Source organism: Phalacrocorax aristotelis, chromosome 1, assembly GCF_949628215.1.
Source record: "Phalacrocorax aristotelis chromosome 1, bGulAri2.1, whole genome shotgun sequence".
In the NCBI taxonomy this organism is placed as follows: domain Eukaryota; kingdom Metazoa; phylum Chordata; class Aves; order Suliformes; family Phalacrocoracidae; genus Phalacrocorax; species Phalacrocorax aristotelis.
The window spans coordinates 162,219,932-162,360,225 of record NC_134276.1 but is presented as its reverse complement, the minus strand read 5'-3'; the positions used below and the strand labels follow the sequence as shown (position 1 = coordinate 162,360,225).

Below are 140,294 nucleotides of genomic sequence, written 5' to 3'. Positions count from 1 at the left end.
CCTCATTGCCTGTGAGAGCCCAGTTCTCACTAGTTTGCATCATTACAAATGTCACGTATTCAAGTGACCAGCATTTTATTCAGAAATTTCTGGTGGTGGATGCCTGGGGGAGTCAGCTCGGCTCAAAAGCCTTAATTCTGGTTGTTTGCTGTTTCAAGCCTCGAAGTGCATGAAGTTGTAATTGGTTCATGCTTGGAAGCTTTCATTTGCAAATAAAAGCTAGAAACATTAGTGTAACACCATCTTTGATACTGCAGAGCCTAAGCCTTTTCCACAGGCCAAGCACAATATCCCTTCAACAAGGGTTTCCTTTATCTTACGATACACAGAACTTCTCAATGGTCCACCACAGCACTGGAACCAGAACTTCTCTTGTAGGTAGCCCCATGCCTCTTTACACTCCCAGCAGGCTTGGTAGGTGGTAGAAACATAGGACAGTGGAAATGCAAAATGTAATTCACCCCTTCTCCCAAGTAGAGAATGGCCAGGCAAACCAGTGTGTGTTTCACCAGCTGGTGTTTCATCCAAAACCTGGGATCACCACACTCATGGCTGATGAGGAAGCACTGCTGGCTCAGAGCAAGGTGCATGCCCTGCTGAAGGAATATCACTTGCTGCCACCTTCATCTCTGTCCCTGTCCCCTCCAACCTCACAGCACAATTACCAGAAGGCTGCAGGCGTACTTGCCCTGTTTTCTTTACACAGACTGTTTCTCTTCCTCATTCACACACATATCAAAAAAGTGACTGTTTTCTGTGGTTAAAATTATATCCCCAGACATTTTAGACCTGTAGCCAAAGTAGATTTGAATAGTCTGAATTAACCTTTGAAGAATAAATAGGAACATTGAAAGATGTTGGAATCAAAGCTATCACAGTCAAAGACTGGAAATCTCCAGCTATGCCTTGAGAGACTTGATCTGGAGATAAGAGAACCCTTCCAATTTAAGGAAGAAAAAGGAGAGTACTGAGCAACTCTTGTGTTACTTTCTCACCCCTGAGTCCTCCTGTAATTTCTCATCTCCATGTGGCTTTTTTGTTCCTAAAAGCCATCTCTTTCTAAGCTATTTACTGTGGCATACCAGCCTGAACACAGAAAATACTTCTGCAAACCAGGGAGCTTACTGGGACAGACCTGAGTCAGTCAGCACCAGCTGATAAGAAATAATTCAATACAGTCTATTCTGCAGTCTCTGGCCCTGGGACACTAATCCAGACGCTAATAAAGCAGTAATCCCTTGCTGATCTGCAGGCTTCATTTCCCCTGCTCAGCCCCACATCATTGCTCCAGGTTATATGTGCTGTCGCCACCCTCAATCTCCCTTCCCTCCCAGCTCCCCCACCTTGCACTGTCCCCAGCAGTGTGAGATCATTATAGCTGCCTTTCAGATCTCACTTAACAGAGCCATTCATATTTATTTCATCCTTGCCTCCTGAATTCTTGCTGTCTCAAAGCACAGGCTATTTTGTCTACTTTTCGAGCTGGTGGGATCAAGCTTGTCTCAGAAATGCCCCATGTGCCCCAGCATGGGAGCTGCTTCTGGTTCCCAGGGAGCTGCTGAGAGCCAGTATGGAGAGCACCATCACCTCCAAAAAGGGTTCTCCCCTCCCTGGGCACCCTGACCTGCCCCAGGAGGGGAGTTGTATGAACAAGGCAACAGGAGGCCCCAGTTAAAACATGACAACTCTGGTTTACTCTGCCAGCTGCACATTCATCTGGAACAGGAAGCCATCAGTCATGTCATGGACCAGCCAACCCTCCAGTTCACTTAATCTTCATGTAAACATTTCTGGCAGCCACAAGTAAGGAGGGAACAAGGGAAGGAGAAGTGCAGCTCCCTGACAAAGTGTAGGGCTGCCATCCAAGGCCAAGCCCTTTACAGTTTGGTCTCCCTGTGGCCACTACCAGATGCTACAGAGAAAGTAAATGACACAGAAGCATTGATCTTCTGTGTTAGTCTTATCATGCTCCTAATAAATAGAAATTGGCCGAGGAACTGAAGCATAGGGTTTAGCATAGTATCAGTAAATATTTTTTATTCTGAAACCTCTGGATTTTCTCTGTCACCTCTCATGTCCAGCCCAAATGAATCTTGCAGAGATTCTGCTTTTGGTGCTATTCTGGGGCAGGGAGTTAGTTTTACAGCATCCTTTCACTTAGCAATGATCTAGAGCTTAGTTCCAAGCTTGCCATCTTTTAATTTCATCAGATGCCCTTTGAATAAAGTGCTGCATTTTAGGCACCCCAAAGAGGCTGATATAGGGAGAGTTGAAGTGCTATTTCCTTCCCACCTTTGAAAATGTACACTTACAGCCCACCGCTAGAGTTCACCCTGAGACAGAAAAGCCAAAAAGAAAAGAAAAAAGGAGAATATAAGAAGAGAGATATCAAATGCTCCCAACACCTATCAACTTGTAAGCACAAATTATTTGCTTTCAGCAGGTGTCTCAGGATCTTGAACACTTCTACTAGCAATGAGTATAAGGGTTGCAGTGTACATTATTAGGTAAGCTGTCAAGAGTCCTGAGCTCTCTGCCTTGATTTAAGAGACAAGATAGGCTCCTCATCTTCCATGTGGATTTAACTTTACTCCAATTTTTAAAAACAAAGCAGCACTTAGGGAGACCTTTGTGCTTCAAATCACAAACAGATTAATAAAACATAACAGAGCCACAGTGGTCATCCCAGTTAGTAAAGTGCTACTTAAAGAGGACCAAGAAGCTGACTACAGTCCTCATTTTCCATCTGTCCCTCCTGCATCCCTTTCATCTCCCCTGCTCTCCAAATGCCAAGGGAAATGGATGCATTATGAAGATCAACAGGTTGGGGTGTTTCAGCTGCTTCCTTCCTGCTGGCTAAGGAGGAACAGAAGTTCAAAAACAAGTACGCAAGTCATAAGCAACAGGACTACCTTAAAGATGTGTGAGACCTCTAATGCTACATCCACAGTAGCTATGTATGAAAATGACTGTAACAAAAAACATTGTGTCTAAAAGGCCTCCATCCCTCCCTCAGCGAGGCTTTTCGGAGCTGTCCATTAGAGGTCACTAGCACTCAGTCATAGCAGGAGCCCGGCCCCTGCAGATGAAATCCCAGGCATCAGACCTCCAGCCAAAAAACTTTACTCCCAATCAAAGAGAACCAAACAGGAAACACACACCATTCTTCACCCTACTATAAGTGAGAAGAAAATCTTAGTGGAAAAAAGTAGAGCTTAGGAAAATAGGCACATATGCCTTTGCGGCAGGTTTGAATGAGGGACCCTGTGGAGCCTACCAGCTGCAGGGGCAAGCAAATGTTTCCTTGCAGTGACCAGAGTAGTCTCATCCAACACTCTCTGCAGCAAGCTCAGAGAAGCCATGACTTCTTAGACAAAAGCAAAGATTTGGCAGGCTAGCTATGCCCTGGGTATTAAAACTGCCAGGCCACTTGGGGTTCGATTTCAGCTGCCAAGAGAAACTGCAGAAGAGCAGCATACTGCCAGCCAGGGCATGGGAACTGGACACTGCCTCTGCTCCCCTCAGACAGCCAGGTCCCTCGTGCACTCACTCACCCACCCTCCATCCCTCTTCTGCAAGTGGGAGCACACCCACTGCAGCCTGTGTGCGACACCAGGAGAGAATAACCACATTGTGACACTGCGATACAATACAGCATCTGCCTGTCCTTGCTGAGGACCCACTGCAGCTCTCAGCCAAAGCCTGTCCCCCTGCCATCCCATGAGGATAAGGACACAGCATATTCCTGCTGGCCCAAAGCAGAGTCTAGGAGGAAGCTTGGTGACCTGGTTCAACGTGGGAGCATAGGCATCTGATGTAAATGGACATCACAACATCGCACAGCTCTTGAGATAAACAAAACAAAAATAACAAAAATGCCAAAATGCCCCCACCCCCCAAGTTTCTGCATATTTGCTGTGCTCTGCAGCTGATAACCTGCCTGTAAACACTGCAATTACACTGGATCCCAAAGCAGGTGCACAGTTCACCAGCCAACTGCATCCCTCCCACACACCATCATTTTCTCCTGTCCTGCAATGAAGAGAATTTACCACCTCTCTCATTTTCCTGCCAAGTACACAGGACCCTCCTGGCTTCAACCAGAGATCCTGGCTACCTGTTGGCCCTCAAGATTACATGTCTGTATTTGATGGCATTGTTGTGGACAGGACACAAGGGCTCTGATGGATCAGACACTGCTGTATCAGTATCTGAAGATGTAAAAGTCAGGCTGCGACCTCTTCTGAGCCCATTGCATTCCTCCCTCTGAGAGACCAAACCCATGATGTCAATCCCTCCACATGGCCACTTTGCATCTGTCCAACTGCTCCTGCCCTGGTAGTAGCTTCTGTCCTTAAGCACCCAATTAGCTCATTTGAGGTCATGGTCACAGGCACAGCATATGTTTGCTACATCTCTGTCTATATGCTCCTTACGAACCCCTGGCAGCATGAGGATGTAACACACAGAGGCGGCAGGGGGCCGGAGAAAGGGGAAGGATATTTGAGCGCTGACTGGGCTGTCCTCCTGATGAAGGACAATGACAAGCCAGAATTCATCGTCTGCAGCTGCTCCCTTTTAACTGCTTATGATGAATATTTACAGAAGGGGAGGGAGGGGATCATGAAATTGTCTGGGTTTTTTTTCCAGCAGGTTTTCTTTCAGAGAAGAGGCCAGTCTGACAGCCACCCAGGCTGCCTCCAGCCCTCTGTTTATACCCAGCTGGCAGAGGCACTGCAAGTTTGTATGTACACACACATATCTCAGCCACCTCAGTACTGACCTGCAGAAGCCTAAGGGAGGACATTAGAGAAGTCAAAGGCTGGCAAAGACACTGCTCAATGCTCTATAGATTTTTTCTGACCTGGCACTGGCAGATCCAATCTGAAGCCCAAAGCTGTTAGACCACTTCTAAATCTCAGCCTGGTGTCAATGACTCTGTATGCTGCTGACCTGGGCTGGACCTGCAGCATAACTAAGCCTAAGAGGCTTAATGCCTTCCCTCAAAGGATTGCTACCATCTGACACTTCACTACTACCAGGCAACCCTGCTGCATTAACCAAACTCCCCAGGGGTCATGCAACACGTCTGCCTTTACCTTGCATTCACCCTCACCCCAGGCATTGGCTGCAGGAGGACCACAGCTTGGCAAGCTTCAGCTCATGAATGAGATCATAGAATCAGGTAGGTTGGAAAAGACCTTTAAGAGCATCAAGTCCAACTGTTAACCTAGCACTGCCAAGTCCACCACTAAACCGTTTTCCTAAGCACATCATCTAACACATCTTTTAAATACCTCCAGGGATGGGGACTCCACCACCTCTCTGGGCATTCTGTTAAAATACTTGATAACCCTCCTGATGAAAAAGTTTTCCCTAATATCCAATCTAAAGCTCCCCTGGTACAAATTGAGGCTGTTTCCTCTCATCCTATCACTTACTACTTGGGAAAAGAGACTGACACCCACCTCACTACAACCTCCTTTCAGGTAGCTGTAGAGCGCCATAAGGTCTCCCTCAGCCTCCTCCAGACTAAACAGCCCCAGTTCCCTCAGCTGCTCCTTCTTTGGATATGCTCCAGCAACTCGATATCTTTCTTGTAGTGAGGGGCCCAAAACTGAGCACAGTAGTCTGTGTGGCCTCACCAGTGACAAGTATAGGGAGATGATCACTACCCTACTCTTGCTGGCCAATAATTTTTGTGTTTTTGATACAAGCCAGGATGCTTCTTGGCCACCTGGGCACACAGCTGGTCATATTCAGCTGGCTGTCAACCAACACCCCCAGGTCCTTTTCCGCTGGGCAGCTTTCCAGCCACTCTTCCCCAGGTCTGTAACACTGCATGGGTTGTTGTGACCCAAGTGCAGGACCCAGCACTTAACCTTGTTGAACCTCATACAATTGGCTCATTGATCCAGCCTGTCCAGATCCTTCTATAGAGCTTCCCTACCCTCAAGCAGATCAACACTCTCACCCAACTCAGTGTCACCTGCAAACTTAATGAAGGTGCACTCGATCCTTTCATTATCACTATGCCCAAGGTGGATTCCAACCATCACATCACCCATAAGTCCTCTCTACTCACAAACAACAGGTCCAGTGGGGCACATTCTCTAGTTGGCTCACTAACCAGTTGTGTCAGGAAGTTATCTTCCACACACTCCAGGAACCTCCTAGACTGTTTCCTCTCTGCTGTATTGTATTTCCAGGAGACATCTGGTAAGCTGAGGTCCCCCACAAGAACAAGGGCTAGCAACTGTAAGACTTCTCCCAACTGCTTATAGAACATTTCTTCTGCCTCTTCATCCTGGTTGGGTGGTCTATAACAGGCTCCCACCATGATATCTGCCTTGTTGACCTTTCCCCTGATTCTTACCCATAAACACTCAACCCTATCATCACCATCATTAAGCTCTAGACAATCAAACCGCTCCTAACATACAGTGCTACTCCACTGCCTCTCCTTCCTTGCCTGTCCCTTCTGAAGACTTTACAGCCATCCATTGCAGCACTCCAGTTGTGCAAGTCATCCCACCACACTTCCATGATGGTGAATATATCATAGTTTGCCTGGTGCACAATGACTTCCAGCTCGTCCTGTTTGTTGCCCATGCTGCGTGCATTAGTGTAGATGCACTTCAGTTGGGCTATTGGTCCCACCACCTTTTTGGTGGGGAAAGCCCTGATTCCTACATGACCATTCTCAGGTGCTTCTGTGGTTTCTAACACATCAATAACCCTTGCATTTTTGCTACTGCATGGAGCTCCATCCCCTACCTCCGCTGAAATGGCAGACTGAAGGACCTTGCTAGCATACCACCCCTCAAACACTGGCATGCTGCCCCCAGACTTATCGCTAGCAAGTCTGGTTTTATCCCCTTCCCCCTTCAAATCTAGGTTAAAGCTCTTTCAATGAGCCCTGCTAACTCCTATGTGAAGGACATTTTCCTCCTTTGAGACAGCTGTAACCCATCTGTTGCCAGCAGGCCTAGTGTCATGTAAACTGACCCATGATCAAAAAACCCCAAATCCTGCCTGTGACACCAGTATTGATCTTCTGGCTCTTCCTGTTTCTTCCCTCATCACTCCCTGCAGCTGGAAGGATAGACAACACTATTTGTGCTTCTGATCCCTTAACCAGTCAGCAAAAGGCTCTGAAGTGTCTCTTGATTGCCTTCAAGACTTCTTGTTGCAACTTCATTGCTGCCTACCTGAAAAATCAATAATGGATAATAATCTCAGGGCTGTACCAGGGTAGGAAGCTTTCTCTTCACATCTTTGACCCAGGCCCCAGGGAGGCAGTAGACTTCCCTAAGAAGTGGGTCTGGTCTGCATACTGGACCTTCTGTTCCCTTCAGAAGAGTGTCTCCTATGACAATGACCCATCTTTTTTTTCCTTTATGGAAGCAGTTTTGATGCAGGGCATTGGCCGACAATCTCAGCAACACCTCCAAGCTAGATGAACCATCATCCTTATTACTGTTCAGTTCCACTTGCAGAGCCTCATACCTGTTATGCGAAGGCACCTTGAGATGTGGCACAGCTGAAGCAGGACTCAGCCAGAAGGGAATCTCAGGAGAAAGAGACATTTATTTTCCCACCTTACTGGTTTCTCCACTTCAGGAATCATAGAATGGTTTGGGTTAGAAGGGACCTTTAGAGGTCATCTAGTCCAACCCCCCTGCAGCAAGCAGGGACATCTTTAACCAGATCAGGTTGCTCAGAGCCCATTCCAATCTGACCCTGGGATCTTCTCTAGGGATGGGGCCTCCACAACCTCTCTGGGCAACCCATTCCAGCACTTCACAACCCTCATTGTAAAAAATGTGTTCCTTATATCCAGTCTAATTCTACCCTCCTTTAGTTTAAAACCTTTACCCCTTCTCCTGTCACAACAGGCCTTCCTAAAGAGATTGCCCCCATCCTTCCTATAGTTCCCCTTTAAGTACTGAAAGGCTGTAATAAGGTCTCCTGGCAGCCTTCTCTTCTCCAGGCTGAACAACCCCAACTGTCTCAGCCTGTCCTTGTAGGAGAGGTGCTTAAGCCCTTGGATCATTTTTGTGGCCCCTTCAGGTCCAGAGGAAGGAGAAATAAGTGTGAAAGAGTTTGTTCTGCTCCTCTTCTCTGAGCTGTCCTCTTGTATAGCTCTCTTTATTCTTTCTTGCTTTTTCAGGTTTTTCGCACAGAAGCATGTTCTTTATCTCCAGGCTAAATTTGCCAACACTTTGAAACAGTCCTCAAGGGAAAGTCTGGGCAGCCTGCTCTGCTGAGCCCTGTGGTCTGGAGAAGACGCAGGCAAGTTTACTTTGTTGAGCAGTCCGATGTGGGCAGCCAGGGGCAGGCCCCAGGTTTGTTCTGCCCTCAGCACCTGCCATGATATTTGGGGTTTGGAAGGAAGACAGGCTCCCACTGGAAGAGCAGGTGAAGCAGCCACTCTGTTATTTCAGCATCCCCAACTTCTGAGCTAGAAAGGCCGTAACGCCAAGGATATCTTCTCTCCCCTGAGACGGTGACAACAACTCTCTGACAGGCTGAAATACAGCTCCTTCAAGCTCCCACCCTTACCTTAAGGCTGAAAAGCAACTCTCCCTGCTCTCTAGTATGGACATCACCCATCAGGTTTTTCCACCTTCTCCCCCACCTGTGGACTCATCTGTGAGCACAGGCATTTTGTGCAGCCACTGATGGATGCTCATGGTTGTGATGGGAGGGTGGCTGAGCATTCAAAGGACTCCTCAGAGGCTCAGTGGTGTGGAAGAGTTTTCCTCAAGGGGAGAGAGCCATACAAGCACAGGATTGTCCCTGCCATCCAGCTCGTTTGCCTTACCCCTGTCCAAGTGAGTAGGAGAGCGCTGTCTGCTTGCATTAAAGCTGTTGCACTGTTGATAAGCTGCAAGCAGGCGAAGAGTTCACTTGGGGAAAAACACAAAGCGTGGCATGGCAGAAGATAAGAGACTCTTTTAAAACACTTTTGGCTTTTGATAATCACAGTAATAAGACCTCTGGAGGAAAATCTATACTTAATAAAAAGTTTAACAAGCCCAAGGAGATATCCAAGGCTACTGAGACCAATTGGTGAGATCCTGAGACTTACTCACCAGCTCTTAATATGTTAATTCACAATGTACCTGAGAGAAGACCATGACCTCCAGAGTTACAAAAGCATTGCTACTGGGAGGATCAGGTGAAATTTTTTTAAGCTGGTGTTAGTAGCAGCCACTGTTCTTTCAGTAGAAAAACAGAAAGAAGATGTTCAGCTATTTTAGAATAGGCAATTGCAAAAAAACTCTGTCTGAATCAGTCTTGCAATCACCGAGGCTGGTCAGCCTGTGTTTCCATGGTAGGTGTTTCCACCTTAAAACAATTGGCGAGGGCAGGTTTGATGGTGGGGCACAGAGAAAGGCAGGGACAGCAGGACAGGAGACGCAGAGGAAAGCCAGGGAAGCACATTCCTGCACAACACAGAGCAAGCTAAGGAGAGCTTTGGCTGCAAAGCACAGGCTAGGAGACACACTTGGGGTTTTGGGCAGCTGTGTTCAGGGAAACAGGACTTTGCCTATGTTCCTTGTCAATAAAGAAAGCTGCACCAAGGACAGACTTTCCTCCACTATCACTTACTTATCAAAAACCCCCTGCACTCCTGAGCTAGTTGCTCAGGTCTAGAGGTAGCTGCTGGAAGGGCTTCGGAGGATGCTGCCTCTCCTGCAGCAAGCACAATGAAGCAAACCCCAGTGGAAGGGCTGGTAACATAACTCAGGGTACAGGGGAGATGGTGCTGCCACTCGTGCTCAGCACCTCCAGCTCAAAGCCCAGGGTACACAGGATCACAAATGCAGGTCAACAAATACATAAGAATAGTTGGAAGGTTTTACTCTGGGCCCACTAGCCCAGGCCTCCCCACCTCTAATCCCCTCTAGGGCCACTGGCGCAAATATGCATGCAGGGCATCAGTTCACTCCCACTGCACTAAAAAAGTCCCAGCATCCCTGAGCTACTCAGAAAATACCACCGCTTGTGTAATAGTGCTTTTCAATCCCAGCAATAGCAGGAGGCAGATGCAGCACCAGGGAAGGAGACTGCCAGCCCCCCCACTACCCCCACCACACAGGCAGACATACAAACTTACCTTTCACTCCTTCCTTCACTAACTGTCTTATTGCCATAGCAACTGTAATCCTAGGTCATGCAGCTAGGAAAAAAAAAGTACAGCACAAATGAAGATACACACTATCACCAAACACAGCCTCAGTGGTAGAAATTAATTTTCATTAGAGACATAACGGTGGTTTTGCATAATTATACATATATTAATGCCCAACATGCCCATCTTCAGTTAAAATTCATTAATTCAGTTCTAAATAAAAAGCATTGCTCATTGCAGGTTTTTTTTTTTAAGGGAGAAAATATTTTTAAAAGCTCAACTCATACTTGTACAGCTTTTTCTTAATCCTGAGATTAGCAGGGAGAGGAAAATGCAAAGATTAAGTCAGCTTTCAAATAGAAACATGGCACAAAATGTAGAGGAAACTTTGCTACTTTTACAATATGAGAAGCGAGAGTGAGCAATAATAAAAATTGGCCAGATGCCAGAGCATACCTGGAATTGAGACCCAAAGGAAAACATTCTGAAGCCTTTCCCTTTGGTTCTTGCAGTGAAAGCAATACAGCAGCATCATACTGAGAAGCAACATACTTCTGTGAGTGACTGAGCACAGGTTGGCTGGCACCAGAATTTACTACATAGCTTGAGGTCAGTGTTTACAAGAGGAGGTTTATTTACTCTGATGGCACAGATACAAGATAGCAGCACCAAGGGAGAACCCCAGCCAAGAAAACCCTGTAAAGCAAAGAAACCATTTGTTTCTACCCTCCTTCTTTTATTTGCTCCTACTACCTTCAGATTCCTTCATTACCCACTAAATACAAATACCCTGAGACTACTACACTACGGCCCTCTTTATTACCAAGTTTCCAGGTGGGCCTTATCTGAGTGATGGTCAGACCCCACCACCTTCCCTAGTCCTACATGTGGGGCAGTGCCTGGAGGGTGTTATTGCCACTTCAGGTGGTGTGGATCTGGGCATATAGGGGCTTTGAGACCTCACAGCAAGCTCTCATGTTGCAAGCATGGACACAGCTTTAGGGATGCTTGCAAAACTCGGACCTGGTACATGCTGGACTTAATATTAAAGTAAATGCAGCATCCTTAGGAGATGCCTCCTCTTTAATTGTAATGATATCCTAGCCAGGGAATAAAGGGAGAAACTACTTCCTGGGTTTTTTCTCCACCAAGGCTTATTTAATTCCTCACTTACAGAAAAGGCAAGGGGGACTAAGACAAAAGGGAGGGGAAGGCTGGGCTTGAGGGAAGGGTTTGGGGATAGAGAATGGGTGAAGGAAGGGAAAAGTGGGCAATGGCAAAACAAATGGAAAGACAGAAGAAGAGATGGAGAGAGGTCTGTCCTAAACAGTGATGGAAATGCCTTATGGCTGTCAGTCTCTGCTCCTCTCTTCCTTGTGCTGTCATTAGCACACAGCAGGAGGAAGAAAGGCTGAGCACAAAGCTCAGCTGGTGGGGGGAAAAAGCTCCCTTCTCACCCATATTTCTGGAAGAGGGAGAGGGAATCCACCACCTCTGTGTCCAAGCCTGTGCCTGCTCTGGCCAGGGTGTTGCTCATCCTCCTTTCTGCAGCACTGAGCCCTGGCTGACAAGGACCTTTGCAGGAGCACAGGGTCAAAATATGAGTACCACCCTATGAGTACCTCCTGCCCCTGCTCACTTGCCAGAGCCCTGGAAGTCCACCCATCCATAAGGAAAAGAGAAATAACAGCTTGCTTCAGATGCTGCTGGTCACAAACAGATTTAGTTTTCTTTTTTTAAATGAACATACACCTCTGGCTCGCTTGTGCTCACTTTGTTCCCCTTTCTCAAGTGGTGGCCCAGACAGAAAAGATGCTTTTTAGAGAAGTCAGATAGGGCCTGACAGAGGGTCCTATTGGGCAGGAGCAGAGACCAAAATGGAGAGAACTTACCTTCTGTCCAGCCAATTCCTCCTCGACTTGGTTCCTGCCTGGGAAGCAGAGGCTGAAAATCAGTTTAAGTATCTTTATGCCCATGTTTGGCAAAGCCAGCTCTTCCATAACCATGCTGTATAGCTGACCTGTGCATACAAAGCAACTCTGACCTGCCCAGACCATGCATGCTGGGGAGGTGCAGTGTGTTGCAGAGCTGTGCTGTAGGTATGTGTGGGCTGTTTACCCAGGATTGCCCACTGCCTAAGGCGGCTATCCAGCTTCCTGCCTGAGCAGAGACCAGTGGCATGGCTAAAACCTCCAGAAAAAAAAACAGGGAAAGTGTTCAAATGCCTCTGAGGTAATATTTACTGGTGGTAACAAGACAGGCATTGAGATACAGTGGCTTCGTGTGGGAGGAAAGCCATTAGTCCTAGTGTTAACTTCCTGGTGGCTGATCTGGAGAGAAGGTTCAGAATATTCTCTGAACTGGTGGAGGAAACAAAACAAGCCACACTGATTTTTGTGTTATCTGGAGTTACCACCTTTGACTGCCACAAAAAGTGGGTGAGCCACAAAAAGGGGAGATGAGACACACAGGGACTTCAGATGGAGGAATGGAGAGGCAAGGCGTAAGACAGATATGACACATGCCTGTGTGTCCATCAGCAGTAGAATTGTAGCAGGTGAAGTCACCACAGACGACTTCCATTTCACTCCAGCCCGAGTGCAGGGACCAGTGAAGCTACCCTGGCACAGGCCTGTGTGGGTCCCATATCCTGTGTGCACTGGGGGAGCTCATGCTGAAGCCTTCTCCTTCTGCCGCTTCACAGATGAGTGCCCAGAGTATCTACATTGAAGCAAGCTTGAGCCTGTGTCCACAGCCTGCTGTGTTCCACAGCCCTATGGGCTGAGCGCACACATACCTCCTCACCCTGTGCCCATCACCCTGGAGGCTGGTGTGCCCTGAGTCTGATTCCTAGGCACAGGCCATACACAGCCAGCAAACATCTTGTCCCTTCTCATTCCCCAGGGACAGCATGGACAGAGGGTTTCCTTCTTAGGACATTTTCAGGGGATGCTCAGGCCTACTGGGAGTAGTTGGAAAAGGAGTGTGCATTTTCCCACTCCCCCTCCTGCCTTCTAGCACCTCTGTTGTGGGATGGACTGTGAGGGCACATGGGGCTCTTCCTGGGGGTGAGATGGGAGAGGGACCCTAAAGTGACTGGGGAGGTCCCTGAAGGGGGCATACATCAGTCCCCCCAACAGAGGATGCAGCAGAAGTGATGCTGAAATCTTGTGGTGGGACTGGGGAAACTGGCTCAGCATAGACATTTGTTTCAGGCAAGGGGCATTAACACAGCAATGGCTTAAAAAAAGTGAGTCCCCACTCTGAGGGAGCCAAATGGTTTAAGGTGTGTAAGGACACCTGCACAAGCAGCCCCAATGTCAGACAAAAGGGGCTTGCGATTGACCTCCACTTTCCCATGGAGCCAAATAAATGAGCTCAGAAGAGAAAGGAGCCAAAAGGAGGAGAGGGGTGTGTAGGAAAGAATTAGGATAAACTCAAGGAGGAACTGAAAGGATGACTGAGGAAGCTTGTCTCTGCCCCAGAAATGTCATCACCCCCCCATTCCCTTCCACTGGTTCCTGCAGTTTTGGCTCAGGCTCAGTCTCCCCTTTGGTGTTCCTCTTCTGCAGAGCCCACCGCACACAGACATCCCTCGACATGGGGTACAAGGCGGGGGGAGCCCTGGACCCCCTACTCCATCTCTTGGGGTGGGAGTTTTCTTGTGTCACCTGCTGTGGCTCACAAAGTGCTTGGGCAGCAGCAGGGAGAGTTATGGCTCTGACGGGGTCCCTGGCAGGACGGTCCCTTCCTTGCGAACACAGGCATTGAGCAGCACCAAGGGAAAGCAAAGCAGCAAGGACTGAAGTGGCACAGCCCCCATTCCCCTTTGGAGGGACATTTAAGCCTGCTGGAGAGGCAGAGGGGATCTGTGAGCATATCCAGCAGCACAAGCTTTATGATTTAGGCAAACAGTGTAAATGCTTAAGTACTTACAGGCTAATGTCTTTCCTAGTGCTTTCACAAATGGACTCTCCTGCCCAACTGTGCAGAGCAACCTCAGCTGCTGTCTCATAGCAGGGACCTATGTAATTGCTTCCTTCAGCCTACAGGCACTCCTGGAAACCATGTCTGTGCAGTATGGCACCAGGTCCTTGTTCTTTGCCCTGCCTCCCCATTGGAGGGGACAGGCCAGTGATGCTTAGTTTGTCCAGCAATGTGCTGGGGATCTCTGTGTGGTGCACAGCACCTTGGAGGGTGTATCAAGGAGTAGGAACATCAGGCAGGGAGCAGGTAGTTTGTTTCAACGTTTTGCTGAAGTTGTACAGCAATTCTTGACCAGACAGTGAAGTGGAAGATGCAGCAAGACTGAGCTCCCCAGCTGGGCTGGAGCTGATGCATGCATATACCAGGGTATGGGCTCTCCTATGGGCCCAGATTTGCTCTCACATGTTCCCACAGCAACAGCAAAGCAATCACGTCTCCTTCTCTGCTGCACACATCAATTAAAATCACACTCCTCGCAAGCGCCTTAACTCAAGCACCCAGCCCTTTAATTGCTGCAATGAAGGATGTAGGGGATTCGGAGGCCAGCAAAGCAGAAAATTAGCATTTAGCACTAAAACCATACCACTGCATGTTCACCAGTGCAAAGCAAATAACACAGCTTTCCAGGCTGCCTCTTTCCCTCCCTACCTGCGTGCTCAGACCCATCGGGTGCTGCAACAGCCCCATAGCTTCCCACACCCATGGGTCCTGACCCCACAGGGCTGCTACCAGGGACCCCTGACAGGCAGAGGGCTGTGAGCTGGCATCTGCTTTCCACCTCTGGGCTTCTGATGAAGCAGATTTATACACTTGCTTCTGAGATAATCCTCCCTCAAATGTCAAAAGTGCCACATTAGCCGCTGCATTGATTCCTGCAGTATTTACAGAACAGAAAAATGCAGTGGCAGTAAGCACGAGGCTGGGGGGAAGAAGTCCAAACCCTTGGCATGTCCCTTGGGTGAATCATCTGTGTCTCAAGCCACAAGTCAGACCTTCACCTCCTCCAGACCCTTAACTAGCTTTCTCCATCGTTAGTGCAAATTCCCCTCAGGCTTTTTCACCTCTTTGTTACCTAGGCTGTATTTTTGCCTGGTTGGACACAAATAAACATTAAAATGCTGTGTCCATCCAAGCACAAAAGGAAAGGTTGCTTACCAGTCAGGCTGGGATGGAGCCAGCAGCCCCAGCCCCAGGGTTTAGCCTGCCGGTGCATCCCACCAGATCAGGGCACTGGAGTTAGCTGGAGGGGAGGTGATGGCTCTGCCTCGGTAGTGGTCACCGAGCAGAATTATGGATAAGGCTCAGAGCGACCACTCTGGAGCAAGATCCAGAGCCCAGGGCTTGACTCTGGTCGCAGAACTGGCAGCCACACCGGCAGTCTTGCTTTGTTGTGAGATTTTGGACTGTTCAGCTGCACCCACATCAGAGATAACCAGGATTGAAAGCAAATTCCCCATTTATGGGTAAGACTTCAAACAGGCTGCAGGATGTTGGGGTTGGGGCAGGGGCTCCTGGTTCTTTCTGGCTGCCAACACTGTCTCCATTTCATGTGCAAACTCACATAGGATCAACATTCAGGTAGATGATAACTAACCTTCCGAATCTGTGAGCAGTGCAGGGGTGCCCTCCGCACTTGCACACCCCAGCCAGGGGTCTGCACACTGGTGGTTTCTACCACAGAGCATGCTGCAGTTTCCTTGGCCTCTCTTGTGTGGATGTCTGCATGTCCTTGACCAAAAGGGAGAGCATTTCAATGTGTTTTGACATGGACCTGTGACCTCTTTGTGTTCCTGAGTGAATCATTGATGCTGAAGTGCCACAGCTCATGTCCTGAATTGCAGACAGACTAGCAATGTACATGGTGCCAGGAGGGTCCTGGTGGCCCCCCCTCCGTGCAGGTACAGGCATGCACACACGTACACCCATAGTGGCTCCAGCAGCCCGAGGTCCCTGCATGACCAACCATGCCTTCTGTCGCAGCACCCCACCAGCCCTGCCACCCCTATTTCCTCTCCCCACGGGCGCTGGTCCCCTGAGCAGCAGCTGCAGGCATGCAGCAATGACTAGCGTGGGTTGCAGCAGAGCTGTACGTGCTTCTCAGGCTGTGCTGCTGTGAGGTCATCCCTTGCTCCAGGCCGATGGTGCATGGCTGGAGAGGGGCTTTCTGGCCTGGGGTGAGCAGAGACCTCTGCAACTCATTTTGAACAGTGATGGAAGTGCTGCCCAGGCATTGCCTTTATCAGTGTTGTGGGGACTACTGGTGAGCAGTGTCCTGTGTCAGCAGTTTGGGCTGTTTATTGCTTTAATATACACTTGATAAAAATGACCAGTGGAGATGCAATTATAAACTACAGCCACCCTGCAAGAGGTACATGCCTATGCCCACATAAACACACACATACACACACACGCACACACAGAGCAGCAGTGACTATGGAAGCATAAGAATAAATACTGAGCAGACACCGAGGGATTTCTCAGAATAGTCTCTCTGTTTTTTTATTCAATGCCATGTTGTTTGTTGTTGGGTGGGTTTTTTTTCTTCCTGATTTATTTCCTATGCCTGGGCTTACTATAACAGCAGAAACTACTCAGTGGCCCACAACAATTAACAGTCTCTCATGTGTTATTAACTCTACATTCAATGGAAGGTAATTTTTAAAGTCTGTGGCAAGAAATGTAAGTGTCCAGGGGTGAGCAGTTGTATGTATGTAGAGGGAATATGCACACAAAAGCGGATCTTTTATCCATGCCACCCCATTTACATTGCATTCGACTCTTTCTTAGAAATATCTATTATTATCTAGAACGTGTATAGATCATATCTTGAAACAACCTTCATATGGCTCAGATAAGGAGGTGGGAGAAGTAGTGTGTAAATGGGAACATAAATTAACTGTGTTTGTGAAGTTGTAATTGAAAGGAGAAATGGGGTCATCTGCTTTCATTGTTATCATCCCAGCTATTATTAGATGCAGCTAAAGGTGACGGTGGTAGTTTTAGATGAAAGATCACCTAGTACTTAATATCCAAAGCTGTGATAGCTTGAAAGCAAGGTTTATACCAAGGGCTTGCAGGCTAATAAAAATGCCTGCCTGTGCATAGACCATGCACCTTGGGTTCTTGCATGATGTTTCTCCTCCTTGTGTGTGGGCGAGCAGCTCTCTCCTAAGAAGGCACTTTGCAATTTAAGAGCAAAAGCTTGGATTAAAGATGTTTCACTGAACTATATTTTCCCTTCAGATCACCATCCACACAGACCATGGTATTGCTGATTGTTTTGAAGCAGTATCTTAGCCCACATGGGTGTTTCTGACTGAAGGAGGGGTGGCCACCCTGCTTGCTTGCGCTAGGTGGTTGCTAGCCCCCTTTTTGGAGATGCTTTGTCAGACTCTGTGAAGGAACAGTGTTATTCCCTTAGCAGCAGTCATAAGATAAGAAGAGAAAGTTGTGGCAGCAGAGCAATGACAGGCAGCAAATCCCACTGCACCGTGGTCAGCACAAACGGGTAAATTACAGTGCAAAAATTTCATCCAGGATGAATAAGCTGGAGGAAAGGGAGGGAAAGAGCTGCAGGAGGAGCTGCTGTTGTTTTGCATGGTTCACTGTGTGCATTGACCCTACCCTAGCAACCAGGAAAAAAAAAAAAACCAACACCAAAAAACCCCAAAACACCAAGCTACAGCATCTTTCAAAGTTTTCAGAAATACAGATAACTAAAACAGTGTTAGCCAGAGGGGTTAAAGCACTCTGGTCTCCAGGAAAATGTCCTTGGAAAACCGGTGCCTCTCCTACACTATCATTCTGCTCCATGGACTATGAGACAAAGAGAGAGCCGTATCTGCTGAGTTAGGTGACTACAGACAAAACCACTGAGGAAAAAGTTTTGTATTCCTCTGTGCCCACAGTACTGCCCAGCAAAGGGAGAGCATGAGCTGGAGCCTGCTGTGGCTTACATGGCAACAGCCCAACTGCTAATGGGAGCAACTTCGTGAGGTGCCGAGTGCTCCCCACTCCTACTAATGTCACAAGCATGAAAGACGCTCAGCAGCTCTGCTGACATGCAAAGCAACACTGAGGACATACCCAGCCATAAGGTCCATCTGTGCAATCCCATCATGGGCATAAGAGAAAGGGCAGAGCAAAAGCAGTCGCACGCTGCAAACTGGAGGCTGGGATGCCGTTTTGGTGGGGGTGAGAGCTTTTGTAAATTGAGCACATCTGCTCTGGAAGTGGCCGGGAGGCATAAATATTGAATATCACATTGCCAGCTCCCACTGAAAGTGTGACAGGATCTTAGTAGAAATAAACAGGGAGCTTGGAAATATGCAGAAGATAAAAGTGCTAAAAAAGAAACATATATGTCCAAATGAGATGGAAGAAATTAATGATAATTCAAAGATACTGACATACTGAGTTCCTACTGGAAGTCAGTCCCTAGCAAGTAACAAAAATAACATGGAAAAAACTGAGAAGTAAGGCAGATTTCATAAAATAAAGTATTCATGAAGACCAGGGATGGGAATATATGGAAAGTCAGGTCACATGCAGATAAACTGAGCTGTGCAGTATACATCTAGGGGCCTGACATTGCAAAGTACCAAGCACTTCCTACATGGTGCACTGTGTGCTTTGTATCACAGATAGTCAGAAATTCAGTGGGGTTTAATTTTTCTCTTCTCTGCAAAATTTTTGTGATGAGAACAAGCAAACCAAAGACACTTACCTTCATGTCTTCCATAACAAATTTAGAGGTTTTAGTTACATTGGGTAAAATAAAATCTCTGCTCCCAAGCTGCTGCTACAATGCCTTTTGCTCTCATTGCATGGTAGGTGTGCAGGGCACATCTCGCACAGCACCTTGAGGACACCTCACTGCCTGGGGACCCATATTCAGTGCCCCATGGGGTGGACGGGTGGCCTGGTGTCACAAGGAGACAGTCACCAGAGGCCACACAGGACACAACACCTCTGTGGTGCCCTGTGGGAGCATTTTGAACATGAGAGTCATTTTGGTGGGAATCATTTCTTTCTCAGAAAAAAAGAAAAGTAGAAGATCCCTTGAAGACATCTAAGTTTTCTGCTTTTAGTTTCTTTTCTCTGAAAAATTATCTTCCTGCTCAATGACTTTCAATGTTTCTACCCCCAGGCCTGCTCAACTCATGTTAATTTCACAGAAAGTTGGTGGTGTTTAGTCCTTTACAGGACCTGGCCTCACAAAATCCCCCCAAAACAAAAAACCAAACCAAACCAAATGCACCACGTTGCCAAATTCCCATGAAAGAAAACAGTGATTCTGCTGGCAATTGCTTTTCATATATCCAACTTCATAAGGAAACTGTTGGTAGTAGTAAGGAAGACAGATGAAGATGGACAAGGCATGAGAAGAAGGACACCTAGAAGTACACTTCATTCATTTGGCAGCGCTGAGACAGGGGCTCTGGGTGCAGAAGAAATGTGGGTGCATTTTCCATGGGCAGGTTGGAGCAGTTGAGGATTTGACCTGCAAGAGGAGGTGGGAAGCACTAGGGATGGGCTCCACTCTGCAGCTGCAGTAAACCACATCAACAGGCCCAGAGGCCATGGTGAGAGGGGAAAGTGTACAGGGAGGGCTTAGAAAAACAGACTCAGAAAAATTATGAAAAGAGGTGAGGAATTGGCTGGCAAGCCAAGATGAAATGAGCTAAATACATCTAGCTTGGCAGAGCAGCAGCTGGAGCAGGACATGGTACCGGTGTGTGAGCATGTGGAGTAGCTCAGCATTGAGCAGGGAGAGGGACTGCTTTTGGTGGCAGATGCAGGGGAGAGCTGGGCACGAGGGTGACATGGCAGTGGGACAAAACAGAGCAATCTCAGGCTGATGATGGCAAAGAGCCTCCTGGCAGGAGCTGCCTGTGATATAGTCCCCTGTGGGAAGTAGGGAGTATGGGAGGCTGAAAAGATGCCTGGGCAAATCCTGGCCTGCCCTCAGGTGTTGTCTGTGAGGTGGGTGGGTGATGACAGAGGTTTTTCTTGGTGCCAACAGCCAGGCATAGCTGGGAAAGGCAGCTCTTGCCAGGAGAAACCCCACAACCTGCCCTGCTGCAGAAATCTCCAGCAGCAACACAAGGCATTTGCTGGGTTTTAGTATTCCGCTTCCTCTTTGGGAAGGATGGATGTTTCCTCTTTCTTCTTCAAACAGTTAGTAAATAATTAAAAGAGAGAGACAAAATATTCTCTAAAGATAACCTAGTCTTCTGTCTCCATGGCAACCTCCTTCCTAAGCCAGAAGCTTTTTGCTTGAGTCATATGGCAGAGGGTGAAAGCCCTTTTGTGGGGAGGCGAGAGCGGTGGCATGACCCCACTAGGAGGCAAAGGGGAGATATTGTGCAGAGTAAAAGGCCTGTCATGAACCTCAAAACATGAGAAAAACAAAGACATTTTTCCTTGCAAGCACCTTCCAGGGACAACCGAGAATAAGGTGGGAGAGCATCCATCCTAGGGGCTGTAAGACATCCCTTGAGGCCACCATCACCATCTTTTGACCCTTCTCCCCTCCCAACTATTCCAAGTGCAGGCCATACTTCTATTATGACTGGGGAAGCTTCTAGCCCTGCACTGATCTCTGACCTTTCTCCCATTCCTCAGCTGAAATGTTTCATGACCGCCAGGACAACTCGGAGTCCCACCTCCAAGTCCTCTTATGGCCACCTTCCAGGAAACACTCTGTGCATTAGGTTGTCTGGGGTTTGGATAGGTTTTAACTGTTTGGGTTTTTCTGGTAAGCCCTCCCTCTGGCTTCAAAGCAGCTCTGGGTTTGAGTCCAAGCCTTGTGCAGCCCAAGTTCATTGTTCAGCCATTTGGGGACTGACTGCCCTCCTTCCCTGAGGATGTGAAACCACATGTCTTGTCTCGCCTCTCTGCCCACAGGAGAGCAGGCAGGGGCAACTTACCCAGAGAACCACCACTGCAAAAAAAAAACCAAAAAACAAAAAAAAACCAAAAAACCCAAACATTTAAACACCCTTATTATTGCTTTAATAAATCTGGATCGGCACCCTTTCTGCAAGGACAGGAACCCAGGCTCTTCTGTCCTCTCCCCACAGGCCTGACCTCACTGCAGTCAGTATGCAGGCTTGCAACACAGCAAACACTCCTTCCAGCAAATTAATCAAGTCCACACAGTAATTATCCTTTTCCTGGCTGTTGGTCCCATTTGACATGCCCGCTGTTCACACCCCCTGTTCGTAAGATGCAGCAGCTGCTTAAAAATCAGGCAGGTTACAATAAAACCAGAACATCTGTTTTGTGCTGCCCACTCAGCAATGCTTCATATGCCAGCTGGGAGAGCTGGGAGGGGCTGAAGGTGCCCTCTTGATCTGATGGAAAAAAATGGGACAGGATTCCCCAATCCTTCTCTGAGCAGTGCACCAGCCTCCAAAACTCCGCACCTCTGTTGGGCTGCTATCCTCTCCCTGCTTCCCTTCTCACTCTGTCTTCTCTGACACTCCTTAGTGGAATTTCCCTGGGGTGATAGGTGACATCCGAAATTTGTTGTGCTCCCTGGGTGGCTGCCTTTCATACCCACCTGCAAACCTGGGAAGGGTATGAAACCTTGGAATTGCTGCAGGAGGACATCCAGGCTGATCCTGGCCAGGTAGGAAACACGTGCAGTCATACCGCTGGAAAGGCAAGGAGGGATGCAGCTTTCGAAGGCCTTACTGCAACCGCACTGGGAGAGGATCACGTCTGCCAGATCGAATCCTGAGGCAGATCACGGTTCAAGGAGTCAATCTGCCCTCGCCCTCCACACTGCAGCCCTCCCCACTCACGCTCCCCTGCAAGGAAGAAGCAAGGAGAGCTACAGTTCTCCTCCTCCCTCTCCCCCATCTCTCTAGCTGGTGAGCCAGTTAGCCTGGACACAACACACACAAACATCCTTACATATATGTGCACACACACACATACACACATGCACCAATATTCCCTGCTCTCCGTGTCCGCAGCTGGCACTGAGCAGGAATCTGGTCCCAGCTACACTGACGCAAATCAGGAAAACACCAGAGGGTGAAGGTGATGCTGGAGAGGAGGCGGAGCCACCACCGAGCTGAGGATGTTCTTGTAGGGTCTTCCTGCTGGGACTTGGAACAGAGTAAGCCCTCAGCCAGGGGACTGACTACATTTTCTGTTGTTGAAGCCCCCTTTACTTTTATTTGTCTTTTTTAAAATTCTGTTTTTGTCTTCTTTTAATATATATAGCTATAGATACAAAAATAACAGATAGTTTTCTCTAGAGATGATTTTTGCACCTTTGGGCTTCTAAAATAAAATACCACAATTAATGCAAACAAAAGGGGAACAAGTTCAGTTTCCTCTCCCCTTTAAACCTCCCTCTTCTGTTCCAGATTTCCCCACGTATCTTGTCAGTTTTTTCCCTTGGCAGTTTTCTTTCTTTGGAAAATTAAAAAAACAAACCCAACAAAACAACAACAAAATATGCCATGTAGCCCTTAACCCCTCCTCCCATGAGCATGCCCGCTGTGTTCACACATTCTCTTCAAAGCAAGGCTTTTCACCCTCAGACGTTTCCCCTGCTCCATGGCTGTTTGCTTTTCCCTGCTGCCGGGGCCAGATTTTCACCTGCTAGAAATCAGCGTGAATCCACCTCAAGCCAGAGCTCTGCTGCTTTATACCAACAGAAGCACACAATCACGTTTTGCCAATTTATGCTTGACCTGAAGATCTGGCCCACAATTTTTAATGTTTGAAATGGAAGCATGGACAATATGGAAGTTCCCAGAAACAGGCAAGGCAAACCCCAGACGCTTTTCCCTTGCTGCTCACCCTGTTCGCCTTCCCTTTGCCCCCACCCTCCTTGTTTGGTGTAGCAACTCCTTCAGCCCGTGTTTGCTTGTTCCTCCTTAGCACTTTCTGAAATTCATAATCTCTCGGTAAAAAAAATAAATAAATCGATCTCTCTATATATGTATATGTATATAACTAAACAGCTGCCACGCAGCAGTCACCTGGCTGGAGGGTCCTGTCCCCCACAGCCCCATGGCCTTTTCTTGTCACTATAGTCTCTGCGGTGATGGTCCAAGTCTTGCCCTCAGGCAGGACTGTTCCCGTATTGCTTGCATTCTCCCACGCCTCTGAGGTACGGTACCAGAGTATTTATTCTATATATATATATTTATGTATATATATATATTTATAAATTTTTGTTTGCCTGGTTCTTTTTCTTGCAAATCCTTTGGAAATGCTGCTGGGGAGATGCTAGTGAAACATGGTCCCCATGCCGGCAGCTGAAGGCTCCCTCCCTGTACCCCAGGGACCCTCATCTGTTCCTCTTGCTGACTCCATCACCCAGCTCCAGCTCAGATGGGAGCGGGGAGCTGTGGTCCCCTGTCCCCAGTCTGCCAGGGCCGTCCGGCTCCTCTCCTTCCCCAGGCGAGGGGGTGTCCTTGCAGAAGTCCGTCACCCAGGAGGGCATTGAGAGGAAGCCCCGGGGGTCAACGGTGTAGAAGGGCTTGGCGTGGTGAGCAGCAGGGCGGCGGGGCAAGGGGCTGGCGTGGAGGCTGCTGGTGCTGCTGCACTTCTTCACCAGCATCAGCCCTGGAGGTGGGGGCGAGAAGAGGGAGGTCAGCGAGAGGCTGCTGAGGGTCTCCGAGGGCTCACTGTTGTTGCCACCCCCGCGCAGGCTGCTGCCCGCCCCCTCCTCGTCCGAGGGGTCCATGGAGTCATGGTGGGTACAGCCAGGGCTGGTGCTCCCACCGCTGCTGTGGCTACGCTGGTGCCGACGGATGCTTCGCAGGCTGAAGAGCCCCCGTCCCCGCAGGCTCCGGCGGCGGGAGGCAGGGGAGAGGGGGGCTGCCAGGGGTCTTTGGCTGCCGGCAGCTGGTACAGGACACAGAGCCACTGGGAGGTCCAGGGTGCACTGGGGAGAGTCGCTGAGATTGAGGCTGTCCTCCAGTGTGGTCTGCAGGCTGCCCGCTGAGCTGCTGCTCCGGCTGTCCAGCGAGGTGTCGCTCTCAGGGGCCTGGGAAGCAGAGGTGTGAGAATAAACCACAACTAGCCACAATGACAGAAAAATGGGGGAAACTCCTATTTACCTCTCTCCTCTGCTGGGGAGGGCAGCTATAAACCACCTGAACAATGTTACAAAGCACCAGCTGTTTTTGTCCAAGGAAATCCCTTCTGGAAGAGGACAGGTTTTAATATTTTCAGCTCTGATTTCATTCTGCTCCAGGATGAATCTTCCCCTCCCATGTGAAAAGCTCCACCAAAGAGAAAGGGTGCTGGGTCTGTGAGCCCTGCAGCCCCTGCTGCCACGGTGTCCCTGCCCACTGGCAGTCCATAAGGCAGCAGAGCTGAGATTCCCTGTGGATTCCTGCTCTTGGCTTCTCTGTGAACCTGCCCCACTGGCTGCAGACACATCAAAACCATCAGCTGGCTGGAAATCAGGGGACTTCTTTACATAGACCTCCCCTCCATTAAAAAATTTGCAATGTATGAGGAGAGAAAAGAGGTATCATAGTTCTTTTGACCAGCGCTAGTGGCAATGACAGTATTTAGGGCAGAAAGGTAGGGTCCCCTTCCAGCAGGAAGGGGAAACAGCCTTAATTTCCTTGTATCAGTGCTCAGTTAGTTAAGCTGCATTTCAGTTGTTCCTAGGAAATTGGTCTGCACTATGAGACCAGCACTGGGAATAATGGATATAGGACTGGAAGTGGTCTCCTGAACCATAGCTATTCAATACAGCCTGCATCACAGAATCAGAAGTTTACCAATTTCTCCTTTAGAACGGGTCAGTACTTTTGCCCCAGCGGTATGCCAACTTCAGAGCTCTTTCTCTTCATGTCTAAACTTATACCAGAAGTTTCAACACCGCAACAACTCAGTAGCCTCCAGCTCAAGGCTAAATTTATCCCTGGTGAATTTATACACATTTGTATTGTGCCAACAGTGCCTGTCACATAGAGCTGGATAACATATGATTTTATTTTTATGTTTTAGTTTGTCTGGAATAGGGTGTCCCTGTACTCCTCAAACAGGAATTTTTCATGGAGTATCTTCCAAGAACAATAATAGGGATCTTTACTGGACTTTCATCTCTGCCTCCTCTGCTCTTCAGAGACACTTGATTTTCCCTCAACACTTTTAGTCTTCTTTCATTAGAGAGAAATAGCTGCCTTTTCAGAGAGATAGTGCCTTTTGGGGACAGAAGAGCTAAGTGGGAAGGGGAAAACAGTGAGCTCAGGGACAGTGTGTGTGAATGTGGCACGAAGGGCTGTGGAGTAGGCAGGTGGGGAGAAGCCTGTTCCAATCAAATCAGGTGTGTGATCCAGAGACACAGCACTAAGAGGCACCAAGATGGCCATGTGGCTGCCATCTCCCTGGTTTACACTGTGGGTGCTGTGCATACAGGTGTCTGCAGCTCACTCTGAAGGGGACACAGGAGCAAGTTAAAAGGTGATGTGATTTTGTATTCATGTGGGGCTAGCTGCAGCTGTCAAACTATTTTTTGATCCAAAGCAGAATAATATATGATTTCAGGGGCTGAGCGCTATAAAACAACCCTTTGCTGTACAACCCTTTCTCCTTCCAAACCTTCCTGCACTCTGCAGTCCACTGTGCTCCTCCAACAGGTTAAATCCAGGTCACCAGACACTGACCACAGCTGCCTCTTTCTTTGCTCTGCCTTCCTCCCCATTCATCCCCCCCTGTTTGGGTGCCATGCGAATATCAACCTTTCCTAGCAGAGGGAAATGGTGGTTCTCACCTGATGAAGAAGTGAACAGTTCACACTCGGAGATCTTAATGATGCCCATGAGCCTTGCAGAGAGATCTTAGGAAGGTTGTGGGGACATGAGACTTTCTCACCCCCTGTCTGGGTGGCAGAGATGGCTGGGTGGAAAAATTCTGCTGGTACAGGTAAGAGAGGGCAAGATGCACCTGGAGAGAAGGAGCTGGGAGGGGCTGACAAAGCATCAAAAGAAATGGGGAGGAAAACAGAAAGAAAAAAAAAAGTTGAAGAGTCCTCTGATTTGATTTGGTGCCTTTGCTGCTGTTACACCAAGGGTCCTGCAAGACCAGTGTAACACACACTCCTGGCCAAGAAGACTCGGTCTAGTGTTCACACCATGGGTCCCACTTTCTACGCAAGGACCAAAACCTGCACCAGACCTGGAAGATCTAACATGTCTCAGAGCCATAAAGCAACAGCCCAGGTTGCCTCTCCTGTTGCTGCTCTCACAGAGACATGCTGAGCCATAAGGCCTTGATTTGACTGTGTATCACTGCCAGAGGACTTTCATCCCAGATCCTGCAAGGCACAGGATGATGGGAGATAAATAAAGTGGCAGTCTGGGAAACCTGGGAACCACAGGAGGCCAGAGCGTGCTCAAGAGTAGAACTGGAGCACTTCCACCAAAGGAAGACATATGTGTTCCCTGAACCTGTACCTGAGGAGCCTGGTCTCAGAGGGCAGCAATGTTTTACCATGCCAAGTAAGCACAGTTCATCCAGCTGGCATATCGGGGAGGCTGTCCCCACTCTTCTCTAATCATGCATGGGTGCGCTACTGTGAATGGGAATCATCTTTTTCACAATATTCACATAAGCAAGTCTGAGGGAGGATATAAGATCTAGCGGCAAAAGAAGGAACTGTTCCTCACCCCATTCCTGAGCACTGGCAAACTGAAAGTTAATTCTTGGTTAGCATAACCCCATGTCAGATTAACTCCATTCCTGGAAGGTGGGAGGCAGGAGAAAGGCAGATGAGCTGAACCAACCCACACTTTCAACAGACCTGGCAAATGATGGGAGATGTGCTCACCTTTGGTACTTTCATGCTTTAACCAAGACTGGACTGAGTTGAAAGGAGTTTTCTCCATTTCACACAGGTAACTCTCTGGGTTTGTAGAGCCATCTTCATTGGATATTGGGAGCAGACATTCCCCCAGTTCTCCTGCTTCATTGGAATCAGGGCTGTCCTGGCCACCCTGCTGGAAAAAATAAGTGAGGACAGAGTCTGGTGAAATTTAATGGCAGATCACAGAGCAGACTCGTCAAAGCCTCAAGAAGGGCTGATTCTGAAGATACCCTCAAGCTAGCTAAGAGATACTCAGGCTTCCAGCCCAAATCCCCTAAATTTAGGCTCATTCAGGGAAAGTTACTGACAGTAGTGAAGGGAACTTTCAAAAACATACATCCCTTTTTTCCTCCTGAAATCCTTCTTCATGATGTGTCTGTATGGAGAAGCTCTTGAAAAGTGACCAGAATTTTTATTCCTCAGCAGCGACACTTGGATGAATACACAGCACTTCACATGAGCAGGGGCAGAAGTACAGCACATGGTGCACCATGCCTATGACCACCTTGGTCTGGGGCGCTAACCTTGATCTCCTTAGGACTCAGCTGAGAAGTGTTGGGATTATCTGACTCATCTCCTAGAAGGATGGAAGAGGACTTGTCTGAGTTCAGGGATAATGCTTCCATTTCAGCCAGCTGGACCTGCAGGAAGGGAAAGGAGCTGTCACAGGTCATGCCTGGCATTCATATTTCAAGCAGTCACACTGTTTATGGTGGACAAGTGAGAGCCTGTAGACCCAAGATCAGTTTTAGGTTATATTCCTCCGATACATCAGGTACTGCCTAACCCAGACCTGGGCTGGGCAGGAGAATCCACTTTTTAAGAAAGGTTGAACATATGATATGCAAGCAGCCCACCAGCAGTCCATGCTCCTCTAGTGCTAGAATTGGAGGAAGGAGTCCTGAATCTGTCCCAGTGATATGGCTGGCACAAGGCCCTGCAAGTAAAGCCAGGTGGGGAGAGGGCTCCCTCAGGCCGGTGACAAGGCAGTCAGCTCTGCTGAGAGATAAGGAGCGGACCCATATCTCTGAAGACGCCATGGGCAGCCCTGCTTAAACGTCAAGGTGCTTTCATTCCAGGGGTAGTCATGCCTCTTGCAGTCCATGCCAGTATCATGCTTTTCATATTCTCTTACCTTCATCACTGAAAACCTGTTTCCCTCCAGCTTCCCTGTGTCTTCCCTCTCCCCTCGCCTCTAACCTACCCAAGACCACAGCTGACACCGTCTCCCATCCTGCTTTCCAGCCCTAAACTCATCCCCCCCACCCACACATACTTGTTATTTCTTGCTTTCTGAAACCAAGTCTGACCACTGCATCTTTCTCATCCTTGAGCCTCAGCTCCACTCCAATCCCATGCTTGACCTTGCTTCATGTTTTGCCTGTTTCATACCACATGTGACCCTCTCCCATCCTCTTTCCTCTAAGCTTTCGGTTACCCTCTGCCTGACATCTCTTTCCCACAATGCCTGAAAAGCATCTCCTTTTTCTAGTAGCCTAAGTAGCTGCTCTGTCCCTCTTGTGCTTGGATTTCTGTCACTGGTCTCTAGAGTCCCATTGGTTCCCACCACCAGCACCTGACTCTTGAGAGCTATATTCTGGGTTGTCTCAGTCAGGACAGCTTGCTTTTTGGCCATTTATCTTGTCCTCCCCTGTGTTTGTGTTTACAGGAGGTGTGTATAGCTTTTGTGCCATAAGAGCAGATGGAACATTTGGAGAAATGACTCCTTCGAGCTGGGAGTTTAGTGGCTTGTGCCAATGCCAGAAACTAGAAGAGGTCTCCATCTAAGGGTTAATGTACTTTGAATAAACAGGACAGAAAATCAGGGCTGGATTTAAATAAAGGGCGCAGCTGACATCCTTATTTGGGAGATCATTCTGACACAGGAACATGGTGCCATTTAACCATGAAGAGAGCCCAAAACCAATAACTGCTGCTCAGAGCGCAGACACACCAGAGAACTCACAATGAAGTTATGTCAAGCATGCTACACAGCCACCAGTCAGCAACTACTTGTGTAGAGAAACAGTCTTCATTCAGTCCCACTTAATGTGCGTACTCATCTGTTACTCGCCTAAGTGCTTGTTACACCAGAACAGCCTTACAGCTGTGCTTGTAGAGACGCGAGCATGAAATATGATAACATCTGTGACTACCTTCTCCATCCATAAAAAAGGGTTTCAACAAAAGCCAGAGTAGTCTGTTCTTCACGGAACCACTTGCTCACAAATTCTGGCCACCCTGGGATCTACACAAGAACCATAATCACCAAAGTCACGAATAGATAAACTGCATGTGTGGAAACATTGTTCACCGCTGCCCACTAGCAAACTCCTGCCACTGGTTAAGCACACTATCAGCCACCAATACACAGATGTCTAACCATCAACCAGCCCAAGAGTGAAAGGATAGTGATGAGAAGAAAAGAGGTTAGTGGTATGAAAAAAAGATGTTTTGTTCTTATAGCTTCCATTACTGCAGAATATTTAAAAATCCTCTTACTAAAGATGAAGAACAAAAAAAAAGTTAAAAATGGCAGTGGAGGGAGAAAGGGCTGTTTACTATGAACACAATCCATTAAAACTGCCAGGGACATCAACCTGAGACACTGAACCACGCACACATATCCCTTAGACTATAACTAGTTGCAGATATAACTTATCTCTTAGAACATGGCCATGATTACAAAAATCCTTAATTGTACAAATAATTTGTTTGAAAATAAGATGCCAGCAGCTTAACTCCGAAAGATGCTGAGCACTTTACTCAATGCAACAAAAGGCTTAGCAAATATTAATAACTTCGAGCATATGTTTAAGTGTTGTGTCAATTCACTGTGCTCAGCATCTTGATGGATTAAACTACAAACAAAATGGGAGTGAACGTTTTTGACCAATATGAGATTTTTTTGTCATAAGGGCAGAGTTAAGGGTGATTCAGTGGGCAGCAAGCACACTATTTTGTTGAAACACACACATATTGAATAGGACTAGGTAGAAACTCTTTTGCCTGTATAACTTGCTGTCAATTAATTCTGAGATAGTACAATTCTCTCTGCACGTACAATGCACATGCGGGTATGTCAATGTACCAGAGTACACTTTAATTTATTAATGATTATGTGCTTTGCTAGTGTTAGTGCTGGGATAATCCTAGCTGTGACTCCATATAGTGAGTTCCTGTTGGAATTTCCTCAATGTTTTTTTATACTATAAAATATGAAGAGGAGGTTATGTTCAACCATGACTTAAACTCCTGAGCTGTAGTTTTGATTCACATGATCAGAAATAAAATACCTACATTTTATTACTGAAGTTATTCCTGCAGATACAGATAATTTCTTTTCAATTCTACATTTTAGCTGTATTGAAATATCAATTTGGAAAAATAATTTATGGCTCTATAACAGCCATTAGAAAATACGATCTAAGAATAATTCTTTCATTGTGATTATTCTGTTAAACTCTTTGCTGTGGGTTGCACTTCAAGATTTTGCTGTCTAGCTTCCTTGCCAGGAAGGTAAGAAAATCTGATGTTGTCTTCATTCCGAGGCGGGATACTGAAGACTATCTGGAGGGTTTTCAAATGCAGCAAACTAGTTGCAAATGCCTTAATTTCAGGGTAATCATTCTGGAATGACTTAGAAGACCTGATTTTCTGAGAAGGCTGAGCACCGACTGCTGAATATAAGGACTTAAGTAAAGCAGTGGAAATCACAGTTAATTGAAAACTAGTTATTTAGCTGCATTAATGTAGCATCCATTTGTGAAGTGCTGCAGTACTGATAAACTACAGCAATGTTCGTATTTTGATACTTTCAAAGGGAAGCTATGGGGACCAGCAGAGAGCTGAAAGGCCGGAAAAAATTAGAGCTTCAGAACTAGGCATATGAAACCAAACATAATATTGATTTCTTCAAACATGGATAGACTAATCTGCCATTTACAGCTCTCTTCCCAAGTTTCCTTGTTTCTTTATAAGCAATAGCAACATAGCAAGTTAGTTATGAGGAAGGAGATGGTGAAGATTGCCACTGATGTCCTAATGTACTGACAGATGAGCCAAGCTACTGTCGCAAGTCTGACCACAATCACAGCACTTAAATACAATAAAATGATTTCAGAAACAAAATTAATTCTGCTACTTACTTAGCTTCTCCCAAGCTACTTTGCTCCTGAAGTTTCACAACATTAAAAGACTGACTGCTCAGGAAGTAGTTTTCCAAAGCATGTACTAGCTTTAGGAGCACAAGTATCAGCCATTTGGTGTCCTGATCTTAGCCACAACCCATTTGTCAGCTAACAGGTTCTACATCAGAAAAAAGAGACTCTCAAACTTTCTCAGTGGGCCCATTTTTATTTAGTTTTTGCTCAAACTAATTAGCCGTTTTTTACCACAAACCAATCCTTGCTCACAGACGGTGACTCTATTCAACAAGGCATTTAAGCATGTGCTTAATTCATCAACCTCAATGGGGAATAAGCAAGCACATGCTTAAAATGAAGACAAAACACATGCTTAAATCTCCCACTGAATTGTCCCTGAGTGCTGTCATTGGGGTGAGATCCTTTGAGTCCTCTGCACAACATGAGCTTGAGCCTCTGCTTTTCTTGCAGAACTGAACACAACAAAAGATGCCAGGACGCCTTCATAGTAATTTCTCTACAGCTCATCCAGTCTCTCCTGACCTGTGTCCTGGCACCTTTCCATCACCTCAAACATCCCCCCATGGCTAAGGAGGGCAGGCCTGTACTAGAGGCAGTATCAGCAATGCATGACGGATGACAAACACAGGTAAACAAGCTCTCTGTCTACACAATCTACAGCCAGGAGTACACATCGGATGACCTGCAGGCATGTGGGTGTGCAGGTCTTTGGGGGGACAGTCCCCTCACGCATCCTCGTACGCAGGTTACCTCTTGCTTGTCATGGTTACACTTCTCGCACATGGCCGGCGAGGAGTAATGATGGAAGACGGAGCCCGATAGGTTATCGATGATCATTAACTCCCCGTCGAAGGAGTCCTTAATAATTAAAGAGACACTGTCCAGCCATAAGTTCTCCTAGGGGACAAGAAAGGGGGGAGGATGGGAGAGATCATTTTAAGAATGCCGAGTTTTTTGCTTCAAAGTTTCATGTGAATTTGGGGCTGGGTTCTCCACCCTGACTCATCTGGAGCAGCACCTTGTTCTGCAGGTACCTGCACAGGGTCACTGGGGGAGCATTTGCTCCTTACGGTGTGTAAATGTGCCAGAGTTCAATGCTAAAAAAAGAAAAGGAGGAGGGACTGCTTCACTCACTGACAGTGCACCACTGCACTGCTTATGCCTCCCTTCCAGCTCTGCTGGAATGCCTCACTCTTGATCTGCCATTTCCCCTGCTCTGTTCTTCTGAGCTCCACTCTCAAATTTGCTCCTAACACACCTTTGGCTGATCTGCTCCATCCCTCCTCTGCTGGCCCTCAGGTTCCTACACCACGATGACAATGGACAGGACTCACTGCTATCACAGCCTTGCCCCCACATGATGCTACCAACTCAAAAGCCTACCACTGAAAGCAAACCTCTCACCCTGAGGTGGCAAAGTATATCTGCTACAGCTAAGCCCTCTGTCATCTAGGCTGCCCAGCTTCTCCCCATAGCTACTTGCTGCAGTCTGGTTGGTAAGCTCAAAGTTGTACTCACCTGTGCTGGAGAGTAACATCTCATGCACAGATGTCCTTCAGGATCTGTTCTCCCACTGCCTCCTCCTGTTCCTGCTCCTTTCCCCTGTCCTGAATTCGGGGAGCCTGACTTGCGGGAGCACAGCCCATGTGCAATTTCAAGCTCAATCTCAGCATCCATCTCTGCATCCTCCTGGGCCTCCTTGTTGCTGTCGTCGAGATGTTTCATGAGCACAGCTACCACCACGTTGATGAGGACAAACTGGGCTGTGAGTACAAAGCTGACAAAGTACAGTGGGGAGATGAACTGCAGGTTGCTGAGGCAGCTCCGGTCATCGTGGCTGCAGTCGCGCAAGGTATCCTTGAGGGAAAGTTGGGTTTGAGAGGGAATGATGGAAGGAAGGAAGGAAGGAAGGACTAAAGTAAGAACACAAGCTTGGCTGCTCTTTCTATCAAAAACACTGATGCCAATGGAAAGAACAGGGCAAATGTTTCTACCACCCCACACCCTCTGGGATCATGAAGCCCTCAAAGAATCAAGGACACTATCTGATCATGTGCTCTCTTCTTCAGAGCAAATACATCCAAAGATGTACAGAGCAAACTACTTCCAGACCATTGTATGTTGCTGCTACTGTAGCCACACACATGTGAGCAAGAACAAAACTGAGCAGTCTGGTACTGCCTTTTCCCATCCAGACTCAAAAGCACTGTATATGTTCAAAGAACTTGCCTCTCTCCCTGTCCTTTGAAGGAAGGAAATATTTGTTTTTGATTGCTCTGGTAGCTCTGCAGATAGATGCCATGTCCAATGCACCTACATTCAGCTTTGATAACAGGCCTTATGACAATGGATATTCCCTCTTAGCCTGGACAATCTTCTTGTTCTTCCCAAGGACAATTTGCACTTTTCTCAGCCAGATGTCTGTAGGACTAGATGAGCCCAAGGTCTAAGTTACTGTGGTGGGGAAGAAGATTCTGGCCCAAGCAGAGACCTTATCTAGCAACTCAGCTCCTTTGTTCCTTCCCTTTTCTAGCCCAAGCACTGCTGAACAGAGCACACATCAGAATTCCTCCTTCTCCACAATAAGGACATCCATGTCACTGAGGCCCAGTTACCTTCATGATCCCATTCCAGTTGTCGCCCGTGGACACCTGGAAAAGTGTGAGGAAGGCCATCCCGAAGTTCTCAAAGGTGGCGTGGCGGCTCATACCCTCGCAGGGGTTCTCGTCATTGCATACTGAAAGGAAGGGGATCGCAGCTATCAGCAGAGGACACACTGCCAGCCCCGAGATCAACAGCAGGAAGTAGGGAAGGGGACGTCAGGCTTCTCACAGCCTGGAGACCTCAGGTAACAGCCTCAGCACCCTGCCCAACACTTGGCTGTTGCCCAGTAGTACAGAAAAATCCCTGATGGCCCAGCCCCGGAATATCAGGCAGTGTAACTCAGTTGCTCAGGGGGATCCTCCCAACAGGTCATTGTGCTGCCTTTCTTCTTGGTCAATATTCTATGGCAGCCTTCCCTGCGTTTTTCCTGTAATCTTGAAGGCAATATCAAGGTAGGCAGTGAAGAAAAAGCAAAAGTTCAAGAATGAAGGAGAAACCAGACATTGCTTTTATTTTGTTAGGCTGTTAGGACAATAACAATTTAGAAGAAAATTCCTTTTACATCAGTTACGCATAAGGGAGAATAAAGGCCACGAAGTAATTCAGTCCCTTCATTGAATGAGTACTGATTTTGAGAAACCTCAGCTTCCCAGCAGGCCTGTAGCTCACACTGGAGCATGGTCTGCTTGAGACTTACCCAGTTTTCCAAAGAGCTCCACTCCTAGAGCAGCATAGATGAAAAAGAGGAGCATGAAAAGCAGTCCGAGGTTTCCCACCTGAAAGCAAATGGCATGGTCAGCCCACCCCAAAGCCTATTTCATCTGTACAGGCAAGTGTTTCTATCTTTCAAAGCTTGACGAGAGCAACAGCAAATTCCCAGTGTAAAAATGCAAGCAAACAATTGCTCAACACTTGGGAAATCACCAGTGATGACACCAGTTGCAAATGGACTTGAAGGATACTTTTTTCCCAGTTGCCTCCACTCCAGCACAAGCTCTGTCCAGGGCTGACTGAAGGGTGCAGTTTCTGGGCCAGGTGAAAACAAGCACATGGGAGCAGGGGTGCAGAAGGTAAAGCCAGTTTGGCTGGGTGAAGGACCAGCTAAGGATTACAGCATAGAGACGTGAACTGTAGTGCTACATACCCCACCAAACTGTCCAAGTCCCTTGAAGTTATACTCATGTGAAGAGTGCAATAGCAGTGCTCTAAAAAGACAGGGACACAGGTACACCAGCTTGTGCCATGAATCAGGCAGAGCATGGTGGGGCAAAGCAGCAGCCACGTGTGGAGGTTACAGCAGGGCTTGTGGAAGGAGTAGGCAAGCAGGAAGGAACAAGGGTAAAGAGGTCCTCTTGAAACGTGTGGAGAGGAGCAGGAGAAGAGAGAACAGAAGCCTATGAAGGAGCCAAGAAGGGAAGCAGAACTTCCTTTGCAACTCATTAATAATAGGTCAAAGGCTGATTTCTGGGCCTCCAGCAGCTGCTTTTTGGACCCCCCCCCCCCCCCCCCAATGCAAGGATTGTTACTTTGTGGTGCACAAGGCAGCAGTGCCACCAGCAACATGGACACTGCCCCCAAGTCCTTACTCTCCCAAATCACTGCTTGCTTCTGGATCTCCTGCCTCCCAGCATGTGGGGCAGCCGAGTTATATGTGAGGAGCAGGAGGGGGTTTTGGGAGAGGTAGGCTGAACAGTAACAGAAAATGCCAGTAACAGCTGGTGGAACAGGAGAAGGCAGGAGAAATTTTAGGACCTAACAGGCATATGGGTGTTTTTGAAAAACTGAACCGTGTCCAGTCTGAATGCATGTGGCCACTGGGCCTTTGTTAGCATCAGCCACTCCAGAAATCTAATTTAGTCATTGCAACTGCTGTGCCATCCAAAATCAGGGGAGAAGCGAATGATTCAGCCCACCCACTCCCCTGGGCTGCCAGATCCTGGCTCCCTACATACTCAGTGGAAGGAATTATTTCTGATTACTAAATTGGACACCATGTAAATGCTCTGAACACACACCTCTGGGTCTGTGACTACAGGGTATTAAGAAAAAGAAGTTAATAAAACTTAGCTAAGGGCTAAATTTCCAAACGGGTCTTTAAAATTAAAGCTCTATTCACTATTAAGAATTGTTGCAGTATAACAAAGACAGGAAGGGAATTGAAACAGGTCAACTGGAGATGCCATATATGCCATTAGCAAGCCAAAATCCCTGATGTGAGTCTGTGCTCTAGGAACATAAAGAGAAAGGTCAAGAGAAGGACAAAGCACAAGGGAAAGGACAGCTTATTTTAAACTGCCTCTTTCGGCAAAGCCGATAAATCTTGGAGAATAATATTACAGATAATTCAATTGTCCCCTGAAGACTCAGTGTATAAAATATGGAGTCTAAATTCAATCTTTTAACAGTGAAACTGGGGAAATTTTAGCCCTGTTTTAAGTGCAGATTTTTATACAACTTTAACTATGGAGTGATTTTTGATCCCTCTGTTATGTAACTTTATTAAATAAAGCCAACCTGCTACAGGAGGAAGCAAAAGCCAATCAATAGGAACTGGCTTGATCATAAGTTTTGGTGCTGCAAGGATTAACCACTACTTGGTATTACCTTCCAGGAAATACCTAGAGGCCAGACCTTTAGACATCTGCTTGTGAAGGTTTTGTTGCAGATATTGACCTCCAAAAGACCTGACCTATCATCTTGGTTAGCAAAGGAGCTGTAGGTGAATGTGAGAGAGAAAACCAGAATTTATAAAGTATGGAAGAATATACTTGTGGTTTGTGGCTAGGACCAGACAGCAGGGCTCAGAAGTTTGAACTGTGGTCCCAGCTGTACCTTTTGCTATCCTAAGCAAAAACACTTCACTGTCTGATGACCCGGTTTCTCCATCTACATGACAGGGATATGAACATTTCCTCCTCTCCTATTTATTCTTTATATTTTGGGGGTAGAAGTTGAGTGTCACCATTTAAGTGCATTACACTGCAGAGTCCTCTTACTGAGGGCTTCTAGATACTGCTTCAGCCAGCTCTTAATATCTGTGCGCTGCATTTATCTGGGTTGCAGAACAAACACGCCACAGACATGCAGATGCTGGATCTGGAGACCTGCTTTGTTCCAGATACTTGCCTGAGCAAAACAGCTGTGTGGCTCCTGGAATGGAAAAGAGCAAGGTGCAAAGAAGCTGAGCTGAGCCAGCTTGGGGCCACAGAGCCAGAACTAATAAACGTTACTGTCCCAAAGCTTCCTGCCGTTAAGAACACCCTTAATCTCCTGTTCTTTTCCATTCTATCTCAACCCCCAACTATCCTGGATGACAATATTATTATATGTCCTATATATGAATTATATTATTATTAGACAAAAATACTAATTAGTATTGTATAATGAAAAGCATGAGAGATCAGACAGAGCACAGGATCCAGAAAAGAACACAGTTTCCCCCTCGCTTTTGTGCCATGAGATTCCACTAATTCAGATAGGCATTTATGTCACCAACATCAGAAGTAAACTCCTTGGGTAACTACTTACACTGTTTTCAGATTGATTCTCAGCTCTGCATCACTCACTGAGACTGCACATTAGCTGAGAAATCAACTGACAAATTCCCGTATATTTTGATATCATGCAAGATAGCTGCCTGCTCAGGGCCTGCCAGGAGAATGGTCTGACATATGATCAGTAGAGCCACATGGTGCCATTACTCCTTGCTTAACAATTCTCTCTAGAGAATCCAAAAGGAAGGGGACCAGTCTCCCTTGCTGCTCATCCATCACAGAGGATCCTCACAGTGGGCTTGAAGCCTGTGTAAAGCACCGTGTCAGCATCTCATTCGGCAACAGCTGCGGCTCACAGCTCATGAAATCCTTCTGTCTAGCTGTCTTGCAGTAGACACTTAACTGCCGGCTGTGTGAGCCACAACAGAGCGCGTCACTGCTTCTCATATATGAGAGGCTTAGAAACACAAAGGGATCCAGGAGGAGAAAGAAAGAAAAGAAAGTAGAAAGGGGGCAGCACTGGCTAAGAAAAGGAGTGACAGGAGTGCAAATGAAAGAGGATGGGAAAAGGGGACAAATATGCAAATAAAAGGAGGTGAAAAGGGGACACGTGGGGAAGGGTGAGAGGGGCAGAGACACAAAGACCTCCTTTCCTCCTGAAATGGCTGCCAGTCACCCTCCCCTTCTTATGGAGAGGAGATGGGGAGCTTTGGACTAGCCGCAAGTGGTAGACACTAGCTAGACATGATGGGAAGAAATCTGCCCTTATCCAGGAATCAAGCCTTATTTCATTCACCCACTGGAGAAGAGAGACATGAGATGTGCTGTACACCCATGACTGACATGAAAATTTGGACATCACTTTCAGGCCACCTCTGAGGCTCCACAAGAATCAACCCTTTAGAAAAAGGGTGCATGGCAGGGCAGTTGGACTAGATAACCTTTAAAGGACCCTTCCAACCCAAACTATTCTATGATAAAAGGAGAGTCTTCGGGGAAGCTGGTCTGTTTTACCTGTGGCAGGGCTTGAACAACTGTATCCAGCAGTGCTCGCATCCCTGTGGCCATCTTCAGTAGCTTCAGAACTGCCACAACAAGCACAAGAGAAGTGTCACTTAGACTGAGCTCAGAAGGTCCATCCTTTGTGTGATTTACTAATGGCAGTATCACAAGACAGATGTCCTGTCTTCCCTTGCATTAGAAAAACTCCATTGGCCCCCTTTCCTCTTTGACCACTTCTTTTGACTGTACAACCCCAGTGGTTCCTTCTCCTCTAGTGCTTCTTACTAAACACCCTGTTTCTGCCACCCGTGACTATCGGGCTTCTTCTGCTTCACCCAGACAGTTTGGACAAGAACTCTTTTTATCCCAGCATTGTGTATCAATTCTCCCTCTGCTCTGGTTTTTCATTCCATCAGTTTCTCTTCCTCCAGCCACCATCTGTTAAGGCAGCTTAGCACATCTTGGCCATCACCAGGAAGATTCAGTCCCCTCCCTGTGCAAAATTTAACCCGCTTGGTGGCCACTTCTCCAAACACCGCTGCCACACTTGCCCTATAAAAGAATAAGAGGGAAAGTTCAGCTCTCACATGATCTGCTCACCCTCCTGGTCCTTCACCTCCTGTTAAAACCACTGCATCTAAATGCCTGGCTTAAGGAAGTCAGAAAACCTTAGTCTCTAGGCTGTCCTCTGTCACATCCTCTGCCTTCCTCACAGAGCTAGGGACAGGGGGAGTCACTGCTGAAAGAGTCATGGCACCAAGTCCCACTCCATGGACACCTACACCCCTGCCTCTGGCCAATGTCTCTCTCACCCCGGGCAATGCGCAGCACCCTCATGATCCGGATGATAGTGGGGTTAATTGGGAGAGCAGCATTGATCTCAATCTCTTCCAATGTGATGCCCATGACAGACAGCAGCACAATGGCCAGATCTAGCTGGTTCCACCTTAAGAAGAAAAATTGAAGAGAATAAAGGAAGATGGAATTTTTCCATGTCCCTAAAAAAGAAAGTGATATGTCTCCACTTTAACCTAAATATTTATGTATGAATTCAAGGTCCTGCTCTGAGTCAGCCTACATGGGCTTTTGCAGACAGTTTCACTTTGCACACACCCTGAGCAGCCAGAGGCAAGCCAGCCTGATCTGAAGGCATAGAGCTGTGTTACTATGGTGCTACCCTTTGACTAATGGGCTCAGCTTTTTACAGCCTTACTACCTGGAATCACCTTCATTATATACATTCTGCTTCAGCATGCTCCCAGTTTGCCTCAAGAGCAGGGAAAAAATGGCGCTCTAACCCCTCCTTCTTAGCTTTCTAGCCTAACCAGCAGATCCCAACCAAAAGGCAGTTTTTGGACAACTCTTACTATTGCCTAGGCATTGCAGCTCATGCAGGCTGAGGCTAAGTCCATGCTCTGCAGAACTGGGAGGCAGTCAGGGAACTCTGCTACCACTCCAGATAGGGATCCATCCTCAAAACCTCCACCCCAAACCCAGTTGTCCCACAGTCACAGTTGACATAACCCTCTGCTTACCTGTCTTTGAAAAATCTCCGCAGACCAAATGCCACCAGCTTGAGGACTGCCTCCAACACAAAGACAGTGGTGAACAGGTAGTTGCAATACTTGAGGGCGGTCTCCAGGGACTGCCAGCAGAAAGAGAGGGTAAAGAATTGAGGCAAAAGCAACATCAAGCACATAACCTGTGGGGAGACTTTCCTGAGTGCCAACAATTCACTAGGAGGTGGAGAAGCTGCCCCATGCATCCTACCTACTTGAAGGTGAAGGCTGCCTACTAAGGGCAACCACCAGCTGGCCCCTCTGTCCCGTGTTGCTCCCAGGATCAGTAATTGCTCCTTTATTTTGCACTGCTCAGCATAACAGGGAGGAGACAACTGTTGCAAGGAGAATCCACCGAGTACCATCAGCCTCCTCTTCTGCCAGTAGCTGATGCCACCTGGACACCACCATGTTAATGGCACTGGCATAGCTATCAGCCAGCAATGAGGCATGAAGATTACTCCGGTTGTGGATACATGTCACTTCCTATGGGACCAAAACCCTCTGTGCCTTAGTCTGGAGCAGGCATATGTCATATCTCTTAGCTGTTGGGCTTCTGATTCTTTTATGTGCTGACCCTTCTCCACCACCAAGGACCAGTGTGCACAGCGCGCAGCATTTGGTGGTACTTCATACTGGAAGGGTTCAAAGTGCTTTGGCAAGATTCTTTAGCAGAGCCTGACAGCAGGCTGGCATGGCTGGACCTGCAGGAAGGAGCTGAGGAGTAAGGAAGAGGAGTGACTTGTTCAGGAACAAAGGACCGATGTGAGGATGACACTAGATAAAGGTTGAGAGTTCCTGCATAGTAAAACTGGCACCATCAAAGGCAAGATAAAAGCTGGGCAGTTGGGGAAGACAGGCAGGCAACAGAGGAGCCTGGCAGTGGATTTGAATGAGGACGGACAGATTCAGTTCCTGATCAAAGCCTGAGCCACCTTGGACAGCATCTCCTCAGACACCACAGCTGCCACCTAAACCAAGGGTCTCCTGAAGAGAAAACTGAAAAGCCACCGGGCAGATATCATGATGAATGCTTTGTCTACGTATGGAGGCAGAAAGTTGCCTTGATATATCCAGCATACAATTTTACCATCAAAGGCATCTAGAGCTTTGCCAGGAACACTGAGAAGTATGTGGTCTTCCCCAACCAAAGAAAAAACTTATTTGGCCTTCAAAGCCCTTTACTGGGAATCACCCCCTGTAGCTGAGAGAGGCTCTGCTCAGTGCTTTGTCCCTGCAGCTTCTCTTATGGAAAAAAGGCAGCTCAGTAAAGATATCCCATCCCGTGACACACAACTAGCCACTTTAGTCCTCTCAGCTCAGGCCATATGGCAGGGGAATTGGACTGACATTTGGAAATCTGATGCAAAGCCTGAAGCTCCCAGGACACTGCTGCTTCCACCACTCCTCCTGTTAGGATCCAGGGGAACATACAGAGCAGACCAAGCAGCTAAATTTGTGTGACCCACATATCCATTTAATAATATAAAGCACAGAGACTTGATTGCACCATGCTTTCTAGGGGTCCAACTCTTGCTTAGATGCCTTCTCTTTCATGATTTTAATGGATAACAAGTAGGGGCTACCTTTCTGGATACATACAAAATTCTTCATATAATTTTGCCTCCTACATTAACTCTTGCAACACTGTAACAGTATTTTTTAGAGACACTCAGTGTCCTACCTATGCTGGTGGGCAGTAGTCATCAGAGAGCTGTAGCGAAATAACATAATGACTAGAGGCAGGGCTTATCTCCATGATCTCACTCACCACAGGTTGGTTGTAGTGCTCCAAGGACATAGTGACCACGTTGAGGCAGATGATGAAAGTGATGAAGATGTCCAGATAGTGGCTGGTGCAGACCGAATGAATAAGGAGGCGTATAGGGCAGTAGGTAGCATAATACGGCAAACGCTGCGCCTCTTCAGTGGAAAGAGGGAGATGGGCAGAGTTAGGAAGAAATTGGAAGAGAGAGAGAAATGGGTAAGAAACACTGAGGAGAGAGCAAGCATAAGAGTGGTGATAGGTGTTGAAAGAAAAGGGAATGAAAGTGGGAGAAAGAATACGAAAGGATAGGTAAAAGAGGGGATATAGGAAGGAGGAAAAGAATGCAAAACAGGAGGAAAGAAGTGGGGAAAAAATAAGTAGAAAAAAAGACAAGGAAAGGAATGCTAGAAAGAAAATCTGTTAGTCTGTGTTTGTGGGAATGGTGCTAAATCAGCATTTCATGCCTCGACAAATTACGATCACAAATGATAAAAGGGAGCAGATGGTTCCAGGAGAGGCCCCGGGGTGTCACAGGAGAGAGGGGAAAAACTAGAGCAGAGGAAGGGAAAGCATGGCCACAGACTGGAAATGGAAGAAAACCATCAGTCTGGGGTAGTAGGGATGATTTCTAGGGGAAAGTATGCTTTTGGAATTTTTGTCTAAAGGCAATACAGAAAAGGACAGAAACACCAGGAAGAGGGCTTGCTTCACCACAGAGGGGCTGGGACCCCAAGGAGCAACACTGCAACATTGATGGAAAGAGACACGAACAAAACACAGGGATCTTCCTCTCTTTCTTCCCTTCCCTCTTCTTTAAATTTGGATTTAAACACAAAGGATCATCTGTCCAGGTCTTCCCCCAAACACCAGCTGGGTTGCCAGAAGCCTAGGTGGGTCTATCCCAAGCCCAGGAGGTGTACGGATGGTATGCATGCCCTGTGCAGGCCAGCACGTGCACAGGAGTATTTTTGGTACACATTATCTCCCAAGGGGAAGGGTGCTAAAACCCCAGTGGCTTCTCCAGAGTCCCAGCAGACCTTGTCAGCCACCCCTCTTCCCCAGGTCACCCTGGTGAGGTGCATAGCGACACGGCAGTGGTGTGGGGAGGAAGGCTGAGAGCGCAGCCACAAGCGATGCATTTTGGAGACTGGTCCGTTGGGAAAGAAAAAGAAGAGGAGAAGGTTTTTCTCAGAAAACCTTGGCCTACGAACCGACCAAACACTTAGGCTGTGCCTTACTCCGTCGCTTCTTCTCCAAGCGGCGCAGGCGCTTCTCCTCCCGCCGGCGCGCCTCCTCGGCCTCCTGGTGCTGCCGACACTTGTGGAAGTTCTCTACCACCACCCCCACAAACATGTTGAGCACAAAGAAGCTGACAATGAGGAGGAAGGAGATAAAGTAGAGGAGCATCCAGGGGTTGTTGTTGGTCACCGGCTGGAGGAGGAGAGAGAACAGAGGTGGTCAATTGGTTGGATGTGTGGTGGTATGGAAATTATGGGGGTGGAACCTGCCATGGTAATTGGCTGCTGGGGAGGGGGGTGTGTGTATGAAAATCAGGGGACTGAGCTGGGAAGAGCTGGGGCTAGAGGCAAGGCAGTCAGCCAGAAGGCTGACTGGATTTTGGCATCAGCTGGCGATTGGTGGAGTGAATGGGAGTCAAGGGCAAGGCTAAAGGCCCGCCTACACAGATTCACCCACAATTCAGGCACAACCCCAGCTGCAGGTCAAATACAACACCAGTATGTGGTAAATGGGTGGTCCAGGCACCAGGAACACCTTTGGCTCAAGAAAAGTAGGCACCACACCCACACACCACCAAAATGGCAACGAGACTGGAATAGAAATGTCATTCAGGCTCAGAGAGGAAGGAGGCCCTGACCTTGACTGGGCCTCACAGAAAGCCTACAAAGCCAATGGTGACATACCTTGTGCAGAGGTTCAGAGTTAAATGGAGCATCATCCCTGAGGTTTAAGCCTGTGGTACTGCATCCCATGGCAGGTGCCTACACAGGACACTATCAAGGTCATTGCCTTAGCAGTAGAGGAGTAGGGATGCAGTGGGCAGCAGCCCAACAGTCCCTGATTACAGGGTATTAAAATAACCATCTGTGGGCCAGGAGGGAGCCAGCATGCCATGAAAGGTACATGGCATTGTTGCTCTGTCATTACAAATAGATAAAGACCTGCTGTGAGATCCAAACTGAGTAGAGGGTGAGAATTACTACAGACACCCACTGCACAGTCACAGCTGTACCTCCCTGCATGGACCAGGAATGACCCTGGCCCCTTGCAAATAGGTGAGCAAAGGATTCAGAAGGGCCCTGGAAGGGACTTTTGGTTTGAGGGAGGTGTCTGTAGTAGGATGTTAAAGCATGCTTCTGCCTTACTAGCCCAAGGAAAGTGAAAAAGGTCCTTGCACAAGGAAGTCTTCATACCTGCTGATCAACAGCCACAGCATCTAGTCCATTATACATAATATTGACCCAGCCATCTTTGGAAGCCAGAACAAAGAGGGACATCAGAGCCTGCAACATACAAAGCAAAGCAGATATGGAGCAGGTGCATCTGGCAGGCTGGGAAAAAAAAAAAAACCCATGGTTTACGCTCTAACACACACAATATTGAAATACTCTTCCTGCCTGTGTCTCCGCACACATCAAAACCTGCTCCTTTCCCTGTGGAGGAGAGGGAGGGAGGAACAGGAAGCCATGTTCGGCCAGACCCACCAGAGGAGAGAGGTTGTGAAGAACATCTGCTTCACAGCAGGAGGAAAAAGAAAAATCAAGCTCTCTGCTGCCACCACTTTTCTTTTCCCTGCAACCTGTAAGCACCATCCTGATATCAACCCACTAGTGACACAGCTTCTTCATGGATACACACGCCAAATAACCGCCCCTCCTGGCCCAGGGATCAGGCTCTCCAGGCACTGCATCTGAGCCCTTGAGGAGGGGTACGTATAGGAGGAGACAAACCCTGTGCTGGGTTCCCATCAGAGACGGGCTGTGGGCACACTCACCTGTCCCAGGTTGTCAAAGTTATACTTGTGGTGCACCCATTTGTAGTTGGCAGCCACGCAGTCAGACCGGTTGGTGATGTTCCTGATGTCAACTCCCAGGCAGTGGTAGAATTTGCCCTTGAAGAGCTGCAGGAGGAGACTGACCCCATCAGACCCTTTCCCCACAGCATTCCCCATGTTCCCTGGGATGTGCAGAAGCTCCTGAGATAGTGCATGGGCTGCAAGGTTACAAGCCAGGTGGAGCATGACAGGTAGGGAGGACCACTAACACAAGGTAGAACAGAGGCTCAAACACTGCTAAGGAACCAGGGTCCCACTTGTAAACTTGGCTTTTCAGCCTTCTCCATTGCTCCAGGCTAGCAGTAACTGTAAGCCCTTACCATCTGACGGCCTTTAGGGCAACTTATCTGGGTGCAGTTAGAGCCACTGGCCCAAAAGAAAAAAAAAAAACAAACCAACAACTTCTGTTCAATCCCCAAGAGTCATCTCCCCTCCCTCATTCGCAGTTACTGAGAGAGATGAAGGGGAAAGAAGATCTCATCTAAGGGTAAAGAACCAGAAAAAAACATCTCAGATTTTTTTTTTCCCCACAAAGCTGCACTGCACTGCTGTGGCTCTTCTGCCCAGGGCTCATTTCCCCATATGGAAGGCACTGGATTGTGCATTTGTACAGATGCATCAGAGTAGACTAAGTATAGCTCATTCCCTGAGATGGAAGTAACACCCACGCCCTTGCTCCTCTGCAACTCAACAGCCAAAAATAAAGAGGATTAAATAAAAAAATAAAAGAAGGTTGTGGGTGGATTTAGGCCTCAGTAAGGGGGAGAAACAGAGCTGACTGGAAGCAGGGTTCGTGCAAGTGAAGAGCTGCATGCCCTTGTGGTGTGACATGGATGTGCCCAGCGAGCCCTGTGCTATGCCAGCCCTGGGCTCTCCCTATAAAGTTGACCCAAGCCCTGATCCAGCTCCTTCCAGGTGTGAGCTTTAATTCCTGTCTCATACATCCAGCAACACCTGCACTCACTGCACACCTGACTGTCCTTGCCAAAGGCTGTGGGGACGTTACGTTGGGAGCCAGCTCATGGAAGAGGGGAGGTGCAGAAAATTTCCTGGCTTGCCTGTCCCTCCTGCTCTGCTTGGTTCCCTGGGCCTGTTGTAGCACCTGGGAGTACTGGTGCCCATGGTAGGGAGGAGAGGTGTGGGGGCATGTGGGCTGTTTGATGGGCAGTAACAACCTACCTGCACACCCAGGATGCCAAAGATGATGAAGAAAGCGCAGCAGATGAGAACGATGTTTCCTATGGGCTTGAGGGAAGAAATGAGTGTCTCCACCACCAGCTTCAGGCCAGGGGCTCGGCTGATGACTCTGGAAGGGAAGGAAGGGGAGGGGTGACAGAAGGACAGGGCAGGGATGTTTGGCCTAAGCTAAACATTTTCAGCAGCAGTGGGCCCCTGCTGTCCGTGTGCAGTGACCCATCAGTGGAGATCACTCTCCTGTGACTAAAAAGCCTCTTCTGTCCCATGGGTTGGTTGTCTGATGAGATACCTCCAGGGCCAAAGCCATAAGGCTACGGGGAACCTTCCTGTGGCTTATGGCTTGTCAAAGACCACACTTTGCCTGGCACAGTGGGATCTGACTCTGGGACCCTTCCCGGGGAGGCCTGGTGGGAAGAGGGGGCCAAGCAGGGCTCGGTGGGGCTCTGACCGGAGCGGACGTAAGGTGCGCAACAGCCGGAGGACTCGCAGCACCCCCAGGATTTTGGCGCCGCCAGCAGAGGCCACCGAGACCACAATGTCAATGAGAGACACAAAGACCAAGAAGCCATCCAAGATGTTCCAGCTGCTGCGGAGATAAGCCTGATCCCCAAAATACAGGCCTAGAGAGACCACCTGCAAGAGAGGGGAGAGGAGAGGGGGTTAAATGGCTCCTCTCCATGTTGCCTGCTAAAGGGCAGCTGTAGGGAGAGGGGGAGGATGGGGAACAGTTATCAACTCCACATGGCACTGCAGTGTCATCTCATCATCTTTTCCTTTCACCTGGAAGGCGACGAAGGAAAATGTCTTTGTGGAAAGTGGTGGCACATAACTCAAGAAATAAAAGGGCTGTGGTGTCTTCTCACCTTTCCTCTGCCTCCCTGAGCAACAGGACACTGTAGGGGACATGCAGAAAACCTTTCCCCGCTATACCACAGACATGGGGCAAGTCTCCCAGTCCAGAGATCAGCTGGGAGGTAAAATTGGGCACCAAAACTCATACTTTGTCTCCTAAAATGGTGGTTTGATTCTCAGCAGTTCTCAGCACCAGCAGGTGCTACAGACATTGCTAGCTTTGGGGAGAGCTGAACACCCTGGCAATCAAGGCCATAATTTAGGTATGAATTTTAGGGAGTTTAAGTTCAGGCTGGGGCTCTCTTTAACCAGTTTGGGACTCTCTCCCAATCACAAGAGGGGAATAGCAAGATTTCCCTATTGTCATAAATAGCTTAGACACCTATTAAATAATTATCTCAACAAAGAGCATGTTATTCATATTGTTGTTACTTCCCCCATTCTTGCTCCAGGAGGAAGGGTACAGACATTGTTACAAAATCTGTACCTGGAGGCCAGCTATTCCTCCCAGATACTAAGATCCCTTTGGATTTAAAGCCTAGAACAAACATACCCTCCACGACTGACAAGAGGGAACTCAACCCCAGGCAGTATCTGCCTTTACCAAGGTAGGGAGAAGGACTGGCACACTGAAAAGAGGGAGAGATTTTAGAAGGTTGCTGAACAAACATGAACCATCTTGTTCCTGACACTGGGAAAAAGCTCTGAGCTGTTCATCACCACAGTAACTTACCTTCAGTGTCATCTCAGCTACAAAAATTGCTGTGAAAATGTAGTTGGACACCGTGAGAAAGATTCTCTCCTAGGAAGAAAAAAAAAAGGGAAAACAAACAGAAAAAGACCTTAAGTCTATCTTGACTTCTCCTTGATCTGAAAGATGGGGGAAATAAGAGAGGTGCCTTTGGCAAAGGCCATTGCTGTGCAGCTTTCAGCTCACAGACCTTGGCTCAACCCTGTGCCACAGCTGGGACAGGATCCTACGCAACTCCACAAGAGCACAGTGGATGGGATTTGCAATGCATCCTGCAAATCTGGTTTCAAGGCACTCTTTGCTCTGTTCTGCTGGTGGTGCTCAGTCCTGACCTGCTGTGCTGACCTGGGACTCCTTCCCGAAGGTCTGTGGAACACTAACCTCTAGACTGTGTGTAAGTGCAGTAGAGTCTGGCTGTCAGCTAAGGCAGACATGCAGAAAAAGCCATTTCACTTGCCAGCTTGACCTATCTCCAATACAGCTCAAAAGTAGCATACATGAATGATGACATGCCATTCCTACAGAATGGAAGTTACTTCTATATTTTAGCTCCCACTGTCTGTCCCTTTGCCAGTCACCTCTTAACTGCAGGTGCCTGGGGGACTCTCTTACTCTCCAAAAGGGAGTGAACTAGGATTACTGTATTATAAAGTGGGTTGCCCTAGTATAAGACCCTGCAGGGGAAGCACACACTATGTGAATTACTAATACTTGGGCATTTGAATAGAGGAGTGGGAGCTGGTGTTTAATGCTGAAGTTCTTCCAGAGGTCATACCAGTGCCTGGAACATTTACAAACCTCTGTCAGAGGCTGTGCTAAAAAGCAGGTGGGAGGAAATGGTGCTCACCGTGCTTCTGTGTTCAATTTGCGGTCTCTCCAGGGCAATGGTGATGCAGTTCAGGAAGATGAAGGCCAGCACAACATAGTCAAAGAGCTTGTGAGCAATGATGGTTTGGCAGAGAAGGCGAAACCTGCAAAAGAGTTCCAGTAGGCACCTGTGTCTTGGACAGAGCGAGGTTAGGAGCTATGAGGACAAAGAATTGAGAGGGCTGGCCAAAACTGAACTCCAGTGTAGCAGCTTTCCGATCACTGATACTGATGTCCCTTGCCATGGCATTATTCCAGGTTACACAGGGAGCCTGGAGCAGAGCAAGGGCAGAGCAATAAGCTGAACCTTCATCCACTGCCCCAGTGCCAGAGCGGTTTTCTGACCACTAAAGCTCTGTGCTCCTCTCTCACCCTGTAGAGGAGAGGCTGAGTTTCAATACCACCCCAGAGCAAAGAGGCCACATGCTGAAAGCTGAGGAGAGGCATGCACGTTGGCTGTCATGGGGACCACACTTCTGTCCCCTCTGAAAGACACTGTGTCCATTAGTATAGGTGTCACACAGAGCAAAGGGCTTGCTCTCATGACCTGTAACAGTACCCGCTTCTTTTCAAGTAGTGATGCACATGGGCGAGAATACTGTTGGCTGGGGTACATGGACATTTTCTCCTTGTGGGAAGACCCCTTTAGCAGTAAGAATTTATCCCAAATTTCTTTTTTTTCAGGCAAGAAGAATTTTAACTTTGCCCTAAAAGATGTGATATGATTGCTGCTAAGTTGGTACTGGGACTGAAAAAGAAATTAAGAGACTGTTCTGGTACCAGGGGAGGAAATATCAGTATTATGTAGTTGTTAATAATACATTCCTTCTCCTTTTTGGGTTAATGTTAGTATCCTCTGCCTTGTTTGCTATAAATATTTATGATTACACAAAAGAAAAATAGGATGCTCCAAAGGGAGGGAAGAACCACAATAGCTATTTAGGATTCTCATCTTTTCTTTCTTCTCCAGAATCAAGGAAGAGAAGTGGTGTTTGGCTGTAGAAGGGGAGATGGAGGAGACAAACACATTCCCAGCTGGTAAGTTTAAAGTTGCAACCTAACATGCAGCTCAGGGTATGTGGCCAGCACAGCAGCGGAACCTGCCCCATCTCCCCAACCCTCTCATGACAAAAACTGCACAAACCTGTTTTGTGGAGAGAAGAGATAAATAGACCAGTCTTCCCGTAACTCACACCAGTCTGGCTTATAGACTTCCATCATCTTCCGGATGCGAAAGCACAGACTCTGGAAGGATACAGCAGAAGCAAGTGCCACTGGTTACCTTTCCACTTGCCCTTCCTTTCACATCTGACCCCAAAACACCACTATCTGCAGTTCCCCAGGTGCAGTACCTACCTTTCTTTAAATCCCTGAATGAGGAAATGGACTCAAAGAGCAACAAACGGAGGTAGAAGCTGCTTTGCCAGGGCCTGTTTACCCCTTGGTATTTGGGTTTACCTCCCCAGATCATTACAAATAAAACAGCAGGTGCCCTTTCTAGAGCAGGATGTTGTCTGTGATCCCTTCTCAGAGCTGCTGGAGTGGCTCTGTTACATAAGGACAGTGCTTCCTTGCTACCTCAGCTAAATGAGAGGCCAGGACAGGAAGGCCTTCTGTTGGCACTTGGGCTTGGAGGTGATTTAATGTCATACAGTATATATGCCTGTTCAAATTTCTACTGACCCTCCCTCCATTTTTTCCCCCCTTTGATCTGCTCACAGACTGTGGTCTCCCAGGCTGGCACCACAAAACTCACTTGTGCCTGTGCTGCCTGCTCTGATCTGCTGATGTTCCCCATGAAAAGCTCTTGCTGCTCACACAGCCTGACCTTTCCTAGACCGTAGAAATCACTGGCTGCACTAATCTGAAATAACAGCCCCCAAATGACCATGAAAACACCTCACATCTGCTTTCCTCCCACCATCCACCTGTACGGCTGCCTTGCAGGCAGCCTGACAATGTGGTTTGAGCTTGTCTGGACCTCGAAGGTCCGATGTGCGTTCAATGTTGTCCTCCAGCTGTACTTAAAGCACCTTTGCAAGCTCTCCCAGACACACAGCAGGGAGACTGAAACTTGAGGATGGATTTAAGGTTTCCCACAGCACCAGGTTCCCTCCACTAAGTACTCACATAATCTATTTCTTCATCATCCTCTCCTCGTTCCTTGCAGTTGTTCATCTTTGGGAAGATCTCCTTGGCAATACTGGGCATTTTGCCATTGCAGTCTTGATGCTCGCTGGCCCCAGACATTGCTCCCAGCTTATGGGTCACTCTGTGGCTGGACGGGACTGAGGCCAACTCCAGCAGGTCACAGGAGCCTTTGTTGTCCAGAGAGAGTGTCCGGCGGTGATGAAACACCCTTCCCATCCTGTCTGGCTCCCCATCTGCTGCCCTGTGCCTTTCCCCAGACAGGAGCGATTCGTGCTCGGCAGAGGGAGGTTTGTGCTTCAGGCTGTGTCCCCGGGCCAGGCTGTTCCAGCTGGAGCGACGGCTCCCCCAGGCTCCACTGCGGCTCCAGGCACCATAGTGGGAACTGCGGGAGCTGGACTGTAAGAGAATGGGATGGGACTCAGAGACTCCAGGCACAAGGAGGGAGCATGCAGTCCTATTTTGGATCACAGGCTTCTCCCTGGGCCCCTAAGCCAGGGGGTTGCCATTTTTCAGCTGTTGAGGAAGTTGCATGGTGGGAATTTAGCAGCAAACTTTGTAAATCTGACAATAAATTGATAACGAGTTAGCAATGATGTTGGCCGTGATTACTTTATAGCACCATTTGTGTGCAAAGCACTTACAGGGAAGGTAAATAATAAAGCCAAAGGCCAGGTGCCTGATGTTGTTACTTATACCAGCACAGAGCAAGAATAAAGCTCTCAAAAAATATGATTGGCAGCTTTTTACACTGCCCTGGGGTAAAGGATAACAAAAAGTACAGGGTGATGGATAATGCGACACACCACCTTTGAGTACAGTCTTAGTAAAAGGAAGCAAAGAGAGAAACAGGCTTGTCGGTTACAGTCTAGTTCAACCACATCAGCAGTTTATGTAGTACATGGCTGCCAGCTCTCCCTGTTTAGAAATAACAGGGGCATGAACCCTTGGAGCACTGATGCACCACCACCCCTGAAAGCTGTGTGTGTCAGTGGGTAGAAAGCCCAGAAGCTGATGTTACAAGGTGGACAGGTCTGAGATGCATTGGTTGGACAGCCAGCAGTGCTTGGGGAAGTGCTAAGGGGCAGCAGGACCTGCTATGGGGAGCTCCAAGTCAAGGTTTCTCTCTTCATTTTTACAAAAGCTTCCAGAAAATCCATCTGTTATGGGACTTGGCAGTTCTGGCATCACCCAGATATTCCTATGCTCTTAACTCACTCAGGGCATCATTTTGTGTTCTGTGTTCTAGGACAACAAGGAAAGGGCAAGAAGAAAAAATATTTGACTCTGTCTCCTTGGTGTTTCCCATCTCCCACCAGAAGAATATAAAAGAGCAGAATCCCACTCTTAATGGAATATAGATCAATAACCTGGAAACAGATGTCAATAATCTGGAAATTTAGATAAATAATGTGAATTGACCTGGCTTCCTAAAGACAGGCAATGTGCTTGTGTTAGAAGCCTACAGCAGCAGTGCAATCCTCCACAGCAATCCCCAGATGATGGCAGAAAGGCAAAAGAGTGTTGGACTTCAAAAAAAGGGTTTGACACACATTTCTACTCACTCACTTACCAAGGACCGCTGGTCAAAGGTCATTCTCCCCAGGGACATCACACTGCTCTTCCGGGAGTCAACAGCAACACGGATCTGATCAGGCTGCAGGGAGTTTCGTGAAGAGCTGGTGACTGCCCCAGCAGCCACTGGTGGGTTGGATGAGGGCAAGGATTGGTCCAAGTGTCCATTAGGTGTCACAGGAATTGCACAGAGCTTGGGATCTGGGTGGAAAGATGCAGAAAGAAGAAAGAGAAAAGAAGAAGGTGGGTTCCTCACTATCCAGTGACTGTTTCAATGTCTAAGCTGTTTAGCATGTTAGCAGCAGCTAACAGAATATTAGCTGTCTAGCATCAATCACCATTGATTCCTTCTGATTTAGGGTGTTGTGGCAAAAGCAGTGCAAGCTGGGGAGACTTTGAAGTATTCTCCTCAGTCTTCAAAACTGACAGCAGCTCTACCTGGGGCCAGACAGACGAGCAGAGTGTTGGTCAGGCAGAATCAGGCTGACAGGCAGAGCAAGAAGCCGAACCCTGGCAGCAAGGGGAGGAGAGTGCGCTTCTGCATGCCAAGAACACAAACCTGCATCATCAGGTCTGAACAAAATACCACTGACTGTCAGACTGGCTATTTAAAGCAGTTGGGCTGAGACACTGAGGAAGAGACTAAGATGTGGGGAGACCCACAGCCATCCATGTGTTGGGGTGACCTTTAAATTCCTGCAATCATACCCTTCCTGCCAGTCTATCCTACTATACTGGGCCTCTTCAAACAACTGATCATTGACCTTGAAGATCCAGAACACCTTTGAGGCGTACGTTGGATGCTGTAGATAACCATCAGCATTTGTCAAGATGGATAGAGAGGATGGGGTACTGGATTTTAATTCCTGAATGGACTAGAAAAATCATTTTTGTTTGACCTACTGCATAATAAAGGTCACATATCCTTGCCTGCATGCAGTGTCACAGCTGTGAGTGCACCAACAGGCTCCATAACCTCTTCCCCATCTGCCCTCCTAAGGGGCTGGCTGCCTACATTCAAGGTAAGTTCTGATTTGGTGCAGCCATGAAACCCAGGATCAGACTGCTGTGAAAACAGCTAGGTTGCAGGAGAGAGCTGTGACAAGTCAATACCAGAGCCATTGCTCCTTGCTGTGGGAGCTCCATTTAAGCTCAGACCTGTGCCTGTGGTCCTTGTCTGGGTTATGCTCTGAGCAGGATTGTGCCTGCTCTTGCACCTTGCTAATCGTGATCTTGTCTTGCTGACTGAATTTCTTGGCTTGACCTCAGACCTGCCTCACCACTGCAGACTTGCCTGGCAAGCATTGAACCATTTGCTGTCCCTGGCTAGTGTCAGTGGACCTGCTCTGCTTACTCTGTGCAGGTACTGTGCCTTTGTCAGTGTGGTCCCTGCCTTCCTGACTGGCTGTCACTCCTCCTCAGCTCTTGGCTCACCATCCATTGCAGAGCAAGCTACTCTTGCTGCTGCCTGCCACCAGTCCTGTCTGAAGTATAATACCTCTCGTAGAAAGACTTGCAGTCTTCAAGGAAAGACTTTGAGGGGTGGAGACCTTATCCAGCAGTTTGTAGGCAGATTGTTTCAACAGTTAATTATCTTTCCTTAAAAATATGTGGCTTTCTTCAGTCTGAATTTGTCTAGCTTCAGCTTCCAACATTTAATACCTCATTATGCTTTTTTTTCTGCTCAATTAAAGAGCCATCTACCATCAGAAATCTCTCCTTATGGTTGGCACTTACAGAGTGTGTGATCAAGTAACTTCTCTGGTTTCTCTAAGCTTCATTAGCCTCTCACTATGAGGCAAGACTTCTAGATTTGTCCAAGTCCTTTTTAATGTGTTGGTATCCTCTATGCAAATGTGGGTCCCAGATTTGGACACAGTGCTCCTGAAATGGTGCCCTTGAAGCTAAGCAGAGACAGTCTCGCTTCTCACTCCTAGTTGGCGTTCTGTAGGTCATTCAAGAACTGTTCCCCTTAGCTGTCACATTCCTCAGGATGCCAACACAGCCCTGTTTTTCTACAGATAACACCACAAACTAGCATAAAGTTCACAATGAAGACCAGTAAGTTCTTGGAGATGGGAGTGATTTTTCTGCAGAATCTGCTGTCAGATTTCTCACTAAACAGCAATGGGATATAAGCAAATGAGGCTGTTTGAGCTATTGTACCTGAGCCTTCCTGGATCTCTTGGAACTGGTCTAACTCGTCTATGTTTGATGAACTCTGATCTTCATCTGAGTATGACCGGTTAGCATCACCCTGGAACACACAAGTTTAGAAGTCAGGAACTCATAGACAGAAAAAGACCATTCGTTCTTGTCTGTCATTCCTGGAACAACTGTAAAGTCCTCTGTGGCAGCCAGGCATCAGTGTGATCACTGGAAAGAGTCTCATGCACCCTGGGGTGGCTGATGAACTGCATTCTTGCTTTTGGACCGGCAAAGGGCTCACCCTAGTAGAGTAGGGTCTGTTGCACAGGACGGAAATTTTGAACTCCCTTTCAGAGGATTTGGCTCTATCCTTGCAAGGATTAACACTGTCATCTTTTTGTTTTAACGAAGCCCACCCTGACCTTAACAAGGGAAATGACAGAGGTGCGATACTTTGGGAGTTCTCCACCCCAGTAACATCAAAGTGTCTCAAAGGTCCCTTTTTAAACACCTCTATTCCTCGTCCTGATGAGGACTTAGTGGCAACTCACCTCAGCCTGGAACCCCTCCACAAGAATGGCCACCAGTAGATTGAAGAGCACATAATTGCCAAATGTCATGAGAGCCACAAAGTACAGGGATGCCCATGGTGAGGTAGAGGCCATGCCATTATAGAGCACAACATTCCAGTCCTCCTGGGTTAGGATCTGCAACCAGAAGCAGAGGCCACATAAACATGAAGGAAGAACATCAAAGGGATTCTCAGAAAAGGACAGTGAAAGGATACACATCAGGACTACATCAGGCCCCTTAACTTCCCCATAATCACACACCCACCATCGCTGTCCAGCTATAGTACTACCCCAATAACGTTAGCTGAGCAAGGAGAAACAAGGGTGCCCATGAGGGCAGTCATGTGCTGAGGTGATGGTGTTAAACATGGGAGTTGCCACAACAGGAGTGATCTTTGAAAACTGTCTCCTAGAAAGGAAGGAGCACCCCTGTCTGAGAGATACACCAGTCGTTTGGTTACAACACATAATTGTTCTTTCTCCAAACTTCACATGCCAGAGTCTTTTGCATAGCCTTTTGTGCTGCCGGGAGCAAGTGCAATGCTCCACAATGAGAAAAAGCACCTCCTGATCATCTTCACTTTGCCCCAGCCTACTCATAGAAAGCAAAGTGGGATCACCTGGAAGACAGTGACGATGGCCCACAGCAGGGAGTCAAAATTTTTCCGGTCAGGAACTGTATCTCCTGTGTCTGTCCTGAGGCTGAACTTGCAACCAAAGATGTGCATTCCCAGGATGCTGTTGAGACAAGAAGTGGAGGTGGTGTCAAATATAACTATCTCTACCACCACAATGAGCTCATCAGGGTCATTCTCTTTTCTTCCCAGCAATCTAATGTAACACCACAGGTACGAGGGATGGAACAACACAGCCAGACCACTGGGACCTATCCATGAAGAAGGAGCTGCGTATTGCACCCCTGTAGCTCACCAAAAAACCTTACTTTCCATCTGTACTGCCTTAGAGGTCACATATTCCCTCCAACCTCTCCTTCAGATTGGCTTTCTCCATCATTGTTCTTTGCTCTCATTTTTCATCATCTCCCTACCACGGCAGCCATGGGGTGCACTGACAAACTTTCTTGGTTGCTTTCTCCCACCCTTCTGCCAGAGTCATTCTCCAGACTGAACTGTTCTTTCAGACAGTGTGGATTACCAAGAGACTTCACCTATCCTGCAATGGGACATTATGCTCAACATGTGCATTTGGTGGCAGTATTTCTCCACCCTATCCAGGCCAAATCTTCAGGTCCTGAACCCAGTTTAGGGCAGCAGTAACCTCAGCCCTTATGAACAAATAAACATTTGTCAGTGCTGCCTGAGCCTGGAGCAACGGGCAAGACATGTCATGCAATCATGCTCTGAAGCTGCTGTCCACACAAGCCATGCACTGCCTCTCCAAAACACTGCGAGGCAACTAACTGCCTCCTCACCTGAATATAAAGATGAAGAGCATGAGGAGCATGCAGAAGGTGGCTACGTTGTCCATAGTTTTCATCAGCACCACAAGCTGGCGGCGCAGCGCAGGCATGAAACGCACCAGCTTCAGCACTCGCAGAAGACGGAAAGTCCTCAGAACAGAAAGGCCGCCATCCGACTGGCCGATGATTTCCCAGATGCTATGGCCCCAGAGAGGCGCAGGCAGTATGAGGGAAAAAATGAAAGACAACTGAATGAATAGAAGAGACAGAGGAATAACAATGCTAATCCAAGTTTTCACCTCTGCATTGGCAGCAAGTATAAAGTGGTCAGAGAGAAAATCTGTTTGAGCAAGATATGGTTAGAAGTATACACTATAGGCTTATCCTTAGGTGTAGAAAGCTGCATTTCTCCCTTAAGAACATGAACATGCCACTACACGTTGCAGGAATGAGGAAAGGATTGCAGTGTTAGATTCCAGCAATTGAATTTCTTCTATCACACATTAAACCTTTGTAGCATCCTTAATTTGTCCATTTAAAAAATATTTCACAGCTAATATTTATTGTGGACTTACAAGGCAATTACAGTTGTCTTGATTCTATAGAGAAGAGAAAAGGGAGGCAGAAATGCTATGTGGCTTGCCTAGGGTCACCAAGGAAAAGACATCTTGGTCTCTCAATCCTTGGCCTTGTGCATCAGCTCAGCTCCTCCTAGTATATCTGCTAAATCCTTTCTGAAAAGGCACTTGAATACGTGCAAGCTCTGTGATACTCTTTTCTATGTGTATTTCAGTTGATCCCCAAGGCCCTTGTCACCTGATGATGACGATGATACTGTCAAAGATGTTGTAGGGGTTGCGGAGGTAATCAAAAAGACCAAAAGCAGCGAGTTTCAGGATCATCTCCAGGGCAAACATGCTTGTAAAGACAACGTTGCTGATCTCCAAGATGTTGGTCAATTCCTCTGGCTGGAGAGAAGGCAAATTCAGAGTCAGAACTGAAAGAGCCCAGAAATTATGGGAAATAAAGTGCCACCACTCCCAGGGGAGAGGCTTTGTAGGGAGCTGCAAAGGTCCCATGGGTGAGATTAGAGAGGAGCTGGACAGAGCCACTTGCACTCCAATTCCTTTGCACATTTCATAGATTCATCATAGAATACATCCCTAACAAATTATATTACTAGAGGTGGTCAGGAGCCCTACAGCCATTCAGGCAGCCAAGGCTGACCAAGTGTCTCCCACATCCCACTCCATACCCTGGTCCCCCCAGCTAAAGGCTGCTTTACTTTGTTCAAAGAACTTCAGTATTTTGTGAAGCAAGGCAAAAGTGGCTGATCTGTGGTCAACCTCTTTCTTCAAGGATTTCTTCCTCTGAGGTTTCCACAGGTAGCTGGCACAATTTTTTGCTGTAATTCTGAAAACATTTGAATGATAGGAAAACAGTTCCCCATCTTCCTCTAAACCTCACTGCACTTCTCTGCCCCTTTCCCCTCTGTTTTTGCCCTTCCCTGTTTTTCTCTCCTCCACTCCCCACCAAATTCTTGGTATGCATTAGTTCTCTGGTCTTACTCCAGCAGTCTTTTCTCATGCCTCTATTTTCAGAGTGGTCTCAATAATTACCCAAGCAAATAACATACTGGATGAATAAGACAACAGCGAGGAGGGGCACACTGCTAACACCTACCTGTAAGGGTGTAAGGGACAGGAAGAGCAGGTCAAGGTAGGGAAAAGAGGAAAAAATGGACAGCAAGAGGAGAAAGGCAGATGCACAAGGTGAAAACCTCCAGGGATGAGACAAGATTACTGTGTTGAAATGAAAAAAAAAAAAAAAAAAAAAAAAAGGCAATCTAACCATGCCTCAGGCATTTTTTCTGTTGAATCTCTGACATCTTTCAGCCCCTGTGATACAGCCTTCTCCAGCAGAGACCAATGTGTTTGTGCATATGAGAGCAAGTGTTTTAATGATTCCATCAGTGGAACAAGTATGAGCAAATTAAATTACTCCTCCTTTTGTTTTCTGAATTAATGACTTTTTCTTCAGTGTGTGCAGCCTTGGAACTTTCTCTGACAGGGTCAGGAAAGGGTCTAGACCGTTCCTCAGGAATGATGAAACATTGCTTCAGAGGGAGACAGAGGCTGCACTCATGTCACTGATGGGGGATGCCAGGATCTTCCCGTCCCCTGTGAAATGGAGGCATTCCCTGCACTGAATTTGGGATGGACTCATCTGCTCAAAGCACCTCTCACCCAGGGACTAGGACTGCACCAGGCCAAACAGCAGGGGCTGAGGTCTCAAACAAGGTCAGATGCATGAAGGGCAACACATGCACAAGCCTGCCCATATTTCCATATACTCAGACATGCACAGACATAGCCCAGGGAGACTACCACAGCAATGGCAAGGCACAAAATGCTCCCAAAGTGAAAAACTTCCTTCCAGTATAATGGTTTTCGTCTTGGGGCCAGGCTAGAGAACCCATGGCCTTCAGACCACATGAGACTGCTAGGGCAATTCACCTGGCTGTAGCCTGCTGCTGGCCATCCCCTTCCCAAGCAGCAGCTGGTGGGGACCTGCTCCAGACAAAGGTGTGCCACCTTCCCAGGCAGAGGGACAAGGCATGGCAGTTCCAAGGCACTTCTTCAGGGCTCCTCTGGCCCAAATTCCCACGTACACCTTGGGACAGGTATTTGTCACACCTCAGGCAAGGTTACATATTAGGTGCCACTGAGCCCCAGCTCCAAGCGTTCGAGGTGTATCTGACCCAGGCTCTGTGGTAGCAGGCAGTACTGCTTTCACTGTTTGGATACCCATGCTGAAAAGGTGGCTGAAGGCTCCCCTCTTCCATTGGTCTGAACTATGCCTGCCCACCAGGCCACTTTTTTAAGCATCACATAAAATGAATGGAAACAAAAAAAAAAACCTGCAAAAGCCTGATGTTTGGGGCAAGAGAGAACAGACATTTCTGGTACTGCAGAAAGAAAGAAAAAAAAAGTGAGCCACTGCAGGTCAGAGCCAATATTTTTACCATGAACTCAGTGCACACTAGGGAGGGGAATCATGGTCTCTCCCTGAGAACTGCAAAATTGTTGTTTTCTTGAAGGGTAGCCTTTGTGTTGGCTGTGCCTGTTACTTATCCAGCTGATGGAAGGGGAAGTGAGGGAGGAATGCAGTTCTGGGTCTGATTATCCCCCTGAAGGTAGGAGCTGCTTTAACCCCTGCTCTGGGATCCCCAGGGGCCCGGATCCTCCCAGGTGAGCAAATGGACTGGAAATTGCACCTCACATCTGTGCCTTCCCATGCCCTTTGCTAATTTCTTGCACTCCTCCTTGCAGCTTTTTATTGAAATACTCAATTTCTTTCAAATAAAAAAAAAAGGGGAGATGGCTCAATTTCCATCCATAACTACATTTGAATAACAAAACCATCCTGAAAATGAGGGGGGGAAGAAGGGAGATAAGAGCAAAGGAGAAAGAATGAGCAAGTGTGCATGGGAAGGGAGAGATGAAGATCACTTCATGGACAGCCAGGCAGTAATGACACTTACTGGGAACATGAGGTCCAGATGCTAAACAGAGATGCCAATTTCAGCCTGAATCAAATGATTATGTCAGTGAGAATGAGCAATGTAAAAAAGCAACAAGCTATGATGGTGGATTATCCTCCTCTCTGCTGTCCATACATTCTCTCTTGTGCTGTCATAGGGAGTAACTGATGTTTGAAAAGCCATGCTTGCATCTCGCTTGTGTAAAAGGTCACCTGTTCCCCCACCTCTCCTTCCCTCCCTGACATCTGTTTCTCTAGTCGAGCCTCCACCTGTTAATCTTTTTCTAATGGGCCATCAATCAGCCCCAGCAAAGCATCCTTCCTAGAGAGAGGGGCAGGAAAGACTGGGCAGGGAAAGGAAGGAGATAGAGGCAGAGAGAAAGGCAGCAAAAGATGAATTGAAAACAAAGCTGAAAAAAAATAGTAAAATAAACTCACTGGCACCCACAAGAAGTAGAGAAAGAGATATTTTAAAATGGAGTAGGAAAGAAATAAAGGCTGGGGAAGGAAGAGCAACACAAAAGGATTGAACTCGGGGAGTTGGGAAGAGAAAAAGAGAGAGGAGCCAGCTGGAGAAGCACGCTCACTGGCTAAAGGCAGATCCTGCATTGCAGCCCTTTCTGGAGACACAAGTAATTTGGCAGAGTGCAAAGAGCCATCAGCTGGAAGCCAGGGCTGCAGGGTGCGGGGTAGGAGCGGCTGTGTCCTGTGTGGGATGCCCTCACACCTGGGGCAGTGTGGCCATGAGTGACAGTGGACAAGGCTGGTGGCTGGAATAGAGCTGGTGCGGGGACTCATTCTGGCCAGGGAAGCGTGAACTTGATGAAGGGAGAAAGCGAACAGGGAAAAAGTGGTTCTCTCCCTTCCTTCCAACCAACACACAGGATTCCCAACACAATGGATGTGTCATCTCACAGTTGTAAGAGCTCCCCAGGCTCCCACAGACAGCACTCAGGCACTTGTCATCAAAACTGTCAGCAAGGCTTCCTCCTCCCAGGCCACCCAGGTTTACCTAGAAACCGTAAATTGAAGTGTCCACAAGGAAAGGCCTGAACTCAAGGCTATTCTAGTCCAAGCAAAACCAGGGAATACCAGAAATCTCTCCACAAGAAGTCTGTTCATATTGCCAAGCCAGGAGATACTGGTTTACCCATCACAGTAGGAGAGAAAGTTGAACAAAACTGTGAGAGCTAAGTATTGGGGTGAGGAGGGTGGCTTGAACAGTTGAGAGACCCCAGGGGGAAAAGCATGACTAGAGCCAGTGTTTTAACCAGACTGGTTCACCTACGCTACATATGGATCTTTTTCCAAATCCATGAAAATACCTAATTCACATCTTCATGGCACAGGTCCTTCATCTCTAACAATGTAGATCAAATACTGAGAGTGAAATGTATGATTCAGATTTACTTCAGAGCTCCTTCCCAGTGATCAGGAGCTAGAATTGGGGCAATAGAGGGCAGCAGCTCAGGTTTTTCCCCCTTTTCAGTTTCTTATTAACATTGGAGTTCTTATGTTAGATGAGACTGAAATCTAATTAGTCCATTATCTGACAGCAGCCAGAAATTCCTGCACTATAGAAAAGGTTAAGAATATGCAGACCAGCATGAAGCCCCTGCAGGAGAAGTTTCTCCTACCCAGGAGTAAATTTGCAACAGTCTGGAAACTGAAGAGTTATTGATGTGATCTATGCAGACCAGCCCTACCAAATTGTACCTGAACATCACTGCTTCTGAGAACATGAGAGAAATATTTCACAGAGACCTCTCTCCAGCCTGTCTATTTTTACTCACCATTCCAAAGTCACTTGACAATAATCAGAAGAGTCACAGAAACCAGCCATGGAACATACCAACTAGGTTTTACTTACTGTAATCACCACCCCACAATCAGTGCAGGATTTTGTGATGTTTTGTTATACCCTAGTTTTACAAGGCTGAAGTAACGTGGTTTCATCTACCACCCCAGAGAGACTGTTCCATCATTTACTAAATGTCAGTATGATGAGCTGGCTTGGAAATTTCTGAATGATTCTGACAAGCAGCAAACAGTAAAAGGAGAAGCAATAACTGTAAAATATGAACTCGTGGATGCAATAAATGCTGGTATAAAGGGAAATCACACAGGATAAAGGATATGAAGGTACTGATCCAGAGGGCTGGTCTTGTTAGGAAACAAGGGATCATCTCCTGACCCACACAAGACAGACCTCAAAGTATTGATCTGATGTATGCAAGAATACTGTAAGTAGACACTGGAGAAGATAAATCAAGTTACTCAACAACTGTCTTATTGGCTGCTAATGGCAAAGATGCTGGCGTCCAACAGGCCATTCAAGGAATGTATGAGAAAGGCAGCCTGGGACATTCAGCTGGGACCAGACTTTTATCCTCATGCTGAATAAGGGAGAAAAGCAAGCAGCACCAGATCCTCTGTGAATATTAGAAAAAGTAAGCCTCTTAAAAGGATCCTTCTGGACAACCACAAGCATCTAATATCTTGATTTTCTACACTGGATTTTAAACATAGGCACTTCCAGACCTGAAGAACTGTAAAAACTATTTTAAGCAGGACGAAGCTTGAAATGATGGATTTTGACTTGTGCAATGTCCCAACAATATTTGAAGGCCTGATACTGAGAATATTACATGGTATAATGCACACTGATGGATTTGAATAAACTTATCTGTTTACAAGTGATAGCTTGTGATAAGCTTAAGGATTAAAAATGACTCATAGCAGTGCAGTTTGTCCCAAAATGAGTTGATTTCCCTCACAAGAAACGTATAAGGAGATGGGAGGCTACCTTGGCCACACAAACATGACAGGACAAGGGACTGTATGGATAAGCTAAACAAAGCCAAATTCCAAGGTGATTTGGATCTGAGTAAAGTGGTTTGAGTAGCTGAGATTAAGTCTCCTGGCAGAAAAACACTGTGAATATTAAACCCCTGAATTGTAATACACAGATAATTCTAATTTGTGTTTTTCTTTCTGTTGGTCAAGACTCAGGAATCAAAGGCAACACTCACACATGGGCTTTGCCCCTAGGATCCTGTGTTTCTGAACATGAACCTTGTGCCTGGTTCCTGCAGTCTCTCTTCACCCCTTAACTTGATGGTTGGTGGATGCTTTGGTCAGTGGGCCAGCTCACCTGTGTACAGTCCATGAACAAGTGGAGCAGCAAGGAGCTGACAGACATGCCATGAGCTGCTCCCAGGACTGCTCAAACTTGTGACACCTTCACACATCCTCTTGTCCAGCCAGATATGTCCCCAGAGCATAGCTGGGGTTGTGATCTCCCATGCAGCAGAAAACAAAAGGTTAAGGGGTCTCTATACACATTAGCTCTGGGCCAGGAGACTTTCATATGATGAGGTAACTGAAGCAACAGAAGCTACTCAGTCATAGGATGGTGTCACTCTGCAAATCACAGACAGCTGTGGGCAAAGGAGTTTTGCTGGATACTGTTCTGTGAAAGATTATGTTACTGGGAGGAAAAACAACAGGAAAAAGAGAAAGGAAGGAAAGAAAATGAGGTGATGAAGCATCAGTCTGAGATGTACTGATAGCATGGCCTGAGGAAAACTGAAAGAGACCAAAGGGAAGTGCAAATGCCCGTATGCTTTTGAGCTAACTGCTGACTGTAAAGGACCTGGAATTCATGGTATGGTCTGAATATAATTTGTTTTAATCTTCCGGTGGCAGGGAAACAGGATTCAGTATACACATTTTAAATAAACAGGCTGCACCACGTTTTTCAGTTATAATCAATTCGGCTGACATCTCTTTCTAGTAGAAACAGCATGCAGGGTCATAAGCTTTTCCTAGCTACTTATGGATAAAAATTGATAGCCTAACTTTAAGGATGTGTCATTAATAACCTGCTACTAGAAACCCCAAGGCTGCAGGCAGATCCCACTCTGCTGTGGGCTGTACAAACACAGCAGAGGCAGCCTAGAAGGGCTTAAATCCACACACACAATAGCCAGAACATGAGAACGAATTCTCTACCTCCAGCTCAGATATTCTTCTGCTAAATTCTTAATTCACGCTGTTTCCAATAAACCAAAATGAACAATGGATCTCCCCGCTTGGTGCTCACATCTTTAAAACATCAGTGGGCAGTTTTCATATTGTCCTGGGCTTCAACCCTTAGTCATCTCTCTACTACGTGATAAATACATCACTCTTTTTTTATCTGTTTTCATGAGTCAAACCCTCCAGCTTCTTCTTCATCCTCCTCTCCTCTGAGCTCCTGCCAGTATTTTTCTGGTACTGAAGCACCCCATGCAGTTTTGCATTCTGGGATCAAATTAAGGTTTCCCATCCTTGTATCAGAAACTAGCTGGGCTTTGAAAAATAGTCTAGTGCTTGGTACGTGGGTGGGATCCAGACATCTGAGGCTTCAAATAGTGGTTCAAACACTGTTGTTGCAAACAGGGATTTTAAGATACTCTGGGTCTCAAGATACCTCCATCCTGATACAGCACGGGACAAATCTGAGTGCCTTGCTTGAACCAGACTCACTGCCTGTCTCTTTGCAGCCTGAGATTGTGTTCAGGACCAGGCTTCATCTTGGCTCCAAAGCTTCAATGCAGCCAGCATCTAAGTAGTGGCGCAATCTCTTATTTTTTTTGTGATCTGGGCAGACACATGGAGCAACTCATGGTCATATTCAGACTGGCAGAGTAGATCTGAGACATGAACATACAGCATGGACTCCTTTAGCACAAAGTGAGGCAATGCAGATGCAAGGTCATGGCCATGCTTAACACCCTCTGAAGCTGGCTCTGCACATCACAAAGTAGACACAGCCTCTGTTTCCTACTTATAAAATGAGGGCACACAATCCTTCTCCATCTCACAAGTCTGTCAGGATAAAGTGCACTGCTGACTCAGAGCTGCCTGCAAACTATTGGCGTGAAAGTCAAAACCTGTGCCCACACCTGCTGTCTACATCTGACCTATCTATCACGTTTTGCTGTCAGAGCAAACAAAAGGCTCAAGCCATCTGAGCCCCCAAAATGACTGGAGATGGGAGGTGGTGCCTTTCCTAGCCTTCTTATATAGGTAGACTGTGCTCAGGCATCTCTTAATTAAGCTGGAAAGGCTAGCAAGCTGATGGATTTGAACTGAGATGCTGGTGAAGTGCCTGTGACATCCCCAGAGGGCACATTAAATTAACCAAATAGACTAAGGATTCAGTAAACTAATGAAGAGAGAAATGAGAGAGAGAGAGATGAAGATGATGGAAGAGACAAGGGTGAAGGAGAGAGAGCAGGTGGAAAGAGAAGACAGGGTAAAAAAGAAAAGCAGAGGGACAAAAGTGAACAGGGAGGAGAAAAAAAGAGGGATTGAAAGGAGGTGGGAGGAAAATACATGGAGACAGTGAAAGTGATTAAGTGATAAGAAAGAAAGACTCTCCAAGATCCTGTGGCTTTCTCCAAAGCCATGCTGGGACCATCTGTGCTGTGGCCTAGGGTCCAAATTGCTCAATCTCTGCCTCCACCAAGTTGCATCAGCTGCTTAGCAAGGCCATAAACCCGAGCAGGATTCCCCAGTCCCCGCTGCTCACCCTGTGCCCTGAAGTGCCTTACCTGCTCGTGGTGCTCAATGCCCATGCTGATAGTGTTCACTAGGATTGCAATCATAATGCCACGGTTGAAGTACTTGCTGTCTACAATCCCTCGAAGCTTGACCCTCACTTCTCGCCACATGTCACTGCAGAGCTTCAGCCGTCCACCTTCTTCAACCTCCTCCTCATCCTCCAGTGCCGAGGCACCCTGGTCCTCTCTGGTGCCTTCTCCCTCGTTTTCACTGGCTCCTCCATCCTCCTGGTCTGAATCAGCACTATCGAGGACAGAGAGCCTTCGGGATGCTTCATGCTCCCTGCTATGGCATCGGGGACAGTTGGTGGGATCAGAGGTTGCTGTCACAGCAATGGGCTGGACCAAGCCCTGAGGAGGGCAATCAAGAGAGTTGTGCTGCTGGCAAAGCCCTGCAGAGAGAAGTGATCATGCTTAAAGGAGAAAGCTTTGAAAAAAAGACATTGAAACCGGGTACCTCTTTGGCTTTTGGGTATTTAGACAGGGAAACTGGTCTTTCTAGCTGTAAGGGTGATTAAACACTGTCACATCATCTCAAGGGCAGCAATAAAAGCCATTGCTGTTGGGGCCTTTAGACTGACTGGCTGTATCACCAAAAGGCATGGTACTGTTCAGCTGCCTGTGATTAGGCTCAACGGAAGTTCACATCCATCAGAGGAAGAACTGTTTTGTCTGATGCAGGAATCACAGCTTGAGACTCAGTAGTTTTTGTTAAGTGGGAACTGAGGGAACAACGACTACAAGGGCTGCTTTTGGCCTGAACTGCTACAAGCTGGGTCCAAGCATCCACATGCTGAGCTGAACTCTTTAAATTAGGGAAGCTACATTAGCAAAGCATCTCCACAAGGCAAAAAAGGTAGCACAAGAACACTTCCTCCTGATAGTCCATGCACTCTGAATCAGAACAGATCTCCTGACTTCAGTGAGAAAACTAAGTTTCTGTTTCTCAATCCTCTATTTGGGCCTGGAAGATCAAATGGACACTGGGGGAATGAAGCAATTAATTCATTAACACAGTGCATGAAGTGTGCAGAAACTTTTCTCCCAGCAAGTAAAGAAAATGAAATACCGAGTATGCAAGACCAGCTGAAGGAAAATACGCCTTTTTGCTTGTTAATGGGAGCATAACTTAGGAAAGGCATTGGCAGGCAGTTAATACTAACTCTATAAAACCATTTTTACAGTCACTTTTCAGGCCAGGATTCCAATTTAAATGGTATCTCGTGTCGAATTTTACACAACAGCAGGAACTTCCATCAAGAGAAATTGTCTCCATTGCCCTTGCATATCAAACCGACTTCTTCAGTATTGCTCCTTTGGTTCAGGAGGTACCCTATTGCAATTCTACTCCCTTTGCCTCTCTCTTGAGGTCCCACAGCTACTCAGTTTGGGAGGAGATATCTCGGGGACCCGCTGTGCCACCAAGTCCAATCCTTAGCACCATTCTGTCACATCCCCCTAATAATTCTCTCTCTCCCGAACTGCTATCATCACCCTGCTATACCAGACGTGGAGCCCTTTACAAGCCTCAGCCAGTACTTTTAATGTTATCCCATTATGGTGTCTGGGTTTCAGACCTGAGTTTCCCATGTTCCCTGCTGGTCTCCTCTGTTTCATTCCCATTCTTGCTGGTCTCCACCTTGCTGGTCTGGTGCACCAGCCATGGCCCCATGCTCAATAGCCAATGTTAATTCTAATTTCTGTGCTTTGTAGGCACAGGTCCTTTGGCAAGCTGGCACTTGGAGATGCTCCCAGTTACTCTAGGATTTCCCCTATTGGCATTTCCAGCTTTACCCACGTAATCCTTACTGTAGTGCCTCTGTCTTTTCCTGTTCATGCCTAGCTTGGCATTGCTCGGATCCACGTGGCCCTGGCGCCGGCTCTGTATGCTGTTGTACAACCCAAGGGTGCGGCGTTTGGCTTTGCGCATGATGTGGCAGACGTATTGGAAGATCTCCTCGTAACAGTCTCCTGGCTCCATGTAGCTGGCGACAGTGCTGGAGGAGAGGTACCGGGCCCTCTGCTCCTGCATCAGCTGGTGCTCTCGCTGCTTGGTCTCGGAGAACTGTGTGGCGATGACGACCAGACACAGGTTAATCATGAAGAAGGAGCCCACCTAGTAGTAAAGGAGAAGGGACAGTCAATGTCAGCACAAGGAAGAACATGCAGAGGCAGGAATGTAAGAGGAGAGCGAAGGGGGAGGTGGCTGGAGGCAGGCAGAGGAATGGGAACCAATCTGTGTATGGAGATGGCGTTCCAGAGAAAGCCAGGGCTGGCTGAGCTTGTTTTTGAGAATTCTTTCAATGTAATTTCCATCAAGAATTTAGAGCTCTGAACCAAAATTCAGGAAGCACAAGCCTGACTTCTTTGGTCCCCAGACTTTGGGACCTTTAGCAAGTCACTTAGAAGTTGCCTGCAAAGGGTTTGATGAAAACTGGACTTTTTTCATTTTTTCCCCTCTCCTTTGTGTTAAACAGAAAGTGGGGGGCAGAGGACTAGTTTGGTAGTTCAGTTGCTTTCTCCTCTGCTTATTCTTTTACTACTGGAAAAATCATGCACTGTCATTTATGGTCTTCAGCTCTTGGAAGACATGTCAGAATTCTCAGAGCATTTTATTTATTTCTACTATTTACACCTTAATTCACCATACAGGGAGATGGCACTTTGCTGAAATGAATGAACTCTTGAAATCAGAGGAGTTTACAAAAACTAATGACTTTGAGAACAACACTAAATAGTCTGGCAAAACACTGCTTCCTTGTTCATTTTCTATTCTTCTTATATTAGACATACTTTATTAGCTCTTATTTTAGTTGTCCTCCAGCCTAGGTTGGCTTTCCATTTCAAATACAAAAACAACCACAGCCCACTCCCCCAGTTTCTTAGAAACAAAATGCCCAAGTTCTTCCTTTGGACAGAAGCCAAAGAGTGTACCAGGCTTATTTTACACTTTTGCATGTTCCCCTTAAGCTTCCTTTGCCTCAGTTTTCCTATCTGTAAAATGGAGCAAATATTTCTTGGCGCTGAGAGATCTGGTGATAAAAATCTCACTTTCAGTGTTACATATTATGAAATTACAGATTAATCTCCACTAGGGGATCTATCCATTATACTTAGGATAAAACCTGGGCTTCAGTATGATGAAAATTTCGTACATAAAAGGGCTAGTAGCCATGTTCAAAATAATTCTCAAAAGCTATGATGTCTTGATTGATGCCTATTCCCCATAGAGCTGTAAGTGGCAATACAGCATCGATAAAATGCAGAGTCTGATCTCTGAACAAGGACCACACATCTGTGCTGCTCTGAAATGGACTCTGCAGGGCAGCCCCCAGGATGAGAGGAAGCACCAGCTCAAGATTTCTGCTTCCCCTGGACCAGGGAGCATCCCTGCTACAGGACGTTCTCGCACTGTGTTCCTCCTGTATGACCATACACTGGACCCAGCCTCACCTCCCCATCTCTCCTTTCCAAGCAAACAGCTCTGACAGAGCAGGATCCAGACCTGCCCTTATCTTCATGCACACGTCCTCCTCCATATAACCCTTCTAGCAAAGGGGAGAAGGCAAACAAAGGTGGTGATAACCTGACCCTAAGCCTTGTGCATGGAAAAAGTGGAGTTTTTTTCAGCAAGCATCCCAGCTTTTTTTATCTATCCAAGCAGCCTTTGCCTCTGTGCGCAGTCCTTGCCACTTCCCCACCAGCTTCAACCCTTGGTTGTCCCATTTTCTTGCACACAGGTGTCCAGCAGCTGTGTCCAGAAGCTCAGTACAGTGGCTTTCAGTATTTCAAAGGGCAGATGTCCCTGCTAGCATCTAAACAGGCCTTTGAAACGTGAAGCCCTTCCCAACCAGATTCAGCAAAAGGACAATAAAACATCTTAAAATAAAGGTTTTATTTTTCCTCCTCTCAGTGCCCTTCAAAGCTGTTCTAATTCTGTTTCCCTTCATCACTGATCCCTTCTCTTCCCTCTCCTCCCACCCATATTTCAGACTATTCTTCCCTTCAGCTCTGTACGTGGCCTTGAAAATTAAAGGGATGCCTTGTTCGGATTCCTTTGCCATCCCCCCGGATTTTCCCTAGTCCATGATATCTTGCATGTTTTCACTGATGAGAGTATGACTGGGAATCCAAATTCTTCTCCAATGCACTCTCCTGCCCTCTTTCCCCTCAGCACCACAACACTTACATGGGCTTGTCCATTCAGTTATCTCCCTCAGCTTGTCCCAAGTGAGGCAGGGTTGGGAGCTAGAAACCAGCTATACATGCATTTCTGGAATGGTAGTTGTGTCACTGCCCAGTACTTTGCAACTTCCAATAACTCCACGAACAACAAGCAATTAAGACTTGCAACACCTGCTCTCTCTCGGCTGCAAGAAAAGTTGCTGAGGGCAACAAGATGCCCTCAGCAGGGTCACACTGTAAGCCTGGGGTTGAATCTGTAGGAGAGTTCAGGTTTCACACCACCAAGACCTGTTCTCTCAGGCACCATTTGCTGTGATCTCCCACCAGATGACCAAAAAGGGGAGGAATAAGAGGGGTGGATATGGCAACTAGGACTGGATATGGCAACTATTGAAGCTAAGAACATAAAACAAATGAGCTTGTTTAATCCTTAAGACAACAGGCAAGTCCATAAACTCTAAGGCTCTGCCTCCCAGCTAGCAGAAGGACAGTAAGGGTCCTAGATGGCTCACATTTGAGCAATCCATCTCAGCTAGCTGAGTGGAGAGACCAAAAGTGCCTGACATGGAGTCAGACAAAGCATCTGACAGAGGCAGAAGGAGATCATTGATTCAAAGCCCCAACATAGGAATCCCATTCAGCCCTGAGACTGAGCTGTACTGTGATTAAGCAGATCCTGGCCTTGTTCAGCCCAAGGCTCAACCCCTGTCTCTGCAATATCTAATAAAATCTGACTGGTGTTGGAGAGGCTGACTTCATTGCCCATTATTTTTATTGCTTATGCCTGGATATCCAGCTTGTCTTCTGCAGCCCACATCTGTAAGCACAGACACTTCAACGAGGTCACTGAGAGCTGCAATGTGGTTGCCAGTCAGAGAGTTCAGAAGAGCTTTCTCTAGTCCAGGAGCCACGCCAGTGGCCAAGAGCTGGAGATGTGACAAAGAGAGAGCAGGACCTCAAGCAGGAAGACCGAAATGAAGCACTGACCCAAGAGTTGAAAGCATGTCACCTCCCTGGTCTCTGGCAGAGGAAGAAGCTATTTACAATTTGCTGAATACGCAAAATGCTTTTACCAGGTTGTTCTGCAAGACCACTCTGAGTGCCAGAGCGAGCCAGCACCCTTCCCCTCAGGGAGCACATCTACACAGGAGTCCTAGACCATGCTGGGAATATATCCAGGTGGTAGAGCCTTCTTCCTGCCAGATGAGCAGTAGCAGGTAATACCCTTATGTAGGTGTTTGAAGATATCTCTGTGAGGGAGGGAGAAGTCATGGATGAAAGCATAGCTCTGAGGAGGAGGCTTTGGAGATCCAGCCCCAGACGAGTAAGTTCGAGCCAAGGCTGGGATGTATATGGAAAAGCAAAGAGTCAGGGGCTTGAAGTATGAATGTCAGAGCAATCCTGCTTAGAAACCCAGGCCTTTTGACCATGGATAAGGAGGGAATGATAAAGGCTGAAAGGACTGTGCTTCATGAGACTTGAAGAGGGATTGTCATTTCTATAAGACTCAGAGGGAAAATGAAACCAAGTGATAGCAAGTTCACAGTGTGGTGTTTCTATGTGCTGCAAAAGATGCATTACACATGCAAAGTAGTTAACAGAAAGGCTAAACACTTTCTTGGTGTAAGTCCACCAAAGGCAAAGGAAATATCCCATCTAGCATATGGCTCCTTTGTTCTGAGCAGTCCCTAAAGTAAGTTGAAGTTCTTGTGCTCCTGTGTTTGATGGAAATAAACCTACATGGCTTCTGCAAATGAGTGTGGAGTGCCTAGAAATGTCAATGACACTGCACAGTAAAATCTCAGGTGGGGTGTTTAATTGAAGGTTTTCAGCCACCTGAAAATTCAGAGGCAAAGTTTGAATCACTGGAAATCCACACGAGGTGAGCCAGCACTAGGAGGATACTCCTACTCAAAAACCAAAATATGCTGACAGAATTTACGTTGTTTGGAGCAGGGGGTGACAGGAAGTTTTTGGAGCTGGCCCGCAGCAGACAGGCATGCCCACCCCAATGGTTAAACACTGACTGTTTCACAGTCCTTCTGGTTCTGGGAGAGACTGTACCCGAGGGCAGGAGTAAAGTCTGTGCTGAACAACACATTGTACAAGTCTGCGTATCCTGGCCATGCTGCTCAAAGTGAAAATGCAGGTGGGTGCTACATGTCTATAGCATGGTGGGAGAGCTGAACAAACCTTAGGGAAATAGTTGTTTTCTGAACTCACAAAAAGCAGAGGATGTTCAGCTTGCCTTTGGGAACAGAGCTGTGGTAAGCTCCCTCCCCATCTGTGCAATCATACCTCTGCACCGTCTCTCCTTGGGACTCTCCAGCCTCAAAGTAAAAGCAGCATTCCTTAAGGTGTATTTCACCTTTGCTGTCCTGGCTTATGCTGAAGCCACAGGGAGTAGGTCATTCTGTTTTCCTCTCCTTGTCTTTCCTTTGTCATGGCACAAGGCCATAAGGCAGGGAGAAATTAAGGACACCATGAAGGTTCAGCGTCTTCATAAGTTTTCTGACCTGAATGGACCAGCAGATTTTTTTTGTGTGCCACTCCCCATACGTACAGGCTGCAGAATTTCTCCCAGAAACTGGGTTACAGTTTGTTTGCTCTCAAATCATTGCATGTCAGTTTGAATTTAAACTAGATCCTGTGCCAGGTGAGTCTGTTAGTGTTAGTGGGTGATTGCTTCTAGAGATTCTATTTCTAGGACGGCATGGCCACCTAGGACAAGTAGCAAGTGAAGAGCAGAGTCTTAACCAGCTCCATTCAGCAGCCCATCCGAACGTATTTAGGCTTTACAGATACGCAACAAGGTCCTTACTGGCTAATCAACCTAGAGCTAAATTGCACCTAATGTATACAGATATTATACTTCCCATAATCCATCCTAGGTCTTTCCCTTCTAGCCTTGATTTTGGTCTCCGTGTGGAAAAAATGCAAGAGTCTCCATAAAAACAAAATTCTTCCTTGTTAGAAACAGGATATTCCCTCCAATAAAATGCACTTACATGTAGGAGGCTTGAGGAATGGAAGAGGCAATGGCATCACATTTCTCACCTCTCTCTCCAGGTACCACCACCAAACATCCTTACAGCAAAGCAACCTTCAAACTTCACTTGTATAAATCCACAGGGCTTATAAACTCTTTATTAAGTTCTCATCACTGACACACCTCTTTCCATCCCCACCAGCCACAGGTGATCTCACACAGCCAGTTTACATTGGACTGCTGACACTTTCAGAGCAGCAGCTCATTTTTGTTCATGACAAGGAAGTAATTCAGCGTGACAGACCCCGAATCTGACAAAATCTGAATCTGAGATCCTGATTTTGAAAAGTCAAGGTGCTGCAAAAAGCCATAAAATATGGCTCAAGAATGTCTCAAGAGCTTAAAATGTATAAAGAGACCAAGTAAGAGGGCAAATGCAGAAATGGTTTTCTGTGCTTTCAGGCCTACTGGTTTGGGGAATTTACTCTGAGAGAAGATCTAAGGATGAGAACATGCTTCTACACTGGGTATGTATATCTCTAGGAATCAATCCTGACCATTTGTTTTGAGTGAAAGAGAATAACCTGCCTGACAACTATGTGATCTTGCCACTGACTCTTGGTGAAAATCACCTAGCTGTGTCCCTGAGATTCCTAGAGGAAATCCAGGCAAAGTAGTTTGCTTCCCCGGTGTCTGCATTGACCTAACAACCCTTTTTTGTAGGCTCTTAGCTTTCAATGCTGACAGTCGTCAAGTCTTATACTTACAATTATCAGCAAGATAAAGTAGATAAAATTGTAGAAGGAATGGGCATCCATCACATAGTACATGATCTCCACCCACCCTTCCAGTGTGATCACCTGCAAAGACAAAAAACAACAGAAACAGGAGGGAAGTGGGCTTCCAGAGTTCACTCCTCAGTGTATACAGGCACATACCAGCAGGGCTGTTGCAACCCAAGGAGGGTGCGAAACAGCAATTTATTTCAAGGAGGCCAAATTTCGATTCCAGGAAATCAGCATGGTACTGCTTGGTGACACTGGCATACCGTCAAAGCCTGTGAGATCATGCTAGCCCACAGCAGGAGTATTTCATTAAAATAGTTCATTTCCCTGGATCGCAGCAGGGGAAAACCCGCAGCAGGTTTCTGTGCCCCTTGGACTGGACACCACGTACAGCCGGTGGAAAAGAAAAAAGCACGGATTTCAGCCCCCATCTGCAACGTGTGCTGGGAATTAAAAAAGAAGTAAAAGAGACCCCTTTGCTCTAGTGATCTGGATTGAAAGGAAAACTGGTACAAGTTAGCCTGAAGGCTGTAGCTCATTTCAGCAAGGGCCTGGAACAGCTCTACATCCCTCCTCATCTTCAGGAACATTGTTCATGGTGCGCACTCTGCCTCTCTTGCCAGAGTAATTACAAGGCCCTTTTCTCTCTGCAGCTGTATCACACCCTGCAGAAACCATTACAGGAGCACAGAAAGACTGAGTTGGAAAAAAAGAAAAATAGCTTGAGCCTTGTTAGGAGGCTAACTCAGTCTTACCTGAAATATCACAATCCACGCGTACCCAATGTTGTCAAAGTTGATGGCACCCTTGTGCGGGTTGGCATTGCCTGTACGGCACACGTTGTAGTACTGGTTCCAGTTGACACACATACCACTGACATTGAACTCTTGCCGGACTGAGTTGTAGTAATAATAATCGTCCTTGTCCAAACAACATTCATGGCCCCTCTCCTTCAGTGGGGGTATTTCGTGACAGCCCATAATTCCATTGTCTCCTGACAGCGAGCAGATAAAGGGCATCTCATCATCTTCCTCAGGTTGGTAATAAGGGGGCAGGACAACGTCACCTTGTCTGCAAGGATAAAAACCACAATCATAAAGTTCCTGTAACAGGCAGTTTCCCATCAGCAACACCAGTGGAGCTGGGAGCTCCCAATCTGACGCAGGGACTGCACTGGGTAAGGAATTTCCAGGTTTATTTCCTCAGGAGAAGGGAAGGGAAGACAAGGCTCATGGAAAACAGGAAATTTCCAGGATGAGTCCCCAGTTTTCAGAGCTTTGCCTGCCATCAGATCACCCCAAGGCAAATTACACAATCTGCTTGCAAGGAGATGAAGAAAAGCTGGAATACAGAGATTCACATTCTGATCACTCTCCTCATTAGCATCAAAGCTAAACCAGATACAGTGATATCAAAGAAGTTCATCAGACTGTACTGTGATGCGCTCATGTATGTAACTGTTGATGGACATGTTTTATAACATTTGGCAGTGAACCTTCTGTACTTCTAAAAAAAAAAAAATCCAGTTCACGCATAATTAATGTTGCACAGCTAAGCCTTAAAATCAGGAAATGCAAAGTTAAAATTGACTTAACCTTAACTTTGACTCCTCCTTGCCAGTTGGCATTATGGGTGCAATGTTTCATGACAAGTTCACGTGCTTCTTTCCAAATAATGCAAGCACCTTCCAAATGCATGAATAATTAAAATCGTCTATGCTTGCCTAGCTGGAGATGAGCTAATGATCAGGAAAGTGAAAGGTGGAGATTTAAAATTTTCTATTAAACTTTATCTAGTGCATTCCCTGCAGTGCTACAATACACAACTTTCACGTTGCATGAATGCAGACTTCTTTGCTAAGTGTCATTGGAAGAGGACAAGCGTTGATGAAAAAGGAAAGAGAGAAAGTCTCTGATTCTAAACTAAGCGGGACCAAACCACAAAGATCTGTTGTAACACATCCACATCACTGGTGAGCTGGATGCCTGCAGACTTCATTTCTCTAGTAACGGTCAGCCAAAGATTTTCTAGTATCTGTCACTTTGCAGGCTGTGGCCCCAATTCACTTCTCAGTTACATCAGCTCTGCATGGATGTAATTACACTCATTAAAGAGGTACTACCCCTCATTTACATAAAGGACAATCATCCTAAACATTCATTTTTCCCCAAGGAATACATAAACACAGTAAATGGCTGCTTTAAGCAGCTCCTACACTCCCTTCCCACTGCTGTTCTGCAGATTGTATTTTCACACTTTTTTTTTTTTTCCCAATTTGAGATGATCTACAGCTTTAGGTTTTTTTAAGCAGTATAAACTGACAGGACGTCTGGGATTAGTATATGGTTTTAAGAAGACATTTTAAAGCCTGAGATCTGCTAAAGCCAAAAAGTCAATAGGAGGAGCTGTGCCCTGGAACTCCCCAGGAGGGTGGTTGGAGAATTGGTGGCAGGCAGGAGCTTTTCCACTCCATTGACTCTGTGGAGCAGGAGAGCCATGCTCTGCGGGCTCCCCCTGGCCCCCCCTAGAATAAACCTCAGACACCTTGACCCCTGTGTGACTTCAGGCTCTCTTTGCCAGAACTGGGCCCACATTTCCCCATGGGTTTTTTTATCCCATTCAAGCAGCCATTCTTTGCTTTCAAATGCTCTCCCTTCTACTAATCTAGCTGTGGGACACCTCTCCCAAAAGTGCTTGATCTCTCCACCACAGCACCTTCCACATGCAATTCTACTCCTGAAGTTTTCTGATAATTTCCCCATGTCCCTCCAAAACCTCCAGAGGTAATGCACTACTGTCCAAACAGTGACCTTAGCTCCATCTCGGAGGTGCCAAAGATGTCCCTGGAAGCATCAGGCAGCACTAAGGGTTTCTGTAAGACTCCTCTGGTTGGTTTTTAAGAGGTAGCAAGTTCACGATAAAGATGGCATGGCTGGTGTTTCAGAGTTTCAACTCTTTCTGGGAGTAGCAGTAGTATCTTGAATCCCTGGGCACAGTTGGAGGAGGCAGCTCTGCTAACCTGTGCCTTAGCCAAATCCAAATGAGCCCAGGCATCTGTGGACTGTGAAGACAGACTAAAAACAGCTGTCTTTGCCCTCCCTTCCTTTCCTCTGCAAGATGTGGCCAATGCTCTGCATGGCATCACCCTACAGCCGTTTGGAGCAAGCAATAAACATAAAGAGCCAGGCAGCAGAAGGCAAGAGAGCAGGGAAGGGGAAAGAGAAATGCTCCTGGAACAAAGGAGAGAGACATTATCTCCCAGGCACTCACACTGTGAAGTTCTCCTCCATGAAGCAGCGGTTGCGGAGCAGCCCAGCCCACAGTTGCACCCCGATGATGCCGAAGATGAAGAAGACAAAGAAGCAGAGAAGAAGGACGTTCCCCAGCATAGGCAAGGTGTCCAGGAGCAAGTTCACAAGGATGCGCATGCCTGCAGGGGGAGAAGAGAACCAGAAGGAGCAAGTGTGGGATGGAGGGACAGAGAGAGAAAAAGAGAAAAAAGGAAGGGAAGGAGAAGGAAAGGAAAAGGAGCAAAAGGAAAAAGAAAGGAAAATTTAGGAGGGGAAAAAATGCCCAGTGAAGATAAAAGCAGAGTGGCTGAAATTAATTACTTCCCAAACCAGGCTAGATTTATGATCATTGCCCTTTCCTGTCCTAAACTCTACTAACAGGCAGGCAGCAGAGCTGCTGTGATGCCATGGTCTTTTAACTCTAGGCCTCCATCTGCAGCAGCGAAAAGCAAAGGGAATGAGAATTTTGGTACCATCCGCTATCTCACTGATATTCCCCCCTTCCCCACAGAAGGGCAACAGAATGAAAACTCTGTCCAAAAGGTGCACAGCAGCTCAAGAGCCTCAGACATCCCAGTTTAAAGGCAGTATGCTGCAACCTGTGAGAATTGCATAGATGGTCCACGGCCAGCCTGCCTAGTGGGATGAACCTCTCCAGCACGCACTAACTGTCATAAATTAGCCTTCTCAGTGAGTCTCATCATGGAGACCACAGTCTCCTCTCTTGTCTAGTCATCCCTCCCAAAAAGGGCTGAAGCACACAGGTAGCGGGCACAGCCCAAAATGCTGTCAGCACAGCACCTCTAGCCAGTAAAAATGTTTCCAAATCACTTTTTTTTTTTATTACCTAATTAACTCTTTCTGTGGTTTTAGTTCTCCCTGGCTCTTCAGCTCACAGAGCCACAAGTAGGGGTAAGGACAGGCTCCTTTCTTGATGGAGCTAATGGCTTTGCCTCTGCTCTCCAGGGATGGCGAAAGTCTAGAAATTCTTCCCAGCATCATTGTACCGCCTTTACCCCAGCGCATACCTCGTGCAGTCATCTCTCCTCACCTCCATGGAGGTCCCTCCCCCAGGGCCCAGGGAGTTCCTTCACTGAAGATGTTCCATGTAGGCCAGCAAATAATTAGCTAATTAGGCATTTATAACCAGTTCATTACTTCAGATGGCAGTGGAAGGGGAAGGAGGAGGGGAAGATAAGATTAGGATTCTTTGACAGCCCTCTGAGGCACAAGTTAATCCCCCTTGTGTGCCCAGCATCAAGTAATTAGCCACACAATGCTGTGCATTACACACTATTGCTAGTCCCCGAGCTGCTCACCCACAGAGAGCGGAGGGAAGCGGTGCTTGCAGGGGGCATGCAGGCGTGGGGTACACGCACACTGAAGGGAGAAGGAGAAGGGCAACTGGTGTGGGGCATTGGACTGGTTTATGTCAGAAGGGAATGTTTCAGGGACAAATGGGGGTGGGAGAGACAGGAGTGGTATTTGCAGGTAGGTGATGTGTAGGAAGAAGAAGATGCTTAAAGATGGCTACTTGGGGTCATGGACAAGGAACAATAGCATTAGCTCTAATGCCAAGCTGTGGAGCAGCAGCTAAGCCCTGCTTGCCTGACTACCTAGCTGTATCACTGGTCACCAGTTAGGGCAGTTTCTGGACAGTACATCAGTAACCCAACAGTGCAGGGGTGCAGCTCCAGCTGCTCATTGGGGATCGCAGACACACCATGGGTCACTGACAGTTTTCTCATCTGTCACTGCACAAAGCCCAACAGCATAGCCACTGTGCCCTGATGCCTGTCCCTATGACGCACCAGGCTCTGGAGCAACGTTCCACACAATGCTTTGGCTTTAAGGCCACACACCCTCACTGCAGTGCACTGGGGTCCCAGCATTAGCGCTGCTTCACAGCATGAGCTCGGTAGTTCCCATAAACCATCCTGGTCAGTACATTAGGGAAAGCCAAGTGACATGAGAAGCTGTGCCAGCAGTGCTGCAAGAAGGGGTGATGTTTTTCAGATCAATTGATGCTAGCTCCATCTCAGAGCAGAGGTCATGGGAAGAATGAGAATGCCTTTACACTGAAACGCAGAACAGATAAAGCAGACATCCCAACCAGAATTTTACAGACAACACACTTGTTGGGTCAGAATTTGCAAAAATTCATTTTGTCCGTGTTCCAAGAGAAGACAATTAACTTGCAAAACTTACCTGCCTTTTCCTTGGAAACATCCTGCCTGCCCATACATTCTCCATCCCGACTCTCAGAGGGGCTACTGACGGTACAGGATTGTGCTATCCACAGTTCCAGGATCATAGCAATTGCCCTCATGCTAGACCCTCTGGGGTACCTGGGCCCATAACCCAGGAAACCCATACCAGGCAGGTGGCCCCAGCACTTGGCATCTTTTCCACACCACAAAGAATTTGGCATTAGTAGGTTCCATTTCTAAGTCCAAATGAAACCCAATTTTGATTTTTTAAAAATCTCCCAGTTGAACAGAATCATCGTTCTCTGCCCATTGATGGTAACTGTGGATATGAGATTGGCTCTTCCAAAAGCTATAACGCTGACCCTACAGCCACCCAAACATCAACTACAATTCTCCTACGGGCCAACCACCTCTAAAACAAATCCATCACTTCACTTTGTGCAAAGTCCCTTTTGCTTCCTGCCCTAAACAGCAAAGCAATTGCTCTGGGAACCTGTTTTTCACCTGTTTTCAGAGGCATCAATTTTCCATCAGGAAAAAAAATGGACCTCATCTGCTGAGTTCACCCAGATAGCAGAGGTACTTCAACTACTACTTCCACATGGATGAAAGGCACTGTGTAAATACAAGCTCAATACCTTTGTTCTCTTTATTGTTAGCCTCCCCTGCTGCCTGCAAAGCTCATGCTGGAGTCCCTGAGCCCCGTCCTCTGCTATGGTATTTTGGCAGTGCTCCTCCTGCACTTGTGCCAGCCCCTATGGGCACTTTGGGGGGAAGCCCTTGCAGCCTCCCTGTCCCTTCCTGAGCCAGCAGCCCAGCATGGGTCTGTCTGCGGCTGGGGCTTTGCAGTCCCTTGGACCTAGGAAAGGATAGGCTGGTCTGGCAGCCTTGCTAAGCCATTTGCTGCACGTCTCCAAGGAAGGACCCTCACTGCCAGGCATCTGGACGCTTTCACAGGCAGGAGGGGATGATCCCCACTCAGGTGGGATACACAGAGCAGTGTGTTTTGGGGTCCTCACAGCCTAACTGGGAGCAGGTTGCAAATGGTCCCTAGCTCCTCAAGCACTCACAAGGTTTGGAGGAAAGAAGGAGAAAGGCTGAAAAGCCTAAGAATGGAGGGTGATGATCTACTGCAGCCCCTGGTGGCTGAGGTGACAAGGTGTCTAAAGCAGCTGCAGGGCAATGGAAATGGGCAGAAGGCAAGGCAGGGGTGGCGGCATATTTATCAGTGCAGCTTTGGGAGCATCCTGCCCTTGGAGAACTGGGACACACCTCTTTTCCAAGGGGCCTTCACTGGACAAGCCCCCATCCTCAGCAACACTGCTGTGTCTTGCATGACAACTTCTGGAAGATGTTGGAAAGCTGTTTCTTTGGCAAAGTCCTGCTGCCTCCTTCCTATCTTTTGCTGCCTCTGCCTGCCCCTGTGCCCCTTTACTTTTCTCTCTCTGTTCCTACATCTCCTCTCTGCCTCTTACACTGCTCCGCAGCGTACATACACGTCTCCCATCCTCCATCCCCACTGCTGCCTTTCCCCCCACCCCCAATTTGTCCTTTACCATTGGCAGAGCAGAAGCCACACTGGCTCACAGCAAGGAGGGAATATGAAAGGGACAATGACCTTTTCTGAAGCAGCCTTTGAAAAAAGGAGATGTTCCCTGAGAAGAGAAAGGAAGAGAGGCTGGGCAGTCTGGAGGAAAAGCAGGGAGGGAGAGCATTGATGAAGCAATGTTCAGCAACCAAACAGGCTCCCAGGGCATCAAATATGAAAAGGTTTTGCTCTTCAAGGGGAAGAAAAGCTAGAAACATGAAATATTCATGAGTGCCAGGTGTGGGCTCTGAAAGGCCTTTTCTCTTCCCCACTCACCCTCACAAGGAGACCAAGGGAAAGGAGGAAACAAAATGGCATCAGCTGTGGGCATCCGAGGAAGGATCCTCATGAAACGGTGCTCAGATAATGTTTCCCTGCTGCTCACCCGTGCCCTTGGGCAAGGGGTGGGGAACGATGCTCGATGGGACCTCCCAGGCAGGGGTACTTCTGGTAGAATATCCTGCCAGAGCAAAGCCATGAGCACAACAGAGATGCATTAATCAGTCCAACACAGAAGTGGACTATGGGGGGAAAGTACAGCACAGGGATAAGAAGCAGCTGGAGGATGAGAGGAGTGCCGGGGAGCGAGCTGATTGGGAAGCACAGCGCTGAGCAAAGCCAAAAGACAAAGCAAACTCGCTGAACTCCCTCCTGGGTTCAGGTAAAGCAAATCCTCTGTCTTGCCCTGGTGGCATCCCGAGGCCCTTCATGACAAACTCTGCAGATGCTACGGTGACCATAGCTCCCTCCAGACACTTGCCATCAACCCGGATTAGCCTGGCCATCACAGCTAAGCAGACACCAGGCACGCGCCAGCTCCAGCGAAAGCATGACAGTGGCAGTGAGTAGCTGGGGCAGGGCTGGGGAGGACGTGAACTCCAGGTGGCCAGACCCAGCTGCGCAGGACAGGTGTGCCAGGCAGCTTACCACCACCTCCTCCCCCTGCATCACACTGTCACTTCGCTTCTCTCCACTGCCTCTTTCCTATAGTGAGGACCAACAGCTGAGCTGATTCACTCCCTAGCACTAATCACCCTGACGATCTGAATGGGGGACTGGCTCTGGAGAGGGTGAGAACCCTGTTCTTTCTTGTTTCTTCTAACTCACCCACCTCTGAGGCTTTTGAGTCCTCCCCAGCTCTACAGTGATGGACAAAACTAATGTGTGCAGAGTCAAAACGAGATAGTAATCTGAGGCAATCGTTCCCTCACTTAGAGTAAACCAGATGGAAGAGAACATAATTCCCAGCACCCATCTTATCTGCATCACGGGCCAAGCCACCAATTGTCATTTTAACTGGAGCAAAAGCAAATCTCTTCCCCATCAGCATTTGTGACTGTAGCTGGCAGGACATTTTGCAGAGTGCAGAGACTGAAGCATCGTTCTGTCCCTCAGCCAGGCCGCTTGTCCAAGCGTGCCTTCTTTCCTTCCTCCCCTGCCCCAGGACACATGGCAGCCCACCCAGCTAGCACAGGGTTGGCAGGATTTTCCTGTGCATGTTTCTTTGTGGGAATTTTCAGAACTGAGAAACCATTCCAGCAGATAGATGGTATTTGTGCGGAGATAACACAGGGAGAGCTGTACCTTTTTTTTTTTGTGGCCAAGCCCTGTAGTTAAAATAATCTCCATTTGTGTGCACAGTGCAAGCTGGTGCTCCTACTTGTAGCCTTCCTCACTGATCTCTTGTTGATCTGAGGCTTAGCTGTCATTTCACGCATTGCATTCATTTACATTAGCTAAAAGGTGGGGCCAAACTACTGCAAAGAGAAACCAATCAGCTGTGTGTGCAGCAGCAGATGCACTGTCAAGTTCATCGTTATTATAACCTATAGCTTCCCTTGCCACCCAGATATTTTTCGCTTTGCTGCATTCCTCCTAACTGAAGCCTCTCCTGCAAACACATGTGTAAGCGAGAGGAACTCGGCTGGAACAGCTGGTTTGCAGCTCCAGATGCCTTCTCAAGCTGCAAAGCCAGCCTCACTCACAATGCAGACTGTCACCCTTTGCTTTGCATGAATGCAAGAGAGACCATGTCCAGATGGCTGGCCTGACCCAGATTAAATGAACCCTATGGAAAAACAGGTCCAGCTGACAGTATAGGGTAATGAGAGCTCTTAAACCAACTCTGCTGCTAAGGAAAACCTGCCCCAGACACAAGTGTGAAACACTGGCCTCGTTCAGAGGTAACCAAAGTCTTTTTCCTGATCTCTCTTTCAGGTTCCCAGAGCATTTGTAGGATACATTTAGGGCTGCAGGTTTTACACTTGCAGGTTGTCAGCAGCTTAAGAGCACCACTCAGTTCCTCTCCACCACCCCACTCTTACTGACATGCAAAGCTTTCTAGCATCTCTGACTGGCTTAGACACCTCATCCAGCTCAGCCTGTTGATGACCTAACCTCCAATTACCCAAATCTTTGTCGCTCCTCAGCTTGACCACAGACACAGAAAATATCAAAGCATGACATTTTCAGCACTTACAAAGCTTCAGCCAGTACAAAAAGCTGTTGCTCATTTCCTCAGTAGCACGGGCACATCAAGCCTTGCCTCGGTGCAGTGACTTCCCTCAGGATACTGAATCAAGTTCAAGCATTAAGTGTCCTCAGTCCTTACCTTCAAAGTGCTCCTCAGCTTAAGCCCAAGGCAGCCAAAAGAGAGACTAAAGCTCCAGAAAAAAAAAAAAATGTTGGTCAGAGCCTTAACCTGCTGGGACAACAGAGCTCTCCAAAGGTTTAAAGTGTACTGATGTAAGAGGAAGAGCTCTCTCAAGCTTGCTCCAAGGCTGCAGAAACAATTCCCTTAGGAGTCAGGGACTAGCACAGACCTCACTGCTTTTCACTTTGAGAGCAAGACGCTTACCGTAGATGGATCAGGCCAGGGCAACATGAGCATCAAAAAGAAAAGGAAGAAGAGGAAAAAATACACCACTTACAACACTCCCGCAACACACGCTTAAGCTAAAACAACCACCAAAAAGAGAGTGCAAATGAAACCTGAGACATGCTGTTTTCCCTGGGGGGAAGAAGGCAACAAAAACACATGGGTGCCGCACAGCCATGATGCTCAGCACAAGTCAAAGAGGGCTCAGGTGACAGAGCCAGGGCTGAATCTCAATATTCTGAATCCCTCAGAGCTTTCCTTCCTACCTGCCCATCAAATGTCATATGCATGTCAAGGAAATAGGCCCCTCCTAGCTAGACTTAGCATACAGAAGCAACAGCAACCTTGAAAACTGTAATTCTCTTTAGCATGGTATTTAGCAACAAGTCCCACAGCGCCCTGGCCATGCTCACACCACAAGTAGTTATTGCCACATTTCTTTGCTGAAGACCTGCAGTAAATCCTACAGAGAAACAGGCCCAGCTTCCATCACAAAGTAGTGAAGATCTTTTTATAAAGGATCTTTTTAGAGAATATCAAGATGTCAAAAGCAAAAAAACACACGTACTCCCCACCCTCCAACCCTCCATCCCACTCAAAAAAAAAAAGAAAATTTGAGAATGCTAAGAGAAATACTCACCAAGGTCAGGGAAAATTATCTTCTCGCCAGATCATAAATTATACCAAAAATGAACTGTGGCTTGAAAGGTCAGTCTCTAGCCTACCTTCCACAGAAGGCAGGTGGTCTAAACAGACTGTGTGGAGTCAGCTCAGTTTCAAGCTCTCATATTTCTTAGCTTTGTCCAAGGTTCACAAGACCCAGCACACAAAATATTTCCCTCCTGATGGGCTGGAGCCCCACCAGCCCTACAGAGGGACCAGAAAACAGAGCCATGCTAGGTGGAGCTGCCAGGTGCTTTGAAGAAGCAAGCCCAGAGATGAGGCTTCCTAACTGCAGACCTGACCCCAGGGTTACAGGGGCTTCAAGAATGAAGGCAAAATCTAGAGCATTTACCTTAACACCTAAATGCTGACCCCTGTGGAAAAGAGGGGCCTTGGTCCAAGCTTTGCTGTGATCTAAAAAGGAGGAGACACCTCAGATTTGCGGCAGGCTGCACCTTACTAGGGATGCTGTGAGCCCAGCTAAGACCCATGGATAGCAACATCCACCACAGGCACTCACATACAGTATGTGTCACTGTAGCACGGTTGGTAGCCACATAATTTGTGACATGAGAAGAAAGAGACACAGCCAAGGTCTCAGTCAGGAGCCTCCTTCACACTCTCTCCCCATTAACCCCTTGCAAGCTTTGGGCTGTTAAGTAACCTTTTCTTGGAGAGTGATGCCAGATGTCAGATTATTTCTGAGAGAGGTGTCTCTCTGGGGGATTGCTGTCATTCTGTTCTTTTTTCTAATACTGAACATCTAATAAGCAACACCTACTACCACCTGCTACTGTTGTTCATTCACTGATCATCTCTTTTTTTTCCCCATTTGTCACTGCAATGATGACTGCATTCACTTTCAGTGAAAACTCTATTAAAAACATACAGTGCCAGCTTTTCTTTCAGAATTACAGGGGTCACCCAACACCCGGGACAAAATGTAACTCCAGTGCTGTGGCTGCAAGCCACTTGCCCCCATTCTACAAATACCCTGAAGTCCTTTACACTCTCTAGTTCTGTAAGTAGGACAGAATAACGCAAAATATAATGTAAAACTGTTAATGCAACTTCTGGTTAAGGTTTAAGGGAGCTAATGTCCTCTTACTGTCACTAGCATGAATCATGATTCTTTCTACTGCAGGCAGTGACGTGATGTTAGGTGAAATGTGTGTGAAAAGGAGTATCAGGCCCAAAATACACAAAGATAGAGAAATTTAAGGTTATGGTTGTAAATTGCCCTGCCCACACACACAAAGCATAATTTACATTATTGTAATATGACATTATCTTTCACCCCATAATACACTTTCATTATTGCTCATATTTCCATGGTATCCATCGCTTGATAGGTCCCATGGGACAGATTTTGCAAAACAGCTCAGCTCCCATTTAGGCAGCAAAATACATGGCTGGGCTTTCGAGAGTGCTGTGTACACTGGAGGCTGAGCTTGTTTGAACAGGCAGCAGAATTGTCACAATGGGAGCTGCGAGGCACTGAGCATTTTTTAAATTCTGGCTGTGCAGGCTCCCCTAGAGGAGAAGGGAGAAATAAAGATTCCAGCAAAGGTCTCTTTATGACTTGTTTTTGGTTTGTTTTTCTTCCCAGGCTTGCTTTACTTCCAATAACACAAACTCCAAAGTGCTGTTGCTAATGCTTGCGATTTTTATCGGGAGTCTTGGGATGTGTGGCAGAAACCTTCAGGCATAAAATCTTGCTATGACTTGATGATCTCGGATCACAGTTAAAAAAAAAAAAAAAAAGAGAAGAAGTTTCCATTCCTCACTACGATGGGGGAAAAAAGAGGACTACAAGATCTGAGCAACAAATCTAAAGGTCTGAAAGCCACGTGAAAAATAAAAATAACCTATAATTTTTTTCCCTTTTCTTTGTTCATATCTCATGGTTTTAAACCCATCTGACAACCTACAAGCACACAATTCGTGACTTTTGAATACTTGTTTATAATAATAGTGAAATCAAGTAGACTTGTTCAGAGAGGGAAAGATTATTTTCTCCCATGATCTGTGACCACAAAAAAAGGGGGCTAAGCAATCTATGGTGCAAAAGACAGCATTACCAGGTCTACATTTCCTGCACTTCAGTGCTCCCCAGCTCCCTGCCATGGTGCTACACTAACACAGGGATATAATTTTCTTTTTTTTTTTTTTTAAAACTCCCAAATTTACTTTGATTACCCATTTAAATATGTGGCAATATATTGTACACTATGGAATGCACAAGAAAAACAGCACTGAGATCAGGCAACAAGTAAATAAAATTGGAGCATGTCTTCAGTGACTGAAGACTTCCTCCAGCACTACAAGTCGTGGGTTTGTTACAGCTGCTTAGTTTGTTAAAAAGCCCCAGAGAAGCATTGATTTGCAAAGTTATCCAGCGTATTTATCTGAGAGTCAATAGACTTTTTTATACTAATCCTTGCCCTTGTTTCGGTTTTGATTTCCTCCCTTTCTCTCCCCGCGACACTTTCTCTGTATTATCCTACACGCAGAGGTGCATCACCCCTTTGCGTGCTGTGCCCAGCAAACCCTGCCACTTTCCTCCTGTGCAATTCTCCTTTGAGCCCACCTCCTTCTCTGCTCTCCTTTCTATTGACCCTCACGCTGCTCTGCTCCCCCTTGCACTGTTTCCCTGTACCCTGAATGTGTCTGTCTGATTTAAGGCTCAACTGACTGGATAAAGAGCTGCATATACAGGAAAGTGCAGCTCTGAGTTACATTTCCATGTCCGATCTGCCCCCCTCTCCAAGGCAAAGGCATCCTTTAATGGCCTGCTCCAGGCATAAATTACATTGCTCTCTTTAGTGCTTCGCTCCACTTGGCTAGGAGACTGGGTTGGGAAAGGAGGATATAGACTGAACTCAACCCTGTCAGTCAAGTCGATCCCCTGTTGGCTTTTCTCCCACCTTTCATTGCCCACCTGCCTGGGACAGAGCCTACAGAAAGCTGGCAGCTTCATCGTTGAATGCATTTGATTCACACATAGCCTGACCAGGGAATGAAGAGGGCTTTTTGACCTCTTAACTTTTGTGTATGGGTGCTGTGAGAGAACATCGATCTTGTTGCTGTGCTAGCCTGCTCAGGACTGTGGCTGCGTGTGGATACATCTCTGTGTGTACACATTTGCACGTGGCTGCAAGTATGGTTTGTGTGTCACTGAGGTGCAATAACAAATATTTACAGAACAGCTTATACAAAGAACTGCGTACGGTGTAAGTTTAAATATTTGCAAAATACAGCAATATCTGAGTTTCAGTTATCAATTCACAAATAAAGCTGTGAGAGGAAAAATTGTACTTCCAAAAGAGTCAAATGAAAGAGTACATTTTGGAAAGAGAATCAGCGCTGGAAGAGAACAAGCAAGTGACAGTCCTCTTTCAGAAAGACTGAGGCATCTGAAGCAAAGATCCTGTAGGGGGGTGTCTTAGAAGAGGAATCTCATAATCCCTTTGCATTTCCAACTGCTAGAGCAGGACTGCGCCTGTCAAATGTGCTTGTTTTTTGTCTGATCTAGCTGTAAATGAGACTGTTTTACAGCCTAATATCTCTCAGTCAGAAGCTAATTTCACACACGCTCATCAGTGAAATTAGTTCTTCAAAAACACATTTAGAGAAATAAATGTCATCACTTCTCCCCTACGCCAAGTGTGGGGTTCGTAGCCAGGCCACTCTGTCTTAGGCACTGTTACAGCACCAAACACAGGTAGCTCAGTGTGGAATACAGATTTAAGGCAGGCATATAAATATAAAGCATCTGCTTTTCCCATTCCAGAGTTCAGCTGCTTCAGACTTTTTATATCGGTGCTTTGGTCTAGCTTGCTGAACGCAGGGCTAAAAGTTAGGAAATGTCAGCTGTATTCCTGAGTCTGCTGGTGAAACTCCCTGGGTGTCACTCACCTGGTCTGAAACATGAGAAAGATTAAACCAACAAGCCTTGGTTTATATCGTTGAGATCTGTAGGAGAAAAGTAGAAAACTCTGGTCTATTCAGACCCATGCGGCTACTATAATAACAATAATTAATAAAGAAAAATGAGGCTAGACCAACATTTTCCTACACAGCACTTTTACAAGCAAAAAATGCTATTTCACTGAAATGGAAACACTTCAGTGGTGTGATCGTTACTGAAACATCATTTAGCAAGAAGAAAAGGAGGATAAGGAGAGGAAAGGACTTTTACACTAAAATGGTATAGCTGAGGTTTTTTGATTTTTAAACTTCTTTGTCATGGCAAAGTATAGGGAAATAATAAAAAAGCCAAACAAACCACCAAAAATTAGGCAGAATAAAACCATATTAAAATGGATGGGAAATGCTTATTCATGTTCTGACTGAGAAAAATACATTTAGAAAGAGCAGAACTTCCCACAAATCTGAAATTCTATTTCCTGCACAGTTAGTAATAAGAATATAAAATTATATTTCTAATTCCTATACCTCCACATAAGTATTACTGCATTTACGCACCAAGTATTAGCACATATATACACTTTCTATTCAATAAAGTTGCTATGCAACACTCTGCAACAGACTCCTTCACTTCCGTACAGCTCAGCTGAAGTAATCTGCTTCCAAATGATGAATCGGTTACTAAATTGTAAGTGGAAACTGGAAGACATCAAACACAATGCAAGGACTCTTCTTGCATAAGACCAATGCGACAAGAAAGAGTAAACTGAATAAACATTTTCTGCTCCAATGTCAAAAAAAAAACATAAGAGAAGCAAAAGATATTCAAATTATCAGAAAACTACTACGGACTCCCTGCTCAAAAGTGGGCAGACATAAAACAAAACCAGCCTCCCCTACAAGCCTTCTACCTTGCCATGAGAAGAAGCGATGAAAAAGCTAGCAGAAACAGCAATGTTTCACCTAGCAACCTCCACATAATTGCAAAAGGATAACAACAACAAATGGATGTGGAATTTCGCCCCAAGCCCAGGACACAGACATGCCCAGAGTAGAAAGCAGCTACCTCAGACGGAGACCTGGAGGGTATTTTTTTTCCTCTTTACACTTTTTGCGTGACTCGCAGGGCTTGTCACACCAGCTCACCACCATGGGACTGAATCTCATGGTGACAGGACCAGAACAATCTCTGATTTTTTGTTTCATTATTTTTCAAACAAAACCCAAAAAGGCAGCATTCCTGGGGCTGCAGTCAGGAATGCAAGAGATAAGCAGGAATACTAATGAAGGTGTGATATATATTACAAAACTAGGGCACATCATGTTTACTCTAGTACACTTCAAATACGACATGCAAATAGAGGAATGATCAGGTGGGCAGAGCCACAGACTACTTCATCCAGAAGTGAAATCCAAAATGATCAGCAGCACATCCTGCTGAGAACTGCAATCAGTTGCTGATAACCAGTAGCTAAAGATGAGCTCTAACCCTAAAGCAAGGAGGTTTGAAATCTAGAAGTGTCTCCACGTGAGCTCACATCCCTTGGACAATCCCATTTTACTTACTTTACTTACACAGTGCCTCTTACTTGATTTGGGGCTGGAAGGGCTTCCCATGGCAACAAGTTTTACAGCCTAATCATGAACTGGGTGGAGAACTTCTTCCTTAAAGGACATTTGCCACCTTTTGGTCACACTGGATGTCCTTTTCTTCTTCTGTCAAAGTTCAGGTAGGAGAATCTATGTATCCATTACATTATACATAACGAGTACGGCACACACAAATAGCATTTGTCAGCTCCTTGTCAGCTGTTGTTTCAATGCCTCACAAGTCTCACTGTGAGGAAGGGCTTTCAGTAATATGTTAAAAATGAGCACAGGTAAGCAGAATTTAAGCATCTCCAATTTGGGCATTTAAACTTCAACCTTGTCCACCTGCCAAGAATATAAAATCAGTTCATTTAACTTATATAACAGGTGATACTTTCTCCTCTACTGTGTTGCTACTATTTCCTTAGCGTCATTCTGAATTTCCTCCCTCTTAATTTTCTGGCATCGCTTCTTTTTTTCTTCACATACTACGAAATTTCTCTCAAATTTCTCCAGAAATTTCTTGCTTTAGTATGTGCAAACACTGGCTGATTATTAAAGTGTTCCTTTTTGGGTACTAAATAATCTACCCAGACAGACCACTTCAGCACTCCTCTGATCATGCAGTAATCACTCAGGTTCCTAATCACTTTGTCCATTCTCCTGATAATTAACTTCCATTATTCAGTCCACATGGCCACATTCCTCTGTGAAAATCAGTCTCTGCCTGGGTGCTCACTTGGAAGCCTTTGAAATGGCCACTGGTGAACACTGGGCCACATTGTCCCATTGCAGCCTTCTGAACATGGCCAAATACCTGCTTTTGGGATTAACCCACCTGCCCCTCCCCAAATATCTCACATTCCCACCAAGACCTCAATCTCCTTCTGCCTTCCACTGTGTTGTCCTCCTCTTCGTTTGCTAGCCCCTGCAACTCCTCCAGCTTCATATCATCAGGACATCTCACTAACAGACTTTCCTCTTGCTTCAGATCAGTAATGAAGAACTTTAAAAAGACATTAAAAACAGATTTGTGGCCAAAGGTCCCATTAATTATGTTTGCTGTACCCCACTAGACACCTTCTTTCTATGCAGCTCATTCCCATTTATCACAAGCCTTTGTTTGCAGCCTGTCTGCCAGCTTTCAACATCAAGTCAGTGCTTCCTCTCCCAGGGAATCAAATTTTACTTTTTTTTTTTTTTTTGCAATTAGTGGCAGGATGTCTTTCTTCCAAAACATTCTCTGCATATAACCACAGATTTATGTAGCAAGAAAGATATATAAAAGTTCAATCACAGAGTAGAAATTAAAACAGCAACAATTTTATACAGGTGAAGTTTTATACTGATAAAAGGAGCAGACAGGCAGCATCACAGTCAGGGGAAATTCAATGGCCTGTGCTCTGCAAAGGTCAGGCAAGATGATCGAAAGCATCCCTGGTGCCTCCGCATGGACAGAGCAGGTCCCTGGTGGGTCAGTTCTGATGCTCCTCCCTGGGGTCAGCTCCTGCTGGCAGGACAGCGACTCCAGCTGCTGTGAATATGTTATTTGATTTAAGAGACAAATATGAATATGGCTGGTATGTGGAATAAAACATGGCCTCGACCCTTTGTCAGTCAAGCTTTACTCCTGACCATTGGTGTCCAGCAACTAACATGGCAGATGTCTGCAGGAGTCAACTGGATATCATTCAAGATATTCCTGCTTGCCACCAAGTTTAAGTCTACCCTGATAACAGGGATCAGCCTCAAGGCAGTCTTTGAGCACAGACTCATGGGACTCCTTATGAAGCAGGGAGGAAAGCAAGCTTCATAACATGAGGATAGTGCTGCCCTCACACAGCCAGCCATACACTTCATGGAAGGGGTGAGCTTGCCATGCACAACCTCCAGGCCACCTCCCTCCTCACAGAGGGCATGTCCCCCCCTGCAGTGCATGGCCACAGCCAGGACTGTAGCTGGCCCCCAGCCCTCTCCTCTCTGGAAGAGGAACAGAGAGATGGAGGCAGGCTGGGGAAGTTTTTCTGCTGACAGTTGATAGCTAAAAGGTTGTTCTTGGGTCCCATCTTTATCACCCCATGATGGATGTGTTATGTGTCTTCAGTGCCAAAACCAGCTGCTCCTCTGCCTGGCATCCTCCTGCCACACTGGGCACACAAGATTGTGCCTCAGTTCCTCCATCACACCTTTCAGCACCCTCTGTCCCTGGCTATTGCCCAGAGATAAAAATACACCCGGAAAAGGGACAAGACCTTCTTCTAGAAAGGCTTTGCATGGAGCCAGAGACCCTGAAATCCACCTCCAGAGTATGTTCAAGAAATAGGTGGCATAGTGAAAGTGATTTTGGCACAATGAAAAACATATGATGCAGACCAGGAGGTTGACTATGCAAAATTCCTTAGATCTGGAAAAGAAAAAGGAGCATCTGAGCTCAAAAGAAGGATTAGGAGAGCTCAGGCAACGTCCTAGCCACTGCAGACAGCCTGATTAGGGGAATTATGGGGAAAAGCAAAGACACTTCCTACCATTTTGCAGAACAGAAAAACTTGTGGAAGAAATGCCTAGACTTTCACAGGGCTGCATGTGGCAGCTGCTGCCTTTACACAGGGGATAAACAAGAGCATTGGAATGACACAGCGGACCGAGTTCACTGCTCTTGCAACGCCCCCCTACACCAACAGCATGCAAGCAGCCCACTGATTCACTTCCATCCACCCGGATACAACCACTCTGAAGCCTGAACCACCTCCACTGAAGTTTCCTGCTGTTAAATAGCAATGGCAGCACCTACTTAACTCACTCCAGGTTGCAGGGAGAGCAACCCTGACTTGAGTTAAAAAAAAAAAAAAAAAAGAGAGAGAGAGAGGCAGGCACAGGAACAGAAGAAAAGGGAATAAACAGTTCAGCACCAATAAAAGCTGCAAAGTGCAGCAAAGAGGCTGGTCGTCTCCCCATCCTCTGGAAAGAGAGAAGAGGGCTGTGGAGGGGCAACCAGTACAGAGCACGTGGGAGCAGCGCGTGTGCATGGCACATGCCTCAGGGCTGCGGCTCGCATCTCCAGGCTGCAGCACCTCTCTAGTTCATGTGCAGACCTGAGCTGGGGAATGTGTCTCAGACCTGAACAGCACCGGCAAGCAGGCAGTTCGGATGCCGACACATCCAGGTCCGTGCGCAGCCCCAGCAGCCCTATGCCCAGGGACGCTCAGCTTGGTTCATATGCACACACCAGCTTGCAGGGGGGATAGTTGGCACAAAAAAGGGAGTACAAAGCACAGGAATAGCCGGTGCTACACTCCCTTACGCTGTAGAGGTGTGAAAGTTTTTCACATGAGAGGATCTGGAAGAGTGTGTGAAAGCCTGAGCAAACCAATTCTCCCTGCTTCTACCAGCTCACCCCTCTCCAGACCTCATACACATCCCTTTTTGAGGCTGCAGATGTGATCAAACCTGCAACGTCCTTCATTAAGAGCAAGAAATTACGCTTTCCTTTATCGCACATTGTTCAGCTTCAGCTCCTGAGCTGTCAGCATAGCCCTGCACAAAGGATGACCAGGGCAGATATGCTGAGAGACTGTAGCTTTCCTGCCCATCCAATGACACCGTCTTGGCCCCATGACGGGGAAAAGCCTGCAGGCACCATGCAGTGGCCTCCATTCAGTTTGTACCTGAACCCAGCCTGAAAAAAACCACCACACGCATCCTTACTGATTACGTATTTCCCACAGCCCAAGCTGAGCAGGTGTGAGAGGGAAGCACGACTTACTAGGCACGCGGTTGATAGCTTTCAGGGGTCTCAGGACACGGACAGTACGGATTGCAGATAAGTTAATGTTTTGGAGATCCAGGGAATACTCCACTATCCTGCAGAAGCGGAAAGAGAGAGAGAAAAAAAAAAGTTTAAAAGAATCCAGAATCTTGGCTTGAGTCACAGAGTTGTCATTTCCTCATTGAAGGGTTTTCTGGAAGTCATGGAGACAAAGCCTGAGTCTTTGGGAGCAAAGCTGAAGCCTCCGGGAGCAGGACTGGAGCTCACGGCTCCCCTGTGCAAAACACATTGCCTGCCCATGGGACGGCAGCGAGTGGTGAGTGCGTGCCGTGAGGATGCAGGCCAGGAGCTGCGATAACACTTACCTGCTGCAACAGTCAGGAAGAAAAAGGGCTGCAAGAAGATACACCAACTAGGAGCATACATTTCTGGTGAGGGCACGCACACAGGGTCGACATTTCCCACGAGGCCAGGAGGAGGGGGGCTGCATAGCTGGTTCTGCTGAGCATTACATGCAGTGCAGCAGGGTGCTCCCCATGTTCCCCTCATCTCACAGACCAGGATAATGTACCTACTAGAGGTGGCTTCAGCTAACCTCTTCTTCCTCTCGTAGAAGCAAACTTTCTACTTAAAGACGTAACTGTTTCAGCTAGGTAGGAAGGCTTCTCCCATAGCAGTGAGTCACTCCTTTCTGACACCAACCAAAAGGGGAAAAGCCTAATTTTAGGACATATGCTAGACCTTAGCTTTCCTAACCCAACAGCATGCTCCCTAAATAACCTCAAAGTGCAAATAGCTATGACTAACACATTGGCTTTGCTGCAAGAGCAGCAGGTGCAGGTGAAAAAGTGGCCTGGCCCATCATCCCCTAGCTCAGCACTCCCCTCCTTGCCCAGTATGGCAAATGTCCAGTAACTTGTCCACCTCTTGGAAAGCACAGTTTGAAACTAGATTATACTAAACATTTACCCTGGCCAGCAATTTCCACCTGAGGATCTCAGAGATTATTGCATGTTTTAGTGAACACAGGTGCCTGAGGCCTCCAGGAAGACATAGGTGTTCTCACCAGCTTCCCCAGGGTAACCCTGATGTGCAGGGAGGATCAAGAGGGTGACAAAAATGGCAGGTGAAACAACATCAGACTCAGGACAGGAACTGCTTCTCCTGAATCTTTTCTCAAATGTGAATAACAAAACTACAAAAAGCTCCCTTTTCCTTCCAACATGCTCAAGAGACAGGGAGGGAACAGGGGACACAGACTGTTACTGTACTCCTTTTCAACCAAAAACATCACAATTTATATAGAAAGACCTGCAAGTCAGTAGTCCAGTAGCTAAAGTCCACCCAAATCCCTCTGCCCAGGAAGAACAAAGGAATGAATCAGAGAACCTAAGTGAGATGTTGAGAAGGAAATGGGGTACAGCCAGACCCTAAGAAATATCAGGGAGAGGACGTGAGTGCAACTTGAGCAAAATGGATTGATCCTTCCATCAATCACTCTTTTCACTCAAAAGGACCTTGAAGAGCAAATGTCTAGTTATCTGTCTACACCTTTCACAAGAGGGACTTGTCAGAGTGATAGATTTTCAAACACAATGGGGTAAACCTGTCGAAGTGTTGTGATTATTCTCTCTCATACTCTCTTTCTTTCTCTCCCTTATTCCTTTTACACGTTTCTCTCATGCACTTTTAGGGTAATTGCATGAAATAATTCTTCCTCTGAAATGCAGTGGCATTCATTTACCTCCCTGGAGCTGTCAGTTCCACATACACTGAGTACAGAAGGAGAGAGGAAAGATTTCATGCAGATAATCAAAGTATTGAAACCCTGCAAAAAAAAAAAAGGCAACACAAAAAACCTCCACCCCAAACCCAGCAGCAAAACTTAGCCTACAGAAAGCATTAGTGACAGACTGAGGCTTGGGATCCAGTCAGATGAAATTGGGAATGGTATATATAGTATATATATTTTATATATATATAATGGTATATAAAGGAGGAAAACCACACACAGATATAAACACACAGACACGGGGCATCACACAACGGACATAACTCTGTGGTGCAGATGAAGAGTACAAAGGGCCTTGAGTAAGCACTGATCAACCTTGTTCCAAAAGCATAAAGCAAGATTGCCTCATCAGCATGCTGTCACTCCAAAATTAAGCAAACCTGAAAATTCAGAACTACGGTTATGGGCAAAGCACCATATAGAAATGGCTGTATGACTCCCAGGACATAGGTTAACATCTCCTCAGAGCACAGAGACCTGACATGTAGAGGCAGCTTCTTGACTAAAGGAGTCCCTATGCTGCAGTTTGTTATAGGAGGTAGGTATATACACAGAAACAAAAAGGTCTCCAAGCTTGTTGAAGCCCCCAGGACATCCTTTCTTCTCCTAAAAAAACAACCCTTAGAGCACTGGGTTGAGGTCAGACCTCTGAAGGCAACAAAATTATTTTTGAGCAGTAGCAGAACCACCTGAAACATATCTGTCAGATGCCAAATAAGCAAACAGCCAAAACCACTTCTAAATTCATGAAGTCTTTTCTGAACTGCAAGCAACCAAATGAGAAGTCCTGAAGAACACTGTGACCCTCACAGATACTGAGCACAGGGGAACAGCGCAGAGCTAAGGCCAAGATAAAAATCAGTGGGCAGAGGTGACAACTTTTCTTAAATCTAAAATCTATTTCTAAATTTAAATCTAATTTAATTTCTAAATTTTAAATCTAAAATTAATTTAAAGATAGACCCTCCATTTACAAACCATTCGAGTTTTGTCCTTTTCTGGCTATAGCCATGTTGCTGGCATTAAAACAGGAGTCATCTTAACCAGGTGCACATTGTTGCCCTCTCCTAGTTGGAATGAGCTTACCACCTATATGGCACAGTCCATGCGTCACTAGAAGACGCATAATAATCATCAAAGTAGTGAGCACAGGTCCTGGTGAAGCAAGAAATATGTTACCCTAGCTGCAACTGTGCAGCTCCTACAGCCAGCAAGCCAGCCTCCTACAGCCCTCGGTGGCTGCAGATTTGCTGCGATGACGTTCCAGTTTAGGTAGGAAAAAGAAAAAAAAAAACCAAACAAACAAAAAAACCCAAAACAAAACCAAAAACAGACAATCAATGCCAATGAAAACAGCAGGCTGTTTCTAAGGATGGGTCGGAGAAGGGCAACTGTTACATTTTTCAGAGAGCAACTTTTAACAAGAAGGAGCTCAGCCCTAGCAGACCCCCTCTGCCTATGGTTCTCCCTGAGGCCTTCTGGTCTTGGCTGTAATAACAGAGACATATCCAGGATGCTTAAATCCCTGTGGATGACTTATGCCTGTTGTAGCCACGTAAATCGTATCCAAAACAACTCCAACACCAGTGCAATTTTGCATTAGGGCTGCTTTTGCTTGCCTTTTTATTCCTAGTGATGGCTTTAGCATCAGCTTATGTCCATGCGTTTCTTCATACAATGGTAGCATGCCCGTACCATGACAGACTGCAGGTGTCTGGGGTGAAATGAAACTCCATTGATTAACAAAAAAAAAAAAACATTTTCTGTGCAGGTAAAGCCAATGAATTCAAATGTTGCCTCCTTTCTCTAATGAAATGAGATCTCTAAACAACTCTGCTGGACTCTCTGGGCACCTGTAGCATTTCAGGGATTGCCAGCCCAGCTGTTACTGCTTTCATCTGTCTCTAGCCAACCCTGCTCCCCACTGCCTGGAAACCCTATACACATAACCCCTCTAGGTTTGGGCTGTACCTGATTTTCTACTGCCACATATAGAAATGGAAACAGGTTGACAGAGAGTCAAAAGGAAATGTCACAAAAAGTGATCGGCCAGAAACTGGCAGGAGATTTATATCAGGAGACTCACATTTTCCCATGTCTGTGTCTCAAGATCTGATGGTGGATTAGGTGCATGGTGTTTGTTTGGACTCATAGTTGGGCACCCAAACTTCAGCATTTGGATCCTTATCACACCAGCAACCTGGGAACCCTGTGTTTGCTGGTTTGTTCATAAACCAAGAGCAGGGAAGTGCTAAAGCTTTCCAATTGGTTGCATCCTCACTAACCTCCAGGAGCTTTCCAGGCTCCTTACCTTTGCTTTGTGGCAGCTTGGTGCCTTAAGCAATGGTAGCCCTGAGACCTGACTGCCCTTCATCTTCTTCTCCCCTCTTTCTTGGCTGCTTTAAGCGTGCCTTGTTTGTAAAAGCCTTAGTTTCTTTAAGGTCCAGGGGCAGACAGACAGAGACTAGGAAGTGGGGAAAAAAAACCCAAAACCTGCGCTGATTGTGAGCTGTCCTTTCCTCTTATCATGACAGGGCAGAGGGGAACACATCTCTCCTAAGGGAAATGGTAGCTCATTTCTGGCACTGCTGAAGTATTTTGCAGCCCCTGGCGTGGGTGGGCAAGTGCAGGGGGAGGTTAGGAAGCTGGAACTATGCTAAATCAGAGACAAACTCCTGATCTGTGATGGAATTTGAGCACTGAGCTGTCAAGATAATTGAATTTATACAGTAATTCTTCTTCCCTCACTAGAGATTTTCTTCAAAACTTTCCACATGAAACTCTTCTGGAAGAAGAGATTGACGCCCACACCGTCCCCATGCCATAAGGCTCAATCTTGATGCATGGTGGGAATGATGACAGGGTGGGAAATGGGACAGGGGCATTGGCTGCATGCATAGGGTTCGTCCTGCAGAAGCAGGGGACATGCCTGGCAGGTAACACCTCTCTGCTCGAGCTCTGCCTCCCTCCCCACTCTCAAGGTATCCTACCTCCTCCCTACCCCCTATGTCCCTCTACATCCATCTGACTTATACTCAACTGCAACTTTTTGAGGTCTCATTTTTATCTTCCTCCTTAACTTCCGGTTTTTCTGTTCACCCCTTGTCTTTCCTTCATCTTTTTCCACTTTGCCTCATATCCTTCAATTCCCTTCCCAATCCTCTCTTTCCTCTTCATCTTCCTCTTTACTCCTTTTGTTCCTTTCCCTACTGTTCATCTTTCTGCTTTATCCTCTGATGTAGTGTCTGCCTTGCTGATAAACATTAGCCTATGCCCGGGTAAGTCTGCTCAGCTGAACACACAAGAGACCTTGAATTCAACAGAGACAAGACCAAGCCGGTGCAGGGAACAAGCAGGCAATTTGTTAGCACATTGACCCTGTCCAGAAAGTGCCTGGTCTGGTGTACCTCCATCCCATGCCAAGCCACTGGAGCAGACAAAGAGCACACAGGGATAAGGGGGCATGCAAACCACCAACATCGCAAACCTTCACTACTTATGAGGTCTTAACAGCAGCAGAATAGCTTCATTAGCTACAGTTTGACACTTCTTTTGCTCCTCTGCACCCGTGAGCTTGAGAGTGGGCTTGGATCTGTCTCGGCACTCTCCACTTCACTAGCAGCAATGAAACTAAGGACAGAAGAGCGAGGCTCATTGCCCAACAGCAGAAATGCACAGCCAGGGTGGCTCTGTGCCAGGCACGGAAGAGCAGACTGACCAGCAGAATGGAGGAATAAAAACTAAGACTATTTAAAATAGACATAGCAAGAATATGAAAAGCATGTAAGGACCCCAGAAAATTCAGACTTTATCTTGCTGTACATGTAACCCAAGATAATACACTTATGCAGTGCCTGGCTAGCAGTTTCCTTACAATTACATTCAATGAAATCCATTATTAAAACAGTTCAAACACTACCATTCTCCTCTTCATATTTACATCTCCTTATACCTTTATTAAATACTTATTAACTTTCCTAATCTTAGCTCCCGAACTTCTATTTGCTGAAAATTAGCAGCCAAGAAATAATATTTAAAACATATTCTGGAAGCATTCATGAAAAATACCAAGGCAGTATTTTTCTTATGACACAAAGCCAATAAGTTTTTGTCAAATTCAAAAGCTGCCTAATTCCCCTTCTCTGATAGGGGTTTTCAGTTGGAATCTAATTAACTGCACCCTAATCAATTCATATTTCTTTGTCAAATAAATTTGGGTTTGGCACTGAAGCCAGAAGCTTCGTAGCTTGGACTTCCTAGCTGTAATTTCAGGCTTGCTATGAGTCTCTGTGCAAAGCGAAGCTTTTCCAGTCTATGGACTTTTATTTGGCCCTTGCATCTATGAGCACCTGGGGTGACCAAGGCAGAAGATTTATTGGTTGTTTTCTGCTCCAAATTTCTTCAGCTTCTCAGCTATGTCAGGGATCTAAGCCTGATGTGTACCTATACCATGACTAGATGTGGTTTAACCAATGTCTTCGGTGTACAAGAACGCCTTAAGGTCCTCAGCTACTTGATTTGGCCATCAAATTCCACAAACTAGCATTTCTACCACTTCAGAGATCCAGAACATAGGAGTCACAGGGAAAATATAAGACTAAGTCTGCCAGTTCCCCTCTTGCTCCATGGTGCAGGTGGCATAGGACTGCCAGGCAGCCTCCACCACTGAACCTGCTCTCGGCTTGCTTGATATATACCTGAAGAGCAAGCTGTGCAGGAATCTGCACACATTTTGCAGAGTTTGGTGCCTCTGGGGCCAGGCGTCAAAATGCATCCACCCTAAATAGATGAGGTGAACTCCTTTCAACACCTACCATGGAAAGGATGGGATAACATCATATGGGATGTGGCCAGACATTACACAGTAGGCCTTTAAATTACTCTGCAAACCACAGCATACTCAGCTAAGTAGTCTTGCTTATCTCTTTTAAAGCTAGAGCTCATCATGTTGCAAAAAGACAACTCTCTGCTGACATAAAATGTAGAAGATAGAAGAAAAAAAATCCCTTGTTACTAAAACAAGGACTGCAAAAGTTACATCCTTTTTCCCCCCTTTATTTAAAAAAGAAAAGAAAGAAAGAAAAAGGCTATAATTCTGCCAATAAAAAGTAAGACATTCTTCAGGGAGTGATAGATCAATTACTAATTACACAGTCAGTGCCAGAGCTATGACGCTTAGTATTCTTAAAAAAATAGCCTGCAACTGTCCCCTCCTCCAGTACAAAATCTTTTACTTTTTTTTTTAATTGCTCTGCAAGCAAAAGCTGCTGAAAGCTTCCACAGCCTGTGAGACTGGTCCCTTGCTGCCTAGAATGTGATTATTTCACACCCCTGAACACTCAGGTTTCCTCCAAACTGTGTACTAAAAGAAAACGTCAGAGTTTCTTAATAGTTTTGGAGACATGATATGAAAAGACATAAGCAGGTTTTCACACTGTGATAAGAAAGCCAAAGGGACTCGCCAAGCTCAGATGACTGAAAACGAGCGACGGGACTTCACTTTTGAAGACCAGGAGTCTGAATGCAGGCTCTGAGCTCTGTATTTTACTGCTTACAGGAAAAAAAAGAGGAAAAAGAAGGTGCCTACATTTCGGTCCTGCCCTGTTTTTTTTTTCTTTTTTAAATAAAGCTAAACACTCATGTGGTAGGAAATTAGCTTTTAGGGAGGCAAAAAAATCAGGCAATAATTGAGAACTACACATAACACATGCAGGGTACCACTGCCTCCTTGTTTTGATTCTTCTCTGGTGTGATTCATTTCATTTTGATGACTGCTTTCATTTCAATATGATGCACATCTATGGATAGTTTTACTAGGAGAAAGCAAATGAAATAATTAGTATCATTAAAGAGGAAAAAGTGAGTGCATTTTGGGGGGAGGGCTGTGCTTCTGATATTTCTGCCTTTGGCTAAGATGCTATTTAGACTGCTCCTTACTGGTTTCCACCTTTATCCAATCACTGCTTGAAACACCTAATTGCTGTATTTATTACAGTTTTCTTTAACTTGCCATAAATTTATAGAAACTTTCATTTGGTGTTGAAGATTAGATAACTATGGTTTTCTGAGCATTCTGCTGTTTACACTGCTGCTAATATGTATTTAATGGGGTGAGATTTTAAAGTCATAACTATGCAAATTCTGGCCAGGTCCCTGAAGGACCATAGTTAATTAAAAGCAATGAGAAAGTAGAAGATTGGCAACACACTACCCCATCTTGTGAGATTAAGGCCAACCAGTGTTTTTCGGGCTAAGCAGCATCTTCCTGGCATGCAAGGGCACCACGCAGTGCCAATTTTGTTTCCTGTGAATGTGTGAGCATGTGAGGCTGGAGGCCTGGTACCTCTCAGCCTCCAGAGAGCTGCCAGTCTCCTCCCCCGAGCTGAAATGCAGAGGTATGAACTTGGGGCCATAAGTGTAAACTGGTGGCTTCCCAGTAGGGAGAGTCTGTTCAGAGGTACATGCACAAGTTTGAAAAGAGCTTGGATAGATGGATTCAGGAAGCAGTATCACTGCAGGTTTATGGAAGAAAGGACACGATATCTAAGGAACTAGGGGAAGAAAAATCAAGGACAGTAGATAACTATCAGAGAGAGAAGGTACAAATAATTATTAATAAATAATAATTATTATTATTAATAATAATAATAATAATCATCATCATCTCAGTTAAAAGAGAACAATATTTTCCAGGCTCCCAGTATGGAAGATGCATAAAGCACTCCTGAAGAAGCAGCTAGCCAAAAGGCACACGGAGCAAGAAGAAATGATCTGCTCGATCCAAGGGGCTATCGGGCCTGCCCAAAAAGGGATCTCCAGCTGTACAAAGATGCCAGAAAACCTTCTACAAAGGTGCATAACTACTCAGAGAGGAAAGGATGCTTTGGAAAAGAAATTATGATATCAGGACAGGCTTGCTCCCGTACCATAACTGAAATGAGATAAGAAAAGCAAACTTAGGAAGGTTTTCAAACTTCCAGGACAAGATTTACACATGATGATGCATTTTGAAATTATTTGTTTTTCTTATCATTATATGCCACAGGTTGTAGACAATTTCTGAAGAAGATGGACAAAAAATAGTCAGCTGAGCTCCTTGTTGGCCCTTCCTGGCCAACAGACAAAGGAGATAATGGAGGAATCTGGTAATGAACTGCTGACTTGGCCAGCCACAGAGGGCAGGAGACATGCAGAGCACTGGGCTACCCCTGGAGAAGCAAAAATATTAATTCTTCTTCTAATGAAATACTGGTTAAGTTTTTAGGGAACTGAGAGATGGACCAGTCAGGAGATTGTTAAAAGAAAGACCAAAGGGAAAAGTGATGAAATTAGGAAAAAAGTCAGTTCTTACAGAGCCTCCGTGTCAAGAGCAAAACTAATCAAGGCACTAAGAGATGTAAAGAGGAGAAAAACGGTATCATCTATACACCAGTGCCAGGGGCCTGAGTAATAAAGAGAATACAAATTGTTCATTTTTATGAGCATAAACAGCCTAAATAGCATTAAGAAAGCCTGGTGGGAAGATCTGCATGAAACGAATATTAAAATCAATGATTTTAAGCTAGCTAGGGAGGCTCAAGTGGACAGAAACAGAGGGGGAGTAGCACACTCTGTCAAAAATGGCATTTTCTAGTACGGAATCAGTGACAATTTGGAAATGAATACGTATAGATTAATTTTCTGCCATATAAAGTAGAGAATTCCTCCTGGGTAGAGAAATGGGTTGGCAGAAGCTTCATGAAATTCAAGACAGATGCAAGGTCCTGCACCTGTGCTGGACTGACCCACTGCCTAAGGATTAATGGGTGGTGGCTCTGCTGAAAAGTACCTGTGGGTCCTGGGGGACAGCAGGCGACACATGGTCCATGTGAGGAAGGCTGATGGTGTAACCAAGCTGCACCAACATGAATGCAGCCAGTAGATGAGGGAAGCAATTATCCCCTTTAATTTGCACTTGGTAGATCACATCTAAAATAGCATATTCAGTTTTGGCCCCCCCAGTACAAGAAAGATGTTATTAAACTGGAGCAAGTTCAGTGGAGGGTCACCAAGATGCTCAGGGGCTGAAGCACTTGCCCTGTGAGGAGAGGCTGAGGGATGGGGGCTTGTTCAACCTGGAGAGGAGATGATTTTGGAGGGAACTAACAGCAGCTCCTTCGTACCTATGAAGAGGTCAGTAAGGAGATGTTCTTCAAAGAGGTGCATGGCAGGAGAAAAAGACACAATGGACATAAATCCAAGCAGGCAAGGGAGGTTCAGACTTGTTACAGAGATAAATCAGCAGTGGGGCTGGGGCCCAGAGAAGTGGTGGTGTCTCTGTCTGTGGTAGTTTTCAAGACTTGACTAGACAACTCTAAGCGATCTAACTTGAATTTGTTGCTGACCCTCCTTGAAGAAGATTTGACTGGAGAGTTCACAAGGTCCTTTCCAACATGAATTATCCTTTGATCCTATGAATGTGATTGGATATGTCCAATCACACTAGAAAACAGGCTGACTAGCTCTGTTGATATTGGTCTGTAATTCAGAGGAGAAAAACCCTCCCGTTATCCACCTGCAAGAGTTGAATTTGGGCAACATGTGCAAGGACACTTAAATCTCCTTACAATTTCTGAGCATTTAAAGTGATGTGCCTTACAACTCAAAGAACATTGCATTTAAGGATGGAAGAGATACAGACACTATTAAGTGCTTTTCCTTTTTTTTTTTTTAATCACAGAACTTAAAGCTAGGACTACTTGATTACATGTGTTATGTACAAATCAAGTAAGGCCATAAACAGTACTAGATATACTTGGTGGATTTAGAGAGGCCGTATTCATGAAGTTGAAAACACACAGAAACAGCATGCATCAAACAGGTCAGGATAAAGACTAATTCATGAACTGTGGATGACAGTCAAGTGGTGTTTAGGAATATTTATCAGGTGTCCAAGAAGCTTCAGTAGAGGCAAGAAAGCTGAACAGGCGAAAAAGATAGTACAACATAAGTGAAAGCAAAAGCAGCAACGTAGTAATAATAGCAAGAGAGGGAAAGCTGATACCAATGACTATAAATTAGGAGATGGAAATTGTAGAAGCACATAAAATTGAACAAGAACGTAAAATGGTACAAGTTAATCACTCGAACAAGAAAACAGAATTGTCACAAACAGTGTAAAAAGGCAAAAAACTTAGGTTAAAAAGAAGGTCTATGGGGAAGGTCAGGTGATGTATGTGTACCATAGAAGATAATGAGCTAGTTTCAGCTCCAGCTGTGATCAAGTATCTTAGGCTGTGCCTATCAAAATAAGGATATTCTAAGATAAGCAGGCCTGGACAATTTATATCCAAGAGCTTTAAAACAGATGTCCAGAAAAGATCTGGACCAGTACTGATGATTTTTGATTAGTCTCAGAAAACTGGGAAAGCGTCCAAGGGTCAGAGGAATTCTGATATTGTGCCAGTACTTTAGAAACACAGTGATCTCAGTAGGCTGACTGGACTGATGCTGATCACAGTACAGTAATGAAATCGCCAATATGTGGCTTTGATAGATTACAGATTAAAGGTGGATAATAAAATTAACCATAATCAACACAGGTTTAAGGAAAAATAGACATCATCAAACTAATGTGCTATAATTTCTTATGAGATTGCAAGTCTGGTTCACACAAGTAATTATGTTGATATGGCTGGAATAATATGAAATCATCATGACATACATTAGCTGGAGAAAAACTGGCTAAGTAATAAACCTCATATGCAACAATAAATGGGGACTCATTCGTGAACAGATGTACTTCTGTAGTGCACAATTTTTACTGCTCTGTTCTTTATTTATTTATCACAACCTGGCAGAAAATTTAAAAAAAAAAAAATCACTGATGGATTTTGCAGTTGAAGCATATTTTTAGGAAAACAAAAAAAGAAATGAAGAGGAAAAGTCAGCAATATAGAACAGTATGAACTGCTTTGGAAATGCAAATAATATGTACTCCAATGTGAACAAATCTAACAGCATACTTCTGGGAAGAAAGTTTTCTGCTCCTACTAATAGGAAGGGATTTTCTCTCTTCAGAAGAGGAGATGGGTGGGGGCGGAAAAACCCAACTGACCAAGCTTGGAGGCAATGGAGAAAGCAGCTGAATGAATTGACAGGGAGATGCAGTGATTGATTAGATAAGATACTGCAATCCTTGGCTGTAGGAACAGGGAAATTTCAGGCTGGAGTAGAGAGACTGTATTACCCCTGAAGGCATTGAAGAGGCTACACAGAGTATTGTGTCTTGTTCTGATGTTCACCACTTCTAAAAGCTGTTAACAAACATTGCAAGTATATTCTAAAATGCCAAAATATACAAAGTCATGCCATTCTTCTCATCAAAGGCATGGTTAGGATGGGATTTGACCAGAGCTTACGAGATCTATGTGGCAAGCTCCAGTGTGATAATGGAGAGGGGCAAACACAGGGCATTCTCTGAAGGATACACTAGCCTCTCCTCAGCCATTGTACTCCAAGCAGCAAGTAATTAAGGAAAGGTTTTAGATATTTTCTGGCATTGACACTTGTCATCACAATCATCCCTCTGTCCACATAGTGAAACCCTCTCCCCCTTATCCTACCTAGTTACTTACACAAGTAAATTGCATACCAGAACACGTCATGGACATGCCACAGAAGACAGCAGAGACAGACATAATTCCCACCACATATTGCTAATTACGGCAGTTGGCTCAAGAGAGGCAGAACAGACCCTCAGTGGAATTAATGCCCCCAAGGCCAGGCAGGTTGCATGAATTCAGTCCTTGCAGGCGAACCCTCAGGACAGAGTAATGCAAAGAGATATGTCCCTTCCCAGAGGGACAGCGGCATCATCTCCAACTGTACGTGAACACAACTGCTTCACAGAGTAGAGCGAGCAGGAGAAATTGCTCACTCATTTTTTTGCTGGAGAACTGCCTGACTTAAAAAGCTCATGAGCGCTAGCCCAGAAATAAGTGACTTTTCTCCTAAATTCATGCACGTAGAGACACTGGCCTGCATGTCCAATGTGATTAGTGCTCACATTCTCTCCACTTTCAAAACTTAGTAGTCTCTCAACTTAGGAAGCTGCCCTTTGAAATCACCTCAGATCGAGCTCTCCAAATGCACCCATTGCTGTGGGAAACAAATAACGACAGACAAGATCTCATCACAAACGCAGGAGAAGAGGGACTCCCACCAGGACAGCTGGTGACAAGCACAGTCTGCTTGAAACGTCTGGGAACCTGCAACCTCCTGTCACCAGCAAGTAGTTGGGAACTGGAGCATCAGCAAGCTAAATCTGCATCTCTGGTTGCTTGTGCGCAAAAGACTATTGGAATTCTTAACCCAAATTACCTCACTCGGTTTTAGGAGCTCCAAGGGGAGCAATGATGTAGAGCATTGACTTAGAACTGTTGTTTTGGGTTTTTTTCTAATCCTTTCTGAAGAAAACGTGTTGAAGGTGGTTGGGGGAGGGATCATGCAAGAAGGGAGAAAGTTCTGGTGATGTCAGCTCCTATCGCCATGGAAACTGAACATTTTTAGTGACAATGGAGTCTTCCTCCTTGAGCTGCTGGTTTGCGTGGGGAGCAGGGGCAAGCAGGGCAGGGGCATATGAGGGAATTCAGCTAACTAAAACTATAGCTTATGGCTTTCCAAGGAAGTGAGGAGAAAACTACAAATGGATGCCTGAATACATGGTTTATGTAACCAAAACACTGTCTGGGGCAATAGCAGCAAATAATCGTTATGCTCTTTGATAAAACATGCTGTCATGCAGCTAGCGAGATGGAAGTATCTCAGCTGCCCAGGAACGCCCAACAGAATGGTCCCTTGACTGCACTTTGCTTTTCCATGCTACAATTTATTCTTCCAACCTTTGCTGCCTTGCTGGTGTTTATTTGGAAAGACAGAAGGGAAGAGAAGGAGCAAGGAAGCACAGTCCTCATTCTTGAAATTGAGAGAAGCTGCGTGTCTTCTAGACAGTGCATTATTTCCCAACATCATTCGGTTCTTGAGAGCCAAATTTATGAGCTCCCTTGCAGACAATGAGAGTACAGGACCATGAAAAGGAGAAGGTCCTTAGAGAAAACTGATTAGCCTCTGACCAGGATCTAACTCAGCGGCATTCAAAACCTAATGCAGGATGTCTTCTCTTAGTCAGAAGGCTAAGGCAGCATCTGGACCCACAGTAAGCTGAAGCCATGATCCAGGTGTGGGACCAACCAGGATAGAGCTTAGAGCTTAAATCTGAGGTTAAATAAAAGCCTGCAGTCTGTATGTAAGGCCAAGTTTGAGCTTTGGATTTGATTTAAACAGTGCAGACAATTTTAATGAATTTCAAAGAATAATGAATTAATAACCACAAGCTTTTATAACTTGAAATACATTATATAGTCATTACTTCTCTATAACTAAATGGAAAAATCTTTCTTTAGCAGAAGTCTTTTGAGATCAGATATTCTAATGAGATTACTATCATTTCAGCCTGACACCTCGTGAGGACAGTTGTATAGAAATCAGGAAACAAATTTCTCTTGGTTTTGGACCTGAAATGAAAAATCCTCCACACTGATTATTTTATATCTAAGGAGTTGATTCTAAGTCTCCTTGGCATTGAAAGGAGTTCAGATATAAGCTTTTTTCCTAGTACTGTTATCAGATGCAGAAAGACTCTCTCCTCAAATTTCTGCCAGCAATGGCAACGCAGGGAAATATGTAAATAGGGTTTACTCCCTTCTCATATAGGTAGCATGGTTTTCACTTGTTTCCTGCATGAAGTAAGCACTTGAGCTCACCCTCTTTCCTTTAGCATTGCCCTACTGATTTCTTCATCTCTCCAGACAGAACCACTGACATACCATGATTGCAGGGACACCAGGCAGAGCGAGACCCCAGGTTCCCAAGCCTTTTACCACAATACACCAGCGATCCTGTTCCCACCTGGAGCAGATCCTGCCGGCATATTGCAGCACATCGTCTACACAGGGGAGCACTGTGAGCTCCAGTGTTCCCCTTTCAAACACACCTGTTCTTCCCTTTCCTCCTCAGCATCTGCTATGGTAGGGTCTTGATTTCCCTGCATACAGTCATCAGCAGTTTTGTCACCAGCAGTTTTGCCACCAGGAGCTCAGGCTAGAACATACAATGATCTGGCTTTTCTCACCATGTGTCAGGTGCTTTAACTTAGTCTTTTCTGATGAACTCGCAGTCCCCATGCCAGGCCATTTTATATCAGATGCTACTCACAGCAGGCTCAGCCACAAAAAAAAGTCTTCACATCTCACGCATGTTGCACTAATTCAGAAAAAGCTACCGCTTTCATCTGCCTGTCCTCCTTTCATGCACAAGCTGGCCAAGAATCTGCCCTCAAACTTTTACAACTGAACTGAGTTTGAAAATCTCTTCTCCCCCCAGAAGCAAACAATTATATATCCCTCCAGAGGGAATGACTTTCAAGTCTTGCTGTAGAACTGTGTCAAAAGCAAATATAAAGACAGTGCCGCTCTGCACCACAGGGGAAAACCCTGAAAAGTGAGCTCGAACTCACTGCTGGCTCAGTCAGTAACACACACTTCCAAAATGACAGCAAATGTAGGTAATTCCTTGCTGGGAGGAAAAGGAAATTTGGGGTCTCTCTGAAAAGATGTTCACCTGTTTGCTGTGAGAACAGCAACATTACATATTTATTTCTGAACTTTTTTTTTTTACTATACCACAGGCAATCTAACTGAAAATGGACAAATTCCAAAAAAGCACATGCCTGCTGGTATCAGAGATGGACAATTTGCTGTGATTCAATAAGCAAATCCTGGTAGGCTTTTTACTTCATACATGTAGAGGAGAAATCAGAGCTTCACCATAGCAACTTTGCTGTAAAAAACACTCAAATGTCAACTTGTCCCAACAGTACCATGGGTAAGGCCAGTGCAATACAAAGACAAAAAGCCCAGAGTAACAAAAAATTACATTCCTACCTTCAAAGCACTGCTGCTGGAAACAGAGTGCTGGGTCTGGTAAAGGTTGCACCTCTTCCACTCAGACATTTTAAAAGCAAACTTTAAAAAGGTTTCTGGGCTAGGTCTTCAGCTAGTACAAAGTAACATCCTCTACTGAAGTTGTGCAAAGATAGATGGCTACACATCAGCTGGGGAGCTAAGCTGCCTTGTCTACTGTTTCTTCCATAGACTGCTAACCCCAGCATGTCTGATTCCAGTTTGACAGATGTACTGGAGTAGGACCAGAGTGGAAACTTTCCCCTCAGTTACATCATTTCTGTTCCATGCAAGATTTTAGCAAACACAGAACAAATAAACCCAGAAACTATTGACCTACCCAGCCATGACAATGAAGAAATCCAGGCGGTTCCAGGTATCTCCAAGGTAACACTTCTTGCCAAAGATCCCCAAGGCCACCATCTTTAAGACCATTTCCATAGCAAAAAAGATGAAGATGAAGTCATCAAATACCTGCCAAACAGAAACCCAAGAGCACGTTTGATAAGCAATTTCAGCCTTGGACTTTAAAACACAGAATGGGAGATAAATACAAATTTCAGTACTTCTGAAAATGAGTTAGAGGCAGGGCTAGAAAAGCTTCTTCCATGAAGCCCTGGCATCACAGCTTCCTGCTGCTGAAGTAAGCAAGGGGCTTTTATAGTTTTTTTTCCCCATGGGAAAAGTAATTGATGTAGACTCAGAGACTTCTAACATGGACTTGAAAGGAGGTGTTGGCTCAGCACCAGCAGGTCCAAACCTGGCTAGGGAAACACTGTCCCTCCAAGGTCTCCCAGGAGGAATTCCTCATGAATCCACTGCAAATGCCTCAGTTGAGGACAAAATGCAGCTTCATGCACAGCTTGCTCAGCACACACGAATCACAGATGGAGACTGGATATCTGAATGTCACAGCCTCAGCAACACTATAAATGACAAACATGGCTGTCACCTTCTCTTTGAGGAAGCAGGAAGCACAGCTAGTGCATTCATAGGCTGGATGTCCCCATGGCCCTTCTTGGCATACCTTTTTATTTCCCCCTCCCTTTGGGCATTCTGAATGCCACCTATGGATTCAGTAGCACCGTTGCTCCTCAACAGAGTAGTGATTGCTCTGGGAGCTGCTATTCTTTGCTGCCTGGATGCTGTAACCTTAGTTATTTCTCCCTGGCTTACCTCTAAGCTACGTATCTTATAGCTATCTATTGAGGAAACCCCTGCTTATGCACAGGATCAGGAAGGTTAGCAACTGTTCTGTGTTGCATAGTCACAAGTAGACTTCATTTGTTACTCTTTCACCCCATTTGCCTCCTCAAAGCAAGCTCTTGCCATTTTACAACAGGATAGCTTACTGCCAGGGACATTCTTGCCAACCTGTCTGGGAAGGAGTTGCCCACACGCTGAAGGAAAGCATGCATGAAAATTTGTGACTTGGACTGAGGCACCATCACAACAAGAAGAAAGTCTGCTTACCTGCAAGATTTTACACCTGTCAGAAAGACAGTCCATATCCTCACATGGCTGATACATCCCCAGGGTAACGCAGTTTAATAAAATCACCATCATGCTGACACACTCAAACCAGGTGGAAAAGAGTCAAGGAAAACTTCTGTAAAAGCATCATGGCTGAGATAAGCTTGCTTTAGGCTTGGGGTGACAAAATAGGAAGATTAAGGGAAATAACAACTACAGGTAGGCTGATTTATAACATTCTGATGTTTTCCACCCTTGGTTCCTCACCATGCCACTCCTTAATTAAGTCAAAACTCTTTAGAAAAGGGGAAAGTAGATGTAACACAGAGGCCTAAAGTATGTATACAAGTCAAATCATTACTGTAGTTAAACACATGCTCATTCCTCTCCTGTTAGTTTATTGAATCTTTCAAATACACAGAAGAGACTTTCCATGGTGGCCTATATTCAAGCGTAGCAGAGACCTCTATGATCTAGGGATAAAAATGAAAATGGACAGCCAGACCTCTTATGTGAGCCTGGTGATTACTGCCCGTGTGGGAAGGGGATGTAACACAAGGCTAGAAGTCTCCCTTTTCCCTTCAGAGAGGAATTTGGAGATAAAGAGTTGCCATATTGGAACAGGTCAATGGTCCATCTAATCTGTTATTCTGCTTCCAGCAGTGACCCATACTGAATAAAACTCCACAATGTGCCTAATTAAGTTATTCAGTAACCATGGGGGGAAATTGCATTTCTGACCCCAGCTGGTGATCTGTTTATGCCCTAAAGCATGAGGATTGATAACCCTTATAATTGTTTTCTCAGCTACACTGGTGTCCCTGCAGATGCTTTGCTTATTCATTTGAACCCTTCGTTGATAATCTTACTAAAATATCTGCTTCGATAACAGTTGGCAGCCGTGAGCTACTTTGGCTAATTATACTTTACATTAAAAATTGTTTCCGTCTATTTATTTTTCATTTGTTGCCTTTTAATTTCAACATGTGCCACTTCATTTATATATTCCAGAACAGGTTTAAAAATGGTGTATTTGTGTGACCTTTTCTGTGCTCTCCACACCCTCTACCTGCCTCCTCTTCCCCATCCTTCTCCTTCTGAGGAGGAGACTCCTGAAAGAGTCTTAACATCTGATATACACTTACCCAAGAACTCATTGGATACTACAGTATTTTAGCTTTAAAAGTGGCCATGTTTCTGTCATATCTTTCCAGCATTCACACTGCAAAACAGTGATGTAGATCTAATGAGAACAGACCTCCAACCTGTTAGAACTACCCTTCTTGGGTATTTTAACACACCTCGCATAAATATATCCGCTCAGTTTCCATTGCTAGATAAATTGAAAAACAAAAAAGAGTTTTAAAATAACAAAGCCAAGAAATTATCTAGTTAAAATACAACCTACTAAGTGCATCCATTTTCAGTCCTTGCAGAACTGAATCCAAAACAGTGGCCTGTATCTCTGGTCACTTCTGAAAGACGCTCAACATTTATGGTTCATTCTGAGAAACTCTTCCATGCTCGTTCTCTGTCAGTGATTCATGACTAATCCACACAATCTGATCTAGATCTAGAAGATTATTAATTCTTTTTCATCTCCCCCACCTGATTTTCAGTGAGCTACCTTCATTTACAAAATCAGACAAGAGCAGGGCACCAACTATACTGTGCCAATCATCCTAAGAGATGATTTCAAGAATGTGTTATCACTGTCCCTCATTAAATTAATCCCAAGTGCTGTACAAAGTAATGCATGTGGAGGCCACCCTCGATGTCAGCTTCAAATCCAGAGGTCTTTTCTGAGAGGAATACACAAAAAGGGCACAAATAATATGTTTGCTCAGAGGCCTACACAGCACAACTTCAACTTTCTATCCTTCTCTCTTACATGTTTCTTTAATGATCTGATACAAAGCCCAGGAAAGCAATTAGAGAGGTTTCCATTAGCTCCCGAGGGCTTTTCGGGTAAGACTGCAATTCTCTTCTAGACTGTTCAAAATCCATTTGGTGTCATCTTTCACAGAACCAGAGAATGGTTGACATTGGAAGAGGCCTCTGGAACCCATCTTGTCCAACCCCCTTACTCAAAGTAGCATCAGCTACAGCAGATTGCTCAGGATCACATCCAGTGGGTTTTGAATTTCTCCAAAAATGGAGGCACCAGAACATCACTGGGCAACCTGCTGTAGTGTTTGACTATCTACACAGTGAAAAAGTGTCTTCTGATATTTAAATGGGATATCCTCTGTTTCAGGCTGTGCCCATTGACCCTTGCCCTGTCACTGGGCACCACTAAGCAGGCTGTCTCCTTTACTCTTCGCATCAGGTATTTATATGCCCAGATAACATCCCCCTGAGCCTTCTCTTCTACAGGCTGGGCAGTCCCAGCCTCTCAGCCTCTCCATTTTGCAGCAGGTGCTTTGGTGGCTACTGGAAAGGCAGCACCAGTGAAGCCCTGACAGAGGGATCAGCACTGAATGACACTCTTCAGGGGGCCAAAAGAGTTTCAGCATGGACTAAGCCAACAGCAACTAAAGTCCTTCTTCCTGGCCATAAAGCAGTCAGAAGTATGGACAGAGCCAGTGATTAGAACAGCCCTGGATGAAATTAATAGGTAAAAAATGAAAAGCAGAAATTGTTTTAAAAGCTAGAGATTTTTCTTCAGCAAACTTCCAGGAAACATGACCCAGAAGACCCAGAGGCAGGGAGTACTCTCCAACTGCAGCTGAACTCAGGAAATTCAGGCAAAGGGACCTGAAGTCAGAGGCTTATTTCACAGAGATCTATACTTTTGTGCACATGCTTCAACAGCAGCAATGCATGGGTTGTCAGGATGCTCCCATGTTCCTTTTGCTCCGCTTACTCCCCTTGCAGCAGCCCTCCTGCACCACTCCAGGCCATGTAGACCACGGCAGGGTGCCTTTGGGCAGCTGGCGAGACCCCAAAGCACAAGACCTGGCCAGCCATAGTGGCTGCTCCCAAAAATGTTGCAATTTGGGCCAGATGCACACAGCCTTCATCTTCTTGCTCAAAAAGCTGTGGCCGGCTGCACTCAATTTCTCCTCCTCCTCTGCTTTTTGGATACTAGCTCTCTGAAAGATTGCCAGCATTACCCAGGCTTCCCAAGGATGCTGCTGAAATGCTGGCTGCTCCTGGGCTATTAAAGTGACATTAGGAAAAGCTGCCACCCCACAGCTTTCCTTTCAGAGCAGGTGGGGACCCTGAAAAGGCACAACCAACCTGCAGTGGAGAGGAATAATGCGCTAGGAGAAAACCAGAGCATCTCCTGCCCCAAATTGGGAGGGGTTGCTGCCTGCTTGGGTCGGTGGAGGGGGTAATTAGAAGTACCTGCTGCCTTCAATGTGTCACAGCTGTCAACCACAGCGACTGCCTCCCGTCACTACGGCAACAGCCTGCAGCCAGGTTTATCATCTTTCTTTGGGTGATGCCTCCCCCTCCCTGCATCCTTCACCCCCTCCTTTTCCCTGTGCCTGAGCCTGTAATTAATTTCAGCTGCTGACAAAGCCAGTCTTCACAATCTGCATCATTCAGTCAGAAATTTCATTACTAATTAACTTCTTTCGAAGTTCAAATCTCCTAATTACAAGCAAATCCACACACATGCTATACCCCTCTGCCCTGGCCCCTCCGCACTGCTGCTCTCTGTCCCATGGCCCCACTCCCAACACCTTTCCAAGTGAGGCCTGGGGCCTCCAACAGGTCTTGGAAACTAACAGGAGACCCAGGCATTTCTGCCCACAGTCAGCTCCTCTCTCTCGGCCACCACAGATGCTTCAGAGGAAGGTACCAGAAAACCTGCAGCAATCCACTACATAATAACTTGCTTTTTAAGAGAGGTTTTTCCCTAACAGTGGCAGTTCACAGGTGATTCAAGCCCTCAGGGATAAAGGGGTCATGGAGCTCTTTTGGTAAAGAAAAAACAGCAAGGGAGAAAGGTTTCCTGACTCCTTTAACCATGGGCTATTCTCATTATCCACATAACTCTCTCCTCCTTGTAAAAGTCCTGTTAAGCTCTTGGCTTCAGTACTGTCTTGTAGCATGAAGATCCATATCTAGGTTAACTATATTTTGTCTAAAACACATTTCCTTGTACTGGTTCTGTAGTTGGTGCCTGCCTGTGGCAGCGAAATTTTGATTTGCTGATGGGTTCCCCTCCTTGTCCTTCCACAATCCAACCAGGGTCCATCCAGCTGCTGCCTGAAGGCAGCCACCACAAATCCATTGACCCTCCACCATGTCTTCCAATGGACAGGGCAAATCTGGGTGGGGAGAGACTCAAGAGGGACATGCATCACCAGCACACACTGGGAGAGCACCATCATCCACCCCAAACCATCTGGGATGGAGTCAGTGCTGAAAGTCACAAGTTACAGGACAGCTAAGGAGATGTGTAGGTGTTTCTGGGAGCTGGACATGTTGTGGTAGTGCTTGATAACATGACTATGCATAATGCAAGATTATGTTGGAAACAGGTGATAGGATACAGGCAAAGATTTTGGGCCTGATTCCTGAACAACATACAGCGGAAGCAAAGTATGTGTATTGGAGCTGTAAATAGCTTGCACCTGGAAAACTGGGTACCATTTAATGTTCTTGGGATCAGCCTCAATCTCTACTTTTTATCACTAACAATAATATAACAAAACAAAACAATACTGTGGGGTCCCCCATCCTCTTCCTCCTTTATCATCAGCTGAAGAGCAAGAGTACACCAGGCCCAAAAATCTCCCCAGTAGCTGGCACTCCTAACAGCATAGAAATATATAAGCTTTACAACCATGACAATCCCTCAGTCTTTCCTGTTGCCATCTCCAAACCACTCCTAGGGTATTACGCCTTGTGCCAATTCAGGTCTTGAATATCTCAGGACTGTTTAGCCTGCAGTAGAAATGCCTTGGCCAAAAAGCATTTGCACCAAGGGGAAAGGCCATGTGTGTCTGGTCACAGTAGCATCTCTTCCTGCCCCAAAACAGAGAGAAGAGCCTGCTGTGGTAGAGCAGTTCAGTGACTGAACTGAAAACATGAAGTCCCTTGCAATGCATCCCAAATACCAGCCACCCACCCACAAAACTCCTTGCGGCCTCCCATCTCTGAGCTAGTGCCAGTCAGGCCCAGCTGTAGGCACCCTGCAGGTGAGACATCACATTTGCAAGATCACTCCCTCTCCGCCTCCCTCTCATCCCATCATGCTTCCCACCAGCTAGATGGCTGCACCCTGTGATTCTAGTTTGCAGTGATTGCATTTTCTTTCCCTTCTTTTGAAATAGGCTAAGGACAGTGCTGTGTTCCCTCCCTACTTTCCGGCTTTCCTGGAAGAAGCCAGTAGGATGCTGTAACTGCAGTAGGACAGTTAATATTTCATTTATAATGGATGGAATGATTTGTGTTGCAAAGGTCAGAGAAAGAAGCAGCTCCAGGGAAAAAAGTGCTTATTTTCTCTCCCTCATTGCTGTTGGCTTTTACAGATGGCCTTAACAGGTGGGTTTCATTCTTTCCCCCTCCCACTTTTTTCTTGTCACCAATTTTTTAATTTTCCTTCTATGCTGATGTATAGGAGTTTCATTGTCTTTTCTTCTGCAAAACGAGCTGACAGAAGCAACAGGGTTCTTTCTCTTCAGCTTCAATCTGCTAAAATAATCCACTAGGAAAAGTTGCATGTAACACCTGATGTTCACTCAAAAGGAAATACATCTCAAAGTGTGTTTGTGTTCAAATAGATCAAAACAATCAAAATATTTCTCAGAACAAAAAGCTTTAAAAAGCCTATTTAGGAAAGGCTGAAACATTTCTTCGTCTTTTTTAGTGCAAAGAAATGTTTCAACATTACAGAAAAAAGGTGGTGGGTTTTTTTGACCTTAGAACTTTTTTTTTTTCCCTTCTCTCTTCTTTTTGAGTTCTGAGTCAATTGGAAATTAAATGCCAATACTCAGCATTGCAATGCTGGAATTTCATGGTGGCCAAGCCGTAGAGTACAATTTATAAAGCCTTTATGCAAGTCCTCAAGGTCAACATGCTCTAGGTCTTCCCGTGTGATGTAATCTCTTGTACATGTTTGCTTTCATCACGTCATCACTTATACACTCTTGTCACAGAAGAAGAGCACCTGACCTTTAGATAGCTGACACATGGATCGCTAAGGTCTTCACATCTTTCACGATATTGATGCAAAGGAAAGGACAGCAGTACCGCCAAACGTGGCAGGACTGTTATATTGATTTGAGAGGCACTAGGAAAGACATAGGTGACTGGTGATGGTGTTACTGAGGGGCAGGACAAGAAACTACAGAAGAGGGAGGCAGTAGAGATTTTAAATGCTTGGCCATACTTCAGTGTTTTTGCCCTTTGGAAGGGACTTTACATAAAGAAAAGATTCATTAGAAAAGACAAAGACTCAGTTGTATCCATATTAAATCAGACAAACACCAACAAAACAAAGCACTATACATCAGCCTCTCTGATCAGTCTAACTTCCAGGACTGCTCAGAAAGTGAGTACTGTACCAGGCCACACAGGATTTGGCTGCATAGCTCACATTCAGATTTACCTTAGAGACTGGTAAGAACTAGGTCAGTTGTATCTCATACACCACATCATATGCCCCTGCAGAGTTCAGCAAGCACTGAAGATGGCTTTTGGCAAGTTGGGTTTATTTTGGGTTTGTTTGGTTGGTTTGTTTTTTGTTTTTGTTGTTTGGTCTTTTTTTCCATTACAGAAACAAAATGAAGCAAACCTCATTTCTTAAAACTCTTTCCATAATGATTTATTCGGACCTGCTAATTGCATTCATTAAACTCTCAAGCCCAGCAAAACAAAACTAATAGAAAGAAATTTAACCTCTGGCAGGAAAAATATGCAATGGAGATTAAGAGGCTAAGAAGGACTCTGAAGAGCAAATAGACAGAGGTATTAATGCAATGAGACAGGTGTTCAGATATTCCAGAGAGAGGAAGCCAATGAGAGAGCTCTGACCTAGTGCAGAGCCACAACAGGCCACAGAGAGCCCCTAATCAAACAGGAGGCTGCAGAGAGAAAGGAAGACTTCTTTACAATGCTCTTCACCACAGCAACCACAGGAGAGCCTGTTGGTCCTAAAGCCAGCACAAGTTATACCAAGAATTTTGGCTGGCTGTCACACCGCCTGGATGGATATACATTGGTCTTCTAAATCAGCCTGGTGTTTTCTTCAGAGGAGGTGTACAGATCCCACTGCTAATTATTCAAATATCTCACAAATACCATGCATCATCATCAATGCTGCTACACAGCCCCACCATTAATGATTACCTCCCGCCTGTAGCAGCTGGGCCCCAGAGCTTCTCTAGTAATAATGACCCACCTCCAAATTGCATCTAGCTTTCAGGGTGCAACAGAGCATCTGTTTAACAGTGTGCAACATTCCTACAAAGCTGTTTACTATAGGAAGCATGAAAAAAAAAACAGTATCTGGAAAATAAACAGAATGAAGTAATTACCCAAATTTAAACTTGAGCAGAGTATTAGAGGTAATGACTATTCCTGGAGAAAGAGCTTTTTAATATCCTCAGATGGCTGGGACCACGGCTGCATGTCTTACTTGCCAGCAAAGCAATATTCCACCATGCTGTGGGATCAGTTCAGGACTGACTTGAGGAATCGTACCTCATGCCGACTCCCAAATGGTGCCTCCTGCAGCATTCTCGCTCTGCCTTGGGGATTGCTGTCCAAAACCTGACCTGGCTTCACATTAGGAGCTTCAACAAGGTCACAGCATGAGGTGACAGGACTGCAGCTTGGGCCATTATTATGTTATTTGACAGTTGAAAGAATTTTGCTCCAGAATTTCCTACTCAAAGTGACAAGCTCAGCAGCTGCTTCCTGCTGCAGATGGGAGCTGTAGGGGTAACAGACACCAGGGAAGGACCACCAGAGGAAAACCCCTAAAACATAAAACTGAGATCAAAACTGCAAAGCTCTTACTGCTTACTGATATTTCACTTTGTGGATGTAATTTCCTACTGACATCAGTGGCAAAGTAGGGATATTTAGAAGAGTTAGTCTTTATTTTTACACTCAGTTGGACCTCTGCTCCAGAGAAGACATGAACTCAGCAGGCCAAGGTAGGAAGGTGTTTGCAGTCCAGGGGTGATTTGAATTAGTGATGTGCTCCAGAGTGAAAAAATCTGATTTTGAATGGGTGTCATGGTTTAGCCCCAGTCAGCAATCAAGTACCACGCAGCTGCTCGCTCACTCCCCCTGGTGGGATGGGGGAGAGAATCAGAAGAGTAAAAGTCAGGAAACTTCTGGGTTGAGATAAAGACAGTTTAATAGGTAAAGTGAAAACTGCGCATGGAAGCAAAGCAAAACAAGGAATTCATTCACTGCTTCCCATTAGCAGGCAGGTGTTCAGCCATCTCCAGGAAAGCAGGGCTCCATCACGCATAACGGTTACTTGGGAAGACAAACGCCATCACTCTGAACATCCCCCCCTTCCTTCTCCTTCCCTCTGCTTTATATACTGAGCATGACGTCATATAGAATGGAATATCCCTTTGGTCAGTTGGGGTCAGCTGTCCTGGCTGTGTCCCCTCCCAGCTTCTTGTGCACCTGGCAGAGCATGGGGAGCTGAAAAAGTCTGTGACTGGTGTTAAGTGCTACTTAGCAACAACTAAAACATCTCCGCATTATCACTACTGTTTCCAGCACAAATCCAAAACAGCCCCATACTAGCTACTATGAAGAAAATTAACTCTATCACAGCTGAAGCCAGAACAATGGGGCAGCTGAATGCTCTGACACAGGGCCCCCATTATGCATGACCCCAGGCCCTGAAAAGACGAGTCAGAGAGGCTGGTGGAGTCACCATTCTCAAACCAGAGCCTGACCCATGGTGGGGTTTTTTGTTGGCTTTCTACCTGATTTAATCTGGACATGGTCAAGCTTAGTTGGTGCAAATTTCCTTCCAAAGCATAAAAATACAAAGTGTTTTGCAAGAAAAAAAAACAAAATCTCTCCAAATCCTTCCTCTTCTGTGCTTCATTGCCCTGCCTCCAAGAAACACCATCTACAGTTGTGTAAAAGTCTTCCCCAGCACCTGATGTAACAGTCCTGTCACGTTTGGCAGTACCGCAGTCCCTTCTTTGGCCTTCATGTCCTCATAGGTTTGAATGGGGTCCTTGTCTTGGGTGGGTCTGCTAGACATATCCACCAAATAAATCCAGCACTATAATAGCGCTATATTAGGCTGTATGATTCAACTTCAGGAAAGAGAGAAGGAAAGAACTAATGATGATGGATTTGGGAGGGAAGGGAAAGCAAGAGAATTTAAAAAGGAAAAAAAAGAAGGCATTGCTTTTTCCCCTCCCTGCTTCTCCTAATGTTTTCTGGTTTGTTTTGTTTTTTTCTTCTGCCTTGGTCTACTACTCTTTTGCTTTCCAGAGCTCTCCTTCCCCTACTCTCGTGGAAAGAAATGCTTAAATGTTTGGAATGAAACAGCATAAAGAGGGGAATAAATGTTTCTTCAGGAGCCAGGTTTTGGAAGACATGCAGGCCTTTAAGGATGCACAAGAACATTTTGTGGGACGTTTTACAGCATACAGATCCCTGCCTCCCACTGATTTTGGCGAGACCTCATTGTGCTCCTCATGTCTACCAGATGAACTCTCTGATAGCTCACAAAAGCAAACAGGTGAAAGGAGGGCACATGTGGAGAGGGGCAAGTTCACTCCAAAGTGCCAAGCAGATTCTAAAGCACAGTCAACTCCTTCCATTTCCAGGGCAGCTTTCACCTTCCCAGTAAAGGGTTGTCTTCCCATCTTACTTTCTAGTGCTGTATAGTTGTCCTCTTGCTGTGGGTTTTAGGCTCAGTGGGCCTTGGGAAACAGTCTGTGGGGCACAAAGAGGATGTTCCAATGATGTCCTGAAACAGGTGCTGCCACACAGCTGCCCATCACTGCCCAGGCTTTGAGGGCTGAGGGTCACCTCCCCAGGACTACAGCACAGATGTGTGGAGGACAGACAGATATGGATCCTGGATGTTGCTTTTGAGGATTGTTTTTCTCCCCTACTACCTTGCAGCAAATACAAAGGGATGGTGGAAACACCTGTCTTTGAATAAGAAGCCGTTTCCCTGAAGAGTAAAACAGGTAGAAGAAACCTCACCAACACTGAAGGTCTAAAGCCCACACTGTCTTCCTGTTACTCTTTCTTGCACTGGTCTCTGTTCATCACTGTTGTCTTTCTAGTCCATCCTAGTTTTCAGATGTCACAGATTGCTTTTTTCCACTCTGTGCAACTTCCCACCCACCTCTGGCAAAGGTCATACAAGTCCAAGCTGAGCTCACAGGGATGCACGACTCAAATATGTCTGAAGGGAGTGCAGGGCACCCTTGATAAAAGGCCATCTTGCTTTGCAGGAATGCAGAGATAACAATGAAAGCACAAAGGACAGACTATGGGCCTTCTTACAGTTTAAAAGGAATATGTGTACTTCTGCACAGGGGCTCTGCTCTCTGCAGGTGCCAGGGAGGGCAGTATCCTGTACCCCAGCACATCACACTGTGAAGGATGTGGAAGTGAGCACCTTGTTCCTCCAGACAGCAAGTTTCCAAGGCTAACTGATCTTACAGGTACTCTGACTCCAGTAGCAGTCCTGAATTAGAGAGGCAGAAAGATGGGATAAAGCCACTTTGCCTTTCTCCCTTCTCCCAGCTATGTAATGCTTTCAGTGGACACAGCATTACTAAATCATGTGCTTGGCGCTTAGCTTAGCAGGCTTTTCTGACGAGTGCTTCAGTACAGAAAAGAAAGTCATGCAGTGACAAAGCTCTGCAGCAAAGTAAATAAAGATTAATTCAGAAGTGAAGGGAGCGCTCAGTAAGGTCACTCAGAAGAAATTGCATACAGTCTAAGGAAAACGCAGGGCAGTAAAAAAAAGAGCTGGCTATGAGCTCCTGTTTTTTGTTTCATTATTGGCTGTAATTAAATAAAACTCATTATTTTCAGAGTTTCAAGATGCCACCACCCCCTACTTTGAATGCACATTTTTCCCCTCACTGTTTTTGATTTTTTTGAAGGCATGTAGCTGGATGCATCCCAGGCCCCTTTGTCCTGGTTCCCAGAAGGTATGCTAGAAGAACTGGCACTGATGGCCTGCAGGATACGTGCCTGGAGAAAGGACTGATTGCAAGTGACTGAGCCAATCGGTCTCAGCAGATAACTGGAAGCTAGGACCTCCAGCCAGCACACAGGCTCACAGCAGCTGCTGGAACCTCCTTGAGGACACAAATGGGCTATGGGTGACCTCCTGAAAAAGAAGCTCCTGACATGTACGTGTGACAGATACTCCTGAGGGGTGGGAGGGATGCTCATTATTTAAGCTTCTTATCTGAGGAAGAGAAGGGACCCTGTGGTGGATGAGCAGATGTGTCAGTACTCTCCTTGTACATATCTGCTCTCTTCCTTCCCTCCTCTTACATCCTGCAACAAAGAGCACTCAGAGATATTTTAAACCACCTAGTTCTTCCTTCAAAACAATACATAAACTTTCAATTAATTTCCACACCTCTTAAGGTACATAAATACCTCCCCTTTGTAACTGATAAGAAAGCAAGCAGGAGAGGAACAGGTTTTTCCAAGTGGCCTCTGATTTGGGTTCTTCAATGCATAAGCCTGGTTTTCAGGAGTGTGTAATACTTGTAATTTCTAACACAGCCAAAAAGAATTGTGAAGCTCCAAGCCCTCGAGCATCTGGCTCCTCGCACTTCAAGTTGGATGGCCAACGATTAGAAAAAACTTCACCCAGAGACCACAAAGTAAGTCACTGCCTGGGACTACATTAAAATTCAGGTGTTCCTGACACCCAGTGCCTGTTCACTAAACCCCTCAGCTTTCTGGCTAGTTGACAGATTGCACCATGCCAGGGAAAGGAGCCAACATGACTCATGCTCAATCACCGTGATACCAACAGTATTGAGTGCTGTTCTAGGGGGGTTAAATGCTGTGAATGTGCTAAGCATTATCAATATTAAAATATTATTAGTATTATTTATGAGGTATCTCCATGTGTCCTAGATGACACTAGCCAAGATCAAATCCAAATTATGCAAAATGTTACATAAACATGCAGTAAAACATGCTGCCTGCTCCAAAGAGTTTTTAATCTAACCAAACAGGACAAGCTAACAATGCATTACAATCTCTGCTTTGCACACAAGAAGCCAGAGCACAGAGAAATGAGCAGATTTACCCAAGGGCAGATAGGAGACATGGGGCACAGCTGGAAACTGAGTAAAAGTCTCTCAATTTGTTCTCCAGTGTCTTTGACCCAAGATGATTCTCCATCTCAACTACAACCACATTCGATGAGGACAGTGCCCACAGGGAGAATGGTTCTCCCATAAATCTTTCCTGAGAACAATGGAAAAAAAGTGTTCAAGTTCCACTTTAGAGAGGCAAGTAATGTACTGCATATAGATTACCGTAAATGTAGGCCTCCCTACGCCCATCCAGAGATGTCTCTAGCTGTTCAGGTGTGCAGTGCACAGAGAGGCAGGAGCCAGAAGACCTATGCTCTCTACACCCATCTTCAACTGATGCTTTAATTGGGATCTCAAGGTAAAATTCGGCCCATGCTTACAATACCGTAATGTTAAGTCCAGTCTAATACCCAAGCATCTTTTTTCCAATCTGCCAAAGAATTTGCTACCTTCCAAGGGCACTCCAGGTTCCTTTGAGAAAAGATTTCCATGTAAGCACAAATTATCGATGTGTTTGACTGCAGAACGACCAGCTCCAAAAAAAGCAGTTCCTACACAGCAAGTTGCTAATAGAACAGGCTAGCTAAAGCCTCCATCATCAGTACGGCATAGTTCAGCTACCTCTTTGATGTCTTTCTGCCTGTTGTATTCATCACCTCTCTTCAGATTTAGGACTAGTAGTACATTGCTATTACCACATTCGTATTCCTGTGACCTATTTACTTTCATATAGATTCAACTTCACAGTCTATTTATTCTGGAGTTTTTGACAACCTCTGGAAATATATGCATCTTTCTCTTATTTACAGCCTAACTTATTTTTCCCTGTACAGTTTCCAGACAAAAACTATGGATGTCCATTAATTTAATTTCATTTTGGACATACCAGTTACAGCCTAGCTCATTGCCCCCACATTTCCCTTTCTCTTTTCAAAGTCTTTCTTATGAACCTATTGGTTTGATTTTGTTTTATCTTTTAACAACCATCCCCAATTTTGTATGACTGCAGGAGCTGTTTTTTTATTGCATTACTCTGCACTGTCTCACAGCCATCCATCTTCCATCATGTTAATTACTGAGCACCAAAGGATCACTTGCATTTCCATTGTCCCATGCAGGTTTCATTGCCTTCTCCACTAGTCAACTACCCCCAGATTCCTCCCCCCTCTCCACAGTACATACACTGTTTAAATACTGCCCATTTAACTACTCATTTCCAGCAGCCTACTTCCCTTTTGCTTGTAGCAATAAAGTTACTTTACCATAAAGATGGAATAAATATGATTGTTTAGCTAGGACATAGCTAGTACAAAGTGTTGGTAGGAGTACAAAACCCAGCCATCTTTCCCTGCCTCAGAGGACAGGGCCACGGGTGGGGTCAGAGCAGCCTACAAAGGTCCAGCACAGGGAAGGTTGTGTTGTGATGCAGACCTTTCACCTCTGAAACCCCCTGGATCACCAAGTCTGAGAGAGACACCAAGTTATTGATAACCTGTCCAGCTCAGCAAGGCAATAGTGGGTACCAGTGACCAGATACATGCAATAAATTTGTTCTTCATGGATTAGAATGGCTTCTTCGTGCCTGGTGCAGCCCTGCCCAGGGCCCATCAGGAGCAGTAGCTTCATATGCTGTTCTCCAAGATAACAGCCTCAGGATACCTGCCGTTAGCAGACCCATCACCTTCTGCAAATTTTTTCTCCTATCCCTTACACACAGTGTATCCCTTTCCAAATAGATTTATCAGTGACTTAAAGCTCACATCTTCTCCACGCAATCTTTTCTTTCATCTGAGAATGATTCTTTTTGTCCAGATAAAATCAAACATGGAGCCAGCAGTGTACCAGAAAAGACTACTGTAGAAGCTTTAATTTTAGGCTTTCTTGCTAATAAGCTACACTTACATTTCAGGATTTCTTGCCTAAAGATTCTTCTATCACTGTTACCAAGATGTACCATCACAGCTGTCTCTAATGTACTCATGCACCTTGTAGGATGTGACGCCCTTGTATCCAGTAGGCAAATTGTCTTACAGGTCTCATGGCATCACACATCCAGCTCTCTGCATGACAGACAACAGAATTATCTGCTCTCCCCATAACCCATTTGCACATCACATCCACTCAGTTTATGCAGCCAATGTAGCAACTATCAAACCCAAACCAGAAGCTGTCTGTGCTCCTGCACAAGCTGATGTCTCTCAAACCCAGAATGCCACCTGGCTGGAAAAGCAACACAGATGCAAACTGACAGTTACCAAGTGTGTCATCATCATCACCATCAGCAAGGTGCTACTGAGCTTAACGGGAGCTCTGGACAGGAGTGCTGGAGGGAAAGAGTCCCATCCTGTAGTTAGAACCATAGAATCATTAAGGTTAGAAAAGACCTCTAGGATCATCAAGTCCAACCGTTGCATGTCTAATACTCTGCTGACCACATACCTGTGCTTCTCCAAGGAGAAATAGACCACAGGTCTTGGCCTACTCCACTTCAGCTTACCTGTGGCAATTCAGCGATGACAGGACTTGGCAAGAAACATGAGAAAAATACAGAAAATAACAGTTTTCCTAGAGAGTCAGGAGGCAGAGAAAGGCCTGAGAAGTCATTGCTGTGACCTGTGCCTCAAGCATCCACCCATTTTGCTGCCAGGACAGACACTGTTTCACATATCCATTCCTATGGGACATTGTGCTGCACAGGAAGGATGTCTGTTTTGGCCAGAGTCAGGTAAGGGACCAAAACATTTTCCCTCAGGTAGCTGCAATCACCATTTATCAGGGAAGAAAAGAAGGGATGGTCCTGCCATAGCACCTCTTTGGGAGAGGAGAAAACCCCTCTGCACCAGCGGTTTTCTGGAAAAGAAGTTGCCATACCTGTTCCTACAGCAGGAGGCTGAAGCAACAGGCATCTGCACCTCCATGACACTTTCAGCACCCACTTAGCTTCACCACATTTAAAGAGCTTTCACATTATTTACGACAGCAAGCAGAAGGAAAAGAAAACCATAGCGTGGGTCAGGATAGTAAAGACAGACTTAGCATGCCCAGAGGAGCCAACGCTGAGGACCCACAGTAAATCTCAAAAAAAAAAAAGTGCAAAAGAGCTCCCATCACTTTCCCAGAAAGAACAGCCCGTCCCTAAAGCCAGCTTTGCTCCCAGCCCCTCTACTATGAGGGAGAATGACAAATCACCAGCCAACAGCCAGGTGGCCAAAGTCCTGCAGCCCCATGGGGTGAGGAAGCCTTGCCAGGGAGCAGCTGGGGTCCAGGACAGCCACAGTGTGCCAGGTCTGGAGTTGGCCACACGCTTGAACCCCTATACACTGTGGTAGGCTGATAAGGCTCTTTCTCCACCACCCCGCCTTGCTCTGCATGCTTCCCACCCACCTGCCACTAAGACTGGGGAGGAGGGTAGAGAGGAAAATCACAAATCTGCACCTATTATAATTTTTTTTGTTTAAGTCCAGCTTAATTTCTCAAGGGTAATTAGTTCTAGTGACCCTTCAAATATACTTTTCAGCCTCACAGAGCCATAAATTTCCAAGTGACAATTGTCACGCCAAGCTGTGCTGTCATGTACAAAGATCTTTGCCCGTCCTGTCTATCTCTCCATGCTTTAAGACCATTTCCGTGAAGACTACGCACACACAGCACGCCTGATCATTTCCTCCCCCATTAGCAATCACACTTCTCTCTCACATTCCTCCTTTCAGCTTCCTGGATGCTGTCTTAGAGGGTTTTGTTTGAAGGTGTATAAAAAAGAAATGATAGACTGACTTTGGCCCTGTTATAGGCTGCTGCATGACAGCTTTTCAAAGGAAGTATGCCTATGTATGTGTAACATATAAAAAGAAATAGGCCACATACATAGGACAATCATCAGCTGATACAGGTCTTTCATCAGGAAGGCACGTACATTCAGGTGTTTTGATGGTTTGCCCAGTGTTTTATTTCTTCACCTAGCACACTCAGACTTTTAGATTACACATTTGATGCACATGTTCTTTTTAAACAGCCAAAGTTCTCTCTTCTAAGCCAGTCATATCTATTTGGAAACTTAATCTTTCCCTTGAGAAAGCCTTTTCTTCCCATGCTTGAGAATTCCCCTACTTTTTCCAATTAACCCTAATTTAAAAGCAACGGAGCAATAAAAGATCATTATTCCCCATCTTCATTGCACTGAAACCCTGTGCTCTGCAGAAGGAATTACTATGATTCTTTAGCACCTTCCCCTGTACCTACCACCACCAAGGTCCAAAACAAAGCCACTAAAGTCAGCAAAAGCCCACATGCTGCACAGACAAGATCCTGCATAAAGCAACCACCTTTCAGCCCACAGCACAGAGACAGTGAACTTGTCCAAACACAGAGAAGGCCTTGAAAATTTGAGGTGGGGCTAGACAACTATTTCCAGCTCCCCTTTCCAGACTCCATCAAATCTTGGCCACCACACCTCTAACTTCAATAGCACATAAATTTGTGGATCCACATTTAATTTGTTGCATAATACATAAAGAGGGAGCAGCATGGACATACATGTATATATTTGCCTGCTCGTTTAGGGGAAGAGTGGACCTAAATCATTCCCTTTTCACCCAGTCACTGTGACTATTCTAGGTCAGCTTTCTGCTTCTTGTTTTTCATCCCAGAGCACTGGCCCAACCAACAGTTCCACCAGCAGGCTAGTGAGACACAGCACAAGACTGGGATAAAGTAACCAGGGCAGAGGAGAGCAGTTTAGCATTGGAAAAAGATATCAGGGGGGTCATCTTTTAAAAACAGAGATGGTTCTTTCCAGCTCCAGTAGAGTGAGGCTGATGGCACACGACACACCTGACCCTGGCAGGGACAGAGATCAGCTGCAGTAAACAAAATCTGAATTCCCCAAGCCCTCCATAGTGCAGCCGCTTTCTAATGTGCTTTAGAGCATGTGGTGGTGTGATGGAAAGGTTTTATTAACACAGAGCCTACATAACTCAATTGTAAGTTTTAATACTTTCCAAATCATGTCAGTAAAGCGTGTCTGCAGAATCCCCATTCTACAGCTGGAATAGCAGAGGATGGTGGCTCAGTTTGAGAAAATACAAAATGGGACAACTCCAGTGCTTACCACCCAATGGCTTTCCAAAAGGGTCCTATATTTGTACCTGGTCAGGAATAACCCATAACTCCAAGTCAGTGGAGCTCTCCACTGATTTACATCTCTATGCAGTGTCCTGCAAACCACTGCAGCATGGGTCAGATGTACATCCTGATCAGCCCTTCTTGCTGGGGGGGCGGGGAATCTCCAGCAGAGGAATAGGGTGGAGGACAGAAGGTGACAACTGCTTCAGTCTTGCCTGTGTAATGCAACACTACATGTGGGACAAGACCACACAGCTACAGTCAAAAGCAGAGCTCAGATTTGTTACGGTCAATTTATTAGACTACTTGCACATACATAATCATGTTTTCTGCAGCACAGAGATGGCACTGGACATTCTTAACCTGGTTTTGAGACATACACCAAAAAATGCACTAAAGCAGGTCTAGGATAAAGATCTCGCACCCATGGGAGCTGGGCACTCCTTAGGAGTGCTTAAATGGAAGAGAAACACCTAGCACACAGTCTAGTAGGGAAGCCAGTTGGTAAGCCTGAAAGACCTTTCTCAACTCTAGTATGGAAGATAGCAAGGCACAGGGGTTTTATCAGTTACTACAGAAAAGCTGGATGGATTTGGTGCTTGTGACAGCATGATGAAGGGAGAAGCTAAAATCCAGGCCAGAGCTTGCAAGACCAAATTCAATCACTCAGGTCTGCCACTTCTGATTTCAGATTAAAACTTCCACCTCTTTCTATTGTAGCACCTCCATCTTGCCCAGCCCTGTGCGCAGGCTGGTGAAACATGTAGTTGTGGTTATATATGTTCAAGCCTAGGAAAAGCTCTCTATGCTGTCAGGCTCCTTTTGCTGGCATCTTTTGGACAGGATCCCTGTTCAAGCATTTCTGCTCTCTGTCTTTGCCACAACGTTACTCTGTTTCTAGACTACACAATTATATTATCAAGGGTCATTTATGAAGGTTCTCAGCAGTATCATTTATTTGAATATGATAAAAACCTAGCTAAAAAACTAAAACAACAGATCCCCATCATGTTGCTGGATGTGTAGGGAGGAATTGTTTGTTTTTCACTGACCCTTTAAAACAAATGTTTTGCTGTCTGGATTAGAAAACATGCCACATCTGAGTAAAATTTTACTCAAATGTCCTTTCTGTTTTCTGTTGCTCTTCAAACAGGGAATTTCAGAGACTGCTTCACTGATGAGGAAAAAATGGATTTGGTTTATTTCAGGAGTGGAGGCTGTGCCTTGGCTCTCTCTGATATATGAAACATCCCTTGATTGTGCAAATACATCCTGATGGTGTCTTTGTGTTCCTGTCACTCCTGATTTATAGGGGCCTTTTCTCCACTCAGAATAAGAATTTGCATTTCAATTTCCATTACTTGTACCTCTCCCCGCAGCATTCTAGCCCTGGAAGGGAGCTTGTGTTCTGCTTCCCCCCAGCTGCTCCACACTGCACCAGCATCAGGGAGGATACAGGAGTAGGGGCGGTACAGGCACTGCTCTGTGGGAACAAGCTCACACTACTGAGATCTCCAGTCAGATACGTGTTTGCTTAGGCCCAACAGGATCCTTGACATGTTTGATCCTGTTTCTCACCCCTTCCTCCATGCTGTGATGAAGGGGGAAGGCAGCAGCCCTGTGTCCTGCCTGGTTCCCAACACAGGCCCTCGCTTACTCACTTGTTTTGTGAAACAGCAGCCAAAAAGAGCGAGAGGGACTTGGTTATGCTCAGGCTTGCCCCAGCAGGTGATTCACCCCACTGCCTGCTCCATTCTTGCAGGGGTAGCAGGAGGAAGCCCTCCCTGGGGGACTCATCACTGCCTTGTTTCCTGCAGGGCTTGTCCCTAGTCTGACAACATGAGCTTGCAAGCAGAATTCTATCCAAAAATCAACTGAGAGAACAGCAAATGTCTTGGACATATGCATTGAACAGGGGTCCAAAAGCCATTCTGCCTCCTAGGCTTCATACACACCTCTCCTCCAAACCTCAGTGGCCACAATAAGTTCCTGTGTCAGCCCAGGTTCTGCACTCCTGGCCACACACTGCCTCTTCTCGTTTGTGCAGTCTGGATGGGCTGTCACAGGAAGCCTGCCCACAGTGTAAACCCTCCAAACCTGCACAAGGGGTGGGCTTAAAGCCAGCAACATGTGAGAAACCACATGGGCTGAATTGCAGACCCCACTGTCCACCTCGCAGCTGAACTTGTGGTTTGATGGAGGTAGTTCATGTCCACCTATGAAACATTACAAGCTTTGAAATAAAAAAAAAAAAAAATGAGAGAGAAAAAGATAGCTTCAGAAACAGAGAAGTTGCCAGGACACATCAAGCTTTAAAGATGTGAGTTGCAGAAATGCATTAAGGCTCATTCTTCAGAGCTGTCAGCCCCACAGCCATTATTCAAAACTGAACTGTTGAAAAAAAGATTAAAAAACTGAACCTTATTGCATCTGTTTGGACATTAAAGCCATGGATTCCTAATAGGCTGTTGGAAGTCAAATGCCACACCGTGTGCCATAAGCCTGCGTCTTCTTAATTTGCAACGGCCTGAAACAATATAGTTTAAAATACATTTTGCTTCTACTTGTTTGAAGTACATTGTTTTGACCTAAGGCTTTTGACTATCACCCATTACAATGTTGACTTTTACATCATCATACAAAGCCAAAAGGAAACACTCTGAGCTGATTAAAACATGTACATAATTTCCAGGGGGTGGAGGGCTGACAATAAATTTATGCTGATTTCACAGAATCAGCATTTCCAACTGAAACCAGTTCCAGGGCAAAATTCTCCAGAAGCACTAGCAGGAACTCACGTGCTGTCCCCAATGCGCACCTGAGACGTACAGACAGATTCAAACACCCAACTTTGGTCCCGTTTTCTCTACTGAGGCTATTTTTTTTTCTTTCAGAAGTTTGTAGAGTGCTGAAAGCCATTATATTAGACAGTATCTGCCCTATTTATCCAGCTCCCAGCTGGTTGCAGCGGCACTTTCGTCAGTGGCTCTGAACTCACGAATGCTGACACAGAGATTATCTGCCCCGTGAAGAACAGTTTAACCAGATTAATCTGTGGGACATCCCATCAGCCTCTTCCCTGCAGAGCCCTACAGTGAAGGACTCGCGTAATCTTGCGGTCTATAGCGTGTGCCCACCCACCCCAGGAGGAAGCTATCCCATTCCCCAGGATGCCTTATCCTGTTTTCCTCTTTTGGCTTAGCCCCTTTGCAGTGCCCTCCATCCCCTTCATGGAAGGGCCAGCCTGAAGGACACAAGGGGCTGTGGCGGGATGGGGCAGGAGACTGCACCCTCATTTTCCACACCGTGGAGTTGGCAGCCCTGCTCCCAGCACAATGTACCATGCTAATAGGGACACAGAGCAAAGCCCCATAGCCTTCAGCCTCTTAAACAGAGCACCTTTACATAGCAGGGTGGACTAAGGGGAATTACTGAAGGTTCTTTCCTCACCTGCCTGGCTCCAACTTGCTTTCTTTCTTTACAGCAGATAAAAACATAAACCCGTTAGTCGGCAAATCCAAGCCCAGAAATCACATTCCCTCAGCAACTTGTGCAGGTTCAGAGGAGACAGGAACAGAAAACACTGATCAAGTCACCTTTTATGCAGGCTTTTAAATAAGGGAGGAAGGTTCAGCACTAGCATTTCTACTGCTGGCTTTTTTATTTCTTATTTTACTCCACCCCCTCCCCTTCCAGCCTAGCTTTAAACATCTCAAAATGGGCTGATTTTGAGGTGAACTAGAAATCCTGGCAATGGATGATGACTAATAAGCTATGAATGACAAACTTGGTGGAACACTAAAAAGCAAAAGGGATATTATAATACCTGGCTGCAAGTATATAGAAAAGTGGGTTCAAGCCAAAGGGTTGGAGAAATAATGCAGTCTTTCAAATACCTCTGTGGAATTAACTCAGAAACCTTAAAACTCTTAAAGGGGCAAATTCTAAGTGCAGAAGATCATACCATCAACTCTGCAGGGATTCACAACCCCAGGAGTTGTAATACATTTATAAACCCATGCTGCACATTTATCATTAGGGTTCTAAAGACAACTGGGTGTGTGGTTCTGAAAGAAACAACGGCACAATTTAAACAAAGTGAAGATTGGGGAAATTCACCTGTAAGCTGGCACAAAGAACACAACGGCTCCTTGGCATTTTAAGCAATTGCTTCTTGGAACAGCTAATTCGAACACCCACAAGCAAGAGCAGCTACTCCTGACTTCATTTTCAGTAACATGCAGGAGCTAATTCAAGAACTGACAATATCCAAGCCCTTAAGGAATAGGGTTCGCAATATAATTAAGTACAATGTCCTAGGAGGAGGCAATGAATGAAGAGATACACGAGTGACACCAGATTTTAGGAAAGTGTCTACAGCACAAGAGTAATTCAGAAGGACATTGGTTCAGAGTAAAGGAAGAGAATACTTACAGATAACTTGAACAATGCATAAATGATGCAGGAAGGACACTTTTGGTGGGGTTACAGAATCTGCAGAGTATACAGGTTATTTCGGGAGGTCAAAACAGCCTCTCAAGGTTAGAGAGGACTCTTGGGTACTGTAGTGAGACTTAACTAAGTGACCAACATGATAAGATGGCCAACATAAGTGATACCACGTTAATAAAAACAAAGTGATTATCTAGAAAATCTGCATTAAAGCTGCACCAAGTCATCTTGCAAGATTTTGAGCTGCAACAACCTGTGCAAGGGGGCTGAGGTCCCCACACAGCTCAGCACTCTTTGGCCAAATGCATTATCATCACGCAAGGAGTCCAGCTGCAAAAGGACTGGAAGGAGGAAGGCCGCAGATACTGGGCAGGACTGGTCACCTCAGATTGCGATGGGCTTTGCAGAACCTGAGGAGGTTCAGAGAAAGGCAGGATTGATAGACAGCCTGGAAATGCTGTCCTCTGCAAGGAGAGAGGAAAGTTTGGGCCTGTTTTTGGTCCCTTTTCCCAAGGGAATCCTCTTCCCCGCTACATGTACCAACTACATTAGCAACACCCTTGATTCCTCCCAGGACTGTCACCACAGTGTGTTACTCTTTGAGGGTTTTGATCTGCTACTGCTTAGGTCCTACATCTGGTGTAGAGCACGCAGAAACATTTCACAACCTCTGATGTGTGAGAGTACATTTTTGGCAGCTCATTCTGGACCTAATAGCACAGTAGCTCATGATTGCATGGTGCTGGATAAGGCAACTCCAGCCATCCCGTTTGGTCCCAAGCTCCTCTGAACAGGAAAAATTATACAAGTGTATAAAATGACAAAGATGGTAACTGGGGAACTTCTGTTCTTCCAGCTCCCAGCACAGGGCCAAGAAGATACACAGTGGTATTAGAAGATGCCAAATCCAAACCTGGCAGATGGGAAATACTTCTCCCAATTTCAATATATGTTTAAATAGCAAAACACAATGCCATGGGAAGGTAGCAAGACCTGGATCCCTATATCATTCAATATAAGACCAAGCAATCCATAGGAAAATAAAACCATACCCAGAGTTATCGTCACTAGTGAGACTCAAGGCTCCAGCACTTACACCAATCTCTAACCCATACCCGTGGGATTAATCCACACCTGGCTGCAGTGAAGTCTGTATACCTTGTGAGGTGTTCCCTGCTGTGGTTAATCACCAGCAGTTATGTACCGGACCAGCCCCAGCTCAGCCATTCCTCTCTCATCTGAGCTGGATGGCATTTATAATCAAAGCAAGCACATTTACTGCTCAATTGTTTGAAGTGCCTAAGTATGCTGGGGTCATAAGCAAGGAAGCAACAGGTCTCTGTCCTGGAGCGTGGAGCAAATAAGGCATCTCATGAGGGCAGCTGTGAGTCGCAGCAGATGAAGTGGGCATCAGCATTAACTCTTCTGATGCTCATTCGTATTTTTTTCACCCTTCCAGGATCATTTTGCTCTATCTTTGAGTCAGACCTTCACAGATCAGACCAAGCAAACCCTGATTAACACCCCATTTTCAATTTATAAATGTAATTGTTTGTATTAGTACAGTTGTGTATTGGGTTTTCATAGCAAGGTTTTGGTAACTGAGGGCTACAGTAGCGGCTGCTATAAGCTTGCCTTTGGTCCAATAAAGCCAATGCCACAATGCTCCAAGATGGACCCACTGCTGGCCAAGGCCAAGCCCATCAGTGATGGTGGTAGCACCTCTGGGATAACATATTTAAGGTGGAAAAAAAAAAAAAAAACCACAACAACCAACCAACCCCTGCACAATTACAGCCAGAGAGAGGAGTGAGAATGTGTGAGAAGACTCTGCAGACACCAAAGCCAGTGGAGGAGGAAGGGGAGGAGGTGCTCCAGGTGCTGGAGCAGAGATCCCCCAGCAGCCCATGGTGAAGACCATGATGAGGCAGGCTGTCCCCCTGCAGCACATGGAAGTCCACAGTGGAGCAGATATCCACCTGCAGCCCATGGAGGGTCCCACGCTGGAGCAGGTGGATGCCTGAAGGAGGCTGTGATCCCATGGGAAGCCCATGCTGGAGCAGGCTCCTGGCAGGACCTGTGGACCCGTGGAGAGAGGATCCCATGCTGGAGCAATCTGTTCTGACAGACTGTGCCCCTCGGAAGGGATCCACACTGGACCAGTTCATGGGAAGAACTCACATTGGAGAGGTTTGTGGATAACTGTCTCCCAGGGGAGGGACCCCAGGCTGGAGCAAGGGAAAAGTGTGAGGAGTCCTCCCCCTGAGGAAGAAGGAGCAGCAGAAGCAACGTGTGATGAACTGACCGCAATCCCCACTCCCTGTCCCACTGCACCCCTTGGCGGGGGGGGGGGGAAGTAAAGAAAACTGAAGTTGAACCCAGGAAGGAGGGAAGGGTGGGGAGAAGGTGTTTTAAGATTTAGGCTATATTTCTTGTTACTTTACTCTGATTTGATTGGCAATATATCAAACTAATTTCCTCAAGCTGAGTCTGTTTTGCCCATGGCAGCAATTGCTGAGTGATCTCCCTGTCCTTATCTTGACCCATGAGCCTTTCATTGTATTTTCTCTCCCCTGTCCAGCTGAGGAGGGGAGTGACAGAGCAGCTTTGGTGGGCTGGGCCAACCCAACACAAATTGCTATGACTCACGTTAGTTAATACCGCAGAAGGTAGAGAGACCTTTCAGACAGCTGTCATCTTCCACACCAGTCACTATCAGAGAGGCCAGACCAACAATTCAGACTTAGCCCAGAACCAGAAGTGTCTGACACCCTTATCCACTGCACATCAGCTTCTTCTGTAAAGATAAACAGGTGGAGGAATGTTAGCATAGCTCAGTGGCCAGGGGAAATGCAGCTACAAGATAGTATTGCACTGGGATGCTGCAGTGACAAGCCAGTTTCAGGATAAGTAGATTGCTTTGCCAGCCAAATTTTTTTCAATGTTTTATCTAGTGCAGCTAGCCTGAGTGCCAAATGCCCAAGCCTTCCCTGAGCTCCAAGCCTCTTTTTAGTCACGGCACTTGACCACCTTTTCTTTATGGATTGCCAACCAATCTGAACAGTGCTCCCAATTCCTAATTAATTTGCTACCCATTTCCTTATCGTTGAAAAAGCATATACATGCAGCTTACACTCGTGTGTTATGAGCAGCTAGAGCACATGTCACTTCCTTTCAATGTAAGGTTGGTCTAAATCTCAATAATGTCACTCTCTGCCTGCTGCTGCTTTTCACCACTCCTAGGATATTGTTTATGCCTTCTTGCATCTCTCAGGATATTCCTCATACCTTGTTTCTTTTGCACCACTTCCCACTCCTTCCACCCTCCTCCTAGTTCCCCTGCCCCACTGTCACTGATCCAAATTTCTTCTCCATTACTCTCCTGCCACCTTGCTAGATGTCACTACTTACACCCTCTGTACATTCCCACCTTTGCCCTGACATATTCTCAGTTTGCTGCCTTCCTTCTTCTCAGGAAAGCAAGTAGGGGAAAAATGCCTCCTCTCATTTTTATACACAGCATAGACCCAGCCTGTTTTTAGATCAGGCTCTGGCAGAGCCAGAGCACTGGAGTTGCCTGGGATAGCTAATGATCTCATCTTCTGCAAACCATGAGCTTTTCTCTTGGCTCGTTCTCTTTGACCTTAGCACAGCCTTAAATATTGAGCTGCTGCATCCTCCTGGAATTCAGCATTGACATCTCTTGCTCCTGCCCAGCTTATCCTCATTTGTGATACAGCTGCTCTCCCTCCCTCTGTAGGTAACTCCTTTTCTGTAGTGCTATCTCCTTACGTGCTCTTGCCCACTGTGGCCTTCTGATCCCTTTTTTAAAACAAAACCATAAGTGGGCCCACCTGGACTGCAACAATACCTGGAAACTGCTGCCGTTGTGGATGAGGGTGCTCCCAGCCTTTAGCACTCCTGACGGTACCCAGTAAATTGTAGGGCACTCTTAAGACTTGTGGGTTTTGGCTATAGCCAAAAGAAACAGCGATAGGGCTTCCAAGTCTGTCTGACTGGCAATTGCCACATCCTTTCTTAATTTTATGCTTGAGCAGATGCTTCTCTCCCTACAAATATTCGAGTCAGCAGTGACAGAAGCACACACAGCAGCCAGGCCTTTTCTTTGGGCTCTGACTAAAGGATCCTAGCAACACAGTTTCTAGTGCATTTGAGCTGGCTTGCAAGTGTCACAAGCCATGGGGCATCCATCAGCTTAACAACTTCACAGGTACAAAGCTCTTTTGAATATTCAAAATTCTTTGTCCCTTTCCTCTTCCATAAGCCTCCAGAATTTTTAGTGTCTTAAAGCAAGTCCTCTCCATCCCTGGGACAGAAACATTTCCCATTATTTTAAATACCTTCCAGGCTCCCCCTTGACTTGTTGCTAAGTCAAATCAGCCATAATTGGCACTTTTAATCTTTCCTGCTGAAAAAACTCAATCCCTCCAGATCCTTCAGCATTTCCCTTATTTTCTCTTTCACTGCTTTTCTCATTTTGCTCTTCCCAGAATCCCCCCTGAGCTCAGAGTACTCAATGTGTAACTACCCCCATCCCATCGGAAAAAGGAGTACTACATTCCAGGTCTACAGAATTATGTCTTGCTGTACACCTAAACAACAAACTCTTTAAAGCAGGGACCATCTTTCTCTTCCTATGTTTATACAGGGTCTACCAAAACAGCTCCTGATCCTCCTACGTAACAGTGAGAACAAGGTGCTCTGAACTGCAGAATTTATGAAGCTTTTATGATTTGTGTCTTACCCCTCCAAAAGTCCCCTTTTCAGGAACAGGCCTCTGCCCCAGTGCTCCTGAGGGCCCCCCCTTCCCATTTCAGAGAGAGGGTTGCAGGGGATGAGACACAAACATGAAGCATCACTAGTTCTGCTCACAAAACTACTCTCTTCATCCTTGCTGGGCTTGTCCATCTTCCTTACACCTTGCAACACATCTCAGGTCGACTTCTCCTGCAACTCTATTTACCCTGCATCACACCACAATGTTTTACTTCCTCCCTACGTTCCCAACATCTTCAACAGTTTACCACCTCCCCGGCCTACGTCCATTCCTTCTTCCCACCAGTGCACTGTACTCAGCACAGCATGCCCTACCAGCATGGCAAGCAGCAGCAGCTACCACAGCTGCTCCTGCACTGCACAAGAGCTGGCTGGCCATCTGGCATGGCAGGCTATCTGGCCAGGTGTTCACTGCCTTTCAGCAGCCAATGGACCAAGCAGAATAGATGAGGACCCTGCTCTGCTCATCCTTCCTTTAGTGAGGGCACCAGTAGGACCACTCTCCTCCATCCACCCACCTCAGGTTATGAGATTGAAATTGGCCAACAGGTTCTTACAGGGGGCACCAATCACCTCCACTTCTTTTCCTTAGTAAACAGAGCTAAAAATAACAATAGTAATAGCATTAACAGTGCAGCCCAAGACTGCACTGAACTTTTCTTCTGATACATTGATTTGTAAATTCATATCTAATTTACTTACCTTTATTACCTGCAGGACTCACTGAACATGTGCTGCACATCCAAACAGCTTTCAGATGTACAGACAGAAAGTGTTAGTTAATAGAGGAGCCTTATTAATCATCGTTACAGTTTCCCTGAGTCTCCCTTCCACTGCAACCTTCATCTAAGCTTTTATTTCCTCTTATCCTGTCCCATTTCCCTATTTTGCCTCAAGTTCCACTTCATTCAAACACGGCCCCAATATCACTCTCCTACTGTTCATGTTGTGCAAGGAAAAGCTAACATCTTTTTTGCACTTGAATAGCTTCATTAATCTCCAATTCATTTAAAAGAAACTAGTTTAATATTTTCCCATTTTAAAATTTCTGCCCAGGCCTCTCTTCCATCCTTTTCTGCACTGAAAGTGAAACAATACTGCTGAACATTGAGGGGCCAGGAGGAGAAGCGGCTCAGGAACAAACCAATATGACAAAAAACAAGAAGCTGCTACTCCCAAATATAATACCAATGATCTCTAAATTACTTTCAATATGAGGCAGCTCCATCACTTCAGTAACATCAACCAAATCGGGGAATTAACAGGCCACATTTGGAAAGCATCTCAGGAGCCAACACAGAGGCCTCTAAACAAGGGGATTTTCAAGTTGGGCCCAACAAACGGCATGAAATAACCTTTAAAAGTAGGGTTTCTAAACATCTGAAAGAACATGCTGTGACAAACTCCACACTTCATGGAGTTTCCTCAGGGTCCACAGGACGACCAAGAAGTTGGTGAACAGTTTAGAGGAGAAATCATATGAGGAGTGGCTAAAGTCACTTGGTCTGTTCAGCCTGGAGGAGAGTGAGGGGAGACCTCGTCAGAGTCTGCAGCTTCTCACAAGGGGAGGAGGAGGGGCAGGCACTGATCTCCTCTCTCTGGTGACCGATGACAGGACCTGAGGGAATGGCAGGAAGATGTACCAGGGGATATTAGGAGAAGGTTCTTCAGAAGGTTCTTCACCCAGAGGGTGGTGGAGCACTGGAACAGGCTCCCCAGGGAAGTAGTCATGGCATCAAGCCCAACACTATTCAAGATGTACTTGGACAACATGCTTAGAGACATCGTGTGAATTTTGGGGTTGCCCTGTTCAGGGACAGAAGTTGGACTTGATGATCCTTGTGGGTCCCTTCCAACTCAGGACATTCTATGATTCTCTCTCTTTTTTTTTTAACACCCACTGAAGAAAAAACATGTCTTAACACCCCCTGAATATTTTAAACATGACAAGCTAGTGAATGAATTAAATTGGTCAATATTTATACCCCAGCACGATTCAAATCCTTACTATGGCAGTGAATCAATTTTGTGATGGATAGAGATTAATTTCTGGCTGTGTCACATGCTACTTAAACATACTTATCTGGAAATGAGAACACTCTGAGTGACAAAATTGCAGACAACACCAAGTTATTTGAGGTAGCCAAGACCAGAAGGAACAGGGAAGAACCTGAGTGAGACCTAATCAAATAGATAATGCAATAATAAGTTATATTCAATGTTGGTAAATGCAAATAATATCTCTAAAGAGGGGAAAAGTGTACATTATTCACACATCTTTCAGATTTATGAAATAACTGTCTTACTAAAGAAAGGAATTGAGATGGCAATAGGAACAGCTGAATGCTGAGCTCAGCTTACTGTGCAGCTGTGGCAAAAAACCCAACCATGATGTCAGAATGCAGGAGGAACAGCATAAAGTAATACAAAGACTGTGCTGAGCCCTCTATAATTCAGGGATGGGATCACACCCGGATTATTATATACAGTGCTGGTCACCATCTCAAAAGAAAAGAAAAAAAACAGACCAACGCCAAACCAAACAAAAAAAAACACAGAAATGGGAATGGTGGGTAAAACATAGCCACGACCATGATCACACTGCACAATTTAGGAGGACATACACTGACAGCTCTTGTAAATGGAGTACTGATCTGGCCTATACCATTCCCCATATCCCTACCTTCTCCATTGTATTTAAGGTAAAACAGCCACCTGGATTTCCCCACATATCACTCCCTACCAAGATGTTTCAGTTGTTTCAGGACTGCCCACAACAATCAACCTTGCATTGAATTTAACTCCTATGAATATTAAAGCTCATAGCTGGAAACATCTCTTATTTTTTCAGTGGTTAATTTCCCCCTTCCCTCTGTTGTTGCTATTATTGAATTCCCTACTTCTGTTATATAAAGTAATTTGTGCTATTGTGTTCAGAGAATATGGCTAGCACGGCAGATAGCACACAGAATAAGATGATATTGTATCACTTATCTGAAAATCTGTGCTTACATCAGAGGAGAAAGAAGGGGAGAGGGCGCCTGCAGAAACAGCAGGTGGGGGGTCTGTGAAGGTACCTGGACTACAGCAACAAGGTGGGCACTGCCTCATGGCACTGCATATGCTGCTCGACAGCAAGCAGCCCAGGGGAGATGGCACATGTGTATCGCAGATCCTCAGTCCCCACCACCCCAGGCAG

General features: G+C 46.0%; 1 protein-coding gene across 2 annotated transcripts; it reads right to left on the bottom strand.

Annotated features, from left to right (window-relative positions):
- Positions 1-20,593: 20,593 nt before the first annotated feature.
- On the bottom strand, positions 20,594-110,575 carry CACNA1I (calcium voltage-gated channel subunit alpha1 I). 2 transcript variants are annotated; one of them, XM_075077672.1, is made up of 35 exons: positions 110,469-110,575; positions 109,336-109,469; positions 93,201-93,298; positions 76,559-76,718; positions 74,044-74,359; positions 73,271-73,363; positions 67,139-67,445; positions 65,321-65,721; positions 56,994-57,145; positions 56,190-56,375; positions 55,378-55,495; positions 54,737-54,892; positions 54,204-54,294; positions 52,036-52,238; positions 50,445-50,861; positions 49,459-49,559; positions 48,295-48,418; positions 47,430-47,498; positions 46,293-46,477; positions 45,827-45,953; positions 44,588-44,713; positions 44,007-44,096; positions 42,813-43,005; positions 41,578-41,729; positions 39,783-39,892; positions 39,060-39,193; positions 38,260-38,330; positions 34,449-34,527; positions 33,763-33,884; positions 32,666-33,004; positions 31,898-32,044; positions 27,506-27,622; positions 26,946-27,114; positions 25,890-26,086; positions 20,594-24,146 (listed from the first exon to the last, which is right to left on the bottom strand). In XM_075077672.1, the coding sequence occupies exons 1-35, from the start codon at positions 110,559-110,561 to the stop codon at positions 23,445-23,447; spliced, it is 6,279 nt and encodes a 2,092-aa protein (XP_074933773.1). In that variant the 5' UTR covers positions 110,562-110,575; the 3' UTR covers positions 20,594-23,444. The 2 variants fall into 2 exon arrangements, with proteins under 2 accessions (XP_074933773.1, XP_074933778.1); XM_075077677.1 differs by having other exon boundaries at positions 26,946-27,111.
- Between the last annotated feature and the right edge of the window lie 29,719 nt (positions 110,576-140,294).

What these genes read in the sequence shown, in the direction of transcription:
- CACNA1I (XM_075077672.1), bottom strand. Translation starts at nt 110,561, where the DNA reads ATGATGGTGATTTTATTAAACTGCGTTACCCTGGGGATGTATCAGCCA. An exon ending in TTCTTCATTGTCATGGCTGG is followed by an intron (nt 93,299 to 109,335) that starts GTAGGTCAATAG and finishes CCGCTTCTGCAG; the next exon opens with GATAGTGGAGTATTCCCTGG. An exon ending in GAAAAGACAGAGGCACTACA is followed by an intron (nt 65,722 to 67,138) that starts GTAAGGATTACG and finishes TTCTCTCTGCAG; the next exon opens with GGCTTTGCCAGCAGCACAAC.